The sequence below is a fragment of the Ursus maritimus genome, unplaced genomic scaffold, assembly GCF_017311325.1.
Source record: "Ursus maritimus isolate PB19 unplaced genomic scaffold, ASM1731132v1 scaffold_36, whole genome shotgun sequence".
NCBI classification, from domain to species: domain Eukaryota; kingdom Metazoa; phylum Chordata; class Mammalia; order Carnivora; family Ursidae; genus Ursus; species Ursus maritimus.
Genome location: NW_024426230.1, coordinates 8,263,663 through 8,407,841, shown reverse-complemented (window position 1 = coordinate 8,407,841; position 144,179 = coordinate 8,263,663). Strand labels below are relative to the sequence as shown.

Below are 144,179 nucleotides of genomic sequence, written 5' to 3'. Positions count from 1 at the left end.
TCTTATACCCTCAAATGTATGAAGTATGTAATAAAAATAACTTTGTATTAAAATTAGGTACAATCCCACACAAACCGATTACAGTTTTGTCAGTTTTTTTTTACTATTTTAGTTTTCCATATTCTGAGCAAAAACAATATGCTATTTACTATTCCTTTTAATAATACCTGTGAAAATGTAATCTAGAAATGTTATTGTGCATTATATTACTTTCCAAGGACATCCAACTACTTTAAATAATTTTGAAAATCTTTAGTTGAGGGAGGCCTGGGTGGTTCAGTCGGTTAAGCATCTGCCTTCAGCTCAAGTTATGATCTCAGAGTCCTGGGATTGAGCCCTGCATCAGGCTTTCTGCTCAGCGGGGCGTGTGTGTCTCCCTCTGCCTCTGTGCTCTCTCGTTCTCTCTCACTCTCAAGCAAATAGATAAAATCTTTAAAAAATCTTTAGTTGATACAAGAACAAGATACGAAGATTAAAAATTATTTTTATTTAATATACCAATTGGTTAATTAATATTTCTGTTTCTCAGTTTTTTACCAAAATAATGTGTGTCTCATTTTCTGTCTTTGGTTTTTCAAAGTTACTGTTTTGTGAAATTAATGCTCATAAGTTTTTTAGGAAGTCCCTTCTTGCTTAGATTGCCATAATAGGAAAAAGAAAAAGGGAAGCTTTCTGCTGCAATTTTTGGAAACAAGCTGACTTGTTCTTTTCCATATTATTTAGATAACAATTTCGAGCCAGTGTTTTTTCTGTTAGTGAATATTTGTGCCGCACCCCCATACGTATGTTGAAGTCCCCCAAATTGATGGTATTTGGAGATTGGGCTTTAGGAGGTAATTAGGGTTAATGAAATCATAAGAGTGGGTCCCTCATGATGGAATTAGAATCTTCATAAGAAGAGTTACCAGAGAACTTGCTTGCTCTCTGCTCCCACCATGTGAGAATGCAATGAGAAGGGGGCTATCTACAAGCTAGGAAGAGAACCCTTATCAGAAACTGACCATGTTGACACCTTGATCTTGAACTTGCAGCCTCTAGACTGTGAGAAAATAAATTTCTGTTGTTCAGGCCACTCAGTGTATAGTTATTTTGTTAGGCCAACCTGAGCTGATGAAGATAGTGATACAAGATAGCTAATGAGGTAGATTTTTCACAGTCAAGAGAGGAAGATACATGAGAAACTGAAAGAATAAATGAATCAAAAGATAATATTCAGTTCTTGCAAACTCTTCTGACTTTATTTGAAAAGTTAGTTTGAAGAGTAAACACCAAATAATATTTCTAATTACCAAAAGATGAAGAAATTAACTTGAATAAACATCTTAAGTAGCTGCTAAAAATTCCTTTGTGTCATAATTTCTTTAGGTCTGTCCTAAGATGCTTAAAATTTTTGTTATCACAAAAATCCTATTACTCTATATCCTTCCTGTACTATTCTATTTTGGAACCTGAGAATCAATAACTGGCTTGGTAATGAGCTCATTGTCCTTAACTTTTGCTTTATTGATTCATGATACACTTATTGAAACGTAATAAACTATTCATAAACTTTCAAACTCCAATTTTCTCAAAGCTTCTCTGAGGTGTATCTGTCTTTCGAAAAGATTATGTGTTACCTATTTTAAATCATTTTGAATTTGTGTGTAGGTGAAATGCTGACTCATAGCCCTAGATTGCTGTTTTATAGTTCAGGCAATTTTTTACAAATTTGCTTGAGGAGAATAGCAATTTCAACTCCGCGAAGAGTTATTAAGCAGAAAGTGATGGCCAACTTTCATTTCCAAGGAGGCTAGGACAAGAGAGTTAAGACAGGAGAGATAGTGGATATGAAAATAATGACACCTTGGCTTTCTGTAGCTCTTCTGGCCCAAGGTGCTCAAAGAATCTTTAATAGATCCTTTTATCTTCCCAGTATATAACGAGGATAATGCTGTGGAAAGTAAGATAGTGCTTAAGTAATTTCCCCAAGATCACACGATAGGGAGGAATGATGTCCATCTTTCTACTTTTTCTCTAATGAGAATTATTAAAACTGAAATTGATCTTGGTAAAGGCTTAGCGTCTCCCAGTGTGGATCACTTGAGAAAGAACCAATAAATTGGTTTACTTACAGAATTAGGTGGCAGTATGGTTGCACCTAGTTTATGTGCCTTCTGCCTCTGTTTTTCTAAGATTCCAGAGTATCTCAATTAGAATTTCATTTCTAAGTATTATTTTATCTGACCATTTAGAAACAACATGGGCTCAATTATAGAAAATAGTGTATGTAAGACACAAATTAGCAATGAATGTGGTTTTAATATCTTGAATATACTCGTACAAAGTAAGATCAAATACAATTATCATTCCTTCATCAGTTCAAGTAAAAAAAAGCCCCACCATTGACGAACCATATCTGTATTTAATGATGATTTATTGACTCCATAATGAAAGAACTCAACTTATCAAATATAAAGAGCAAATACTGTGGAGTCCTATGCCACTTGTCTTGGAGAATAAAAATTCACATTGGTGTCTTAAGACAGTGACATGTCCTATTTTTACTATCCATGGTTAATACTGCAGAGGGCATGACTTGCTATACTTAAATGTATTTAGGGCACCTGGGTGGCTCTGGGTTCAGTGTCCGACTCAGTTTTGGCTCAGATCATGGTCTCGGTTGTGAGATCAAGCCCCCATCAGGCTCCCCATGCAGTGTGGAGTCTGCTTGAGGTTCTCTGCCTCTCCCTCTCCTCTGCCCCTCCTCCCGTTCACATGGATGCTCTCTCGCTTGCTCTCTCTCAAATAAATAAAACCTTTAAATGTATTTATTAAGTTTAGTCATCCCCAAACTTACTGAAATTTTTTTAAAAACCTAGAAATGCCTTACCTGTTAATTTATTGAAATAATACTAGTTTGGAAAAGGGAAGATCTATAGAAAAATAACATTTTCATTCTGAAGCCACACTGTAGTGATGACTTTAAATGTTTGATAGTCTCCTAATTATTCTCCCTTCCTCCTATTTCTCCTGCCTCTAATCTTTTTTGCAGACCATCTATCTCCAAGGTAATGATCCTAGAACATTCTTTTCTCCTTGATATTCCACAGTTCAGAAACTTTTTTTCATTAAGTTGTTTATTCTAACCCCAGGATAGTTAATGTACAGTGTTATATTACCGTTCAGAAACTTTTACAACCTTTTATCTATGGGTCAAAGTCTGAATTTCTGAAGTTGGAATGAAAGTTCTCCATACTCCTTAGGAGTGAATGAAATCATGCGGGGAGAACTGTAGAGAGGACCAAAGTCAGAATCTTGGGAAAACATAAAGGAAGAGCAAACAAATGAGAGTCCAGGGGACACTATAGAGATCAGAAATGCAGAGAGAACCCAAAAAATGCAGTATTAACAGAAAGTAATTTTCAAGATGTAAATAGTAACAAAGTAAGTGCCACATATTGAAGAAAAACTGGATAACACAGACTGAAGAGAGACCTCTAGGCCCAGCAGTTAGGTATTTTCAAGCTTCTGGAAAATGGGGGTTAATTTTACAAGACTCAGGAGAAGTAGAAAAAGAGTCTTAATCTTTCAGCCTTGGGCAGAGTGTCTCAAAGTGCGCCAGTGGACCAGGAATCACCTAGAGCCTAATATTTTGACAAAATGCAGTTTTTTAGGACCATCCCAAATGTGCCATATTAGAATCTCAGGACTTAGAATCTATCTACTCACCAGTGACCCTGGGTGATTCTCAGGAACACCAGAATCCCAGAATCACTGCTGCTCGGAGTGAAGCCCAGACTTCTAAGGCTGCTGTCACAGTTTTATAGTGTGGCTCCAGCTTGACTTTTTTTTTTTTTTTTTTTAAGATTTTGTTTATTTGAGACAGAGAGAGCAAGAGCACGAGTTGGGGGGAGGGGCAGAGGGAGAGGGAGAAGCAGACTCCCCATTGGTCAGGGAGCCTAATGCGGGGCTTGATTTCAGGATTCTGGGATCATGACCTGAGCCAAAGGCAGATGCTTAACTGGCCGAGACACCCAGGTGCTCCTCCAGCTTGACTTTCTAACCCTTTCTCCCACTACCCCCACTAGAAATTTTCCAATGTAATTCTGTTTTTCTTAAATCATGCCTATGCCTGAGTTGCTCTGTACTTTCCTAAATCCATCACCATTCAATATCTAGCTCAAGTCAATCTCTTCTGATCCCAGAGTAATTTGTCCTGCCTCTACCTTCCTCCAAATTGTAGTTGTCCCACTGTTGACACTTGTGATGACTCTTATGAGTTTGAGTACTTTGGCTTTAAATTTTTTATGTTTTATGTGTCTTAACTGTAAGAGTATAAATAACATTGGGCAGAGACAATATAATAGTGAGCATACATAACATAGTATAATGTGTTTTGTAACCTCTCACAGTACTTCCACAGCACTGTGTATGTTGTCCATGCTCATAATTCTCAGTAAATAGTACCTGAATTAATATGAACATATATTGAGCACCTGGGTGGCTCAGTCGTGATCACAGGGTTGTGATATCGAGACCCATACTGCGCATGGAGTCTGCTTAAGATTCTCTCTCTCCCTCTGCCCCTGCCCTGCTTCCTCTCTTAAAAAAAAGGCGGGGGGAGAGCTCTAGGATCTAAAAGCACTATCCCTAGGGCACCTGGGTGGCTCAGTTGGTCAAGCATCTGCCTTTAGCTCAGGTCATGATCCCAGGGTCTTGGGATCAAGTCCCACATCGGGTTCCTTGCTCAGCGGGAGCCTGCTTCTCCTTCTCCCTCTGCTGCTCCCCCTGCTTGTGCTCTCTCACTTGTGTGCTCCCTCTCTCAAATAAATAAATAAAATCTTTGAAAAATATATGAAGATATGTCAGTGGCCAGGATACTCTTAATTTTGGATCAGTAATGCCAGCATTTCATATATGGATTTCTTTGCTACCGAGGAATAAAAAGAGGTTGCAATGTACAGGAAGTAAGTTTAATATAGCTACACCTTGCTTCGATACAATAGGTAACACCAGAAAAGTTAGAGGAAAATTAAGACAGATTGAGATTCAATGCAATTGTGAGCATTGCTGTTTCTATTTTATTACTTTATTACATCAGAGTGGTCACTTCACATTTTCTTAAGGTTCACTCTCTCTATATTTATAGTATAACTGTACTTCCGTAATAGCCCTGTACTTTAAAAAGTGTACAAAAAGCAAGCCATTCTAAAAATACAGAAGGGGAAAACTATTTCATTTAAGAAAACCTATATTTGAGCCCTCATGAAACAAACATTGTGAACAAATAAAAATGTCTTTATTTTATTTATAAATACGAATTTTACAGCATCAAGCTTTATATGACCCTTCTATATTTAGTTACAAAATAAAGCAGTTGTGGGATGCATCACAAATAGCCAACTTTGTGATAAATATGACCCTACTTCTTTACCGGACTTTCCCATATAAATGAATTTTTTGCACTGAGTTAACCAGCATTTTTTCTCTTAAGCTTAATAAAATTTGACCTATTACATCAGTTTTTTTTTTTTTCTGAATGTGAAAAGAATTTATGTAGAGAATGTACCACACCCTGTGTAACAGCATCTGAGAACCATTAGCTATAAACAGTTGGGGTTGGGAAAGTAATTGTGGACTTTATTGAAGGAGGGGTGTAGTTTGAGTTTAAGGGAACATCTGACTGCAAAAATGCATCCTTGACTCCAACTTAGAGATACTGTTTACTTAGCTTTGTTCTCACATAGATAAACTAAGGCACATTTTCTACGCAAGGCATTCTTTTTTTTTTTTTTTCCTTTTTTGAGAGAGAGCGAGAGCTGGGGGAGGGGGAGAGGAAGAGAGAGAATCTTAAGCATGCTCCACGCCCAGCACGTACCACAATCCTGAAGTTATGACCTCCTGACCTGAGCCAAAATCAGGAGTCTGAGGCTTAACCGACTGAGCCACCCAGGCACCTCTCAAGGCATTCTTTTAATCTACTTCACATCCCCAAGGAAGTCTCTTCCTGAGTAGATATGATCATCTTCAAAGTTTAGTTTGCTCAGTGCCTGGATTAATTTATTTCCTCATTACGTTCAGGTAGTCCACATGGCTTTGATTTCTTTTCACAGTATGCATGCTTGCCTTTTTTAAGCCAGATGTTGAAATTTTTCTTTTTTTTTTTAAAGATTTTATTTATTTATTTGTCAGTGAGAGAGCACAAGCAGGGGGAATGTCAGACAGAGGGAGAAGCAGGCTCCCCACTGAGCAGGGAGCCAGATGCTGGACTCAATCCCAGGACCCTACGATCATGACCTGAGCTGAAGGCAGATGCTTAACCACTGAACCACCCAAGCATCCCTAAAATGTTCTTTTAACATTTGCTTAATACTACATCATGGATAGTTGCTCTCCACTTAAAGGTTGTAGTCTTTAGAATCTGTGGATCAGCAGTTGAGCCGAGAGCTGTGCAAAATATAAATTATTTAAATATGATCCTTAATCTCAAGGAATTTACCATGTAGTAGGGGACATGATAGACACAAATATACTAGGTAATATGTGGTCAGTGATATCTGGATGATGCTATCTATGAACTATTGAGTAGCAGTAGATAGAGAGGATACTTCTGGCTGGAGTGGTGAATCCCTGTTGCTGACAAAGATATGGCAATTTGAGCTGTCCCTTGAAGAATAGGTAGAATTTCTATAGGCCCAAAAGAGGGGGTAGGGGTGCATTTCTATTAGTTGGACTAATAGATGTCATTGGAGGCTTTTAAAGAGAAGAGTGACATCATTAAAACAATTTTAAGGAGGCTAGACCTGGCACTGGTACGTGAGGATTTCAAAGAGAAGAAAATTTGGCGGCAGGAAGACTTTTTTTTTTTTTAGTTGTACAGATATAAGGAGGTTGAGGCTAACTTAAAACATGATAGTGGCTGTGAACATGGAAATAAACATAATTGGAGATACTGAAAGGTGTTTGAAAACAAATACACTCAAGGCAGCTGCCTGGTTGTGGTGGGGCTAAAGGGAGGAATCAGAAATTAAAATCTCATGTGTGGGTTACTGAAGAAGGTGAATTCAGATTTTAGTATGTTGAGCTTGAGAGACCTGAAGGTTTACCCAAGTGGAAATGCCAAGCAGCTTTGTTACTTAGGGCAGAGAGAGTACAGATTTGGAAATCTTATTTATGAAAGTGGTAGTTGAAGCCCCAGAAATAGACAAGATTCAATCATCCAGTATTCACTGAGTGCCTACTCTGGTACGTATAAGAAGTACATTAAAAAAGGAAAGGGCAATTTCTGTCCTCTTGGAGATTGTAACAACTGGTGTGTTAAGGCAGTTAACTGGAACGCAGAGAAAGTGGAGGTGCCAAAAGAGATAAAAACACTACTGTGGAGATTTGGAGATAGAGATCTCATCTAGTTAGGGGAGCACTAACATTTCAGTATAATTTTGAAAGTTAAGAGATAACGAGAGGGGGCACCTGGGTGGCTCTGTCAGTTAAGCATCTGCTTTCAGCTCAGGTCATGATCCCAGAGTCCTGGGATAGAGCCCGGCTCAGCGGGAAGCCTGCTTCTCCCTCTCCCTCTGCGACTCCCTCTGCTTGTGCTCTCTCACTCTCTCTATCAAATAAATAAGTTTTTAAAAAATTTTTTTAAAAGCTATGAGAGAGGATATAGAGAACAACAAAGCACTTGAGTTTCAACCAGATTTAGAGCAACAGACAGAAGAGGAAAAATTGACAAAGGAAGATCAGACAGATATAGATAGGTGGAGAAAGTGGAAAAAATAAGTGGAAACACCAGTATCCTGGAGTTTAAGGTTTCAATAATTGGGGGAAGTGGATGCAAACATATAGAAAAGCTGAAAGAATTATATACTTAACACCCATATACCCACAACCTGGATTCTGTAGTTAGCATCTTGCTGTATTTGCTTTAATACCTATCTATCTATCTGTCCATTCCAAGAATGACACTACTTTGTTTTGCCAATTGTTTTAATTTATTCCTCCTCTTTCCTCGCTTTTTGCCTCTACTGATTAAGCCTCTCCCCTCAGAAGCCCAGCTTGTTGTGAGCCTGCTGCATTTCACTGATATGCCCAGATTCACTATACTTATTTATAGGAAACCTCTCTACTCCATGTGCCTTTTCTGTCTTTAAAGAAAGGTCCCAAATGATGGTTCGTGGGAGAAATAATATTCCCACCCTTCAAGTTAGTTTAGTTAGCTCTCCCTGGAAGTCTGAACCTGAGCATAGAGAAGAATACTGTTTCTAAATGACTCCATGATTTGTCTAGCTTTCTAGCAGCTTATCAAAAGATGGTTTGATAACCTTAACTGGAATTACTACAAAAACTTGTTTAAATGCAAATTCCTGCAACTCACCCTGGAACTACTGAATCAGAATTTCTAATGTGAAGCCTGGGAATCTGCATCTTAACAGTCAGTTTCCCCACCTGTGACTCTTATACAGACTAGCATGTGAGAATTGCTTGTATAGTGGTAACATCTCCAGACCAAGAGTCCGGAGACTTCCGGTGGAGTCTCAGCTTTCCCATGGACTGTGTGTGTTATCCTACCCTAGGGTAACTCAATCCCTCTAGGACGTATCGTGAAAGGGAAGGAATTGTACTTGATCTAAGATTCTTCTTCTCTTGATTCTAAGGTCCTATTCAGCTCTGCCATTTTGTGGAACTCTTTAAACTGAATCCTGTAAATTAGAAGCTGTTGGTGAAATTTTAATCAGATGAACTGAAAAGAAATGTTTAGGATTATATTCATTTGAGCCATAGTTGTTTCCTTTCATTCAACTAGTACATGAGTTACTCATCACAATAACTAAATTCTTGCATCTCATGAGTTTTCATTTGGTTTTCCAAAGCAGAATCGTGGAATGAGCTTCAGGCATTTCACTCAGTCTTTTGCCATTTCATAGCTCCGTGTTTCCTTGGTGATTCCAGTGTTCATAGTCGGCCAGGTCCCCTCTGAACTGTTGCCACTCTGCATTCCTTTTACATTGTTGATAATAACCTTCTCTTCTTTCCTATAAAGAAAGTGAATTATTTTCTCAGGACTCTGAATTGGCAGAAGTTAATGCAAGTTTTAAAGCTGTATTTAGCAGGGAAGGAGAAAACATCTGATTGTCTTAAGCAACAATTAAATTTTGTGCCCTCAGTCACCTTGGTGTTGGGTAAGATTTTTTTCCATTATAAATCTGTGCCTAATTTTAGTATCAAGATGATTTCAGAATATTATTTTAAATGTTGCTCAGTGTTCTGGCTATCATCTCATAAATAATAATGATGAGTGCCCATATCCTCCAACAACGTTGTTTTTAATCTTTTTCTTCTCAGTGGTATTACAAATTTCCTATTTGCTAAACTTTTCCAAAAATGTTATTGGCAGATCTTATTTACTGAGTTCATGTGATCAGAATAAAGTCCATCCAGTATATAGCCCATATATTTGTGTTTATCCTAAAATATGTGTAGGAGTATAGTAATGGTATATTAATTCTCTTATTTTCTCCTCCTTTTTTCCTTGATATTTTCATTAGAAATAAGAAATTAAGCATTTTAATACTGAGCCACTGCTACCCTCGGTTTGATTAATATTTAAGATTTTTTAATTAACCAAATACTTACTACTTAGTATGTGCAAAGCAGCGGTTGACATCACAAGCAAACATAGACATATTGCAAGATACCTACCATTAAGTTTACAACAGTGATTCATCCTGAATTACACAGTAATCAGTAGAAAAAAATATTGGATTTTAGCCCTCCAAGGAGTTCTTTGTTGGATACACTTAGAATTCAAAAGACATAGTCTTTTAAGTAAGAATGGATTTAGGGGATGCCTGGGTGGCTCAGTCTGTTAAGTGTCTGCCTTTGGCTCAGATCATGATCCCAGGGTCCTGGGATTGAGTCCCACATTGGGCTCCTTGCTCAGTAGGGAGCCTGCTTCTCCCTCTGCCTGATAAATAAATAAACTCTTAAAAAAAAAAAGAATGGATTTAGAATCTGCTATATACACAGTTTTGGGAAACACGGGATAAAAATATAAAAAGTGCTCCCATCTTTGTAGGTTCATATCTTTATATATTTAAGGAGACAGAGAAATTGGGGCAGGGAACATAGATCTGAAAGTGAGTCACACATACGTAGTAGTTAAAGCCACCAAAGTTAATAGTATGGTGGTTCTTCAAAAAGAAAAAAAAAATAATAGAGCTACCATATGATTTAGCAATCCCACTTCTGAGTATATATAGAAAAGAATTGAAAGCAGATTCTCAAAGAAATATTTGCACACCCATGTGCATAGCAGTATTATTAATAGCCAGGACTTCTGGGTGGCTCAGTTGGCTGAACATCCAACTCTTGATTTTGGCTTGGGTTGTGATCTAAGGGTCTTGGGATCAAGCCCCGCATAGAGCACCACTCGGCGTGGAACCTCCTTGGGATTTTCTCTGTCCCTTTCCTTCTCCTCCCCCCACTTACGTGTGCTGTCTCTCCCTCTCTCTCCCTCAAATAAATAAATCTTAAAAAAAAAAAAAAGCCAAGATAGCCCAGTGTCCATCAAAGGATGAATGGATAAACAAAACTGTCATATACACACAGTGGAATATTATTCAGCCCCAAAAAGAAAGGAAAACATGCTACATGCTACAACCTGGATAAACCTGAGGACATTATGCTAAGAGAAATAAGCCAGTCATGAAAAGAAAACTACTATATGATTCCACTTATATGAGGTATCTGAAATAGTCAGATACATAGAGACAGAAAGTAGCATGATAGTTGCCAGGAGCTGGGGGAAGAGAGAGAGGAGAGTTGTTGTTTAATGGGCATAGAGTTTGAGTCACACAAGATGAAAAAGTTCTGGAGATCTGTCTCACTACTTTCTGAGTATACTTAAACCACTGAACTATAAACTTTTTTTAAAAAGTCACTAAAGTGGAGGACATTGTCTAAGAGTGTATAGAAAAGATGTCAAGAAACAGTAGGAAGCTGAATATTTAAGAAACAGGCAGATTAAGACACCATCAATAGCTAACGAAGAGTGGGAGGAGAGGAGGCAGAAAAATTATAAGAGTATAATGTCATGGAATCAAAGAGGGGAGAAGTTCTATTCAAGGAGGTTTGTAGTGAAAAATATCCAGTCCACTAGAGAGGACAAATAGGAAAGAACTTTTAAAAAGCTGTTCGAATTGACAATTAGGAGGTCACTGAACGTTACCGAATACAGCTTTCTTGGAATTAGGTAAGCCAAATTCCTTTCAAGGAAGTTGAGGTTGAAGGGAATCAAAGAGCTATAGTTTTGTAGGAAGGCAATATTAAGGTGTTTTTTTTTTTTTTAAGATGCAGAAAATCTGTGTGTGTTTTTAAAGGAAGAGGAAGTAGGGAGAGAAATTGAAGGGGGAAAAAAAGGAGGCTTATGAAGCAAAATCCCATATCAAAAGCATAGGTAGACAGATGCTTTTGGAAAACTTTGGGTATCCTCTGAGATAAGAGGAAAAGATTGTAGAAAGTAGAATGAAAAGGAGAGTTCTAATGGAGTTGAGACACCATGCCCTCTACTTTTGCTCTAAAACATAAGACTTGGTTATCTGGGAGAGAGGAAGATGGTGCAGAGTAGTGGCTGAAAGACAGTAGTGCATGTTTGACAAAGCCACTTTAGGAACTGGATATGTGAGCCAACTAGTTGAGGCTAGAAATCATAAGTAATGCAGCAAATTAGAAAGCAAAGTTATTTAATTCTCTTGGCAGTCCAAGAGTAGATCAGAAAAAGCAGATGGTTGGGTTGATCCACATTCAGGGATTGGCAGGGAAGAGGTAGTGTATTATGGTCATGGAGTGGAAGGAGTTAGGAGCACAAGTAAGAAAATAGTTGAAACAGCTGGCCTCAGAAACCAAACTGGACGAGGAAAAGATAAAAAAGTAAAATCATCTAGGAGCTAACAGATTAAATGAGGGAAGAGGTCAAGAAGACTAGAAGGGGAAGAAGTTAGCAGGGGAAGTTCAAAGAGAGGGAGCTATGGAAGGATTAGAGACTGGGCACAGTATGAGATCTCTGAGCTAGAGCCTTATGAGTCATAACATGATCTAAAACGAGGCCATGGGAATGTGTAGCTGCAGTGGAGGTGTCAAAGGAATGTAAAACATAGTGTGTTGGGGGGGGGTGGTATCTGGATGGCTCATTTAAGTGGCTGACTCTGGATTTCCGCTAGGTCATGATCTCAGGGTCATGGGATTGAGCCCTGCGTGGGACTCTGTGCTCAGTATGAAGTCTGCTTGTCCCTCTCTCTCTGCTCCCCCCCCTTGTGCTCTCTGTCTCTCAGTCTACCTCTAAAATAAATAAATAAATAAATAAAATCTTAAAAAATATTTAAAAGGTAGTGTGTTGGATGACTATGCCATCTGGACAATAAAGGTAACCCATAATGATAAGACTCAGAATAGAGAGAAATACCCATAACCCTGTGCCCAAATGCTTTATCACTGTGAGAGTGTAATATGAAGGTCAGCAAAAGGCGGAGTTGGAGATGGGGAGAGAGTAATGTTCCAAGAGGATGCGAATTTCAGAGGAGGACCACAAGAGAACTAGTCTGAAAACCCTGTCAGCTCCATTTCCTGGCCTTGAAATAGGAATCACCTTCACTTCAAGGAAACTGTGTGGTCTGGAGAAAGTTGGGTTTCCACTATGGCAAAGAGATCAAAAGATCGTTAAGGACAGGTAAACAGTATAGGAAAGTTTATTAGCAATGGGATGGTATTTTAGAAGATAAAGTGGGATTGGTAGGAGAATAAGCAAACTAAGTTGTACAGGAAAGAGCAGATAAAAGAAAAAGTGACTAGACAGACTTATGTAATGAGGGGACAGGGCATCAAGAAGGACACAAGAGTTGCAGAGGGCTGAGAGAAGAAATGTGAATGGAATTATAATGCTAATTTTTGGCTAAATATTGCTTGTCAGAAATGAAGCAAAAGAAATTGAGAGAAAGAAGGGATGTTAACACAACAAAAACACCAGTTATGCCTGAATATTGTCTAGGAGAGATGAAGCAAAATGGAGATGATCTAGGTATGATAGCTAATATTAGCATAGCCTCTCCTTTAAAGTTTAGTTTTTAGGTTTAAACATTTGTTCTGGGAAAAAAAACATCAGCATCTTCTCCAACCTCCAATTTTTTCAAGTATTTATTTATCTTTAAGGATTGGATATATATTGAATGCCTGATCTACGATGAACATAATTCAATTCCAGTCCACCCCATTATCCCAGCCTGATTTATCTATCTATCATCTATCTATCTATCTATCTATCTACCTACCTACCTATCTATTTTTTATGTATAATTCACATGCCATGATATTACCACTTTAGAGTGTCTAATTCAATGGTTTTTAGTATATTCATGAGGTTGTTCAATATTCTTGTATTGCACAATATTGCAATAACGTTGTATGTATATCACCACTCTCTAATTCCAGAATGTTTTCATTTTATTTATTTATTTTTGAATATTTTCATTTATTTATTTTTTAGAGACAGGGAGGGACAGAGGGTGAAGGGGAGAAAGAATCTTAAGCAGACTCCATGCCCAGCGCACAGCCCAGTGCAGGGCTCACTCTCATAACCCTGAGATCATGACCTGAACTGAAATCAGGAGTCAAACTCTTAACCGACTGAACCACCCAGGCACCCTGAATCTTTTCATTTTAAGATGAAGTTTTGTACCATTAAATTCATTCCCCATTTCTACTCTACCACAAACCCTTGGCAAACACTACCTTTGGTCTCTGGATTTGCCTATTCTGGACATTTTATATAAATGGAATCATACAATATTTCACCAATTATGTCTGGTGCATAATGTTTTCAAGGTTCATCTATGTTGCAGCACGTATCAGAACTTCATTCCTTTTTATGACTAAATGGTGTTCTATTGTATGGCTATACCACATTTTTGTTTACCCAGTTATGTAATGGATAGACATTTTCCCTGTTTCCACTTTTTAACTATTATGAATAATGCTGCTATAACCACTATACAAGTCTTTGTGTGGACATATATTTTCATTTGTCTTGATTATATATATAGGAGTGAAATTGCTGGGTCATACAATAACTGTAACTTTTTGGTAAACTGCCAAACTGTTTTCCAAAGCAGGTGCACCATTTTATATTCCCACTAGCAGTATATGAGGGTTCCAGTTTCTCCACTTTCTTCCCAACACTTGCTATTTTCAAGTTTTTTTATTATAGCCATCCTAGTGTCTGTGAAGTGGTATGTCATTTTGGTGGGGGTTTTTTAAATTTTTTTTAAAGGTTTTATTTATTATTTATTTGACAGAGAGAGACAGACAGCAAGAGAGGGAACACAAGGGGGAGTGGGAGAGGGAGAAGGAGTCTTCCCGTTGAGTAGGGAGCCCCATGTGGGGCTCGATCCCAGGACCCTGGGATCTTGACCTGAGCCAAAGGCAGACACTTAACGACTGAGGCACCCAGGCACCCCTCATTTTGGTCTTTATATTCATTTCCCTTATGACCAGTGTTGAGCATATTTGCATGTGCTGATTACCCTTTTATATATCATCTTCAGAGAGATGTCCCTTCAAATTATTTTTCCATTTTTTAGTTGGGTTATTTGTGTTTTTATTGTCGATTATAAGAGTTCCTTATATATTCTGGGTGCTAGACCCTTATCAATAAATGATTTGCAAATATTTTTTCCCATTTTATGGGTTATCTTTTTATTTCCTTAATAATGTCCTTTGAATAACAAAGGTTTTTAATTTTGATGAAGTCCAACATATCTTTTCCTTTGGTTACTTATGCTTTAGGTGCATATCTAAGAACCCAGAATATCTATAAATAGCTACTCTTTTCACTCTCAGAAGTGTCCTGGTAAACAACAAATTATATGGACAATCTACAAATAACAATCTCAAGGATAGGTGATTAGAAGCCTCTGGGCAGGTGGTTGAGTAAATACTGACTTATTTTATCCTTACCTCAACATAGCCAGTGCTATCATTTGGCTTCTCCCTAAAGGAAATCTGCCAGCAGTTGTGTTGCCATTTTGTATACTTACTCAACAAATTTATGGGGAACACTTACTATGTGTCAGGTACCTTTTCAAAAGGGGAAAAATAACACCAGGAAATTGCAAAAAGAAAACTTTTAAAAATACCTTTCTGTCTTTCTTTCTAAAAGTAATATAAATAATTACAAATATCAAAAAGATAAAAAGGACTGTAATCTCATTGTTCATATACAATAATTTTGTTTTTATTTATTCCCTTATAATCTTCATAACCACACACATATTTTAATGGGGTTCAGGTATAAAGGGATTTTATATTTTGCTTTTGCTTTTTTATGGCTTAATATTTTAGCTTAAATAAAAGGAAACTTTTTTTTTTCTTTTTAAGTTTTGAACTCAAAGAGTGTAAGCGAGAGGAAGCAGACAAAAGGAGAAAATGTGTAAGTCAATAAGATATTATTAAGATTAGCAAGTATGGTCTATAAATGGATTTGTGCTCTGGTCTGTGAATGCCTGTAGGTTGGCAAATTGAGTTCAAGAGTATATAATTCTATTCCATATTATTAACATTTTTCTTTTTCTTCCTGATCTATGACTCTGGCTCCACTGATTACCATAATCATATTATACGGTTAATTTAATTTGAGTTATTGTTCATAGTGGTCAGTTAAATATTTGCATCTAGATAATATTCTCTCTTCTAAGTTTGTAGCTAAGCAAGAAGTTTGACATATAAACTAATTTTTATTAGAATTTATTTCAAAAATAGCATGTCCCAAAGAAGTTAATAATAGACTTATATGTATAAACACAGTAACTGATAAGAACTTTCATAAGTATGTCATATAATATTATATATGGTTTTTCCTCGCATGTGATAATTCAGTAGGAATACTGTTTACCAACCAGGTAGAGTTTTGTCCTTTTACTGGGGAAGTTCAATTTCTTGAGTTAGACAAATAATCTTAGATTATGAATTTTACAACAAATTATATGGATCTTAAAAGTATCATGTTATCTTGTATAGTTATTGTTCCAATATATTTCATTTTTAAGTAGATAATTATCCATCATCAGTTTTTGTATTCACATGTCTCCAACTGATAAACATGGTTTTGATGGGATATTTATATGCTATTTGTAAAGAACAAAATGCCCCTAAATGAAAGCACTAAATTATTCTCTTAAGTTACCTGTTTACAGGTAAACAGTTTACTTGTCTAAAGAGCTTGCAGCCAAAGTTGACGGTTTGTGTAATATTTAGTAACACAGCCCTTCTCTTCAGTCCTAGTTCTGGCTTGACCTATTGCGTTCCTTGGGTTTTGGCTCATGTTTAGAACCAAGCTGCTAAGGACATTAAATTTTGTTCCTTCACCTTGATAGATTAACTACATGATTAATTTGGCTTATGATGGTGCTTCCTGTGGTTCCCATCAGGAACTTTCTGGCTGGGAAAAATTGACAAGCTGACCAAGGACTCTCATCTAAATCCTCTCAGCCTCATTTTTATTGATTCCCCACAGACACCTCCTCCCCTCTTCCTGGAATCTGCTCTGGATCCCATCATCCAGAACATTCTTTCTCTGGCTACTGAAGGTTTATTGCTGCCCAGTCCTCCCCCCTTACCATGGAACCTTCCTGTCCCGCTGCTCAATCTTCCAGGGTTACATCGTCCCTATCTTCCAAGGTGAAACTGTATTAAAGGAATTAGCCAGAAGAGATCTCCAGGATTTTCTCTCCCACCCTAGGTAAGAGCATCTTAACATCAACCTCCTGAAGTCTCTTTCCTTATCTTATGAAAACCAGAAGAATAATTCTAATCATGAGATTTTTAAAGCCAGAAATGAATTGAAAAGGAGTATCATAGTAAACTATGGAGTCACTTTAGGTCCTCTTCACTCCTTGCCAATTACACCTACCTACAAGTAGGAGAGGGCAGGTTTTTTCCTCTCCCCTCAGGTCCATATACTAAATGCTAGCAATATTATAACCAGGAACTGATGTTTAGATGGCTATGTGTAATGAAATGACTCTGAATGCAAATTTGATAATGCCATATGCATAAGGCTTTACTTAGACATGTGAGTAAGAGTTGAAAGAAAACCAAATAACAGTAGACTATTTGAATTTTAAAATTAGAAGAGATCTTAGAGACCTAATATGCATGATCATTTTCCAGAGGAGGAAATTGAAGTCCAAAAAGATTAAATGGCTTGCTTATAAAATATATGGCAGCAACTTTGGAACAAAACCATAAAGTTTACGCACATGTAAAACACAGTATTTCTTAATCTGAATGGAGAATAAGGAATCGGAAGGGACTTTAAGTGTCCTAGTCAAGTATGAACATAATTGCAATCATTTCTTGCATAAAGTATTATTAAATGCATAGTTGCAAATCTACATTTGCTCAATATTCCTGCTTAGATGCAGTAACCCTGAGTTTCACTGCATCTTTCAAGATTAGATGGTCTACTATTACTTACTTGCCATCATAGATCAAGATCTATGCTATGTTATAAGTAGCACTTTTTAGCTGAATATTTATAGTAGTAGTTTATAAACTGAAGAAAATCCTACGCATGGCCCAAAGTTCTTATTAGAAATTTAGTGCTAGGGGTGGCTGGGTGGCTCAACCAGTTGGGCTGCCCACTCTTGATTTCAGCTCAGATCATGATCTCAGGGTGGTGAGATCAAGCCCAATGTCGGTTCAGAGCTTAGTGTGGAGTCTGCTCAAGAATTCTCCCTCTCCCTCTCCTTCTGTCCCTACCCCCAGCTCACGTATGTTCTCTCTCTCTCTCTCAAATAAATAAATCTTAAACAAAAAAGAAATTTAGTGCTAAAAGCTGTCCAGAGGGGCTCCTGGGTGGCTTATTTGGTTAAGGGTCCTGGGATCAAGCCCTGCATTGGGCTTCAAGCTCAGCAGGGACTCTGCTTGGGATTCTCTCTCTCTGTCTCTCCCTCTGCCCCTCCCCCATTCACGTGCTCTCCTGCTCTCTCTCTCTAAAAATAAATAAATCTTTAAAAAAAAAACTGTCACAGATTACAGCAAACTCAGCAGTACATTGACAAATAATGCTTGATAGACCAAAAAGTAGAAAGCTGTATCACAAAGGGCCAGCAGATCTTTTGTTGGAGTGGGGTATCAGTGTGATTTCAGGCTTTAGATCATATTGAAATTGACAGAGTGGAAGCTGTGCCCAACCCATGTGTTTTGTGACATGAACTTACCACATATACACTCCAGTTTCCTTGATGGTTTCATTAACACTGAGCAACCTGACATGACTGAGTGGATCACTAATAACAAACTTTCAGAGCTATATTTCCCAAAGTCTGCTCTAAAGGAACACTAATTCTCAAAGATACTAGTATGCATTCCTTTAGAAAAGGTATTATATTCCATTGCCAAATAACCTTGGGAAACATTGCATGAAATGCAGCCTACTAATATACACGGTGATTCTCTAGAAGACGGCTATATTAACATATAATGTTTCTCAAATTTGTTTAAGAATGCCAGTTTAAAAGAACACCTATTAACCTCTTTTTTAATTATTATTGACATATAATATATTATTTGTTTTAGGGGTACAGGTCTGTGATTCATCAGTCTTACACAATACACAGCACTCACCATGGAACACCTATTAACCTCTCAAGGATTACAATCAAGAGCAGGATCCTAGAGTTCCATGGGTGAGCTGGAGTCCCATTGTTTAGAAATACGGTTCTACCATGATTGAATTTTATATTCTCGGGGGTAGAGGCAATCTTAAAGGTAATCTATTACCTTCAGTTTCCCATATGTATGCTGGTTGGAACCTAGAGTCATTGTATCAGATGTGTTTAAACAGTAAATTAAAGCAAGATATCACATAGCAAGTTAAATAGGTAACTGCTGGGGTCGCCTGAGTGGCTCAGTCATTAAGCATCTGCCTTCGGCTCAGGGCGTGATCCTGGAGTCCTGGGATCAAGCTCCGCATCGGGCTCCTCTTCTGGGAGCCTGCTTCTTCCTCTCCCACTCCTGCTGCTTGTGTTCCCTCTCTCGCTGGTTCTCTCTCTCTCTCTGTCAAATAAATAAATAAAATCTTTAAAAAATAATAATAAATAAATAAATAGGTAACTGCCGGTTTACTTTGTAATTTTTGCATACATCATTAAATACCAACAATTCTATTTCTAAGAATTCTTCATTTATTGGTGGGGAAGTTGTTCCTTTATAAAAAGCCAAGAAGAGGTAGTATGATGTACTATACTGTTGAATATATTAAAAAAAAAGGGGGGGGGGGAAATAAATACAGTTCTCCATTCTTTCAACAAATACCGGATGGGAGACTTCTGTGTGCCAAACAGCAACACCAACTGAGTTACCAAGCTGGAATAAGTTGGGACAGAGAAATAAGGTTAATGCCTGATAATGCTAGCTATCATTTGACAATGGGCAACATACTAGTTATTTCTATTGTATCTTGAATCTTCAGCACTCCTCAGAGAGGGAGATGTTATTCTCATTTTAGAGGGAGGAAACTGAGCTCCAAAGATATGAAGTGGTTTTCCCTAGGTCATACCGACTAATGGTGAAATTATGATTTGAACACAAGTGACCTAATTCCAAAGCTGTGTTCTTTCTGCTAATTATAATACAGCTTTCTCTTTATCATGACTCAAAATCCCAATATGGGACTGAACAAAGTAAAGTAGAAGTTGAAAGGTGGGACACATTTCTGTTTGGTTAAAACTAAACTGGTTGTTTTTCAGGGTTCTATCTTTGTTCTCTATGTTTTCCTCTTTCATTGTGTCAGCTGTCAGCTCCACATGGAAAAGTTCTGAACTAGATCTCTGGTTCTGACCCCTCTTCAAAACTGTAGTCCCACATTTCTCCTCAGATGCTCTACTGCAATGTGACATGTATACAATTAAATATATTATTTACCCCTCCAAACTGACTCCTCCTTCTAATTTAATTCTCTTAGTCATTTAGGCTCAAAGTTTGGAGTCATCTTTGAATCCTCCGTAAAACTAGTAGTTGGACTCAATGATACATAATATCCCTTCCAGCTCTAAAATTCGAGTGTTGTTATTTTTGTACTACATATTCAGTTAAAATGAATTACACTCTCTACTTTGGGCCTGCTCAAATTATTTTCCAGAGTTTTTTCAGTATCTAATAGAGTACATACATTCTATTTACTCATTCTTATGCATTCTTCAAAGCCCATCTTATTTATTTAGCTTTATAACTTGTATTTATTTTTTTAAAGATTTTATTTATTTGTGAGAGAGAGGGAGAGCATGAGCGGGGGAGGGAGGACGGGTAGAGGGAGAGGGGAAGCAGACTCCTCATTGAGCATGGAGCCAATGTGGAGCTCAATCCCAGGACCCCCAAGATCATGACCTGAGCCAAAGTCAGCCACTTAACTGACTGAGTCACCCAGGTGCCCCTTTTTTAATTTTTAAAAAAGATTTTATTTATTCATTTATTTTGAGAGAGAGAGAGAATGCGGGGTGGGGGGGCAGAGGAAGAGGGAGAATCCCAAGCAGACTACACACTGAACTTGGAGCCCAATGTGGGGCTTAGTCTCTGGACCCTGAGATCATGACCTGAACCAAAATCAAGAGTTAGACACCTAACCATCTGAGCCACCCAGTCGCCCCCAAAGCCCATTTTAAATGTCATCATTTTCTTTAGATCTTTCATGAGCCTTCCAACAGGACTTCATAGTAATTGCTCTCTCCTTTAGGATCTATAATACTTTTGTACCTTTCTCAGGGTAATTTATGGTACATAACGTGTGTGTGTGTGTCTGTGTGTGTGTCTGTGTGTCTGTGTTTGTGTGTGTGTATATATATCAAGTAGAGTAAAGAGGATGCCTAGGAGAATGCTTGGCAAGAGATGGAGCCCAAGGAGAGTGGTGAGGGCTTATGGACTTGGCGTTGGCACAGGGTTTCGGAGCAGGGTAAAGGAAAGGGGAAATTTGGGAAAGGGGGGCTTGTGGTGGCTAATTTTGGAGTTTCAGAACCAGAGTGGAGTAAGAGCAGCATCCTCCAAGGGGAGAGATGGTAGCTATGGGTGATTGCTTAAATATAGAGGAGGTATTCAAACAAGTAGATATCTCAAGAATAATAAGATGAAGGTTTCTCTCCGTGGGAGAAAAGAATTACAAATATGGGAGAAAACTAGAATACATTGTGTGTTGCTGGATTGGAGGTATTACTGTGAACATGTGGTTTTTCAATATATATTGTTAGATAACTAAATATGGCTGTAAATGTGTGTGAGTATGCATATATAGTTACATATATAGATGTACTCTATGAGTGTATAAATATTCCCTAGCCACATCTACGAAGACAGCCTGAGCAGTGATACCCCAATAGCAGTGAGCACACCTAGTGCTTCTAAATACCATTCCCCACTAAAAGGAACCAGGGCTCCTGGATAAATGGCTGCATCTAGGGTTGGGGCAAGAAGAGCCTAGAACATCTTACTGTGCCAGAAAATAGGGGAGTGCTCAAAGAATGATGATGTGTCAGAAGGGCACAGAGCAGTAAAATATTAATGTAGATTATGGATGGGGGGGTATATGGTATATAAAACTCTTTCAAATTTTCTGTATTTTAAAAATGTTTTACAATAAAATATTGCAAAAGAATTTAAAACACAAAGACACAGAGACCAGCGTGAAGGGGGCTCCCCCAGACCAAACTCGGGACAATGTGAACATCAAAATAAATAACAATAGAAATAGATTATAACCCATTTAACAGGAAACTCTGATTTTATACTAATATAAATAAATTAATTAAAATTTTGATGAGAAAATACATAATTTCAAAGAAACTCCCCCCACAAAATACTTATTAATTACAAAGGGGAAATAAGCCACTTTATAGTGGAGAAGCCTGGCAGATACCACTTTATTAAAATAAACATCAATAATGAGACTAATTAAAATGTGCCACTTGATAGGATGCGATTGTTTTATTTTTCATTTAAGATTTTATTTATCAATAAATAAATGTCAGAGAGAGAGCACAAGCAGGGAAAGCTGCAGGCAGAGGGAGAAGCAGGCTCCCTGCTTAGCAAGGAGCCCAATGCAGGACTCAATCCCAGGACCCAGGCAGACGCTTAACTGACTGAGCCACCCAGGTGTCTGCTAGGATACAACTGTTACCAAACTCATACTTGTCCACACACCTGATGCATAGTAAGCCAACATCTTGGACAGAAGTTTTGAAGCTAGCTAAGAAGGCTTTACTGTCACAGGGGCAGACCAAAGAGAAGGCAGGGAATTATTCCCAAGATTGTTGTGTCCTATTGAGCCTAAAGACAGCTTATATAGTTTGGGGAAGGAGGTGAATACATGAGAGGAGGGTGAGGGGTTTCTTGACACTTGGAGGAAGGGAAGCTTGAAACAATCTGAAGGTAGGCATTCTTCTGGACAGTGAGGCACCATTTGGACCTGGTAAGATCAGGTATGACAGATAATTTCAAGACAAATGTTATCGTCGAGTCCCCATTAGGTTTCTACAATGGGTGGGTTTACCCACCGGGGAGCAGGAGTGGAAAAACCAAAGTTAATGATTGATAAGAGGTGCATAAAACATAAGTAAGGAACAAAACAGTATGTGCAGCTAAGTTAATAATGCAACTACAGTTTTGCTTATGCTTTCAAAACAGGTTGAAAAACCAAGGATCTGGCCTCACAATTAGAACACAATCATTACTTTTGTGACAGTCCTGTCATAGACACTTAACCTGATTCTAATCATAAATAATACATCAGACAGATGCAAAGTGAAAGCCATTCTACAAAATAATTGGCCGGGAATCTTCAAAAGTGTCAAGGATATGAAAGTCAAGGAAAGACTGAGGAAGTGTTCCAGATTGAAAGCAACTAAAGATATATGAAAAGTAGACACAATGCTTGATTCTGAACTGAATGCTTTTACCATAAAAAACATTACTGAAACATTTGGCCAAACATATCACATACATGTTTTGATTTTGGTAGATGGTGACTACGTAGCTGAGGGTGCTTATTAGTAAGACACACACACTGAAGTATTTAGGAATAATGTGGCATCATGTCAGCAACTTAAACCGCAAATGGTTCAGGAAAAATGTTCTTTGTCCTATAGTTGCAACATTATTGTAACCTTGAAACTGTTTCAAAATAAAAACTGAGAATTATATTCAAAACACTGAGTATACTGGAAAAACGCACTTGACTTGAAGCCAAGTGGCTGTGAGTCCCAATTCCACCACTGACTCAGTGTGTAACCTTGAGTAAGGTGCTTTGTCAGGCCCCAGAGTCTCATGCTCTAAAACCAGGAGTAGCACGACAAAGCTCTCCACGGTCTCTTCCATGTCTTAATATTCCACACCCATAGTACTCCCTGCCTGAATTTCTCCAGGCTCCAGTTGTGTCTTGGCCTTCAGATGCCCCAGTGCAGCCCCTAGGGATTCTGGCTGGCGATGACAACAGACAAAAATAGTTGTGGCCAAGGTCTCCCGACTGCAAAGCCAATGCCCTGGCCTCAATCAACTTGAGCAGCACTCTCCCCGATCGCTCTTTTCGGTGGTGGAGCAGTCACGCCTGCCAGAGTGGGCTCTCGATGGCTCGGCGGCCGGCTGAGGGGGCCTAGAATCGGCGGCGCGGCGCAGGGCGCGCTCCCAATCGCTGGCTCCCGCCGCACTCGCGGCTCCGAGCTTTCCGGCTCCGCCCCGCGCGCGCCCCTCCCGTCGCGCTGCCTCGCAGTCGCCGCCGCCGGCAAGTCCCTGCTGCGCTGTGGAGCGGTTAACGTGGCAAGACTGACGGGCGCTGAGCGGTGGGGGACCCCAGAAGGTGAGCAGTCTGGGATCCTGGGAGTGGAGACGCTGCGGGCGAGGGGACGGTGCGCGAGCTGCCTGCCCACTTGGGAGGGCTATCACACCCGGGCCTGCACTGTGAGTTGGGCGGCTTGCGGGTCCCCAGGGTGGTCGCGGCTGCGAAGTGGTGGAGGAAGCTGGGACCCGGGGTGCGGGAATGGAAGGAGGGATTAGGTGTCGTGGCTGAAGGGGCCGGAACTCGCCAAGGAAGGACAGAACTGGTGCGCGGGGACAACTGAATGGCCAGTGCGGTCAGTCCTCCTTTCCCCGGGCTCCGGGAAAGTCTGGTTTTACCCGAGCACAACAGGTAGGCGTGGACTCTGCCCGCGGGCGGGAGCCCAACACTCCCGGCGTGCGGGGAAGGTCGGAAGGTCAGAACCCGACTGGCCGGACCCGCCCAAGTGGCGCGCATTGCGCCCCGGGTCGGTCGGAGCGGGGCCCCAACCCGGCTTCGGGCGAGGCTCTCAGCTCCCGCACCTCACCCTCCAGGCGGGTTTCCAGAAGCGCTCTAGAAAAGGGAGTGGATACTGCCGTCTACGTGAGGACTATTTCCAGTTCTCTCAGGGAAAGAAAGCCTTCGCTGGAGTAGCGTTAGCTTAGTGTGAGGAAACATTTCCTCTTACCCTACGCTTGGCCTGCAAAACATCATTTCAAGTGATTGTAAGTGTTTAGAAACTTTATAAAGTGCTTTATGGTACTTACTAATCACAATAATGTATACTTCTGGCAAGTTAAGATGATTTTCATAACTGTCAACTCAGATAATAGGAGCCAAATCATTTGAGCTCCTTCCTTAAGGATCATAATTATACATTATTTTTATGTGCGTTCATTCATTCAAATATTCAGCACCTTTTATGTGTAGGCTTCGCACCCTGAAGGAACTTAAAGCCTAGAGGAGACGTTGAAAGGAGTGGGGAGAATGTGCCCACAAGTACTGTTCAGAACTTTTGGAGAAAATAATCTAGGGAGGTTAAAGTGTGAGGAAAGCAGAAGTCTCCTCAGAGCTGAGCATTAGATGGATGGGGAGAAAAGAATTATCTTGTTTCATTTTCCACATGTTTTAGAAAGTGTGTCTGATAAAGTCATTTTAGATCAGCGGTGAAGCTGAGACTTGTCTTACATTTTAACACCATTGATTTTTTTTTTCTTTAATAAAATGGGTAAGCAGGCAGTGTTTATACCATAAGAATAGTGACAGTTGAAAAAATTACTGGAGGTTCGATTTGTCTTAGAATGCAGTTATTTTATATAGATAGCTATAATATAGGAAAAGACTTCTGACCTGACAGTCAGGCGACCTGAATTTAAGTACTTTAGTTTTTAAGCAATGCATCTGTCTTCCATCCAGCTTTCCTTCAGAAAGGGGGTTGAGGCCATTTATAACTTTTTCGAGCCCTTCTTAATTATCTTATGAGCGGAATAAAGGTTAAACTGAATTTATTTTGGCCCTTTACTATTCTAAAATTCTTTTGTTCTAAATCCTGGATAACTAGTTTATGACCTCTGCATTTAAAAAAAAAAAAAAAGGTTTTTGGAGCATGTATCCTGTATCGCTAATCTTAAAACCATGGTATGGCTCTAATTTCACTAAATAAAATGTTTTATATGTGTACTTTTTTAGTAATTTAGTTCTACTTATTTCCTGGATAATGCTTCTCTGGGTGAATATATCAGCATCTATTTATATCCTTTTGTGTTCGCGTGGTATCTATATGATGAATAAATGCATATTTTTGTGTATATACCCAAAATATACCTTATTTATTTAGTATATTTTTTATGTAAGTAAAATTATCAGAAAGTTGAAATTACCTCTTGAAACACCAGAAACATTTTTTTTCTTTAATGTTTTGGGAAGAGATCTGAAAAGAAAAAAAAAAAAAAGAAAAGAAAAACATACATGTATACAGTCCCTTCATCTTAATTCCAGTGTTGAAAAGGCTCTGGAAAATTTTTTTCTTAACTCATTTGTCAGCAAAATATAACGTGAACTGATATGAAGCTATTTATAGTCATTATTTAATCCCACCTTATGTATGTTTCATCTTTTGCTGCAGAGATATCAATGAGTTTGATTGATGGAGTGCTGCCCCAGACTGTCTTGGGGGGTTAGAGGTAATAGATGGTATGTTCACTGTATTATTTGGGTGGGGCCATAAGGGTGGCAGCCAAAAGGCAGAGTTATAATGGAGTTTTTCCAGGGAGCTGTGCTTGCAAAGTTAGGAGCCTAGCTGGGGATCTGGCAAATAGTAAGAAGCAGTGTCTGTCAATAAAACCCCTCTGGTAGGGCTTCAAGAAGGTCAGAAATGTAGCTAAATTCTAGTCTGGGTATTCCATAGGCTATGTTGTGGATTAGAAGTGAGAGCCATGAGAAAAAGGCAAGATGTCAGACCATAGTGTGGATTAAGGCTGATTCTGTGGATGCTGACCCTGATCTAAGAGTTACAGTTCGAAGGGGAGAAAGGAGGATATTCTAAGGCAGGCAGGGTCTAAACCAAGAAGTCCTAAGTGAAGATTGCATGAACAGCGAATATAAGGATAGAGTTATTGAAAAATTGGGCAAGGATTCCTGTGGCTCTTGTGCACTTTTCTCTTCTACTTAGTAGTCTCATGTTGCCCTGCTTTTTAAAATGTCTCTGCTTTATTAAATAGTATTTTGGTTGCTTCCATCACCATTACCATCCTGCTTGACTTCTTCCTGATCTCAGTGACTTTGCTCCTTCACTTTTAATATGGTATTCTGTTCCATCCTAGCTAGAATCCAGATAACTGGATTATTAGTCATGCCTAAACTAAGAATAAATAGGCTGTGAGAGACCTCTCAAGAGACTTAGGTCAGTAAAGTTCATGATCTTTGAAACAATTAATTACTGTATGTCCTTTAAAAAACAAAAAACAAAAAACTTTCTTTGTTTTCTTCTTACTGCAGTTTCAGTTTGGTACCGAGTACCAAGAGATTGTTTTAAGTTACTTTCAGATGAGTGAGGTGGGAGATAAGAGAAGAATAAATTTTCTATCTTAAAATGTACCTTCTGGCACTCCTCAATGCCCAGAATGAAATCTGTCTTCCTGGAGGGAGATGGAAGAGTTGGTTTGCAGAACAAAGAGTGATAAAAATTATCAAGAATATCCAAAGACTGAACTAACACTGTTGGTACTTATTGATTTAATGTCTAGATGGGAAGAGTCCTTTGAAAGTTGATGTTTCTAGAAGACTTCACACTTTAACAAAAAGCCTCAAAGACCTAAGAGGAGGCATAAGAGGAGAATGAAGTGATAAAGAAGAACAGCAAAGTTATAATGATTCGATTCTTCAGTGGGTATGTCAGTACCTCTCAGTAATAGTGATTAGAGAGACTTTATGAAGAGGCTATATGAAGTAGTTGAAGGAACATGGGCATTGAAACCAGACAGATGCAGGCATTATCTTATTCTGCTTAAATAACATCTTGACCTTGGACACATTTCTTGTTACCATCATCTGTAGAATGAGGATGATAAAATTTAAGTTTCAGTGTTACAAGGATTAAAAGTTTTTAGTAAGTAAATTGTCAAAAAATGTTAGTTCCTTCTGTGATCACTGCCTTCGAGTTGCTTCATACTGCTGAGTTCCCCTTGCTTCCCCACAACACTTCCTTTTAGCCTTCAGGGGTTTTCTCTTTTGTACTCTGAAAGGAGAATTGCCAGAACCGGCAGGACTTCAGTGGGGCCCCCACTGGCAGTCTCCTTCACTTAATTCAGTTTCTGTCATTGTTCTCATCCTAATAGTAATCTGCAGTACCTCAGAAAAACAGAAGAAGAAGGCAAAGTAAGTCACATCCCTACTTGTGGCGTTTATGTCAGTTCATAAATTTCTCTATAACTCTTGTGTCTTTCATCTTTCACCTAACTTCTCTATCTCATAGGATGTGTTCTCCGTTGGTTCTTGGAACTATGTGCATCTGCCATTCCTATTGGCTTGTATGCAGTGATAAGCAGCATTCTCCCCAACCCTACCAAGTTTGCAGGAAACACTCTTGGAATCTTGCTGCACTTAATATATTTTCATTATATATTAAAATATGATAGTAATGCTGTGCCTGGGCATGTTACAAGTTAGACTTTGTGTGAAATGACAAGAAACATGGGTTAAGTTGATTTTATGAGAATCTGTAGTCAGAATTCCCCCCAAAATGTTAAATTTATGGTGCAACAAGCTGTTTTTACTTTGGAAGGGGTGTGATATGAAACTTAGTTCTAAGTATGAATGGCACAAATTTTTATGTGAACTTTTATATGAGGTTAATTAAAAGCATCTTTTCTTCTTTTATTCATATTCCAGGGGTAGCTAAGAGAAGATTCTGTTTATATTTAGAGTATTTAATGTTAGATAATTTGATCCAAACTCTTAGAAATGGCCACTCTAAGTAGGTGTGATATTAATTTGTTATATAATCTTCTAATAAAAATCCTATCATAGTATGAACAAAAAGGAATATTTCAATTTCTTGATTTAAATAGTATTTAATGATGTTATTTCAAAGATTGTGTTCTATAGAACACTAGTTTCACAACATTCCCAGCTAGGGGAAAAAAGAAAAAGGTAGACGGATGCCTGGGTGGCTCAGTAGGTTAAGGGTGGGACTCCTGGTGTGGGCTCAGGTCTTGATCTCAGGGTCATGAGTTCAAGCCCTGTGTTGGGCTCCACACTGGGCATGGAGCCTACTAAAAAAAAGAGAGAGGGAGGAAGAGAGAGAGAGAGAGAAAAAGAAAGAAAGGTAGGGTTTGGGAAGATGACTGTAGTTAAAACATCAAGTGGTATATATATATATGTCCTCCTGGCAGTATATAGTACCCATTACCATATTACATTTATGGAGACCGTCTGTAGGAAAGAAACTGGCAACTTGGCATTTTAAAAGCACTTTAGGAAACACTGCTTTACCTTCGGACCCTCTCTTAATATGTAAGCGTCTGCACTTGTAGTTTTCATAATTATAAATTTTTTTAAAAGATTTTATTTATTATTTATTTGACAGAGAGAGAGACAGCCAGTGAGAGAGGGAACACAAGCAGCGGGAGTGGGAGAGGAAGAAGCAGGCTCCCAGGGGAGGAGCCTGATGCGGGGCTCGATCCCAGAATGCCAGGATCATGCCCTGAGCTGAAGGCAGACGCTTAACGAACGACTGAGCCACCCAGGCGCCCCAAATTATAAATTTTTTTTAAGTAAACTCTACCTCCCAATGTGGTACTCGAACTTACCACCCTGAGATCAAGAGTCACATGATCTTACTAAGCCAGCCAGGTGCCCCTTTAATTATAATTTTTAATGAGAATCTAATATTCTTTGGATACGTCAAACTTTATTTAGCCATTTCTCTGATGTTGGACTTGGCATTTTCCAATTACTACTTTTATAGGGCTGTAGTCAACACTGATGCTTCTGATATTTTCCTTTTTCTTTCTTTAACATGAATTTTTTCTTTTTTTTAAAGATTTTATTTTTATTTGACAGAGAGCACGTGCAAGTACAAACAGGGGGAGTGGCAGGCAGAGGGAGAGGGAGGAGCAGGCTCCCAGGCTAAGCCGGGAGCCTAATGCTAAGGGGCTTGATTCTAGGACCCTGGGGTCATGAACTGAGGCAAAGGCTGACGTTTAATCAACTGAGCCACCTAAGCGCCCTTTCTTTAGCATGAATTTTCAAAAGCAAGATGCTTTTGTCAGATGACTTTGATATTTTAATGATTTCTGATACATTTTCCAAAAGAGGTAAACCTCTTTATACTGTCGCTATGAAACTGTTAGGTTTTCTAAATTCTACCATACAGAGTATTGGTTCTAAAAGTTTTTGTATTTATCATATTTAGATTTAATGTACATGTAATTTTGAACCATTCAATTAAATCAAATTCTTATTGGGCTTCAATCACTATTGTACACTAAACATTTTAAAATATTAAAATAATGATAATTTATTTTTATTTTTAGGGTTATGAAGAATTAGACTAAGATTAAGTTCATCCCAAATCATATCATACGTTTGAATTTCATTGTCATTTTCCTATTTTCTGAAGCAGTTACAGTTGCTATAGCTTATCTAAAAGTACCAAGATAAATCTTTCTTACCCAATTTAATAGAGGAATTATAGGTGAGTAGTGGATGTTAATCAACTAATAAAATGATCCATATTACAATCTAGCCTGAGTATTCTTTTTTTTTTTTTTTTAGGATTTTATTTATTTATTTGACAGAGAGAGAGACAGCCAGCGAGAGAGGGAACACAAGCAGGGTGAGTGGGGGAGGAAGAAGCAGTCTCACAGTGGAGGAGCCTGATGTGGGGCTCGATCACATAACGCCGGGATCACGCCCTAAGCCAAAGGCAGACGCCCAACCGCTGTGCCACCCAGGCGCCTCATAGCCTGAGTATTCTTACCTATAAATTAATAGTGTTAGTAGATATTTGATGTTGGTGGTTAAATGAAAAATCCATTTACTACAACACCTCTTTAGAGATTCTGATTCAGTTGTTTTAGACTTGGCTTGGGTATTTTTTTTTTTTAAGCAGCTAGAGTTGTGAACCACTCATCTGCTATAGGTCTGCTATCATGACATGCTTAGTTTCCTTTAATTATAAGAATTTACCTATCTCCTCTGTGTTGTTCCCCTTGCTATTTTCCCTTTTTAATTCTTTGGACTCCTTATCCTTGGAAGAGTTAGAAGATGAAGCCGATTTTGTGATTTACTGAAAGATGTAGGGGTAAGTAGGTAGAGAAGGAGCCCAAATATAAAGTAATGACTTCTCCCCCTCCCCATGTCATTTCTGCACATTTTGTTCCTTAACATTTTAATATAAAAATACTGTTTTTCCTTTTTGCCCCTGTGGAGAGGCTTCCTAGCAGTGAGGAAAGAGAATAAGCTTTATTGCCAAAGAGACCTGGGTTTATTCTCAGCTCTACTATTTACTGATATCTTAATAGTTTCTTTATCCATAAAATAGAACCAGTAGTATCTTCCTTGCTTTCTTCCTTGTGATGATTAGAGATGGTATAAGTTAAGTGCCTAAAAAGTTCCTGGCTCAGTAAATAATAGCTGCTATTGCCATTCTTGTGATTTGGGAGTCTCTTAGGAAGGTGAAAGGCATAGCCAGGAACTACAACAGCATGCTATACATGTGTCCTCCTCATTTGTGATATTACCAAGATGATGCTGACAAATGGTATTGTGAATTTTAAAAGTTAGGAATTTAACAGAAGTTTAGTTTGTTTATTAGTTTTTAAGGGTTTCATTTTAGAAGTTTTAAAATCACTAAGAATTTGGAGCTAGAGAAAAGAACATTATCCGTAATGCTACTACTCTAATAATTATGGTTAAGATTTTTGAATCATGATTTGGAAAAATACCAGAAGAATCTTGCAATCTTAAGTGATAGCTGGAGAAGCCAAACATTTTAAGAACCAAAAATATAGTGGAAGAAGTATACCAAGAGGAAACATTATAAAAATAGGGGAATTAATCATGAAAGCTTTCCTGAAGGAAGTGGTTCTTTTAGCTGAATTTTATGATTTTTTAAGGATTATTTATTTTAGGGATTTTTTTTTTAAGATTTATTTATTTTAAAGATTGATTCATTGTTTGATTGATTGATTTTAGAGCATGACCTAAAGCTCTATTTTAGAGAGTGAGTGTGTGCACAGTGGGGAGGGGCAGAGAGACTCTAAAGCAGACTCTGCTGAGCACAGAGTCCGACGAGGCTCAATCTCAAGACCCTGAGATGACAACCTAAGACAAAACCAAGAGTCAGCTGCTTGCCTGACTGCACCACCTGGGCACCCGTAGCTGAATTTTAAGATAGTTTATTTAGAAAGAAAGAAGCAATATATTTCAGATTCAAAGATGGAATAAATACAAGATTTAAAAATCATGAAGATAAAACTGTATTAACTCTAAAATTATAAATTATAAAATTATAAATATAACTTTAGGACTGTGCCTAGAGATATTTAAAGTACAGTAAGAAAAGAAAAAAAGACCTCATTTTTTCTTTACCAGGGGCATCCTCCCTTAGGGAACATTTTAAGCATGACCTAAAGCTCTCTGTAACTTGTGAGTTCGTATTTTGTAACCTGTAATTTTGCAAAGCTGAATCACAGGTCAAAGAGAATCTTAATTTAGGTCAGGATAGAAATGATCCAGCTTCTTTCTACAGTAATTCTAATTACTGTTTTGTTTTGTTTTGGGGCGAAGGTTTGGACTTTAAGCTTTATGTATGTTTCCTGAAGCGTGGGAGATTTTTGAGAAGTTGTTGTTGTTATTTACTTTATGCTTTTTGAACAAAACTGAGAAAACTAAAGACTGGAGGCTGAGTTGAAGCTGTTGTGATGGCTTTTAGAGAAGTGAGAGTTGAAGAAAGTAATTTTAATTTTCATACGCTGTATTTCAAAACTTCAGGCACTTGATACATTCTGGAATTAGTTCTACTTAACTGCATAATGGCTTGTTCCTTTTGTAAATTGGTCTTTTCATGCTCTGGAAAGAAAAAACAAAGCAACAGATCTTATTTTGTGTTTGTTGTTCTCTTTGATTATTTGCAATTTTTCCTCTTTTCCCTCTTCACAATGATATAATGAATCATTTTAAGAAACTAAATGGCCAAAAAGATTTTTAGAAAGACTCTTTTTCCCCATAAATTTTAACCATAATTTTAAATATGTTCCTGTCTCCACCAAAATAGATCTTTTTTTTTTTTTTTTTTAAGATTTTATTTATTTATTTGACAGAGAGAGCAAGACAGCACAAGCAGGGGGAACACTAGAGGGAGAGGAAGAAGCAGGCTCCCTGCTGAGCAGGGAATCTGATGAAGGGCTCGATCCCAGGACCCTGAGATCATGACCTAAGCTGAAGGCAGACACTTAACCATCTGAGCCACCCAGGTGCCCCCAAAATAGATCTTTAGACCCTAGGTAGAGAAAATCATGTTAACACTTTCAGGACTGGCATCTGTAGGCTGTTTTGTTTTGTGTTATTTTTAAAATTGTTGAAGGTGAGGGGTGCCTGGCTGGCTCAGTTGGTAGAGCAAGCAGCTATTGATCTTGAGGTTGTAAGTTCAAGGCTCAGATTGGGTGTAGAGATTATTTAAAAATAAAATCTTTTAGAGGCTCCTGGGTGGCTCAGTCAGTTAAGCATCTGACTCTTGATTTCAGCTTGGGTCAAGATCTCAGGGTTGTGAGAACGAGACCCCACTGAGATCCAAACTGGGTGTGGAGCCTGCTTAAGATTCTCTCTCCCTCTCCCTCTTACCCCTAAAAAAATCTTTTAAATGAATAAAATTGTTGAAGGTGAAAAAAATAAAATTCTCAAAGGTGCTTATACTTCTTTGCCTACATAAATTTGATGTGAACTCATTTTCATATGGAAAATTAGCCCTTCATGATAATAAGATTAACTTCTTCTGGAGATGGCTTTGGAGTAGGTTACTCTAGCAAACTTTGGCCTTGGAAATTTGGCCCCCTGCTGGTTCCTCTTTCTGTCAGCAGTCAACAATATTTATACACATGTATTACTCTAGGGCAATAGTTACTGGTGTAAGAACACTATGCAGAATGTAGACATTAGCCTTTCTCACATTATGCCAAGTCTTTAAAGACTGAACATGATGTTTAAATTGAACCATGTGAATTTGCCGATATTCAGCCATTTTTTGAGCTATACAAATGGCAGTTCATATAGTTCAGCTTACTAGCAGTTTAGTTGTTCTTAAACATTTCCACTAAACTAGTATTCTTACCAGCAGAGGGGAGTGAATTTTGGTGGGGTGGGGGGGGGTGATTTTATTAAAAGATGTCTAGAAATCCTCATCATGCTTAGAGTTTCTCTGAAGGTTCATGCTTTATCCTGAAACACTTTATTAGTTTTGCCTTCTAGTGCATATTAAATGTATATTTATTTTAATATAATGTTTTAAGTTAATATCAGAGGAGAAATGGTTAAGTAAAATTTGATCCTCCAGTATGTGTATTCTGTTGGCACACAGCTGGGGATATCCTAGTCATAGTACTAGGACAGTACTTTAGAACCTTAGGTCTAGTACACAGTTCCTGCTTTTCTCAATATAGAAGACTTCAAGGATGAAAAGTATGACTGAGTTACTAGGAGTATCATACACAACATACAAACAGTTATTCCAAAGGAAGTAAACAGTGCCTCAGAAAAATGTATGGCCTACGGGCGCCTGGGTGGCTCAGTCGTTAAGCATCTGCCTTCAGCCCAGGGCGTGATCCCAGAGTCCTGAGATCGAGTCCTACATCAGGCTCCTCTGCTGGGAGCCTGCTTCTTCCTCTCCCACTCCCCCTGCTTGTGTTCCCTCTCTCGCTGGCTGCCTCTCTCTCTGTCAGATAAATAAATAAAATCTTTAAAAAAAAAATGTATGGTCTAAAAAGCATTGAAGGACGTTTGTAAGCTTAGTTCAACTAATGGCTTTATGTTAGCATATATGATATTTGACTGTAAAGTAATATTTTTTTTTAAAGATTTTAATTTATTTATTTGTCAGAGAGAGAGAGAGCACAAGCAGGGGGAGGGCAGGCAGAGGGAGAAGCAGGCTCCCTGCTGAGCAAGGAGCCCAGTACGGGACTGAATCCCAGGACTCTGGGATCATGACCTGAGCGGAAGGCAGACGCTTAACCAACTGAGTCACCCAGGCACCCCTGTAAAGTAATATTCTTGTGTACCTTTTTAAAATATAGGACAAGTGTCTGTAACAGGGACATGTTAATGTTTCTCCATGGGACAGCTTACTTAGGTCTGGAAATTACTGTTGTGCTGTGTTTTGATTAATACTTCAGATTACATTGCATTCGTGGAGATTCATAGTATACACTGAATACCCTGAGAAATCTTTTTGGTAACTGTTTTATTACTAGATTCTCCTACTTATTAAAATAAGGAGTCTGGTATTCCATTTTTAGGAAATAGTACAGTGTACTCTTCCATATTATCCACAAATTCTCTCATGTTCTAAGCTTTTTTAAAATGGCTGATTTTGAGGAGTTTGAGGGGCTCGATTGGATAAAAGAGTGGCAGTAGAGTATCTGGTGGCTAAAGCACATATATCTAGAGTCGGATTGCTTAAGTATACATCCAAGTTCGTTGTGACTTTAGGACAGCTTCTTAGTTTCTCTGTGCCTCAGTTTCCTCATCCTCAGTTTCCAAATTTCCCAGGCCAAAATAGCTGGCTATTTCTTGAACTATTTTGTGAATTATTTGAGAAAATATAAAGCAATTATATTAAGTGGCCAATAAGTGTTAGCTTTGTCAAAAATAATGGCGGTCATTATAGTGGGAGCAGTAGTTTTACAAATATTTTTTTCAAGTAATATAATTGCAGTTTGAAAAATATATTGTAATATAAGTTCACTTTTAATAAACTAATCACTCTGTGATCTCAAAAGAAACTTAAAAATGGAAAATAAGAGAAAGTTAGAAAAATAAGCAGTCTCCAGATACATATAGTTGTGGGGTGTGGTTATATTAAAACATACAGTATATTGACTGCGTTTGTATTCATCTTCCTAAAGTGAGACTTCAGGTAAGAACAGGAACATGTTACTTGCACAAAGCGTTTGCTGATCCCATTGATAGTGCATACGTGGAGATCACAGGTGCATTTTAGAGTTGGGTGATTAGATGTGGGATTACTAATATGAATTGTCTACATTTATATGAGAAATGTACTAAGGACATTGGAGATAACTCTGCTCTGCTTATGATCTCAAGCTTTTTACTGAATTATTTATTATTGCGTTGTGTTAGCTATTTTGCTTCTTGATAGATCATTTTACACTACAGTATTGCTGCTGCCTAAGGGAAAAAAAAGTCTCTTCAGCAGTCCTAATGACCTCTAAAAAGGGTAATTTGATTCTTAAGATAGGACTTTGATTTGCCGTGGTAGTTGTAAGATATTTTCTCTATGATACTGAGGTAATTTTTTTTCCCTTAGACAATCATAGATATTGAGTGCACACCTGCTTTTCACCTTCTGTATAGCTAGGGGTTTCTTCCAGAAACCGTTTCTCTAGCATTTATTAACTTTTTCCTTAATTGTGTATATTTTGGTCAGTTGGCTTTGATAGTTAAGAAAGGAAGATTTATTTAAACAAGAATCTAAAAATTCACTTGGCTCTGGAAAAGTGAATTTGTTAGCACTGTTGTTTATAGTCTTGTTTCTTAAAATTGACATTCCTGAAAATCCTAGTGTGTCTTTTTTTTTCTTTTTTCTTTTTTTTTAGGACTGTAGGTACCAGGTTATAGGTAGTATTGGGCAGGTAGGCAAGACTCACTGGAAGTGCACAACCCAGATGGCTAAAGCCGCACACAGACTTAGTAGGTTTGGATTGGTAATAGCTGCCTTTTGGCCTCTGAGGCAGCATTATAGTCAGAATCTGGATTATTGACCCAAGCCAGAGGGATACAAGTAGGGTAAAGAGTAGGAGTTGAAAACTTAAATACTGGGAGAAGTTGGCAAATAATGTAAATGAATGAGGCAGGCCAGGTGGCTGCTGTGGCCTGCTGGAGGGTCCTTCTCTTAGATTTAGCCATTTGTTGCTATATGGGAATATGGACGCAGGTTTTCATGTAAAATCTTATGTTTAAATGTTAGTAAGTCATTTTCCCCCCAATATGTTGCAGGCTAAATTTGGCCAACTGTACCAGTTTGTGACTACTATCTTATAAGGAAACTCTTCTCACATTTATATTAATTATGATGATCTGATACTATAGGTAATTTTATACCAGTAAACCCTCTGAGAGAAAAAAAAGAATGAAAGAAAAGCCTTCCCTAGATCTCCCATTTGATTCTTTCTTTCTTTCTTTCTTTCTTTCTTTCTTTCTTTCTTTCTTTCTTTCTTTTTTACAAGAGAACAAATCTACATCTTTATTTACTTTTCATTAAATTTAAATCCTTGAGGGGTACCGTATTGCATGGATTCTGTGGCCAATGGCTTGAGCAGGAAGATTACTTTGGAATTTGGCATGAATCTATGAATCTGTTTCCATGAGCACAAGTTACTTTTCCACAGATACTCTGGTTTTGTTCGGTTTGCCACCAGAAGTCACTGTGGTGTTCTTTGCTTTGTACAGATAAGAACATCTCTTGCCTAGATAGAATTCAGTTTCATCTCGAGCATAAACACCTTCAATTTTAAGAAGAGCTGTGTGCTCCCTCTGGTTCTGGAGACCCCACTTATAGCCAGCAAAAATGGCCCTAGACCACAGCCTTCCAGACATATTTGTCATTTTTAGGAGTCTTATTCCCAGCAGGCCTCCACAGGCTCCAAGTTGGTGGAAAGACTCCCATCTGATTTTCTAACACATCTTTACTTACTGACTTCTCTGTAAAAGATTGAGATTTGTTTAGGGGAATATGAACTATGTATTTAAATTTTTTTAGATTATTTACCGGTAGCATTCTGTCTATATTTCCATGCAATTCTCATTACCTGTTTTTGTTTAGGTGGAAGTTTTATAATTTATCAAATTTATTTTTGGTACATTAGTGAGTAGGAGTACCCACCTTTTATGTATGTAATGCCTTCCCTATTGTTGTTGTTGATGATAGTTGTTTGTCTTATACATATTAGCGATGATTTTTTTTTTAAAAGCAGCTTGTGTGTTTTTTTTTCTTAAACTTTTCCCTTCTAATTTTCTTTAATTTTTTTAAGTAAACTCTGTACCCAATGTGGGGCTCAAACTCAGGACCCCAAGATCAAGAATCTCATGCGCTACCATGAGCCAGCCAGGCACCCTGCTTGCGTGTTTCTTAATTTCTTAAATAATTTTTTCCAACTTTTTATTGTGATCTTTTAAAAAATACAGAAAAAGTAAAGAATAGTAAAATGACCATTCACATACCCACTATCTGCATACAGCTGTTAACATTTTGCCATATTTTATGGCTGATTGATTCACTTAATTATTCAAAAATGAGGTGTACACATGTTGCTTTACTGCTATAAACTTGAACATAATCCTCCTAAAAATAAAAAAATTCCATAATCAAGATGTCATCTTATAAATGTCTGTGTGTACGTGTGTACACTTACATGTTATTTATGTTCTGGAAAGTGTATGCCCAGGACGTACTTGTGGATTTTAAAAAACAAACAAAATCTACTCTGTCTTTTTTTGATTATTTGCTACAGCAGAAATGAAGGCCACTTTGGGTCTTGGTCAGAGCAGATATGATCTTTATTGCTATAGTCCCTGGACAATATCCATCTAAGTGCCTTCAAAAACAGGACTTTGCTTTCACAAGGCTCACAGAGATAAGGCTATTCTGGTTGGGATGAGACTTTTTCCTAAAACTCCTAGCCTCAAGCTACATGCAGTATCTTTATTAGGCTGGGGGAAAAGATGCTAATAGGAATAAGTCCTTCCATTTCAATCTGCAGGTAAATGACAGGATATGTGCCCATGGAGAGGTCAAGCTCTATAGAATTTTAGTAGGAGGTCTGGATATTTGGTCATTTGTTGATATGTACCCATGACCCATTTTATTTTAGTAAAAGGGTATTTACCCTACAAAGAAAATTGAAAATCTAATACTTGAGTAGCCTAACCTAAATTTTTTTAGAATTTTAATGAAATGTCTCTTCTGTTTAGCAAATTTTTACATATGAATATCAATAATGCTTCTCTGCTTTGCTTGTCCGCCCTCCAAAAAAGGAGTCAAAGGTGAATTTTGTATCATTATTAAGAGTTTAGTGTTGGGTTTTCCCAGTTTCACCCTAGAGCTATTATAAAAATTGTCTCCCAATTTAATTATGCTTTGTGCTTTCTGTGGAAGATTTCCAGTCTTACATTTGCCTTCCTTTTTAAATATGTTCTTTTCCTCTATTACAGATTTTTTTCTTAGGTATATTGACTGAAGTTTAATGAGAAGAATTGTGACCAGCTAGGAGAATTTTCTGCAAGGAATGGAATTAGCTCATAGCTTATTGCTGAATGAAGAAGCATACAATCAACTAGGTGAAGTTCAGAAGGCAGAGTTTATTTTCGATTGGTTGAGATATCTGGAGAAGCTCTTGCTGGCAACCAGCAGGGTAGGTAAAATTGCAGAAACTTTTTTGTGTTTTTTTAAGTGCCAGATAATGTTTAGGTCCTTTGGTTTGCTTTTCTTGTTCTGTCCAGAATAACCTAAATTAACTTTCAAATGCCAGACCTTATTAAGAGTTTATAATGAAATATTACATTACATTACATACAGTTTATTCTTTCAAAAAGCAGGAAGAAATCAGCCAATGTTTTTTATATTACTTTAAAAATATATGAAAATATAAAAACTAACTATAAACCACAGTCTGTTAGATTTCATTTTCATTATCTTCTTCACCTTCATATTCCTGAAGCCCTTGTGTAATATATTGCTAAATATTATAATGGGAGTTTCACTTTTAAAAAGTTGTGAGCTCTTTAAGGAGAATATGAATTTAAAAGTCTTTTAGTAAACACTCACTCTTAAGCTTATGAAATAGTTTCCAAAAAAGGAAATAAATCAATCATACTTTTCACATACATTCATCAGTTAACATTTTACCTTATTTGATTGACTCATTTACTGAGCCACATGAGGTGGTATTGCACCTTAAATACGTCTGCGTGCATCTCCTACTAAAAATGAGGATATTCTACATAATAACAATACCGTATATAATGCAGAAGTAGTGTAGAGACACTACTCATGGAGACATTTGGAATTTTAACAAAACAAAAATCCATGTACTGACAAATACTTCCTTGTGGAAGCTTATGCCTTTGTGAGCACCTGGATACTTTACTGTTACTATTATGGTATTCTGTACTCCTTCTTCAGAAAGCAGACAAGTAAAATGGAGTAACATTACTGGCATTTAGATGCATAAGCTTGTAAAAAGAAAATTGCAGTAAACTTGGAAAAAGATCTGAGTAACACAGTCATTCATTACAAGGTCTACGCGTGATAGATTATAGGTTGCTGCATATTTCTACAGACATTTGGGGCAGAGACTTAATAACAAAGAACCTCCGGTTAAAATACAAATTTGCTCTACCTTCCAACAGAAGAAGAAAGATATAGAAGAAATAGAACCCTTATCTTTCTTCACAGAGACTCCAGTATATCGTTGCCTAGAAATTATTTTTTGGAGATAGCTGCAGAGCAGCAGGCAACCTTGTGTGGTGTGAGGACTATACTACCAACTTATTTGTAATTTTTAGTCAAAATAATTTTGTATTTTTCTGGAGTTTTTAATTCTGAAATACATGAAAGAAAAATCATATTAGAAGATTACATGTAATTATGTGACTCTGAATTGTCTTTTTTGTTACCTTCCTTTCTAGAGTGATGTAAAGGAGAAACAGAAGACTCTTGTTGAACAGCTCCTGTCTTTGTTAAACAGCTCCCCAGGGCCTCCTACCCGCAAACTCCTTGCTAAAAATCTAGGCGTTCTTTATAGTATTGGTGACACATTCTCTGTTTATGAGACAATCGATAAATGTAATGATCTTATTCGTAGCAAAGATGATTCTCCAAGTTATCTTCCCACAAAACTGTAAGTTAAATATTAAAACTAAATGTAAAATAAAATAGTGCTTCCTTGTTGAATCATTTTTCTAAAGAACCCAAACTACTGAATAATTATTTTGAAACTGAATATAAATTGTTTCACTAATTTTTTAAATCTAACTTTTTAAAAAATCTAACATTTTCCCTTTGATTGAGAGACTGTTCTCCCAAAAAATATTGTAGACATTTGAAGTCTTGATTTGGGAATCAAAACTGTCTCACTAAAAATGTAGCAGTTGAAGACTCATAAACATAGAACACAAACTGGTGGTTGCTAGAATGGGGAATAGGTAGTGGGATAAGTGAAGTAGGTAAAGGGGATTAAGAGGTACAGACTTCTAGCTATAAAAACAGATAAGTCAGGGATGAAAAGTACAGCCTAGGGAATATCGTCAATAATATCGTTATAACATTGAATGATGAAAGATGATAACTACACTTACTGTAGTGAGCATTTTGTAATGTTTATAATTGTCAAATCACTATGTTGCACACCTGAAACTAATAAGTGTCAACTATTTAAAAAAGTATTTTAAAGATAAATACAAAAATCTTAGCCCTTGAGTGTTTAAGAAAAAAAGTATTTTGAGTTCTTCACATCTTGGGTGGTCTTTTAATTTATTAACTTTTAGTAGTAAAAGTTAATAGTAAATATCACATAGAAAAATACTCTTCTGAGCTAAAAAGAACAGCTTACTTTCTTTCTCCATAGGATTCAATTCATTTTTTCATCTGTTATTAGAGACAGTAGTTTGCCATGTATGGTTCCACAATAGTAATTTTACAGAAATTTTAGTTGATCTAATTTTTAACTTATAACAATATATTTTCCCTTGAAGTTCTCAGACTTCAGACTTGATAAGAATATTATTTCCTGTTTTTATCTTATATCTTTAAGATTATCTTCGATTATCTAATATATGAAGGTCAGTTTATGAAAAATTATTTTATAAAAGAATTTGAGGGAATGGAATCTTTGGACTGAGGTTTCAATTATTTGAAGATACATTTTTTTAAAATTGTTGTTTTTGAAAGTGTAATTATTTGGTATTGATGCAAGCCTCATACCTTAGGATTTAATAGTGGAATAGATTCTGGCAATTTTATCCTTTAAAGGTAAAATTAAACAGTCACTTTTACATAGTCTAAGATTCATTCCCGTTTTTTCACTCATGACTGATTTCTAATCTAAATGGTGTTTCAGTGCTGCCGTGGTATGTTTGGGTTCCTTGTACAAGAAGTTGGGTAGAATACTGGTTAACACCTTTACCGATACAGTGGGGAATATTCTTAAAGCTATGAAGAGTGCAGAGGTGAGTAACCACAAGTTCAACCAAAGAATAAAAAGATAAACTATAATTTTTATTACATGAAAAGAAAAAGAATAAAAAGTATTTTATGGTTTTGTGTTTTATGGTTTCTTGAGCCAATAAAAGTGCTTTACCCATGGTAAGCGGACATAGGTTATATGTATAAATATATCCATAAATGAAATATTTCTAGGAGATGCACATCTCTCTTTTGTATATTAAAACTTTATTAGAAAATCAATAATGCAATTTACGATTTTGGATAAATCCAGATCAGCAAAAGCTAAGGTATTTCTCTGGCAGACCCATCCCTGCTTCTTCCTCTCACATCACCTTTTCCCCTAATACTAGTACTACAGCAAGTGCTTGTCAACAAGGATGCAGATACATAGTTGGTAACCACTGTATATCTGATGGGTGGATTACTATTTTACTGGCATCAGAAAGGAATAAGGAATATAATCAGGTTGGGAAGGAACATGTAGGATATTAGTATGACCAGGATCTGGTTGACCTTTTAGTTGCCAGGGGAATATATTCTCTGCCTTATTAGCCTTATAGATTTGTGATCATTTACCACTGTGGAATACCCTTTGTTTTTGTAACTGTCTCTTCATTTGACTTCCAAGATACCGTAATTTCTTGCCATCTATAGTTTCGCTAATCTTTTTTTTTTAAGATTTTATTTATTTGAGAGTGAGAGAGAGGGAAAGCGGGCGCACAAGCAGAGGGCGGGGCAGGGGCAGAGGCAGAGGAAAAAGCTGGGAGCCCGAAGTGGGGCTGGATCCCAGGACCCTGGGATCATGACCTGAGTTGAAGGTGGACACTTAACTGACTGAGCCACCCAGGCGCCCCTCACCAATCATTTTTGAAATTAAAGCATTTGTGTGTGTGTTTATCAAAAATTTTAAGTCTGTGGTCCCTAATATTTAAGGATAACTCAGCACCCTTAAATATACAAATAACATGCTAGTTGTTTTTCTAACTTTACCTAGAAAAGAAGTCTAGAAAATAGCTCTGAAATAATTTTTAAAAATGCTATCTAGTGGTTTGCCTGGGTGGCTCAGTCAGTTAATCGGCTGCCTTCAGCCCAGGTCAAGATGCCAGGGTCCTGGGATCCAGCCCCGCGGTAGGCTCCTTGCTCAGCAGGAGCCTGCTTCTCCCTCTCCCTCTGCTTGCCATTCCCCCTGCTTGTTCTCTTTCTCTCTCCCTCTCTCTGTCAAATAATAAAATTTTTAAAAATGCCATCTAGTTGCCCACACATTTTTTTAAAAGACATTTATTTATTTTAGAGAGAGAGGGGAGAGCACTTGCAGTGGGAAGGGGCAGAGGGAGAGGGAGAGAGAAACTCCAAGCAGACATCACACTGAGCAAAGAGCCTGACACAGAGCTCGATCTCAAGACTCTGAGATCACGACCTGAATTTGAAAGTTCACATGTAAAATATGATAAATTTTGAGAAGAACATAGCTGATTTGGGGTGCCTGGCTGGCTCAGTCAGTAGAGCATGTGACTATTGATTGTGAGTTCAAGCCCCATACTGGGTGGAGAGATTATTTAAAAAAATAAACTAAATTAAAAAAAAAAAAAAAAAAGAACGTAGCTTATTCAAGAACTTTAAGAAGTGAAGTCCGAAACAAAAAACTCATGATTGAATCTACTCAGGAGATCAGTTCTAAGCAGTGGTTTGCTAAAAGATTGAAGAAAGTGATTCAGCAGAAGAGATTGTTAACATCTGTAAATTGGGTTTTATTTAAAAGGAAATGTTTGTAAGAACTTTCATCTGCGAGGAATGGCCACTTTAAACTTTTTTTTCCACTTAATGGAGTTAAGCTATAATATTTTTAGGCCCCATGGTTAATGGGATTACTCTATAAGTCTCAGAAATTTTAAAGTTATTGCTGAGGATTTCATTTCTCGCTATTTTTTATCTTTATGACTTAGTTAATCAGGTTCTGCAACATGTTGGAGATACCAAAGAGTTCCCACCTTTGATTCACACCCTTCGGTAACAGACAACATAAAGTTGGGATGGGAAAAAAGTTCAGAAGTTTCACCTTGGGACCCATTTGGTTATGTCCACCTATTAATTACTGTTGTGCTTCTTTGGACAAATATAAATTAATAACATTCCTATGAAAATGGTGTTGACCTTTGTCTTCTCACAACTTTACTTATCTTTAGTGTCCTTAACTCCCTGGGATGTAGAAATCATTTGGGGTGTTTATTAAAATATCAGTAATATAAGCAACTACTATTTTTTGAGTATTTACTGTGTACCAGGCACTGTGGTGAATAATTTCCCCACAAGGGCTTATTTACTTCTCAAACTATATGAGGTTCATCTTATTCTCATTTTACAGATGGAGAAATAAGTAAGATCAAATTAAAGTCACACAGATGCTAAGGATTAGAGCCAAGATTCATCCCCAGGTCTTTTTAAGTCTAAATCCCAAACTTCTGTCCTCTGAGTTAAACTTCTCAGCCCAGAAAATGATTAAATATTAATGGCTATAAAATCTATTGAGCATTTATTATATGTCAGGCACTATTCTCAGCATTTTGCATGTAGTAACTTGTTTGATCTTCACAACAGCCTATGAAGTGGATATGTCCATTTAATAGATAAATGGTTTTGCCCAAGGTCTCCTAGGTGGTGGTCCCTGAACTTTTATCGTGTTACCTCATTAATAGCAACCATTTACTGAATGCTTAACAACAACTGCAAGCTTTGTGCTAGAATTTTTCATATGATTTCATTTAATCTTCACATCAACCCTTTGTGTTGTGTTGAAATATAATGTATACACATAACACTTTTCAAATAGTAAACACTTCATAAAATAACAGCTGTTAATGTTTTCTTGATGTCAGATGGGTTGGTTAGTATATATAGATATTGAAGTATTTCACTAATGTATGAGAACAATTTTGATACTTAATGCTACTTTTCACAGTGAAATTTTTTTCTTATTTAAATTTTTTCTTTTTGGTAGTCTCAGGGTCGGTATGAGATTATGCTGAGTCTGCAAAATATATTGAATGGACTAGGAGCTGCTGCCACACCTTGTCACAGGGATGTTTATAAAGCTGCTAAATCCTGCTTAACAGATAGATCCATGGCTGTTCGTTGTGCTGCTGCAAAGGTAAAATGGTCCAGTAAGCAGAATTTCTCAAAATAAATATAAAGAAAAGAAAATTAGTATCCTTGTTAACAGCTACATGATCTCAGCTACAGCCTTGATAGTCAGCCCATCTTATTTTAGCATAGGAGGAAACTGAGTTCCAGAGAGTTACATGAATTTCCCAAATTCACAGCACATTGTTGGAGGGTGGGGAATTCAGGTTACCAGACCCTAAGTATTCCTTTCGCTCAACTATGCTTCCTCTCTGTGGTTTTGTAAACTAAAGTTTACATGTTAAGTTTATGTTATTTGAAAGTGATTTGTTTTTATCATGCCTTTTTTTTCAAGTCTAGGATTTAGATTTTGACATTTTAATTTCTTTTGAATGTGTCACTTTTTGCAAGCTAGAAAACAGACTAAAAATAAGGCAGTTTAGTCCTCTGCAGATCTAGGCCAAGTCTTATGATCTTTAGCAGAATTATCACGGCCTTCCTAATACAGTTGGTCAGATAGGACTGTAAAGTTGTTTATGTTGTAATTATTCTCACAATTGCTCATAGCCAACAGATTGGTTCTAAAGACATTTTTCCTAACCTACTGAGTTAGAATGGGTTCTCCTCCCACCCTCTGTCCACACATTATTTTATATAGTATAATTTTTATGTTTTTTAATAAGTATTCATTTGTTGTCTCTGCAGTTGTTTAGATAACTTTGGATTTGTATATAATTTTTGTTAGATTTTGATAGTTTCTACAACTTATATAGCTCTAAACCTGCATTTACATTTTGTTTTTCATTAATGTCTATGTTTTCAATTAAATAGTGTCTCCTTGAACTTCAGAAAGAGGCCATCTTTATGTGGAGTACAGACCTGGATAGTGTGGCCACATTATGTTTTAAGTCCTTTGAAGGTTCCAATTATGATGTGCGGATTTCAGTTTCAAAACTACTAGGCACAGTGTTGGCTAAAGCTATAATTTCTAAACATCCAGGAGCAGGTAAATTTATATAATTATTTTCAAAATGTCTATTGTAATTTTTTCCCAGTTGGTTTAAACAAACATAATGTAGTATTACTACTAACCATTATTAATTTTGAAAAGAGGCAGGATATCTTATAAATCAATTTTAGTTTGTAAACATTGCTGTAGGTCCCAAGATCTCATTTTCAAACAGTTCAGTAAAAATTTGAGGGAAAAAAATAAACTCTTGAAGAAACTTTATTCAGTCATCGTCTTTACATTATAACCTTTACTTTTTTTTTTTAAGTAAATTGTTAATTGTTATCCAATAATAGATATGATCTAAATCTTAATTCTTTTTTAAGCAACATGAATTTGATTACCTATATTCGGCTTGCCATTTTCTAGGTTGGTATAAGGGAGCAGTGATGTAAATAATTCCAAACAACAGGTATTTGAAATTCACTGTACTTGGACAATTTGCTTTGTGTTACTTTTTCTTTATATGCTTCTAGGCAGTGAGCAAGGATGGGGTATTTTTGAAAACAAGAGAGTTTGCTTGGGTTTAATCAACAGTGTATATAAAACATTGATGAATAACTGAAAACTTGCTTTATCATTCTGTCTCCAAAGAAGAAACAGTCTCACACAAATGAAAATGTGTTTGTTCTTCAGAAACTTAGTCCTCAAACATCCGCAGATCGGGAGTACTAGCATCTCCTGGGAACTTGTAAGAAATGCAGAAACCCAGGCCCCACACAATTTACTAAATCCAAATTCTCATTTGAACAAGATCTCCAGATAACTCATATGCACATTAAAGTTAGAGAAGCATTGCTGGAGAAATTGTTTATAGTTATATAAAGGGAAATTTTTTTTTTCTAAAGCTACTGTTTTTTAACCAGATATAGGAGGGGACAGGAAGTACAGCATGTCACAGTCACCTGGGGAACATTATCAAACTTACAGTCCCCTCATTCTCCAATTGAGATTATAAATAAAATTTATAATAAGAAATTTTTATTTTTATTATGGTTTTTCTAATCTTATAATTCAGTAAGACTTTCTTATTTATTGAGAAGTGGGGGAAAGGTGAATGGGAACAGGAAGAAGTCACCAAAAAACCCAAACCAGAAAAAAAAGTTGTTCACAGACGTTTAGGAGGTTAAATTTTAAGCCACCTAAGAAATTAAAATTGGAAGACAGGTTTAATCAAATTCTTTTTATTTATTTTTTATTTTAAAGATTTTTTTAAAGATTTTATTTATGTATTTGACAGAGCACAAGAGAGCACAAGCAGGGGGAACAGCGGAGGGGGGAAAGCAGACTGCCTGCTGAGCAGGACCCTGGGATCATGACCTGAGCCAAAGGCAGCCACTTGACTGACTGAGCCACTAATGCACCCCTAATCAAATTCTTTTTAAAATGTGAATTGCTCATTTCTCCAATATATCATTAGCAGTAGCATACAGTTTCAGTAAAAACAAGCAAAATGTAGAATTGCATAAAAATTGTGACTAAATACTTAAATGTATATGCTTCAATGGTAGCACTAAACTAACACTAGTGTTTTTGTAGTCAGACTAAGCAAACTGAAGAATCAGCTGCACCCACAATAAAAATCCTTGGCCTAATCTTTTGTCAGAAATTCTGTCATCTTGCCTCTGTAAGTTATAGCTTACAAATAATTGAGTTTTTTTTGTACAACTAAAAAGTGATCTAGATACCATAATAGATTTTTTTAAGGTCGGGGACTAATAGCAACATAGTGCTTAATGATTTAGAAAAAAATGCAGTGGAGCTTTGTATACTCAACTACAATATGCAAAGATTATGAAGTACAGAACTGAAATGATTTTCCTAGTAAAACTAACAGGTTTCAGACAGGTGGTAGGTTATTCCAAGGCACTTACTCATGTGCTATAAATCAATCAATTAATAAAATTTTAAGAAATAAGCAGGGATTGAGTATGACACTTTCTTATTGCAACAAGTTGCCAGGAATTTATGTGATCTTTTAATATATATTGTTCTCTGACTTGCTAAAGGACATTGCTCTAGGAAGTCTCCTCTCTCTTATACCAGCTTCTCCCTCGCTATTGGATTATTACCTACTAAAACATGCTTTGTTTCTCCCATCTTTAAAAAAAAAAAATCTTTTATCTTACTTCCCAGCCAGTTTGAGCTCCATTTCTCTTCCTTTTGCATCAGAGTTCCTCAGAAGAGTTCTTGATAGTGTCTTTAGTTTCCCTCCTGCCTTATCTTTCAAACCCACTTCAGTTAGGATTTCCCCCCATTCACTTCACCAAAACTGTTTTGGTTAAGGTCATCAAAGACCTCATGTTCATTCATTCATTCATTCATTCATTCAATAAATACTTGTTTATACTTGGTTGGGATCTTTTCTGAGCACATGGGATATGTCATTGAACAAAACAAAAACCCCTTTTTGAACTGATGTTTATACTCAGCCACGCTAAAGCCAGTGGGCAGTTCTCAGTTGTCTCACTTGACCTTTCGGCAACATTTAACTCAGTTGATCCTCTTCCTTGTGTTTTTTCGCTTGGCTTATAGGACCTCATTCTGTTTTCCTTCTTCCTCACTAGAAATTCCTGTTTTGTCTTCTTTATTGGTCCCTTATCTTTTTATAGAAGAGGCCCCTTGCCTAGTACGTGTTCTTTTGCAGTGTGTGTATGCTCATCCTCTTCGTGATTTATCTAGTCTCATACCATCTATGTGTCAGGAATTACTGGATCTATATCTTTAGCCTGGGTACCAGGGTCATGTCTAGCTGCCCATTTGACATCTCTTCGGATGTTTATTTGATGTTTCAAATTAACTTTTCCTAAAGTGAGTACTTGATCTCTCCTCCTCTAGAACATACACACACCTGTTCTACTTGCAGGCTTGCTAATCTCACTTGATGCCAACTCTGTCCTACCAGGTGTTCAAATCAAAATTTGTAAAGTCACCTATGATTCCTATCTCTCACACTCAATAGCTTCTCTACTGGACCATCTTAAAACATACCAGAATCCGGGCCTCTTGGATAATTGGCTAATTGTGGGGTTGGTGAAGGAAATGTCTGAAGATGGCCTTGGAACATACTGTTATGTCAATAAATTAGGTGCTCCCACTGGCCAGCTTTTTGAAGATAATTCCACTGGTCAAATCCAGGACAGTATTAGAAGCAAAATTAATAATGACAGAAATGGATTATAATCTATTAAATAAAAAAGAAATCTGAGTACATACAGAAAATAAGTAAATAAAGGAGAAGGGAAAGCTCTTTTTTACAGAATGCCAACTAATAAATATAGAAGGAATGATTGTTAGATAATAACCTTCTTGCAATCATAGTAATAATTTATGCATGTAAGAATCTTCAGTGCATTGTTGGATGAAAGTTTGATGGGTTATAGCATATTTATACTGTCTTAAAGTATCACCACACAGGTTGCATAGTAATTACAAAAGGAAAGTTGATATTTTACAGTGGACAAACCTGGCAGACAAACTTTATTCAAGTGTTCAAAGATCACAGCACTATCGTAGGGACAGGCTGACCCCAAGCCTAACAGTGCATTCTGATGTCATGCATTGAGTAATGCTTATAGCATTACTTACACAGTTCTCCTGCCAAAAATTCTGAGGAAATACTAGACAAATTCAAATTGAGTGCTGTTGTATAAAACAACTAGCCATACACAAACTCTTCAAAAATGAAAAAGTGATAAGGAGAACATGGTAAGTCTAGGTGAAGGGTCCATGGGAGTTTATTTTACTATTCTTGCAGCTCTTTCTGTAACGTAATTTTGAAAATTTTTCAAATAAAAACTTAAAAATACATGTTTATCCAGATTCCACTCTTCTGCAGCCACCTTGATCTAAGCTACCATCATCTCTTGCTTGAATTACTAAATTGCTTCTGATGGGTTTCTCTACTTCTCCTTGTGCCCCTTTCTACAGTCTTCCCTCCGCCCAGATTATGTATCAGTCCTGTGCTCAGGGTCCTTCATTGGTGCCTTACTTCACTTACATCCTTACTATAATGATCTACAAAGACCAGTGCCTTCTCCTTCCCCATCCTTACACTCTGGCCTGTCCCCTACTAGATTCCTCCATTGCTCTGCTCACATACCTCTGCTTGAATCCAGTAGGCATCATATCGTTCCTCCAGGCCTTTTTGCCCTGGCTGTTTCCTCTGCCTAGACCACTTTTTCTCCAGTGCCTGCGTGCCTGATTCCCTCACTGTTCTCAGACTATGTTCAGATGTCACCTTTCCAATGATCCTACCTTGACTACCCTATTTAAAATCACAAACACCTCCCCCAGTAATCTTGAGCTTGAGCTGCTCTATTTTTTGTGTGGCTTTAATTATTGTCTAGCATACTGTATACTTAGTCATTTATTATGTTTATTATTCTTTCTTTCCTAGAATTTATGATTCATGAGGGTATGGATTTTATAGTGTTCACTAATGTTTTTCTCCCAAATGCCAACATAGATTTTCATTTGTTTCAGATGGTTATTTCCTGCTCCTAAGGAGTAGATTTTTTGCTCATAATTTTGATTAATGGAAGTTTATTTCTCTACTGTGTATGATTTGAACCAATAATGAGGGTCAGAGCTCATGACCGTCGTTATTCAGAAGAATGAAAGGGAGAAAATGAGTGTGTGTGTGTGTGTGTGTGTGTGTGTGTGTGTGTGTGTGTAAGAGATCTTGTTCCCTAGATAATCACAGGGAGAAACTCAGCTGTGTCAAACTGCAAAACAAACTTGAAGACAAACATTTGCCCTAACTAATCTCTTGATTATTGTAGCCTAAGGGCCAACTGATCAGTTTAGTAATATTTTGCTTTGATTTCTTCAGAGATTGAGGATATAACAAAAGTTATACCTGCATTTGAGAATTTTTAAAAATAGGACATGGTGATTACTTTATATGAGTTTCATTAAGAGTTGTAGAACATTTGGGGGGCGCCTGGGTGGCACAGCGGTTAAGCGCCTGCCTTCGGCTCGGGGCGTGATCCCGGCGTTCCGGGATCGAGCCCCACATCAGGCTCCTCCGCTATGAGCCTGCTTCTTCCTCTCCCACTCCTCCTGCTTGTATTCCCTCTCTCGCTGGCTGTCTCTATCTCTGTCGAATAAATAAAAATAAAATCTTAAAAAAAAAAAAAAGAGTTGTAGAACATTTGGAAATATAAAATTATGATTTTGGCATTTTTAGTATTTAAAAAGAATTTTTTAAGCATTTTAAAGTTTTAAAGCTATAAGCTTTTTATTTGTGGAGAGCAAGGGCAGTTAATGTTTTTTGTTTTAGAAAACAATTAGCCTGGGGTTTCCTGGGTGGCTCAGTTGGTAAGCGTCTGCCTTTAGTTCAGGTCCTGATCTCAGAGTCCTGGAGAGTCTGCTTCCCTCTCTCTGTTCCTCCCCCAGCTCGTGCTCTCTCTCTCTCAAATAAATAAACCAAAAAAATTTAAAAATTAAAAAAAAAAAAGGTTAGCTTTGTGGAAAAGAGGGCAGTAGGGGTGCCTGGGTGGCTCAGTTGGTTTAGCATGTGCCTTTGGCCCAGGTCATAATCCTGGGGTCCTAGGGTGGAGCCCTGCATCGGGCTCCCTGCTCAGTGGGAAGCCTGCTTTTCCCTTTCCCTCTGCCTGCCGCTCCCCCTGCTTGTGCTCTCTCTGTCAAATAAATAAGTAAAATCTTAAAAAAAAGAAAAAAAGAGGGCAATAGGGCATAATCCCAAAGTAGCTTAGTCTTTAACATGTCATTGACATGAAACTTCAGAGTCCCTTAGATTTGACCTCTGAACCCTTGCATAACTTTTTGTATGTTAACATGTGTAATGTCCTGTCAGTTTTGCATTTTTGTTTGGATTTTTAGTTTATTTTTGTTTCTATTAACGTGCTTACCAAGATCATGCAAATCAAGGTCATGCATTAAAATTTTAGTCTGTAAAGTACGAATCACATGTTTTGTTTTGTTCTTTGTTATAGCAGTCTCACGTCAAAGCACTCGCAGAGTATCTCTGGAGGAAGTTCTGGAATTACTAGGAACAGGGTTTCTACGTGGGAGTTCAGGATTTCTTCGAGCCAGTGGAGATATGCTGAAAGGAACCAGTTCAGTCAGTAGGGATGTTCGAGTTGGAGTTACTCAGGTTAGAGTCACAAATGAGTATCTACATGTAATGCTCACTGGCCTATGATGAGAATTTTAGTATCTGAATACTCTGAGCATAAGTGAAACTCTGCAGGGCCATCTCTTCTCTCATTTATGAAACAGATGATAAGGCCATTCTTTGAAAGCTAGATTACAAGAAAGAGAACCTTAGTTACCTAAAAGCCAATGAAATAGGCTATTATTCACATTGTATTTTAAGTTTCTCATAATGGGAAATTTTTGTTTATTTCCTTTGAAATACAAACGTTTGTTTCTAAGCCTTGTGATTTCATGTGTCTTACAGTTTAACATGTTTTTCATTGTGATTTTGTGTGCTTGTACAGTTCAGATTTCAGGTACATATTAGGTACATATTATTCAGTTTGGGAAACATTGTCTTTCCATCTTATATGGTTTCAACTCCTAAGTAAAGATCATAGCATATAATCTAAGCTAAACCTAGGAAAAGTATCTTAGAATAAAACAACACAGAGGTCTCTGTATTGTTTTCTAAATGCCATTGTGGTTCAAAGCAAATGTATATTTTTTAAAATTCACATATGTCCTCAAAATGTTTTATACAAGGTACAGATATTAAATTTCTTGAAAATGTAAGCTGTCCCAGTGTACTCGTAAACTGTATTTCTAAAAGAACAGATTACGTGAGGAAACTACTATCTTTGTATCTCTGAAGTGAGACCAACCATTAACATTCATGAAAATAAAGAGCAGTGAAAAAGTTTCCTTTTTCACATTTCTAGAACTAAATTCCCTTAGAGTTATGGTGTTGGGACATATTTAATTCTTACAGTGTGTTCATGTTCGATTTGGGTTTTCTTGTTCAGAATATTAAAGAGCTTGAATCCTTTGTCTGGAGCAGCCATAGACACAGTCTCCGCATTAGCTGGCTATGCTGATTATCCTGGAACTTGGTACAGTCTGACCAAAATAAAAGTGCAGCACAAATGCAATCCCAGTTGAAAGACTGTGTACTTCAGTTTGGGTTTAATACAGACAGAAGAGTATCATTACATTTATATAGCTAAAGCAGCTGTAAATGAGGAATGAATAAAAAGAAGCAAATTTTATATATGTTGTGGAAGGGAAAATATTAATATAGAATTGAAATTACTACATTTTGAAGATAAAACTCTTTTCTTTTTTAGGCTTATGTGGTATTTGTTTCAACATTAGGAGGAACATGGCTAGAGAAAAATTTTGCTGCCTTTCTTTCTCATATTCTAAGCCTTGTGTCACAGTCGCACCCTAAAGCCACCCAAACTCAGACTGATGCTGTCTGTGGTCGCCGTTGTGTTTCATTTATCCTTCGAGCTACTATAGGAAGTCTTCTTGGAGAAAAGGCTCAAATTGCTGCTGCCAAGGATATTTGCCAGGCTATCTGGAAGTTAAAGAAAGTTGTGGGTATGGATCTACTAAGACAGTCTATTTTAACAGTGCTAAAGGAATTGTCCTTTTGGAAAAGCTAGACTGGTATATATTACTATATTAATACAAAAAAATACTTGTAATAGATGTCAGTTGTTTTAGGGTAAAGTTATCGATATATAGATGAGACATAAACTATCTAACATATAACTATCGTGTATATATATACAAGTCTTAAAGGCTGGTAATGATAATTCCTTAGAATTCATTACCTTCTTCTAGAGGTTGATACAGTGTTTTCAAAACAATCATTTAATCTCAGGGGCACCTGGGTGGCACAGCCAGTTAAGCATCCGACTCTTGATTTCGGCCCAGGTCATGATCTCAGGGTTGTGAGATCAAGCCCCACATCAGGCTCCTCACCGGGCTGGGTACGGAGCCTGCTTAAGATTCTCTCTCTCCCTCTCCCTCTGCCTCTCCTCCCCTTAAAAAAAAAGAAGAAAAAACAGTTCATCCCAGTTCCTGCACTATTTTAAGTCCACTCTGTTTATCTTGTATACCAATAAAATTGGAATATTTTTTAGTTTTCTATGTATTCTCCCTTTCAGTGCCACTTGTAATAGTAACTAAGGTATCGATGGTCCGGTTGCTTTGACTAAATTGGTTATATTAGTTCAGTTCTTTCTCAATTGATACAAGTCCCTATTGTAGTATTTCAGTTAACTGCCTTAAGAGTTTCATGTATAGAGAGAGGAGGTTTTAATTTTTGCCTTTATATTTCTGCTCCTAACACCCACACTCTATAATATATTTTAATAAAACATTGACGAATAGTTAATCTTACACTTCTATCAGATGCTGTGATGAGTGACGGTAATGTGGAAACCCGGGTTGGCTCCACAGATGTCACAGCCAGCCAGCATATGCTGGTGTGTGCTTTACAAGAACTTGGAAATCTCATATACAGTCTTGGAACCACAGCTGCACCTTTACTGCAGGATTCAAGTGCAGGTATCTGTTGTTTGGCAACTTGTCTGAATACCTTGTTTTTACTTTTATTCTAGGTAACTTTTTTCTGAGGAAACAAGTCTTTCTCATAGAACTCATTTGTTATAGATTCCACTATAGATTTGTTAGAGATTTTTTATGAAATATATATAATCAAGATTATTAAGGTATTAAGAATATGTATATATTTGAGTTTTTTCTTTTATAATTAAAGGTTATTCGCTAAGTCACCCTCTAGTCCTCCCTTTCTGAAAATACTTAAGATAACATGGGGGAAAAAAAAAAAGCAAACGTGAAATCTTGTCTCTCATCTGCAGTGAAAGTATTAATTTCTATATGATACAAGTAATTCACTTCCTCCAAGAGCCTTTCAAGCAGTCTCCATTTTCTTTCTCTTGGAAAATTAATCACTTTGAGAGATAATTCACATACCAAGAAGTTCACCCTCCCCATTTCCCCTTACCCCAGGCCCTGATAAGTACTAATATATTTCCTGTCTCAATGGATTTGCCTCTTATGGACATTTCATATAAGTGGAATCACACAATATGTGTGTTTTATTTAATCATTTTAAAAAATCAGTTTTGATGACTTTTGTCCTTTAACTGTGGTATGTGTTTCCTGCTGACCAAAGCTTACATTATATTTGGTATGTAAGCTCTTCACCCCATATGATTTAGCAGTCAACATGAACTGTTACATGTTTTGATGAAGTTGTATGTTGAATTACAGCAAATATAGACTTTTATTCTTACTGATAGTGGTACTCCACTGTCTTCATAATTGGTTAGTAGCCCATTGAGGACCTAGCAAAGCCTCAGTTTTGTTCAACATTTTGTTCTCAGGTAAGAGTGATATGGTACATAGGAAGCATACTAATTATTTAGATAAATGTGCCAAAAGAGGTTTTTTAGAAAGAGGAGGATGGAGCATAGTGTGACATTTCTTTTTAAGGTGTTTTTGTTATATACTGATGATTTTTAAATCCTAATACCAAATGAATACCAAGGAAATAAAATTTTTCTTTTGTGTATTAATTTAAACCAGTTTGCATATTAGAAGTAATTCTTGTATATAAAAATCATTTAAGGGCACCTGGGTTACTCTTGATTTGGGCTCAGGTCTTGATCTCAGGGTCCTGAGTTCAAGCTCCATGTTGGGCTCCACACTGGGTGTGGAGCCTACTTTAAAAAAAAAAAAAATCATTTATAATTATGTATCTTTTTAAATCTTTTTTCTATTAGATTTGGCTTTTGATAAAGATAATATATTTTATATCCATGTGGCTGCTTATACTTTTGACTTGTGCTTTATGGCCGAGTGAGTTTATCTGTAGAGCTAAGTCTTTTTTTTCTGTCCTTCCAGGCATTCTTGACAGTGTCATTTCAGTTATTCTGCATCCTAGCATTTCTGTTCGACTAGCAGCAGCTTGGTGTTTACACTGCATTGCTGTGGCATTACCTTCTTACCTAACACCTCTTTTAGACCGTTGCCTGGAACGGCTTACTGTACTTAAGTCTTCACCTGAAGCAGTGACTGGCTTTAGTTTTGCTGTGGCAGCTTTGTTGGGAGCAGTCAAACATTGTCCTTTAGGAATTCCTCATGGAAAGGGCAAGGTAATGATTTCATTCTTCACATATGATAATGACATTTCAAGTTTTTTCTAAAAACATCATCGTCTCCGTGTTTATCACTCAGTCAAAGCCATGCAGAAGAACTTTCTGAGAAATCACCTTTATTACTTAATTTTTAAATATTATCAAATAATTGCTGTGAAAAACTCAAGGAATAGTTAAAAATGTCTTATCCACACTTAAATGGGGATCTGTGCCGTAGAGGTACATTTAAAATTGCATTGCAGGGGTGCCTGGCTGGCTCAGTTGGAAGAGCATGCAACTCTTGATCTCAGGGTTATGAGTTTGAGCCCACATTGGGTGTAGAGATTACTTTTTTAAAATGAATAAATTAATAAATAAAAATAAAATATTATTGCATTATAAAAAAATAAAATAGCATTGTAGAGGACAGAGCTGCAAAGAGCTGTAGCTGTAAAATCAAAAAAGTTAAGTAAAAGTCCCATATGTTAAATTTGAATGGAAAATATCACTATGAACTGATTTTTTTTTTTCCAGAAATGCTTAAATCCTCACTCTGTCCAGTGACAAGACCTAAAGCAGTGACAGCCTTGTAGCAAGGAAAAGCCCTAGTGCCCAGATTATGGCTCTAAACACCATTCTAGCAAAAGGAAATCAGGGCTCCATGAAGGAATGGCTGGTTCCAGACTTGGGGCAGGAAAGGAACAGAATAAACCTGAAATATCTTGTCTTGCCAGAGAACAAGGAAGTCATCAATGACTACTGTGTTCATTTTAAAAGGACACAGAAAGTAACTTAAGGGGCTCCCACTGACCAAAGTGGGATAATGTGTACATAAAAAAAAAAAAAAAAATTAACGGCAACAGTGGATTGAATAACTGGGAATTGTGAGTTATCAAGAGAATGTTGTTTGACAGTGAAAGCCTTTGTAACCGAGGCGTTACACACATATAAGTACTCTTTTTTTTAAGGTTTTACTTATTTATTTGAGAGAGAGCAAGTGAGGGTGCTTAACAGACTGAGCCACCCAGGCGCCCCATATACATACTTCTTAAGAAATAAATCACTGTTGCTTGCTTTCTCATTGTCATTCCTGTATCATTGTTAGTATTACAGTATATGTGCTGTTTAGCCTTTGCAGAAGAACGTACCATTACTTCAGAAGTTCTAAAACTATTTTGAGTATCGCCAGTGTCACTTGAGTAAGATGACTGGCAACTAACATATTCTGTCGTATGTTTCTAAGTGAAGAATTGCCATTGCATGTATTTAATTAAATTTAATATCCTCAGATCTTACTAATTAGGCAGAAAGGATTGGTGTATTTTATCCTTGTTTTTATTGAGTGTTATCTATTGATTATATTGGCTTCAGGTAGTCCTAAGTTAGTAGTAAGTTGGTTGGTTGTTTTAAAATACACTAGCCTTTCTGTTTAGAAAATTTATATGCCAACTTACAATACTTGCTGTTTTTCTAGAGGTGTTTGGTGACAGAGATGTTTTCTCAGACATAATAGATGCTTCTTGGCCTCTGTACTGTATAAGCATGCATTATCCATAGTGTATGAAATAATCTGGTTTTTCCTCTTTTGTTTTGCCTATTTTATAGACTTTTAAAATATAATACTTTTATGAATCCCACTCTATTGTGAAACTCACTTCACTGTAAGACTATTAGGTAGTATACTGCCTCTAGAAAGATTATCAGACACTCAGGTATCAAAATGGTATGCAAATTTTTAAAAAGGGAGATTCCTATAAGGAAACTTTCTCTGGTAATTACAGATTTAAGGTAATGCTTAAAACTAAAAGTAAATTCAAATTCTGCACACCTTGACTTGAACAGTTGTACCATGTCATCATATGTGTTCTACAAAGAATTACAGGGGTGCTGTGTACAACCTAATATGCCAGTATTTAACCTTGAAACTTAACTTTTTTTTATAGTTTTCTCTATGATGTTGTCTTATGATGTAGTCTACATGAATGACAGTCCTCTATCACTTACATTTGTCATATGTAAGAGTTCATTTTTCAGGAGATTATTAGTTGTTGTCTTTTGTCCTGTAACCTATAAATTGATATGCTTCTTTACCTTATTCTTCCATATGTAAATAGATAATTATGACATTAGCGGAGGATTTGCTGTGTTCAGCTGTACAAAACAGTCGTCTTTCAGCTCAGCGCACACAAGCTGGATGGTTGTTGATTGCTGCTCTGATGACATTAGGTAATAATAGTCTTGTGGAAGGTTTACATGACTATGAAGTACTTTGTGTTTTCTGAATGTAGAATAATGTATGATTTGAGGAGAATAATTTTTAATTTGTACCAGAATTTAACTATCTACACAAACATTTTTTTCTAGCAGTCACCTTAGGAAGCCATATACTTACTCCATTTCTCAAAATGTTTTCAGATCTCCTTATTTGAAATTCTCTCCAAAATCAATTTATGAGCCTTAGGTAGGATAGGTCAATTTGATCACCTTTCAGGTTTAACTCTGAATGACTCTGACTTTTCCAAAAATCATTCACATCCATCTTCAGGAAAATTTCCACAATGTAAGGTTGGGCAGGAGAACATACAATAGCTTGTGACTCCAATTCTATAACTGTTTTGAGAATTGATAATGCCAATAAGGTAGTTGAAAAGCATAGGGCTCACTAAATTATGTTTATTAAAAATCAGCAATTATTTTACGGTCATGACTATTGTATTTATATTCTATAACTTTGAAACTGAATTTTATTACTTTATTAAAGTTATATTTTAAATCTATTTTATAATCATATCATTTATTGCCAAGATATAAAAATGGCTGGATTTAACCAGTAAATCATTTTGACACCTCTGAAGTAATTTGATCTAAAAGGAGCTTAATTTAAAATAAACAATCATAAATGAAGAACCACTTTAAATAATGTTCTTGAGATGATTAAAGAGGTTTATTGGATTATATCAGGGTTCAGCCTTTGGGCCAATTTTGGCTTGCCAACTGTTTTATACAGCCTGTGAGCTAAGAAGAGTTTTCACATTTTTAATGGTTAAAAATTTGGACCATGGCATAGGTTATCATTTCACAAAGTGATGGGAATAATATGGTCAAGCCTTTATTTACTTGTGGCTGGGTGTTTCATGCCTGCCATATTAATGATCTTGGTTAATTAAAGGAGAAAGTAAACTACTTAATAAATGCAGTATTTCAAAGAATAAAAATTTTCAGCGCAAAGTAATTCCATCAGAAGAAGACTATAAGAAATCCCTTCTCTTTTAAAGAAAGAGATTTGGGGCGCCTGGGTGGCTCAGTGGGTTAAGTGTCTGACTTTGGCTCAGATCATAATTTCAAGGTCCTGGGATTGAGCCCTGCATGAGGCTCCCCCCTCACTGGGAGTCCACTTCTCCCTCTGCCCCACCCCCCACTCATGCAGAAGCGCTCTCTCAAATAAATAAAAAAAAAATTTTTAAAGATTATTACATCATATTTTATTGTATATTCATAATCAACATACAAAAAAGGATTAAAATTTTAAAATAATGTTTTGGGGCAACTGGGTGGCTCAGTCAGTTAAACGTCTGACTCTTGGTTTCGGCTCAGGTTATGATCCTGGGGTCCTGGGATCAAGCCCTGCATCAGGCTCCCTGCTCAGTGGGGAGGCCTCCTTCTCCTTCTGCTGTGTTTTCTCTCTTTCTCTCTCTCTCTCAAATAAATAAAATCTTTAAAAAAAATAATGTTTTTAATTACTCTGTCTTCTTGGCCTTTATCCTTTTGTTTTATGCATTACTATTTCCCTTTATTATCAAATTTTAGAATATGTTGCTAGTAACCTAGCAACTTTCAAAGGGTATCATTGAGGTTTTTGCTCTTAACTGTCATTACGAACTCATAGATTTTTATATATTTATGTGTTACAGTCCGTTGCAGTCATTATTCTTTGATCCTCAAGTTGTGTCATCAGTGGAAGCCCCTTAATGCTAGCCCATATGTCCTTTTAACATGAACCTAGTATTCTTTAATAACATGTTTACTTTAGGCATGATAAGATATCCCAGCTTTTACATTACCTTTTCTTCCCCAGGCTTGAAACCAGTCATTTTCCAAGGAGTCCTGATTCTTTTTTATGGGAAATAATACATAGATGACAATATGAGTGCTTCATTAATTTTTGCCTTGGAGTTTTAACGGCTTTTTTGCATTTTCAGCATTTTGGCCTGGAGCAAGTTGCTGTCAAAAATTAACATTACTTTCATGGCACCTGGCTGGCTCAATTGGTTAAGCATCTGCCTTCAGCTCAGGTCATGATCGTAGGGTCCTGAGATTGAGCCCCATATCGGGCTCCCTGCCCAGCAGGGAGCCTGCTTCTCCAGAACTCTCCCACTACCCCTGCTTGTGTTCCTCTCTCGCTGTCTCTTTCTGGCAAATAAATAAATAAAATCTTTTAAAAAAATTAACATTACTTTCAGTATACAGTGATATTTGTTACCAAAACAGTAGTACCTTGAATTTACATGATACAGTTTTTCAGGTACTGTAAAGTATACACTATCATTTGGACCTGACAAACCGTTGGAGACAAGAAGTGCCGGTGGTGCTAGCTTCGTTTTATAGATAAGAGAAACTGCATCTCCAGGTCACAACCCTAGTGGAAGAGCTGACCCTAGAGCTCTTTACTGTTCTTGTTTTTCCTCTCTGTACTCCACAGTGCCTTCACATAACAATTCACTCAGTAGCGGTACATTTGTTGGAAACAGAAAGTAAGAAAAAGGACACATTGCAGTAGTGGATTAAAATATGTTTATGTTAGGAGGGAAGTTCCTGCTTATTGAGTTTTAAAAGAGTTTTGGGTTCGGGGCACCTGGGTGGCTCAGTCGTTAAGCGTCTGCCTTCAGCTCAGGGCGTGATCCCAGAGTCCTGGGATCGAGCCCCACATCGGGCACCTCCACTGGGAGCCTGCTTCTTCCTCTCCCACTCCCCCTGCCTGTGTTCCCTCTCTCACTGGCTGTCTCTCTCTCTGTTAATAAATAAATAAAATCTTTAAAAATAATAATAAAATAAAATAAAACAAAAGAGTTTTGGGTTCTTTTATAAGTGACAAGTTGAATAAATTACAGGTCCTGCAGTTGTCAGTCATCACCTTGCTCGAGTTCTGCTGTTGTGGAAGTGTGTCTTTCCAGTGTCTCCTAAAGATCTAGAAACAGAAAAGAGCCGAGGAGATTCATTTACATGGCAGGTAACCTTGGAAGGACGAGCTGGTGCGCTCTGTGGTAGGTAAAGTTTAGTCTTTTTTCTCCCTTTTCTTCGACTTTTTCCCCCTCTATAACTTTCCCCATACTTATATCTTTAATGATGAAAATATCTACTTGTGGTGATTTTTATAATGGAACATAATTGATTAGTGATTATAACAGATATGTGATAAACCAAATTTTAGAATTCTGATCCTTAGGATAATGCATGTTTTCTTAGATGTAATCTAGTTGAGAACTGTGAAGATTGCTTTGTCTTTAACATTCATTCTTTTTTTAGAAATATTAGGCTTGGATTTAATTAGCATTGATTAATATGCTTTCCATTTAGTTTTTTATATGTGAAAGTTGTACACTTCCATAGTACATGAGCCATTAAAACATAGTATCTACCATGAATATTTGAACTAAAGAAGGTGATATTTCTGGAAAGACATGGAAACATTGATTTTGGTTTTATTTATATATTCATGGCATTTACTCTTAAAAAATAAAAGAAACTCAGTCTAACTTTAAAATATTCATTTTATTCTACATATGAAATAACTCCTTATAAAAACCCATGTGTTTCAGGTAACATCTGTAAGAACCCAATAGTGCTGACTAAAATGTCATCATAGTTCTGCAGAATTAGTGTAGAACTGGCAAACTTGAGGTTCTAAGCTAATTTATTCTTCTACTTCTGAGCTCAGGGGTTGAGTAAAACCCAGAAAAGCAACATTTTGTTAACTTGGTTGTTGGTCTCTTTTAGTGATTCTAAAAACTTTTTTTTTTACCTTGTTTACAGGTAAAAGGACATTAGCTTCCTTTTTATGCTAGAGTTTCAAGATTTTTTTGTTTTGTTTTTAGCACATTTCTTTATTCCTCTAATAAAAATGCAAATGCTGTTTTTCATGGTTCATTACATTCTGCCAAGTAAAAGTCTGTTCTATTTTTCAGCTATCAAGAGTTTTGTTTCCCACTGCGGTGATCTCCTTACTGAGGAAGTAATTCAGCGTCTTCTTCCACCACTTCCTTGTGCTGTGGATTTGCTAACTCAGTAAGGATCTGCTATTTAGATTTGATTAAAAAATTTTGTTTTGTTTTGATTTTATTTTTATTTATTTGACAGAGAGAGAGAGCACAAGTGAGGGGGGCTAGCGGCAGGCAGAGAAAGAGGGAGAAGCAGGCTCACCAAGCAGGGAGCCTGATGTGGGGCTCGATCCCAGGACCCTGGGATCATGTCCTGAGCCGAAGGCAGATGCTTAACAACTGAGCCACTCAGGCGCCCCTAGATTTGATAAAAATTTTTTAATAGCAATCAGTTACTTATCCTCTTATGATATCATGTAATATCTATTTAATACATTAATAAGGCCAAGTTTCTGTGATTGGTGAATGATTTTCCTTTTGCAGTCAAAGGCAAACATTTAGTTGTATGATTTTTTTTTTTTTAGGCTAGTAACTTGAAAGAAAAATACATATTAAAAGGGAAGGAAGGTTACTTGGTGGATATTGTATCTTCCAAACAGTCAAATTTAACCAAAAAATTAAATATTAACCCTGTTAACCTTTTCAGGTATGCATTTTATTGGTTTGTTAGGGCTTTTCTGTGTTCACGAGAACCAGATGCTTGTTAACAATTTCAGTTTTTTGTTGTTTTTATTTTTCATAACTTTGACTTACAAGAAAACAGAAAATCCAATATATGTCATGAGCACTTGTAATTCCCAAATTAATGTATACTTTTAAAAAAGTATTTAATGGTATAAAATTTAGTGTACTACAAAAAAATAAATCTAAGATATGACTTATAAAGTATAATAAAATGAACACCTGTGAATCCAATACAACTAGAGCAGGGGTTGGCAAATGTTTGCTATAAAGGGCCAGATTATAAACATCATAGGCTTTGCAGGCCGTACAGTCTCTGTTGCATCTACTCAACTCTGTCGTAGCTCAAAAGCAGCCATAGATAATCTGTAAATGAGTGAATGTGGCTATGTTCCAGTAAAACCGATTTACAAGAACAGGCAGTGGACCAGATTTAGGTACCCTTAATTAGAACATTAACAATACTATTGAACTTATCTGTGAGTTCCTGTCGAATACCATTCTTTCTGCTTTTCTCTAGAGGTGATCACAATCCTGATTTTTATGGATGCTATTCCCTTGCATTTTTAAAAAGTGCATCACATGTATATGTTTCCCTAAATAGTGCATTGTTTAGTTTTGCTTGGTTTTGATCAGGCAAATGGTATATTGTTTCTGAGACTTACTTTTTTTACTCATCATTATGTTTGTAAACTTACTCATCTGTGAGTAAGTTTCTTCATTTGTTTGGTTGCTATATAGTATTTAATTGGGTGTGTATATAGCAACTTACCTACTTCTGTCTTTGAAATATCCAAATATATATTTTCCAAAATTCTTATATGTTTCTGTCAATAGTATGTATGAGTACCCTTTGATCCACTTCTTCACTAACACTCAGGCATCATTCCTAGCCCATCCAGTAGGTATAAATTGGTATCTCATCATGATTTTAATTTATATACTGATTCCTGATTATTTGTCATTTTATGTTTTTAGTATTAGTATTTCCCATTCTAGGAATGCCCTATTCATGCATGTCTTTACCTATTTTTAGGTAAAATCATTTTTTGAATTAACAGACATTCTTAACTTAAATGTCGAATTTATCAATCCTTTACTTTTTGGTTAGTACTTTCTACCTTTTGGTTTATAAAAATCTTTCTTCAGGGATGCCTAGGAGGCTCAGTTGCATAAGCATCTGCCTTCAGCTCAGGTCATGATCTCAAGGTCCTGGGATCGAGCCCCACATCAGGCTTCCTGCTCAGTGGGGGGATCTCCTTCTCCCTCTTCCTTTGTCCCTCCCACCCCCGACTTGTGCTCTCTGCCTCTCTCTCTCTTTCAAATAAATAAGTGAAGTCTTAAAAAAAAAAAAAAAGTCTTTCTTTAGAGTTCTGAAAAATAGATTGGACCTGGTATTTTTGTTGTGGGAATTTTTTCTTTTAAACTACATATTCCATTTCCTTAATTGTTCTGACTATTCGGGGTCTGGTTTAGGGGTTTGTTTTGCTTGTTTATTAATTAGATTTTTTCTAATGATTTTCACAGTGCATCTTTATCTTCAAATTTTTTGGCATGTTCTTCATAGTATTCTCTTTTCTTAATCTCTGCTATGTCTATAATGTCCCTTTCTCCATTCCCATTAAGTTTTCATTATGCCTTCCCTTTTGTTTTTCCTGATCCATCTCTTTAGTAGTATATCTATTTTATTAATCTGTACAAAGAATGACTTAGTTTATATTGAATTTTTTTTCATTATGTATTTATTATTCCTTTCTGCTCTCTTAAATGCTTATCTTTTTCTAACCCTTTAGTTTGAATACTAAGCTCACTGTATTTCTCTTAATTCTCCTAATAGAGGCTAAGGCCATAAATTTCCTTCCAAGGCTCCAGTTACTGAATCCCTAAAATATTGTTATGTATTGTTTTCATTTTTTCAGTTTTAAGTATTTTAAATTTCATCATAATTTATTTGAGTTGTGTAGAAGTATGTTTATAAATTCCTACATGTATAGAATAGTTTTTAGTTTATAGTTTGTTAGTGATTTTTAACTTAATTGCATTGTGTTTAATGAATATGATTTATATAATACCTTTACTTTTATTTTTATTTTTTTTAAGTTTATTTATTTAAGCAATCTCTACATCTAACTTGGGGCTCAAATTCACAACACCAAGATGAAGAGTTGCATGCTCTGTTGACTGAGCCAGCCAGGAACCCCTATTACCTGTCCTTTTAAATTTGTCAGGACTTGCTCCATAACAAATGTGTTTTTGGTAAAAGCTCTGTGTTCCATCTATCGTCACTAATTTTTTATCTACTTAAGCTATCAGTAATTGAAAGTGATGTGTTCAGCTCTTCCACTGCAATGGAGGGTTTATAATTTTTTTCTGTAGTTCTTTTTTTTTCAATTAATAATAATATTTTTTATTATTGTAGTTCTATTAATTTTTGCTTTTTCATATTTTGAGACTATTTAATTGGGTACATAGGATTATAGAATTCTGTCCTCCTGATGAATTGAATCTTTTATCATTATATGGTATACAGATAATTCTCTTTATCCTTAATACTTTTTTATTGAAGTCTAATTTATGGATTATTAGTATGTGTGGTATGTCTCTTTTCATGGCACTGTGTTTTTAGGTGTGTCTCATAAACTGCATATATTTGGTTTTTTTTAATGGAATTTTAAAATCTCTGTTTTACACTGGCAGTTTGTAGATTTCTTTATCCAATTTGTTATGTATTTTGTTGGTTCATGCCTTTTAGTAGTTCTGAAAAAGTGCCTGTTATCTCTTCAAATATTGTCATTTTCCATTCTTTTTAAACTTTTCTTTTGGGGTTCCAAATAGACAAATTTTAAATCTTTTCATTTTGTCTTCCATGTCTCCTCATCTTTTTCTAATATTTTTTCTCTCTTTTTTTTTTTTCTCTGCTGCATTCTGGGTTATTTCTTCAGCTCTCTTTTCCAGTTCACGGATTCTCTTTTCATCTGGGTTTAATCTGATATGCCTTTGCCTCTTGCAGGACTTGGGGTCCTGGGAACCCCCTCAAGAGGTTTTTATTTTATCCACCCCTACCTTGCCATGAGCATAAACTCAATACAGATTCTTGTGTTGGTACTCTAATTTTAGCTCATACTTTGTTTCATGCTTTTTATGTTTGTTGGAGGGGCATGGAGGTGTAGCCTTGGAAAAGTCCCTTTCTGCAAGCCTAGCAATGTAGATTACCTTTTATCTAGGATCTAAGTGCATTTATAGCTGAAGGCCTTTCAGAGACTCTGATGCACCCTCCTAATAGAAGCAGAAACCACTAGCAATGCTTTCTTAAATTCTTATTTTGTTTTATTCATCTTACTTTCTATTCTTAACTCCCATAACTAAAAAATTCTACCTAGGTTTTATAAATGTTTTCTTTATGTTGTTAACTGTACTGAACAATATAAACTGGTACCAACTTTTTAAAAATACAGTGACAGCTCAAAAATTAACTCATTTCTTCTAAAATTAGAAACAGTAAGTATTCGTTTCCCAGAAAATACAAATGAATAAACATAGCCAGAATTTCTTAGAGTACCTGGAAACCTCATGCTGTGACAATTTAGTGGATTTATTCCAGTGGTTCACTGAAAGTAATTCCATTGTATTTCTGTGTAGCTAAAAAGATGGAGACCATACTCCATTTGATAACATGGTACCTTTCAAAGAGCAATAATCCTTTAATAAATATTTGTTAGACGAGTGACCATCAGTAAAATGATGCCTTAATACCAGTAGTGGTAATGAACAGAAGATTAAAAAGTACATGAAAGTGAAGGAAATAAGAGATTTTGTGATTGAAACTTTTAGGGAAACATTGGCTTGGCTTATGCTTTATTAAAAGAGAATTTGGGGGTGCCTGGGTAGCTCAGTCAGTTAGGCGTCTGCCTTCAGCTTGGGTCATGATCCCAAGGTCCTGGGATCGAGCCCCACATTAGGCTCCCTGCTCAGCATGGAGTCTGCTTCTCCCTCTGCCCCTCCCCCTGTTCATGCTCTCTCGTCAAATGAACAAATAAAATCTTTTTAAAAATTTAAAAAGAATAAAAGAGAATTTGTTTTATGATCTTTGTATATATATTGATGCTTTTTTTCCTATTTGGTGATGGCATTCCAGATCAAGTTTCAAACAAAAACTTGGATTTTACCTGCATTATTTATGTTTCCTGTTCGTTTATTTCCTTCCATATGATTCCTTTTCCAAATGATAGACTTTTTTTTTTTTTTTTTACAAATGCCAAGTTGTAAATTGTGAAATTTAGTAAGAGTTTGGTTTTTTTTTTTTAAGAGTTTGTTTTTAGACAAAATACTGATCCTTAGAGATCTAAGTTGGATATATAGTTTTGCTGTATGAAATGTGATAGAAAACATAGAATAATTTCCATGTGTGACACTTACAATACCTCTTATAACTTATCATCACACATTATTTTTTTAAAGGAAAAAAAAACATAAAAGGAGCACTAATGTTTACTAATAATACGTATAGCTGTTTTATATGTCAATCTATTGAGTGTATGTTATGTAACTTACACGTTTAAGACATACTTTTTTTTTATTTTAAGGCTTTCTTCAGTGCTAAAAACATACGGAAGCACTTTGAAAACATCATCAGTAGTTTATAGACAAAGGCTTTATGAATTACTGATTTTATTACCTCCTGAAATTTATGAAGGTATGTGCTTTAAACCAAAATGTTTTACTGTTTGTGGCTAGGACGGTGCCTGGAAAGTAATACCCAAATGAATGAAGGAATGATATGGCTTTTATTTAGTACCTTATTTCTAGGAGGTTTAGTGAGTTCAGTCTTAACCTTGTGTTCACCATTATACAGTAAATAAAGTAAATTTTTTTAAAGACCTACTTTTTAACGTTTTGCTTTCTTTTCTTCTCTGGGGAAAAAAAGTCTCTAGTTCCAACATGTAGAAGAGAATGAGTTTCAAAGATTGGTCTTGATTCTACTCTAGGGTTTGGTACAGAATATATAATATAAGTGTATCAGACATTTGACCATTCCTAGTTTCATTCTACATTGATGATCTGTACACATTCTGTTCCACTGTTCCACTGTTCCATTCTTTGCTGTGCCCAAACAGAAGTTTAATACTGAACTACCAAGGTATAATTGATCTTATAAAGTTTAGAGTGTAGGTTTTGCCTTTATTGGGTTCAAATATGACCTTAGATTACTGGTATACTATGATCAGTAAAATAAACTTGTCCCTGTTTTAAAATTAGTCCTAAAGAAACTTTCTTATAAATTTAAAACACAGTTTTAAGAAAATACATTGCTACTGTTGAATTACTCAAGATGCTTGTTTTAAGACGTGAACGTTATAAATGGTCTCCATTGGGAACTTCATATTTTTTTAGTCTTAATAGTTTTCAGCCAAGCATATTAAATTGATTACTACTTCAAATCCACTTTTTTTTTAAGATTTTTTTTTTTTTAAGATTTTATTTATTCAACAGAGATAGAGACAGCCAGCGAGAGAGGGAACACAAGCAGGGGGAGTGGGAGAGGAAGAAGCAGGCTCATAGCGGAGGAGCCTGATGTGGGGCTCGATCCCGGAACACCGGGATCATGCCCTGAGCCAAAGGCAGATGCTTAACCGCTGTGCCACCCAGGCGCCCCAAGATTTTATTTATTTATTTGACAGAGAGGGAACATAAGCAGGGGGAGTGGGAGAGGGAGAAGCAGGCTGCCTGATGAGGGGCTCGATCCCAGGACCCTGGGATCATGACCTGGGCCAAAGGCAGCCGCTTAACAACTGAGCCACCCAGGTGCCTCAAATCTGCTTCTTGTAAAAATACATTTATTGGCTTGTATCCTTATTCTGCAGATAAATGCAGTATAATATATACCACAGTAGTTCAAAATATTAACCTGTAACTTCTGTTTTGGCCTTTATTATTATGTGAGTAGTATTGTTCCCACTGCCTTTCTTCCTGGTTCACAAATACACCTAGCAAAATATTTGATACAAAGTAATCATTTAGTATAAGAAGAACTGGGGAAAAAATGGGTAATTGTCATTTCTCAGGAATTGTATCAAAAGAATCATTTCTGTGTGCCAGGCACTATGGTAGAAACTGTATGTATTAATATCTCCTTTATCTTAGGATAATTTGGTGAGCTGGTTACATTTTCCTTATTTGACAGATAAAGGCATAGAGAAGTTACAGAAACCAACTCAAGAACATACATGCAGTAAATAGTGGAATCAGGATTATAGATCTGCTTCATGCTGTGCTGCATACCTATTTATAGGTAACCTATAAGACACTTAACAAACAGTCAAGGTTTAGTGATAGGTCTTTCTCACTTTATACTATCTGTTAGTATGTAAAAGCTACCTGCTAGATAGAAAAGTCCTAGAGATAATTTCTGTGTTCTATACCGCCAACAGCTATCAGGTTCTGGCAAAAACAATTCCCTTTAGACATTTATATCAATTTTACCATATTTTGGAGTTTATTTTCAAACTACAAATGCAAAAAAATTGATCTTTTTCAGGTTTTCATTAAACATCTAATACCAGAATTCAACTTAAAATCTACAGGGTATCTTCTAATAAATGATAATATAAGTCTGCCCTTAAACGACTTAAAGAAAAAAAAAAAAAGTGTACTTTTTTCTCAGAATTGGAATTTGGGAATACAGTCAGAAGTCCTAAAGGAATAATGAGTATAAAGTGTATGGATTTTAAATCAGTTCCAGAGTGTTCACTGGGAGACAGAGTCAGGAATTAGTATAAATTTCTTGAAAAATAGAATTAATCCTGTTTATCTTTTTCAAGTGTATCTATTTATGTAACATTACTTAAAGAAGAATTAGTTCATAGAAAAATGAAAATATGGAGATATTAATAGTTTTATGTTTCAACCAAAAATAATAATTTGCCATTTCTTGGCTATCTTTTTCCCATCTTTAAAACTATAGAAATAAGGATTTTTTTCCTTAAGGACTTTTAATTTTTTTTTTAGTGGCATTCTGTTTAATAGATTTATGTGTATGAACCATAACAGAGCACTATCATTAAAATATCAACTGATATTTAAAATAATGGCTCATCATACAGTAAGAACCTATAGTAATTTCTAAATCTTTTAACACAAAAGGAAATAGTAGTCTTTAAAGTTATACATCTCATTAATTCAAAATATGGCTAAGTAAAAAACAAGTTTCAAGTTCTGATGATATTGGTACAATGAGTTGTCAAAAACTAAGTTTACGAGACAGAGTAAGAAATTGCTTTTGTTACATGGGACCTATTTTTAAGAATTTAAGTGACTTTTCTTTTTGTGGCTGTCCAGCAGATGTAGACTTTTGTCATAGGAATGACTTAGTTTTCTGAAGTTTGTGGAGTAAAAATTGAGTTCTTAGTTTTTAGTTCCTATTTTGTTTTGCTATGGACCTTTGAAGCCAAAATCAAAGAGCTGGTTGCTTAATCATCTGAGCCATCCAGGCACTTTGCACCCCACTTCCCCATGTCTTATAGAAGATTGCAATGCTCTCTATGAACTAGGTTGGCCCCCAGAAGACAAATAAAATGGATCCTCTGTGGATCCAAATTCCAAGTTACTAATTTACAAAAAAATACAGACAATAGAGGAACAAATTAAGCTTCACGGGGGCATATATTCATATAAATTCAGACTGTAGAAACTTCTACAGAAAAACCTCATTTCTTCAAATAAATTACACAGGGAAGGGGTGCCTGGGTGTCTCAGTCGGTTATGTGTCTGCCTTTGGCTCAGCCTCACATTGGGCTCCCTGCTTAGTGGGGAGTCTGTTTCTCCCTCTCCCTGCCCCCCCTCCCGCCTCCTGCTCTCTCTCACTATCTATCTCTCTCAAATTAAAAAAAAAAAAAAATTTACACAGTGAAAAGTAGAGGGAAGAACTTTATTTATTTATTTAAAATTTTATTTATTTATTTGTCAGAGGAAGAGCACACAAACAGGGGCAGCAGCAGTCTGGACACTAAGGTGTCCTGAGGGAAGAACTTTAGATTGAATGAGACTTAAAATGTATCAACTAGTTGCAACATGTAGACTCTACTTAGATATTGATTCAAACAAAAGCAAACCAAAACAGGCATTTATGAGGCGTTTGAAAATTTGAACACTGAATGGGTATTTGACGTTTGGTGTTTTTTAAAACATAATATTATAACAGAATTGTTTAAAATGTCCTTAACTTTCAGGGATACACAAAGAAATATTTATAGATGAAATAATATGCCTTCTAGGGTTTACTTCAAAATAATATGGGAGGTGGTGAGATAGTGGGTGGAGGTATAGTGAAACAAAATTGATCCAGCTGGTCAAGATGCGTGACAGTCATATGCTGAGGTGGTGGGGAGTTGGGGTATCTTAATACTATTATGTCTGCTTGTATATATGTTTGAAATTTTCCATAGTAAAAAGCATGTTGAATGTTATATATTTTTCGATAATTTTTTAATAAATATAATTTATCTGCTTTTGTGTTTGTCCTTTTTTAATTCTGTTTTTGTCTTTCATGTCATTTTATTTAAAATGATGGTAGTATTTGTTCAGTATCATGAGGTGTATACACACACATACTTTGAGATGACTTCTCAGTATCAATTCTTAGTCCTGTGACCAGTAGCACCAGTTGAGCCATTTCTTTGTAGCGTATTTTTTAAGGATGAGATATAATCTTTGCCTGTAATAGGTTAAAGTTAGCTGATGTTTAGATTAAAGCTCTGCCTGGGTTTTTTTAACCCTGTACTCTAAGTAGTTAACTGCTTTTAGTAAATCGCTAATTGCTGTTTTCTGTACCTCAACAGGAAACCTGAGTGCTATCCTCAAAGAGCTGGCTGCTGACTTGACTGCCTCTGAGATACAGGTGGCAGCATCTACATTTTTACTTCCACCGCTCTGTCATCAGGATGATCTTGTGATATTAAGTCCTTTGCTACAAGAGACTGACCATAGATTTATTGAAGAACAGGTATAGTCATTTTTCAGTAACTCTTGGGTTGACTCATTCTGTGAACAGTCATTTTAATGCCTTATATATATATATATATATATTTTGTTTTGTTTTGTTTTAGCTCCTGCTTGGTAATGGTATTGCTTGTGGAAGTTTGGAGTATGACCCTTATTCTATTTATGAGAAAGATATAGAGGGAGATTCAGTGCCTAAGCCCCTACCTCCAATACTATCAGTTATTAACTCTGCAGTCAAGCTCTTTGGAGTTGTATGTGCTCATGTGGGAGAAGCTCAAAGGTAAATAATCTTTAGTAGTTCACTTATCCTGAAATACAATATTTAAGTGTTCAGTGCATGCATAATAGAGAACTGATGCATAAGAAAAATGTCAGAAGTTCTCATTAATGGGGTGCCTGGGTGGCACAGTCAGTTAAGCATCCAACTCTTGGTTTCTTAGGTTGTGATCTCAGTCATGAGACTGAGCCCCGCATCAAGCTCTGCGCTCAGTGCAGAATCGGCTTGAGATTCTCTCCCCCCACCGCCCCTCCACTGATGCAAGCACGCTTTCTTTCTCTCAAAAAAAAGTTCTTATTAGTATAAAAGAGTTCTTACAGATGACAGCTGTAGGTGAGATAAAGGCTCTTGTTTAATTATTTACCTGGCTCATATTTAATAAGTAGTTAAGTCAGTGATTAAATTCAGTGGTTTAATTAAACTGAACTGCTAGGCTCTGTTGTGGATATAATACTTCACCCACAATTACTTTATCATCTGCTGAAAATACAAATAAAATGCAGTGATTAAAAAAACGCAGTGATATTAGAATTTTGATTTATGAACTATTGTTACAAAGAAGAACACTAGTTTTCTGCTTAGATTAGGTCTCATAAGCTTTCTTACCTTCAAGGCTTTGTGCAGCCATTATAGGTTTTTAGTTTGGTGAATTTCAGAAATTAAAATTGATGAGTCTTAAATTTGATAGATTTCAGTCCACTCAAAGTGAACTTCAGTTTTGAAATATCAAAGGCTAATAAATGGTTTCTTATTGAGAATAACATTTTCATAATTGATAACAGATAATACCTTTCTTGGAGATCAAAAAATACTACCCATATCTAGTATCCAATAAATTGTTTTTATGTGAGATACTAAATGCAGTATGAATTTCTCCCATAGACTATGCTGTTTAACAATTTATAAATTAGTAACTATCCTCATTTATTCATATTCCCTCCTTCTCTCTCTTCTCTTTCTCTCTCTCTCTAGTTCACTTCCTCCCCCTCTGTCCCTAACCTCTCCACTCCCTTCCTTCCTTCCCACCTTCCCTTCCTTCCTGTCTGCCTCTGGCATGCTAAACCAAAAATAATAACATATAAATACCTTTTATATCATCTTATCTAGTTATATCTTCCAAAGAAGATCAGTTAGGTAGGGAATTTACCTTGGTCTCTTTTGATGAAGACTCAGAAAAATATTTGAATCTTGTCAGCAACACATTTTGGGGGGGGGGGTTGTTTGCTTTCTTTTTTAAAATAAGCTCTAGGCCCAACATGGGGCTTCAACTCACGATCCCAAGGTCAAGAGTTACGTGCTCTACCAGCTACACCAGCCAGGCACCCCAGGAACACATTTTTGAAGCATGTCTTTGGATAGTTTACTTTCAGTGGATAGAAAAGTGAATAAAACTTATGTTGGTTTTTTGGGGGTGCCTGGGTGGCTCATTCGTTAAGCATCTGCCTTCGGCTCAGGTTATGATCCCAGGGTCCTGGGATCAAGTCCTGTGTTGGTCTCCTTGCTCAGCAGGGAGCCCCCTTCTCCCTCTCCCTCTGCCTGCCGCTCCCCCTGCTTGTGCTCTTTCTCTGTCTGGCAAATAAATAATAAAATAAAATAAAGAACTTATAGAGGGGCACCTGGATGGCTGTCGGTTGACTGTCTAGCTCTTGGTTTCAGCTTGGGTCATGATCTCATGGGTCTTGAGATTGAGCCCCAGCTCAGCAGGGAGTCTGCTTGAGATTCTCCCTCTTCCTCTGCCCCCCTCCCCCCGCTCATGCATGTGTTCTCTCTCTCTCGCTCTCTCTCTCCCCCTCTTTCTCTCTCTCAAATAAATAAATCTTGGGGCACCTGGGTGGCTCAGTCGGTTAAGTGTCTGCCTTCAGCTCAGGTCATGATCCCAGGGTCTTGGGATCAAGCCCCGCATTGGGCTACCTGCTCAGTGAAAAGTCTGTGTCTCCCTCTCCCTCCACCTGCCACTCCGCCTGCTTTTGTTCTCTCTCTGTCAAATAAATAAAATCTTAAAAATAAATCAATAGTACTTAAGGGAAAAAAAGAGAGAAGAATTCTTAGGGTGGGAGTGAACCAGTTTGTAACTGTACCATTTTATAGAGCATACAATTTAAAATAAAGAATTTGGATTAATACAGCAGTAACTGCAGTGATGAAACAGAGGTGGCCTTGTGGGGAAAAGATTTAAATTAAGCATATTTTTAAATGGCTCCACTCTTTTTGATAGGTCTATGACAAAAAGTAGAAAAGGAAAAGAATACACTTCTTACAAGCTTTTCCTTCTTAAAAATTGTTTTTTGGGGCGCCTGGGTGGCTCAGTCGTTAAGCGTCTGCCTTCGGCTCAGGTCATGATCCCAGCGTTCTGGGATTGAGCCCACATCGGGCTCCCTGCTCAGCGGGAAGCCTGCTTCTCCCTCTCCCACTCCCCCTGCTTGTGTCCCCTCTCTTGCTGCCTCTCTCTCTCTGTCAAATAAATAAAATCTTTTTTTAAAAAAATGTATTACTCTCTTAGAGAAGGTTTTTTTTAGGAAAATTATTTTTTATTCTGTCGAAAATGTAATGAACTTTAAAGTATGCTAAGTTTTTTTAACCTAACGTGGACTAAAATAGTACATAGAATGAATATATATTTAAGGAAGGAGAGGTTTTATTTGTTTTAATAAAAGTGTTGAGAACTGGTAAAAGCAAAACATATTGTGTTTAGATAGTAACTGAATAAAAATAGTAGGCAGTACTTTGGATATTTTTAAAGGAAATAATCTGGCAGGATTCCAAATATAGAAAGTGTGTCATAAGCAGCTATCAGCAGTCTCCATTGGGTGTCATTAGAGGACCAGAGAAGATAAACTCATAAATAGGAAAGTTAAGTTTCTAATTTCCTGCTATCCCAAATATGATACTTGTTTAAGATGTCAGACCCTCTTTCTTTTGGCTGTATATTTACATTCCTAGAGGAAAAAAAGGTTTTAACCAAAGTATCTGTATTTAATAACAGCAGCTGAATATTTCAAAGCATTTTCTTGTCATTGTGCTTAGCTTTGTGTTTTAACAGCTTAAAAGAAACTCTTTTATAACATGAGATTGCCCTAAGATTAGAAATAGGTTTTTCATATTTTATTTATGCACATAGAAATTAAATTGTCTTTAAGTCATTTGGTTTTCTCTATTTTGACTATAGGATTCTAAGAGTAAAAAAACTTTGTGTTGGTAATTTTAAAGCACTAAAATGTTTATAAAGTTCGAGAATGTCAAGATAATGTTATACAGACAGAACTATGATTGATCCTGTGCATTTGTTATATGTGCTTTCTTTGAAACATTTTGCACCCAAATGCAAAGAGTGAGTTACTTCATTCACCTGAACATTGTTCTACCCTTGACAATATATTGCAGTCACTTGGACAACTTTTTAAAATGTAGATTCTGATTTAGTAGTTTGGTATGCATGTATGTTGGGTATTGAAATTTTCAAAAACTCCTTAGGTAATTCTGACATGCAGCCAGGGTTAAGAACCACTGCTGTAAATGCTGTAAAATGATTGTGGGTTGATAGAGAGGAAAAGCATAGTTCTCAGCACTAGAAATTTCCACCATGTACACCCTCTCTGAAAGCATACAATAAATCAGCATTTTCGGATGTTCTATCTAGCTGTTTACTCAGTTAACTATAGATTTTTAATTTATCTAGACCGAAAACTTTGTTTCAGTATCTAATTTCATTCCAAACTAATAATTGTATGTTATAATCAATGCTACTTAGGCATACCAATTCAGTATTACTAAAAACAAGTCCTCTCCATCTTCCTGAAGATTGAGAATGTTTTATTGAGATCTTTGTCAGCATTTGGGAATAAAGGGTGGAGAAAAAATGGGGAGCTCTGGCAGTTCTGTGTACAGGTCAAGTTTTATTATAATGTAAAAAAAATCTTTATGTATTTTTAGTACTTACAGCATGATATAGTCCCACTGCTAACAGATGATTAAGATATGATCTTATAATGACATTTTAGGTTTTTAAAACCTGTGATCCTGACCATATGGTTATCCTTAATTTCTCTTTGTCATCTTTACCCTCCATAGTCTTCTCTGTAGGCAGTTCTTGAAACAAAGTTCCTTAAATATGGTCTCGAAAAACAAAAAATTTTATGTATAATAACAACAATTAGAAGTGGCCTAAATGTCCCATACAAGGAAATAGGTTAAATGAAGTATTATATTGCCAGACTATATTATACTAATAGCTATTTAAAATTATTTCAGTATCATAGTTAATAAGATGGGAATAATGTTGAGGAAAAAGTATTTTAATAAAGTATACAATGTGATCCCAGTTTTGTAAAAGTAATACCCATATGTCTGTGTGGGGAAGACTAGAACAAATTTGCCAAAATGGTAATGGTGGCTCTTTCTAGATGGGATAAGGGATGAATTTTATTTTTCTTCATTTGCATTCCTCAATTTTTCAAACTTACTCTGATGAAGAGATTAAACTTGAAATAAGGAAGTACATATTTAAATAAATAGAGTACTTAGGGTTACTGTGGTTTCCCCAAAATATTTAGTGCTTCACCATGTTTATTACGTTCTTTGAGCTGATTTTATATATACTCCTTTCCCCAACTCATATACTGATAGCCTCATACCTTCCTTTTTTTCTAACTTCGTCCACAGTTGGATTTCTTAAAGTACAGTGCCCATATCTGTCTATTCTGTTTATCTTTTTGTTTTGTTTTCAGTTTTGTTTTTTTGTTGTTTTTTTTTTTAAGTAGGCTTCACGCAGGGCTTGAACTCACAACCCTGAGATCAAGACATGTGCTGAGATCAGCAGTTGGACACTTAATGGATTGAACCACCCAGAGGCCCCTCTATTCTGTTTTGTTAACAAAATTGCTATTTGGAGAACTCTATTTAGGCCTTGTTACCTCAGTGGAATGATACAGATCTGATTAAGGGCTCAGGATATTTTATTGTAAGTACATGAGAGTTGGGTAAAAGTACATGCATGTGCCATCTTCAGGGAGTCATACTGAATGGCAAGTAGCAGGCTTTTTTTTTTTTTTTTTTTAACTCATTGGATGTAGTTGGGCTTTATGATTTTTCAACAAACACATTTGACTGCCTACTACATGCCAAACACAGATACTAGAGATGAAGATAAATTAGAAGGTCCTATGCCTGCCATCAAGGTAGGTCACAACTGAAAAAATAATATTTTAGTTTTCCTGATTTAGAGGGAGAGAAGGGAGAAGTTTTTAAATATAGGGCTTAGAAACAGTGTTTTTAAACCTTGGAAGAATTAGTGGACAAGACAGGGTTGTTTATTTTATGGTTACATATTTTTAATCTGAACATAATGATTTAGAAGCCCTGTGCTACTTCTATGTGGAATCTAAAAAACAAACAAATAGAATAAAACACACTCTAAATACTGAGAACAAACTGATGGTTGCCACAGGGAGGGGGATGGCAGAATGGGCGAAATAGGGAAAGGGAATTAAGAGACGTGAGCTTCCAGTTATAAAATAAATAAGTCATGTGGATGAAAAGTACAGCATAGGTAATATAGTCAGTAATATTGTAATAACTTTGTATGATGACAAATGGTAACCGGACTTATTATAGTGATTACTTCATAGTGTATATAACTGTCAAATCACTATGTTATACGCCTGAAACTGATACATCATATGTCAACTATACTTCAATTTAAAAACAGTAAATTAATTAATTAAATGAAAGCTCTGTGCTGTAAGGACATGTAAAACAATTCACAGAAGCTACGTAAATAGCTAATGGATACATTCAATCCCAGACCAAAAATAATTTCTATATCCATCATAGTTAGAATTGTGAAAATTAGAAAATTTCTCTCTCCATCAGTAGAATGATTGAACAAATTGTAATACATGTGCACAGTAAAATTTGGCTTCATGAAAGTTACCGAAGAATAAGAATGATTTGAAAGGTTCTTAGGAGGTAATGTTAAGTGAGAAACACAAGAGTTAAAATTATAGTAATGTATTGTGTGATCCTAAGTACATTTTAAAGTATAGCTGGAAGTTCAAAGAGCTGTTCTGATTCTCATTATAAACATAAGTTGGTGCTACCTTTCAGATAAAGCAATGTATTATTATTAAGAACAAAAAAGTTACAAGTAACTTTTAATATATCCTTTGTTTAGGGGTGCCCGCCTGGCTCAGTCAGTAGGACATGTGACTCTTGACCTCAGGGTTGTGAGTTGAGCCCCATATTAGGCATAGAATTACTTAAAAAAGAAGACATAGAGTTACTTAGAAAAGAAGAAAAAAATAAGATATCTTTGTTTAGCAAATAGTTATTGAGATAGAATTTGTCCAGGTAAATATTTATTAAGTGATAACTTTTGTGGGTTTTTTTATTCACATAATAATGCTTCTCATCCACCCAGAATGATACAAAATCAAAATGTTTTTGTATTTTTTATGATATATTTTCTTTTCCTAAAATGTTTTAGTATGTTCAGCAATAGTTTATTTCATTTTAGCTGTTTAGTGCAACAAAACAGATTAACAGTGTATACTCAGTAATGCCCGTTGGCTTACTTTATCTTTATTAACAAATTCACTGTCTTATATTTGCTTTTAAATCTTGTTGTTTCTGATTTTAGGCTTTTTGTACTGGAACAGCTTTTGGACAGTATAAAGCACACAAAAGGAGCTCGTCAACAAATAGTTCAGTTACATGTTGTTTCTTCACTCTCTAGTTTCTTGAAGGTAATTCTGTTTTTTTTTTTTATTCTGGTGTTCACTTAATTTTTTTTTCTAACATATGGCCAACTAAGTAGGTTGGAGGAAGGTGTTTTTAAAGAACTGCTGCTTTTTTCTCTTCCCTTTTTTCCTAATCTCCTAATGAAAATGTTTCAGGATTTGTAATTCCCCTTTTACTTTTTCTCTATGTAAAACTTGTTAGTCAGAAATCAAACCTAAAGTCTTGGCTTACGACCATGCTTTAACCTACTCAACCTAATGTCCTATACCAGAGGTTGGCAGACTATGGCCTATGGGCCAAATCTGGCTTATTGTTGCCTTTATGGCTTGTTGTTTCTAACTAAAATGTAATACACTTCATTGGTTATTTTATGGAAATTTCTGTTGATGTTCTTTTGAACGCATATATACTATAGTGACAATTACCATATTGTTTAAACTTCTAAAGAACTTTCTGTGAAAAATCAAATTATTTTTGGGTGTTCAAATTCAACAAATTTCTGTTGATGTTCTTTTGAACGCATATATACTATAGTGACAATTACCATATTGTTTAAACTTCTAAAGAACTTTCTGTGAAAAATCAAATTATTTTTGGGTGTTCAGTGTTTATTTGTGTGCCTGTGCGTGTGTGTGTGTGTGTGTGTGTGTGTGTGTGTAAGTAGTAATCCAAGTATGAGCGTATTTGCTTAACCAGAGTATTCATTCCAAACTGGATTAGAAAATTTACTACAGGGGCGCCTGGATGGCTGTCTGTTAAGCTTCTGACTCTTGATTTCGGCTCAGGTATGATCCTCAGGGTCATGAGATCAAGCCCTGAGTCAGGCTCCACATTCGGCAGGGAGTCTCCTTGAGGTTCTCTCTCCCTCCACCTTTACCCCTCACCTCAGTTGCATTCGCTGTCAGGCTCTCTCTTTCTCTAAAATAAATAATTTTTTTTAAAAGGAAAAGGAAATTTACTACAATTGTAAGTTTGGATTATTTTTTACATATTTAGTATTTAGCTGGCTCCAAGGGAAATTTGGGTCCAGAAGAAGTGAGAAGACCTGCCCTAGCGTTGCTGATGGGAGCCCTAGAAAGTCCCAACCCCCTCTTGAGATGTGCAGCTGCAGAGGCATGGGCTAGATTAGCCCAAGTTGTTGATGATGGAGCTTTTACTGCTGCATTAGCTCAAGTTAGCTTTGACAAGTAAGTGAATTTCTTATTTAATATTCATAGTGTGTCAAAACTGGGTATAGCTTGTTGATTTTTTTGGAACTAGTGAAACTTCATTCTGGGAATTAACTGAGAAAACAATTGATAAACACAGATAACTTTCAAATGAAGAGTCAGCTCATCTTGAAACATAAAACTATTACTATTTTGGCTTCAGTTTTTATATAAGAAGAGAAAGATTACTAATATTGAGTGGTACAATTGGCTATCAGTGAAATGGACTCTGGGAATAAGACACTTATGGAGTTTCATCATATAAAATATAGATAATAGGCAGTTATAACAATCTGCTGCAAAGAGTAAAGGCTGTAGGCTGTCATGATCAGGAAGCATAAACTATGTTTTCATTTTTGCCAGCTCTGAGGTCATGAGCAGAGAGTAAACCTCTCAGCTGATTTTCCTGTTTCCTTTTTTTTTTTTTAGCATTTTAAAATTTTAATTCAATTAATTAACATTTAATGTATTATTGGTTTCAGAGGTACAGGTCTGTGATTCATCAGTCTTACATAATACTCAGTGCTCATTACATGCCCTCCTTAATGTCCATCACCCAGTTACCCCATCCTTCCACCTCCCTCCCCTCCAGCAAACCTCAGTTTGTTTCCTGTGATTAAGTCTCGTAAGGTTTGTCCCCCTCTCTGGTTTTGGCTTGTTGTATTTTTTCTCTCTTCCCCTGTGATCCTCTGTTTTGTTTCTTAAATTCTATGTATCAGTGAGATCATATGATAATTGTCTTTCTCTGATTGTCTTATTTCACTCAGCATAATACCTACTGTTAGTTCCATCCAGGTCATTCTAATGGCAAGGTTTCATATTTTTTTGATGGCTCCGTAATATTCCTCTGTGTGTGTGTGTGTGTGTGTGTGTGTGTGTGTGTGTGTGTACACCACATCTTCTTTATCTATTCATCTGTCGATGGACATATGGGCTCTTCCCACAGTTTGGCTATTGTGGACATTGCTGCTATAAACATTGGGGTGTGGGTGCCCCTTTGGATCACTACATTTGTATCTTTGGGGTAAATATCCTCTACTTCAAATAGAAGGTTGTTAATACTACCCTGTATGCTTAACAGTGTTAAGGCAAATGAGATAATAAATATGAAAGTAATATGAAAGAATAAAACAACCACAAATAAAAGTTAATGGTTATATTAGTAATATATGTATATAAAGTTATATTTGTAGTAGTAGTAGTGGTAGTAGTAGTAATGCAAGTAGCACTTTGATCTTCCAGTTTACTAAATACATGTGACTGATGTGGTTAAGAGCTTGAAGTCTGGGGGTGCCTGGCTGGCTCAGTTGGTAGAGTGTGCAACTCTTGATATCAGGGTTGTAAGTTCAAGCCCCACGTTAGGTGTAGAGATTATAAATAAATAAACTTTAAAAAAAAGAGAGTTTGAAGTCCAGAGTCAGATTACTAAATTTGGTTCATATCCCATTCTTCCACTTAATAGTTGGTTACTTTATAAGAGTTATTTGGCTATCATTTTGTCCTCCTTATCTGTAAAACGGAACTGATAATAGTACAAATCTCAAGGTTGTTGGGAGGATTAAAAGACTAAATGTAAAACACTTAAATTAGCACAGAATGTGTAAGAAACCTCCTAATAAATGTTTATTTTTCTTACTATATTTAACTTTAAAATCAAAGTTCTTGAGTTGAAACTCTCTTTGTATGGAATTAAAGTATCTCAGGATTGTGAGTTTTTAAAATGTAATTTAATGACGCTCTCAACAAAGTAGATATGGAAGGAATATACCTCAGCATTAAGAAGACCATATATGACAAGCCCATAGCTATCACACTCCATGGTGAAAAGCTAAAAGGTTTTCCTCTAACATCAGGGGAAAAAAAGGACGCCCACTCTCTCCACTTTTATTCACCTTGGTTTTGGAAGTCTTAGCCATGCATTTAGACAAGAAAAAGAAATAAAGGACATCCAGATGAGAAAGGAAAAGGCAAAACTGTCACTCTTTGTAGATGACATAATATAAAATTAGAAAATTCTAAAGACTCCACCAAAAAACTATTAGAATTAAATGAATTCAGTAAAGTCACAGGATACAAAAATAACATACAGAAATCTGTTTCTATACATTAATAACAAGCTGTCAGAAAGAGAAATTAAAGGGGCGCCTGGGTGGCACAGTCGTTAAGCGTCTGCCTTCGGCTCAGGGCGTGATCCCGGCGTTCCGGGATCGAGTCCCACATCGGGCTCCTCCGCTGGGAGCCTGGTTCTTCCTCTCCCACTCCCCCTGCTGTGTTCCCTCTCTCGCTGGCTGTCTCTCTGTCACATAAATAAATAAAATCTTTAAAAAAAAAAAAAAAGAAAGAGAAATTAAGGAGGGGCGTCTGGTTGGCTCAGTTGTTAAGCATCTGCCTTCGCCCCAGGGCATCATCCCAGGGTGCTGGGATGGAGCCCCACATCGGGCTCCCTGCTCCACTGGGAGCCTGCTTCTTCCTCTCCCACTCCCCCTGCTCGTGTTCCCTCTCTCGCTGGCTGTCTCTCTCTCTGTCAAATAAATAAAATCGAAAGAAAGAGAAGAAAAGAAAAGAAAAGAAAAGAAAAGAAAAGAAAAGAAAAGAAAGAGAAAGGAAGGAAGGAAGGAAGGAAGGAAGGAAGGAAGGAAGGAAGAGAAATTAAGGAAACAATCCCAATCACTATTGTCAATAAGAGTAAAATACCTAAGAATCAATTTCACCAAGGGAGTAAACAGCCTGTACACTGAAAACATTAAGACATTGTTGAAAGAAATTGAAGGTGACACAAATAAATGGAAAGATATACCATGCTCCACAAAAATGGCATGCAAATTCATGAAGTGTTCCATATTTTGATACACACACACACATACACAGTATGCTCATGAATTGTAAGATTTAATATTGTTAAAATATCCATACTACCCAAAGCAATCTACAGATTCAGTGTAATCCCCATCAAAATACCAATGACATTTTTCACAGTGCTAGAACAAAAAAATCCCTGAAATTTGTATGGGACCACTAAAGATCCCAAATAGCCAAAGCAGTCTTAGAAAGAATAAAGCTGGAGGTATGCTGATTTCAAACTATATGACAAAGCGATAGTAATTAAAGCAGTATGTTACTGGCATAAAAACAAACACAGATCAGTGTGTTAGTCCAGAAATAAACCCACACATAACTAGTCAATTAATTTGACAAAGGAATCAAGAATGTATAATGGGAGAGAAATGGGCTACTGGTTGGCTCAGTCAGTAGAGCATGCAACTCTTGATCTTGGGGCCGTAAGTTCAAGCCCCACTTTGGTCATAGTTACTTTAAAAACAAACAAAACAATGGGGGAAAACAGTCTGTTTAATAATTGTATTGGGGAAACAAGACAGCTACACGCAAAAAAAATTGAAACTGAACCACTATCTTACATTGTATACAAAAATAAATTCTGAGTGGATGAAAGACTTGAAGTAAGACCAGAAACCATAAAACTCCTAGAAGAAAACATAGGCAGTAAATTCTTTGACATTAATCTTAGCAGTAATATTTAGCGGGAAGGACGTCAAGCTCCTCAGGCAATGGCAACAAAAGCTGAAACAAACAAATAGAATTACATCAAACTAAAAAGCTTTTGTACAGGGCACCTGGGTGGCTCCGTTAAGCGTCTGCCTTCGGCTCAGGTCATGATCCCAGAGTCTTGGGATTGAGTCCTGCATCAGGATCCCTGCTCAAGGGCAGTCTGCTTCTCCCTCTCCCTCTGCCTGCCGCTCCCCTTGCTTGTGCTGTCTCTCAGTCTCTCAAATAAAATCTTAAAAAATAATAAAAATAAAAAGCTTTTGTACAATGAAGGAAACCATTCACAAAACAAAAAGGCAACCTATGAATGGTGGAAGATATTTGCAAATCATATATGTGGTAAGGGGTTAATATCCAAAATATATAAAGAACTTAAACAACTTAATGTCAAAAACCTGATTTAAGGGGCGCCTAGGTGGCGCAGTCGTTAAGTGTCTGCCTTTGGCTCAGGGCGTGATCCCGGCATTCCGGGATCGAGTACCACATCGGGCTCCTGCGCTGGGAGCCTGCTTCTTCCTCTCCCACTCCCCTGCTGTGTTCCCTCTCTCGCTGGCTATCTCTCTGTCAAATAAATAAATAAAATCTTTAAAAAAAAAAACACAAAAAAACCTGATTTTAAAAAAATGGGCAGAGGACCAAATAGACGTTTTTCCAAAGAAGACACGCAGATGGCCAACAGGCACTTGAAGAGCTTCTCCACATCATTAATCATCATGGAAATGCAGATCAAAACCACAGAGAGACATCACCTCACACTTGTCTAATTGGCTCGTATCCAAAAGACAGTAACAAGTGTTGAGTAGGATGTGGAGAAAAAAATTCCCACCATACACTGTTGGTGGTAATATAAATTGGTGCAGCCACTATGGAAAATATTGTGGCGGTTCCTCAAAAAATATAAAATACAGTCCAGCAGTTCCACTGCTGAGTATTCATTCAAAGGAAATGAAAACATTCATTAAAAGAGATATGTGCACTCCTGTGTTCATTGCAGCATTATTTACAATACCCAAAATATGGAAGCAACCTGTGTCTATTAATAAATGAATGGATAAAGAAGATGTTGTGTGTAATATTAGCCATAAAAAAGAAGGAAATCTTGCCATTTGTGACAACATGGGTGGACCTAGAGGGTATTATGCTCAGTGAAATAAGAGAGAAAGACAAATACCATGTGATTTCACTTATATGTGAAAAAGAAATGAACGAACAAACTAACATAGATAGAAGAAATAAACTGTTGGTTGCCACAGAGGAGAGGGGGGTGCAAAACAGGTGAAGGGAATTAAGAGATCCAGACTTCCAGTTATAAAATAAATAAGTCATGGGATGTAATGTATAACATAGAATATAGTCAATAATATTGCAGAAACTTTGTATGGTAACAGATGGTAACTAGACTTACTGTGGAGAGTATTTCATAATGTATAAAAATACCAAATCACTATGATGTATGCCTGAAACTAACAGGATATTGTGTGTTGGTTGTACTTCAACTTGTAAAAAGTAACTTAACAGTAAAGTAATAATGCTTGTCTTACAAATTTAGTGTATCTCTGAAAAACAATGAAATTGTTCATACTTAAATAATCGTTAATAATGTGAAGACATTTTTATTTAAACTGTTTTTCTTTTTAGGTCATTTCAGAATTTTTTTTATCAGTTAACAGTAAATATATTTTTGAATTTTGCAGCTATTTATACAAAATGTTTTGCCTGAGTGACAGTGTACATGCATTAGTTTTGTTCAGTGATTATTATTTATTTCCATAATTATAGACTGAAATCAGCAAGGGATGTGGTTACCAGAACAGGATACTCATTGGCTTTGGGATCCCTGCATAGATATTTAGGAGGAATAAGTTCTTCTCAACATTTGAATGCTTGTGTTGGAATCCTTTATACTTTGTCTCAGGACAGTACTTCTCCTGATGTGCAGGTAAATACCCCAATGTGATATATTCTTGAAATTCATGATTTGTATATAATGCAGATTATTTTTATAGACCATTAGTAATTCATAAATAATCCCCCCCCCCGATAAATATCCAAACCATTGTTAACCTTGATGGCTTTTGAAATTCCAATCTCACTATCTTTACTTCACACTCAGAGTTTCTAAAGTCAAATTCAGTATCTTTTTCTGAAAATGGATCTTCCTTCCATCTTAATAATAACATTTACTATTTTGGAGAGCTTAATAGGTACCAAGGATTGTTTTATATTCTTCTACAACATTAACATATTTAAGCCTCACAGCAATCTAGGCTGTGTATTCCCCTTATACAAAAAGAAAACTGGAATTTATAGAAACTAAGTAACTTGCTCACAACTGAAAGCTAAGCTAATTAATCATGGCATCAGTTCAAGAACACAAGTCATGAACTCTAAACCTATGTTCTTAACCCATTTACTGTATTATTGTACACATCTTACCCATTTCAGTTAAAATCCTCATTCTCTTGATATCTTAATCAAATCTTGAATGATTATTACTATTCCTGCTCTTCTTCTCCCCTTATCTCTGCCTCCCTGTGTGTTCCTAATTACTATAGTAATATTTTTAGGTTCTTTTCAGCTCCCCCTAGATGTGAAGACCCCTTTGTTTTCCTGAAAGACTTTCATCTTGCCACTTCCCTTCCAAAAATCTGGGGAAACTGCTTATTGCTTCATCACCTCATTGAAGTCCTGTCAACTGACCCAGGAACCTTGTCAATTATTACCCCAAAGTACTGGTTTATAGATTATCTGCATATTTTCATCCTACATGTGCCTTTCTCATATCTGCACTTATATTTTTCCTATTGTTCTTTTCCCTTACTATTCCTATCTCATAATCCAAATTTTCTAGTGTTCTGAGATCCAGTTTAACTACATTCTCGTCAAATTTCAGCATCCCTAATCCACAGTTAGCTCTCATTCTTTGGATTACCGTATTACAAATAGTCTCCGCCTCATCATCATCCAATAGTTGACTAAGTTAACTTCTATGGTGTTCCATTCTTTCATCCTCCTTTATTATTGCACTCTTGCTTTTATTTATTGTATTTCTCTTCTTCCCCTTTAAGAAGTCTGTTGTGAATACACATACTATTATATCAAATACTTTTTTGTTGATTAAATGCTTTTAGTGGCTTCCACTGTCATCAAATCTGGCTCTTCTTGATTACTGTTATCTCTTAACAGTGTATTTTTGTAGCATTCAAAGTACTATAAGCTTTCTTTGGTAAGGGGTAAAACTTTCTCAGTTTCCTAAAGGGAGAACTTTTTATGTACTTAAAACATACATAGAAGTAGAATATACTCTAGGGGCGCCTGGGTGGCACAGTGGTTAAGCGCCTGCCTTCGGCTCAGGGCGTGATCCCGGCGTTTCGGGATCGAGCCCCACGTCAGGCTCCTCTGCTATGAGCCTGCTTCTTCCTCTCCCACTCCCCCTGCTTGTGTTCCCTCTCTCGCTGGCTGTCTCTATCTCTGTCAAATAAGTAAATAAAATCTTAAAAAAAAAAAAAAAAGAATAAAAAAAAAGAAGTAGAATATACTCTAAGGACCCTATTATACCTATCATCTGACTGCATTGGTTATCAGTATATAACCGCTTGTTTCATTCATTCGTTCTTTTGTTCATTCATTCATTGGTGGCTTAAACAACAGAAATTTATTTTCTCATGGTTCTGGAGGCTAGAATTCCAAGAACAAAGTGTCAGCCAGTTTGATTTCTTCTGAGCCTTCTTTGCTTGGCTTTCAGGTGGTCACCTTCTCATTGTGTCTTCACATGGTCTTTTCCTCTGTGCTTATGCATCTGTAGTGTCACTCTGTCCAGATTTTCTCTTCTTAGGACACCAGTCACATTGGGTTAGGGCCCACCCTAAGAGCCTCATTTTAACTTCTTTAAAGACCCTATCTCCAAAGACAGCCCCATCCTGAGGTACTGGGAGAGGCTTGTTAATTTAAACCAGAGTTGACAAACGTATTTTATTAAGAGCCACATAGTGAATTGTGTACACTTTACACGTCATACAGTCTCTGTCAGCTGCACAATTCTGCCATTGTAGCGGTAAAGCAGCCATAAATATTTTAAATAAATGAGCATGACTGTGTTTCAGTAAAGCTTTATTTATAAAAACATGTGGCAGGTCAGATCTGGCTCAAAGGCATTTCATTTGTTTAATAAAGAAATATTTATATATAGAATATATACTTATTTTGTACCTATACTTATTTTTATATGTTTATGAAAGTGCACTTGTCTTAAGTGTGCATCTCTGTGAATAAAGTATACAAACTAAATACACCATGTAACCAGCACCTAGATCAAGAAATAGAACATTATCAATACCCCAAACGCTCTCCTCATGTTCTCTTCTAGTTACTACCTGTCCCACCAAGGATAACCACTATCCTAATTTGCAACATCATATATTAGTTTTGCCTGCTTTTATACTTTATATCAATGGAATCATATGGTATGTACTCTTTTATGTCTGGCTTTCTTCAACATTATGTTCAAGAGATTGTCCATATTACTGCATGTAATTGTAGATTTTGTTGAATATTTATTTATTTTGAATCTTTTAAAAACTGGGATTTTTGTTCACATAGATTAAACAATAAACAATTTTCAACAAACTAGATTCAGTTCAGGCTGTTAGCTAAAGAACCAAACATAGGCTTGGAATTCCTAGTGTGGAGATTTCAGTTTACCACTCTAAATTAGATGATTGTCTTTCATTGTTTTTTACTGAATATGTGAAGAGAAATCTTTTCTTAAACTTCTTATGTTCCCTCTTTCTCTTTATGTTCTCTGTTTCTCTTTCCAGGTTAGCAATAGCACACAAGTAACTTTACTTTGCTGTTACTTTATCACTTGCTTCAACAAAGAACAATTCATTGTGTTTTATGTTTCTTAATGCTGCTGTAGCATTTTAAATTGTTTTTCTCTGTCTTCACAGACCTGGGCGCTACATTCGCTATCATTGATAATTGATTCTGCTGGCCCACTCTATCATATGCATGTGGAACCCACCCTTTCTCTTATTATAATGTTATTGTTAAATGTGCCTCCTACTCATGCTGAAGTTCACCAAAGTCTTGGTCGCTGTTTGGATGCACTTATTACTACATTGGGTCCAGAGCTACAGGGTATGCATAGCTCATTTTGTGAAGTTTTACATTAAAAATGTACATTAAAAAATGAATTCATTTCTTACTACTGACTCAAATACTTGTCAGTGAAGTGCACTTTAGCACAATGTTCTATGCAAATCCATGGGCAGAATGTTAAGAGTCGTCTTGGGAAGAAGGTTTTGACTCCTGAATGTTGATATAGTAGAAAATAACATAGAAATGAGGAAACTTAATGTAAGCTCCACCACGGCTTAACTGGGTGACTTTTGGAATATCCTTGGTCTTTGGTTTCCTTCTCTATCAAATGAGGGAAAAGTTGAAAAGCCTTTGTGATTGACACATAGTAGGTGATCATATATTTTGTAAAATGCCATTCAGTGTGATTTCTCTTTACCTTGAAAAGACAAGGAGTACCATATTTAGAAAGATTAGATATATTTTTTAAATGCTTCCCTTAACAATTGAGGTGATAGACATTAAGTGGAATAGTTTAATGAACTCATCTCTTCTAAGAAGTGACTAAGTCCCAAAGCTCAGATAATCTGATCTGTTCAAATGCAAAGTCTATGATTTTAATATTTGAAAGCAACTCAAGTAATACAAGCAGGGCTAAGTTGATTAGCCATTTCTAATTCTACTTTTTATGAAAATTTTATATAACCTAGTCTTAGGTTCTTGTTTACCTAATAATTTATGTTGACATAAATTTTTCAGAGTAAGAATAACTAACATAACCTAAAAATCTGTCATCTGGATTATCCCTGCTTTTGTAGAAGAAATTTACTTCACAGATCCTGAAGTTTAAAATCGGTATAAAAAAAATTTTTAAACCTAGTAATATATGTTTAAAGAGGAATGGTTTCATAGACCAATTATTCAAAGCTCTCTGCTTTCATTTTAGGTAATAGTACTTCCATTTCCGCCTTAAGGACTTCCTGTCTTTTGGGTTGTGCAGTGATGCAAGATAACCCAGACTGCCTTGTTCAAGCTCAGGCCATTTCTTGTCTTCAGCAGCTTCATATGTTTGCTCCAAGACATGTCAACCTGTCTAGCTTGGTCAGCTGCCTTTGTGTGAGTATAAAATTATCAGTGAGTTCTTAGTTTTTATTCATTGGAAACTTAGGTTTATTTTAATTCTTCTCTAGTCTGTGTACAATAGCTATTTTCTCTCAGTTCTAGTCTTCTTTAGGGGGTAGGGTCAACTTTTGTATAATCACATCTTAAACCTCTCATATATTGATTCATTTTTCTTCTCAATGTTGAACTTAACATTTGGAATATTTATCCATTAGTCAATAAACATATATAGGGTGCTTATGTCCCAGATACTGTATAAATGCCATAGGACATGGAAAAATTTATGTGATGTCTTTGTTTTTTCCTTCCTTTTTTCCACATAATTACATATAAAGTTCTCTCCACCCCAGATGGGCAAATAACATTTTTCCTTAGTATTCTAGTGGCATATCCATCAATATCTGGGTTTTAATAATATGTTTGATAAATATGGCAAGATGAATGCTAAAAGTTCTGGTGAAGTAGTTCATAATCGTCAATGGTTTTAAGATTTACCTTGAGTATCACCAGTTGCTATCTGGACTTGCCTCAAAAATGGAGTTACATTTGGAATTAAAACAACACCATTGCTCTTAAACGTTTTCTGCCCCTAGAATGTCCACAACACACTTCCATTAGTAACATGACAGTTGAGAATCATTACTTTAGACTTTTCATTTATAAGCTTGAGGTAGGATATGTAGCATTTCAGACCTTGAAAGAACCTCAAATGTCATTAAATCCAACCTTCCTAATAAAAAAGATAAATCAAGGACCAAAAAGTCAAATAATTTGTCCAAGGTAACATACCTAGGTATAGTGGTAGCTCTAAGTCTAGAATCCAGGTTTCTCAACTTGTTGTTCAGTCCCCATTTCTTTATTTCTTAGTGACTTTATACTTATGGTTAGCTCTTAATCTCAGTTCTACCACCTCCTAGCTTTGTAGCCTTAGGGAAGTCCCACAACCTCTTCCAGCCTTAGTTACCTTGTCTATAGAACACAAGGATTACACACAATGCCACCTGTAAAGGTACATGTCCCAGGCACTTAATAACCAACCACTCAATAATAGTAGTTTTTATTTTCTTAACATATAACTTATACATTATATTAATCTTTATAGTGATTTTCACAGAGTTATGTAAGACTCTTAAGAAGAGGATGCAGCTGACTTTTCTGATAGAAACTTGTTTCCTGTCTGGGTTAAACATGTTTTGGAGAAAATAACACTAACTGAAAAAAGGATTTTACCTTTACCTTCCTTTTCCCTAGGAATATTACTCTTTCTGTTCCAAGAACCATCACCAAATCAGTTACTGAAAAATAGCCACTGCTTTGCAAGTTGATCAGACTTTGACTCTCCATTATACTGCCCTCTTTTTTTCTTAAATGATAGTAGAAATTGTCCATTGGCAGCCTTTTGAAATTTGTTTAAGTGATGCATGAATTCATTTACTAAGTTTATTGAGAAAGAAAAAGCAAAACTTACCACTAATTCTTGATGTATTAGATCTGATCAAATTTGTTACTCTTTTTTTTCCCCCCAGATTGAGAAAAGTTACATATAAAGAAGAATAGAGACCACTATCAGATTTTTGTTTTAGGAACACTCAGAGCAATTAAGAAAACCAAAATTAACAATTAAGAAGTCTTATTTATGTTACTGTTATTTAAGCTGTGAAGTGATTCTTTCTTATACAGAAATCATTTAAAAATTGCTGTCACTATAGTTTGTTAATTTTGTCTTAATTTTTTTGGTAAGCTTTTATTCTGAATTTATTAGATTGAATTCATTATATTTTAGAGTATTCCCTGTACTAAGAAAATTGCTTTTGGTTTCCTTTTTAACAACTTTATGATCAGATTTTCTTTTGTACAGAGAATTTAATTATGTAGCATGAAATGTTTTCATATTAATTGAAACTCCCTGAATATTCAGAATACATTTCATCATTAGGAAAGAATCTTACTAGAAAGAGTTTTCTTCTAACTGCATGCTGTTTAACTTCCATTCTGAACTTGGTCTTAGCTACGCCAGCAATTTTGAGTACTCTCAGTTTTAAAAGTTGGCTTCCAAGAATAAAAAATCTATAATTAACTTGTGGTGAAGTAAACCATTAACTTTGTCCCTTGCTGGACACCTGTTCATGTGAATGCAATCCAGATCACTTCTTTAACACTCATGTCTACTTGATCTGGCTTTTGTTATTGAGGCTTAATGAGAGATTCCAGAGGAAAACTTAATTACACAAATGTACATTTTTAAGTTATTGAATATTTTATATCTTTACATCTTGAGTTGACTGTTTCCGAGGTCTTAGCTCAACTCATATTTTAAAGTTGGAAAATGAAGTAATTGTGGCATATTTTTAAAGCTGAAGCTAAGCCAATTTGAATGATAGCTCTATCAATATTTATATTTTAATGCTTAGCTGACTGTTGTCAAAGTCATCCTAGTATTTATCTTTTGGTTTTGTCATGACCGGTCTGTCATTTGTTTTTGTGCAGGAGATCTTGTTGGATAATTCTGTGTTGGTAGGTCCCTGACGCTCAATTCCTAACCTTTTTTTGAGGTTTGCAGTGCTGTTTCTTTGTGTCGTTTTTTTGGTTGTAGATGTTCTTGTTTTCCCCTGCATCTCTTTGTTTAAGCTAACCATTAATGCAAAGTCCAGTATTTGTAGCATGTTACATGGTGTTTATTTAATACCACTGTAAACAAATCCTCCCTAACCTTCTCCAGCTGGTGCACTCACTCCTTGCACTTAATTTTGCATCATTTTGATTTATATATTCATTTCAGAAAGGAATCATAATTACGGTTTGACTCGTTTCTATATTTTGCCTGCTTGGTTTGTTTGCCTTAACTCACTCTATTCCTCTTCCCTATATAAATGCTGGAGAATGACATGGAGATACTAAGTGTTCCATTTTGCTTTGTGTGACCGCCTTCAATCTTTTTTCTACCAAACGAGTAAAGAGTACTTTTAAGCATGCTTTCTCTAAAAGAGTGTTTGACCAGCCTGAATAAATGCTGCACCTGCCTTGTATTATATGCTTGTAAAACTCCAGTGAAAATAACTAGTAGATTCATTAATTTTTCTTTCAAATTGCCTTGTAGAATGCTTTTTTTTGTCGTCGTTGTAAAATACAGCTGTAATTTTGGGCATGAATAAATTTAATCTTTTCACATTTTAACTCCTCTCTCATCCTATGTACTAGTTTCTAACAATGGTTCTCTAATGTGACTGGAATGACATTAACTTGAGACTTCGTGAATGGCATTCCTCTTTCCACTTTTGAGTTCATGATATGACTTGAGGGTATAATAGAATATATTTATAAAGCAGCTCCCATTCATATGTTTCACTGATGATGCATTCACAAATCTTTTCTGTCTTTTGGCTTCTGATAAAATTTAGGTTTCACTCTCTTTGCATGTGTTTCTTATATATCAAAAGCCAGCTATCACCACCTACTCTTTTTCTCCGAATTTATCCTCTGCTCTTTTCAACAAACTCACCTACTTCAGTCCTTTCTCACATACACCAGATCTCAATAAAGATCACTGTAAGAACTATGCCGTTTCTTCTCACATTTTGCTTGGAAAATCAGTAGTGTAAGACACATATTCACTTCATAAACCACACGAAACTGGTGTTTACTTTCATAGTTAGAAAAAAACGAATTTCAAAAACTCTATACTTTATTCTACTTATGAATCACTGAGTAAGAATTTGTGTCCGGAACCTTTGACTTGTTTTAATTGTTCATTTAAGGTATATCACAATCATCATCATTTACTGCAGTAGATACAACCTGTTGAGATTACACTGTTCAGATACTTCTAAGTAAAAAGAATATGTATTGAGTCTGTCATTTTGAGCAAAAATATTCTATATCTCTAAAATATGTACACATCTATGTACGTATATGCACATCCATATATAAGTAGATATACATATATGTAAAATTTGTTGTCTATAATGTGTGTCTCTATGGAGTGTTTTTGGTGAATATGTTTTCTGAGTAAAACTCTTTTCTGCCTTTATATGAAAATGCATTTGCTTACTCTGTATGGCATCTGAATAAAATACTATTGATAGAGACTGTTAATAATAGTTAATGATAACTAACATTTATTGAGCACTCACTATTTGCCAGGTGCTGTGCTAAGCCCTTTTGCATGTTTCTTTGTGTTAATTTTGCAACAGCCCTGTGACATGGGGTAGTGTTATTTCCATTTTACAAATAAGGAAACTAAGGCACGGAGAGGTTAAATAATTTGCCCAAGGTTACACAGCTAGTAAGTGGTTGATCTGGGACTCAAACTGAGGCAGTTTGACTCGAGCCTCCCTTTTAACCAGTATGCTATACTGCTTGTATAGATTTATATAAATTTCTATTTAGATAATCATAAAACATTATAATGTTGCATGAGCGCAAATGTATGAGATACAAATAAATTTTCAATTGTATTTCTTTTATCTCAAAACTATATTTACTCATGTAAACTTTGTGTCTTCTAACACTCAAGAGGCTTCTGCTTGGATTCGTTTATGAATATTGGCATAATCAAGTACATGTGCTACTCTTAAGCTATGTCTAAGTTGTAATAAAAAATACGTACTGGAATAGTTTGAAGAAGTTTCTGTGTATTTAATAAACTGCATCTAGCACAGTGATGGGCTAGACAGAATCAGGAAGGATCCAGTGAATGTCTATTAGACTTATTGTAAGTGGTACCAAGATTTTCAGCTCTTTCATTTCCCAAATGGTATTTTTCAGGTGAATCTTTGTAGTCCCTATTTGTTATTGAGAAGAGCAGTACTGGCTTGTTTACGTCAGCTTGTACAGAGAGAAGCAGCTGAAGTTTCAGAACATGCTGTTATGCTTGCTAAGGATAGCAGAGACGAGTTGACTCCAGGTAATTCTTTTTTATCAGCATTATCTCCAGCTCAAATGATTGTTTTAATCTTAAATCTTCTATATAAACATGAGTTTTTTAAATGAAATTTGAAAGTTAATACATTATGTCTTAAACCTGCTACAAGAGACAGTTGCTAACAATTTCTGTTATTCCAACCATTGATGTTACTGGTTTAGAGCAATGGTTTTCAAAGTTAGGCCCCTGAACTAGCAATATCCGCCTCACTGAGAACTTCTTAGAAATGCAGATGATTGGGCCCTATCACAAATCTGCTTAACCAGAAATCTGGGATTGGAGCCCAGCGATCTGTTACCTGTTTTATAATCCGTGTTAATGAATTTGAGAGCCTCTCAAATTTTAGAGCAAGTTTTTTCACAACAATTAATTGAAGTTGGATTTAGCCTTTAAGTAATTTACCGTAGGTGCTTTCTTCCTCTGAAATCTCATTTAATAAAACTTATCATAGATGAGTCTTCTTCAGATTAGAGGGTTTTTTATGCATCTTCTTTATTTTAGAGCTGAATTAAAGGATTTCTTAGACGGTGAGATTTAAGTATGTATCTCTTTATTTTAAAATTATGTGAGTAACCCAGATATGCATACAAATTCAACCAGCCTACAAAAATGGTAACGGTAATATCTTACTCTTTTATGTATATAGTTTCCAAAGTGCTGTCACACTTTTAGAAGGTCTCAGACTTCACAAAGCTCTCCAGTATCTAAAGCTCTCAGAACAATGTGTTTTACACTCATGCTGTGCTCCTTAGTTTGTTATTATATTAAAACTGTAACTCTGACTTGAGTTAATTAACATTGCTGAACTAGTATAGTAGTCATCAAACAGGTTGCAGAACTCATTTGAAAACAATTGATGACTTACCTTAACCAAAGAACTTTTAATCTTTTAATTATGTGAGATACTCTGCCCAAGTAACCTTCAGTTTATATTCATCACTGAAATTATCTGCATCTTTTGCTTTGATTGCGTAAACATGCAGGTATATGTTCCCAGAATTCTTGAATTCGCTATGTGAATAAAATACAATAAAGAACTTGTTTATATAATTCCCTTTTTAAAATTTTATAATTTTTCAAACTAATGGAGAGATTGAAAGAAATGTGCAGTGAACACATATATTCACCTACTTAGTATCTTTATGGCACTCATTTTATATATCTTCCTCTCTTTCCATATAAACACAGATGCAAACCTTTTGCCAAACCATCTGAAAGCAGGCTGCAGATCATGACAACTCACCCTAATACATAATATTCTCCTCCATGACCACACATCATTTCCACACTTAACAAAATCAACACTGATTTAGTAGTGATCATAAAATGTGCAGTTCTCACATGAAGTTCCCTACTTATCCAAAAAATACCCTTTATGACTCCTTCCTACCCTCCCTTACTACTACCCAAATTTGGGATCCAGCCATGACTCACACATTACATTGGTTGTTCTGTCTCTTTAGACTCCTAATTGGAAACATTCCTGCTGCCTCCTTCTGATCTTTTTTTTTTTAATTGAAGTATAGTTGACGCACAGTGTTAATTAGTTTCAGGTGTACAGCATCATGATTCAACAAGTTTATATATTCTTTGCTCACCACAAGTGTAGCTCTTATCTGTTACCATACCATGATATTATAATACCACTGACATATTCCCTATGCTATACCTTTTATCCCAGTGATGCCTCCTTCTGGTCTTTAAAAGATAGTTTCTCTTTCAAAATAGGGTAATAGTAGCATAATTTTTAGAATCTAAATGCTTTCAGGGGCTCCTGAGTGGCTTGGATGGTTAATCATCTGCCTTCAGCTCAGGTCATGATCCCAGGGTCCTGGGATTGAGCCCCATGTCAGGCTCCCAGCTCAACGGGGAGTCTGCTTCTCCCTTTCCCTCTGCCTCTCCCCCTGCTTGTGCTGTCTCTATCTCTGTCTCTCTCTCAAATGAATAAATAAAAAAGTCTTTAAAAAAAAAATCTAAATGCTTTCAGAAATGCTAAATATAAGTTAAATTTTCAAGAGAAAATTTGTTTGTTCTTTTGGCACTTCCAGAATTAGAGGAAGTAGATGTTAGACCAAGGCTTATGTTTCTCCTTTAAGGTGCTTTATTATTTTGCAATGAGAATATTTGCATGTAGTATTTTAATAACTTTTGAAAATGTGTACTTCTCATATGGCAGTTTTGTTTTCTGTATTACTTAGATCATCGATTTTCTTCTTGTCAGATGCTAACATCAGAGAAGTGGGCCTTGAAGGGGCATTATTGACCTTACTAGATAAGGAGACGGATCAGAAGTTATGCCATGATATCAAAGAGACTTTAAATCATATGCTTACATCTATGGCAGTGGATAAGCTCTCCTTCTGGTTAAAGCTTTGTAAAGATGTACTTGCTGCATCAGCTGGTAAGTATTGGTGGTTACCATTTGAAATAAAATTGAAAGTGAAAAGATTATATATAAAATTGTTTGCTGGTGACAGTTGATCAATTTTTTCTGAGTATTTGAATTGTAATTGCTTGTTGCTTTTTTCAAATGAAGATTTTAGTGTTTACATCTAACACTTAAGCCTGTGGGGTTTTTTTTATTCTTCTGATTATCTTTTATGACTTCCCTGTATAAAACAAACTAAAAACTAGTTATTTATACTATAAAAGTGATGTCATGACTTTGAGCAGCCCCGTTGTTTGTTTTCGTACTATAATTTTTTTAAAAAAGATTTTATTTATTTGACAGAGCATATGCAGGGGGAGCTGCAGAGGGAGAAGGAGCCCAATGTGAGGCTTGATCCCAGGACCCCAGGGTCATGACCTGAGTCGAAGGCAGATGCTTAACCAACTGAGCCACCCAGGCTCCCCCATATGTATAATATTTGAAGGACTGCATCAAATCAGCTTAATAGAAAAATCATCAAAAGTTGCAACATTTTGAGCAACCGAGTTTCTATACACTCAATAATGTTGATTTCAAACAGGGTTAGAAAACAGTATTATTTCCCTTTTGTCTTTGTCAGTTTAATTGTTAGTGAGAAAGTATATTAGAGTCTTTCAAATTTGTATCTTTGGAGTAAGAGAGAAAATAAATGAGATAAAGAAAGGAGACAGATCAGTTCTGTTCCAGGTACTGTACATACTTTATCTGATTTAATCCTTTAACCATCCAATGAATAAGCAGTATTATTCCATCTTACACAAGAGAAAACAAGACTTGGAAAGGTTAGGTAATTTGCCCAAAGATACACACAGATGGATTCAGACCTTTCCCTTCATTACTTTAAAATTGAGCTTCTGGGGTGCCTGGGTGGTTCAGTCAGTTAAGTGTGCCACTCTTAATTTCTGCTCAAGTCTGACCTCAGGGTTGTGAGATCGAGCCTCGCATCTGGCTCTGTGCTCAGCACAGTTTGCTTGTCCCTCTCCCTCTGCTCCTCCCCCCCACTCGTTCTCTCTCTTTCTCAAATAAATAAAATCTTTAAAATAAAATAATAAAATCCAGCTTTGTATTTCAGTAGCTCTTAAACTCAGTTACTCAAGCCTTATAATTTAATTTGTTGTCTGAATTATGTGAAAGGAAAAATATTTTTTAAAAAAACCCAAAAACTTTTTTTTTCTTACATTCACCACTGTCTACCTTAGTCCTGTTCCCTTCCAGTGATTTATATCCTCTTTCAACTACTATGTTCTACATGTTTACCTTTGTCAAAAGACTCTTCTATATCCACTAGTTGAGAACTTACAAGGACTTCTCCTTTGAAAGAAAATCTATATGTGCCTTGATAGGTTGATTACACTTTTCTGGTGTCTCACCTATTTTTCTTTAATTTTACATTCATATTCCTTGAGCTTACTTGTTCAATTTTATTTCACCATTTGTTCTTTATCCTTTGTAGTTCAGCTGTATCCATTCTTAGGAAAACATGCATTTCAGTCTTTGTTGGCTTATTATCTTAGTCTTAAGATAGGACTTTGGCATAATTTTGTGACATCTTTGCTTTTATAACACATTCAAAATATATTGATATACAAGGTAATTTAAGGGAAAAAATGTTGCTTTTTTATAGCATTAGTTCCATTTTAAGTCGAGTTAACCAGAGTTAATAAGTTAACAGTTAATATAAAGAGGAAATGGGGCACCTGGCCGGCTCAGTGTGTTGAGCATCCAATTCTTGATTCCGGTTCAGGTCATGATCTTAGGGTCCTGAGATCCAGCCCTGCATTGGGCTCTGTGCTGCTGACTGAGCATGGAACCTGCTTGGGATTCTCTCTCTCCCTCTGCCCCTCCCCCTCTCTCGCTCTCCCTCTGTCTAAAAAAGTAATAATGATTCACTCCTCACTGGCTCTGGCCAATATGCCAATATGAGACTATAAATGACACCAATGAGTCTCTCCTAAGAAAAATATTTTCAGACATTTTCGATGGGTTCAGTAACCTTAAACCTGTTCAAGACTCTAGTGTTAAAACCATCTCCCTAGTGCAATCCACCTGCTCCATATCAGAGAATGTTGAGCTTACTTAATAGCATAACTGTCTACATACAGGGGACTGATAATTATCCTAGTATTTAGTATCCTGTCTGTAGTATCATGTTTGGTTTTTCACTTTGAATATAATCAAACAACTTTGTCATTTTGACCTGGAACATTTCTTAGAGCATTTCTTTAGATACCACTGTTGTCTGTAGTTATTAGATGTGATCGTTTTACATTTTACATGCTTATTTTACATTGTTAAAGATGTATGATTGATCAACAATTCTAGTATGAATTTGAAGTCATTTGTGTTCCTTTATAAATGTATCTTACATTTAATTGTAATTACATGTATTCTCTCTTGATAAAAGATTTTACAACTGTAACTTGTGTGGATACAATGCAAGAAGAGGAAGGAGATAAAGGAGATGATGCCTCAGTTCTGACCACCAGAAATGATGACAAATCATATCCGTTTACCAATCCCCGTTGGGCTACTAGAGTCTTTGCTGCCGAATGTGTCTGTAGGATAATTAACCAGTGTGAGAACGCACACAGCGCACATTTTGACATTGCTTTAGCACAAGAAATGAGAAAAAGGGATTCGAGAAGTAAGTGGCATAAAAATGAAAAGACCAAAGGATATACATAGAAATGTTGTCTGCTTATGTTTTTAACATTAATTTAAGAAGTAAAACTAGAAAGTACTTTGTGTTCTTCCAAATCAGTTACGAAATTTGACTGTGATATTTGTATAAGCTATAAAGCTAGCATAGTTTTAATGTTTATACACATTTTTAATTAAATTTCATTCATTTTTGTTTAATGGACTTGTGCATGACTTAAGTTTATAGAAAATGATCACATTCTTGGAAAGTAGCACATGCATTAGCTTACTCCCAAAATTTATTTTCTGAATTACAACTTAGAGTAATTTTGCTTATAGATGATTTTGGTTTCATGAATATTACCCAGAAAACATTAGAGCCTATCACAGTGTAAAGTAAACCTGCTTGCAAGGTCATTTTGACCTTTTATTGTTCAGTTTTATTGTTTGTACCTAAAGGGGGTATGGGTACATACTACGGTTTGATGTCTAATTTTCAAAATTCATTTAAGCACATTATGTACAAAGACACAGTGCACATATCCAAATGCCATAGGTATATTTTCTATCAGACAAAAGAATTATATAGCAAAATGTTGCTATGGCCAAAGTGGGAATTTGAATTAGGTATCTCTCTTTTAATGATTTTTCAAGCAGGTGTTTATTGAGTCTCTTTTTTTGTGATGAGCACCATTCTAGATACTGATAGGTATAAAATTAGTGTTTCATAGATGCTTACTCATTCCTTTCTTCCCAATTAAAATTATAATTGGCACTTACTAAGATGAGTTGTTTCTTCATTGTGACGTATAGCATTTTTATTAAAATTAGACCCAGGTATATTTTAAGTAAAGGTTAGTTGTACCCCTGAACATTTTATTGTTGGAATATTGTTGTGATTGGCCTATGTCTCTCCCAAGTAGAATTATTGTACCAAAGAATATATTGTAGGAATGAAAGGAATTCTCATTTATAATTTTATAGCTACAATTTTTTTTAATTCCTATCATTTGTATGTGTGCTAAGACATACAGAAATAACATAATCTAGTCCATATAAAGAACCACATAAAACTATGTTTTTATCTTTCAGCTTCAACTTGACATAATTATTGTTTTGCTATTTAATTAGTGCTTAATTCATCAACACCCAAAGTTTCCTAAATACCTTCTAACGTGCTTTTACCAGAAAGTCTGAAAAAGTTTTTATTGAAGGTACTGTTAGCACTCTTTTAAAGGATGCTAATTTTGTCTTTGGTTTTTGAATAGCTGCATAATTGTTTGCCTTGGGAGATTTTTGTGTGTGATTATTTGTAGTAGTGCAGCAAATCCAGCTTTAAAGTCTGTTTTTAACAAACAGTACAGTGAAACAGTAAATCAAATCAGAGGTATTTAAAGAAAGTCTAGAAAAGTCTGAAATTATAAGGAGGAGAAATGATCATTTAACGTAAATCTTAGCTCCAGCATATGCTTTTCCTTTATAAGATTTTTTTTAATCTTGTAGATGACTTTTTGGTGCTGCATCTTGCCGACTTAATTCGCATGGCCTTTATGGCTGCCACGGATCACAGTGACCAGCTCCGTCTTTCTGGCCTTGAAACACTGTTAGTTGTTATTCGGCGATTTGCATCTATTCCAGAACCAGAGTTTCCAGGTCATGTGATTCTGGAACAGTATCAAGCCAATGTAAGCACTTTCTGAGAGCTTTATTTTTAAATAAAAAGAGGGATAAAAAGTCTGTGAAACTAATTGGCATGCCACTTTTTAATACGTAAATGAGTATATGTCTCTGCTAATATATCACCAGTATAATCAGTATATAGAAAAATATGTTTGAAGAAGAAATCTTCAAGTGAAAGTGAAGTGGTACATAAAACAGGTCTTTTGTAAGGTTACAGGTTAATAATTAAAACCTTCTGGTAATTTGGGGGGGATAAAGGACATTGCTAATTAAATTCTTTACAAAATATCTGAGTATTCTTAAGAGAACACAGAATCATTAAATATTTCATTTGGGTTATGTGCATGTTTTATCTTAAAATCATCACTCCTGGAATAAATGTAACCTTTTTTTTCTCTCAGCTTAGACAAGAATTCAGGCTCCTATTACTGGTTCTGTAATCTTTTTAACTGCTGTTTCACTGGTTGCACTGAGCAATGTAGGAAGAACAAGGAAGATAATAGAATCATTGCATATTCCATCACACACATCCCATGTAATCCTCCAGCAGCATTCATCCTTCCCTACCTCTCCTTATGATTCAGAGGCAGCTTCTGTTGGGTAGCAGTTAGGGAGACAGGAGCAGTTCACCAGTTAGCTAGCTGTCTCCATCAAATCTTCCCAGCAGGAAATGCCCATGTATGCTCTGGGAGAAACCGAAAGGGGGGGATAGGAGTTACATAGAACTACCGTATTAGAATGAAATATTAAATTCAACTTAGGGGGAGCTCTTATATTTTTAGCCCTCATAAAATTGCAAATGAGGGGTGCTCAGTGTGTAGAGCATGGGACTCTTGATCTCAGAATCGTGAGTTCAAGCCTCACATTGGGCGTAGAACTTGCTTTAAAAAAAATTACAAATGTTAGAAATATGATTACAGCTCACTTAAGCTGAAAAGGAAAGTTGTTTTCAAGAATCTCAGTTGGTTCTCCTTTCTTCTGCACTGGCTTTATTCTCAGGTTTGCTCTCTCTCCAAGTGGCTCTCTTAGCACCCTGTCTTAAAAAGAGACGGTGTTTCTGTCCCAGTACTCCCAGCAAACGTCTTCAGGAGACCTTTTATTACCCCCACTTGGGTCCCTGGAGTCAGGCAGTGCTCTCATCTCCGTAGCAACAACACGCGCAAAGAGTGGGTGAGAGAGAAGGATCTCTCTCAAAATGGAGGTGCTCTTATCTAAAAGAAGTTATACTGGACAGGCAGAAACAACAGGTGTCTGGAATACCTATTATAAACAAATAATTTTAAAATAATATTAAAAAGAGAAAGAGTTTGTGCTGTCTTTCTTATTGATGCTTGATATTTCATATCATTTGTTGCCAGGTAGGAGCAGCACTTAGGCCAGCCTTCACTTCAGAGACACCACCTGATGTCATTGCCAAAGCATGTCAGGTAAATGGTTAAAAGGACAAAGATTGGACACCTGGGTGGCTCAGTCAGTTTAGCATCTGCCTTCCACTCAGGTCATGATCCCAGGGTCCTGGGATCGAGTCCAGCGTTGGGCTCCCTGCTCTACAGGGAGTCTGCTTCTCCCTCTGCCCCTCCTCCCACTTGTTCTTTCAATCTCTCTCTCTCTCAAATAAATAAAATCTTTATAAATAAATAAATAGAAAAAGTTTGAGAAGTAAAACCCCCTCTTAGGAGGCAATCTCCAGTTAATATTTGATACCAAGGGTTCTACATTATAGTCGTCTAACCATTAATCTCAGCTGCTCCTTTTCCTTTACTTTTTAAATTAAGAGAATTCTCCTTCCTTTCGTGTAACTGCATGGTAATCCATTGTTGAATATGTCATAATTTATTTAACCAGTGATGGGTATATAGGTTTTTTTCATTTTTTGCTATTACAAATATTGCTGCAGTAAATGACTTTCCAAACAGGTCACTTTACTGGGTACAGGTGTATCTGTGAGGTAAACTCTGCAAGATTGAATTGCTGGTATGAAGAATATATTGTTGGGGTTTACCAATTTAAACTACTCCCAGCACTGTATGCAAATACCTGTTGTCCCCCAGTCTTAACACTGTAAGTTGTCAAACTTTTAGGTTTTTGTTCTATGTGATGGGGTGAAAAGGGTATCTTAGAATAGTTTCAGATTTATGTTTCAAGTGAGACTGAGCATTTTTTCATGTATCTAAGCCATTATAATGTATTTTTTTGTCTTGTTTTGTTTTTTAAAATTTTATTTATTTGAAAGAAAAAGAGAGAGCACAAGTGAGCATGAATGGCGGGGAGGGAGGGCAGAGGGAGAGGGAGAAACAGACTCCCCATTTAGTGGTGAGCCCTACGTGGGGCTCAATCCCAGGACCCTGAGATCATGACCTGAGCCGAAGTCAGAAGCTTAATCCACTGAGCCACCCAGATGCCCCTAAGAGCCATTATAATATATCATTGTAAAGTTAACTTTTCTAGGGATGACTGTCAGACACTCAATATGCAGCCCTAAATGACCTCCAATAATTAAAAGCAGAACTGGCTTGAATTGAAGTGATTTATAAACATAATGAAATAAACTAAATTTAGACCATTCTTTCAACTTTCTTTTATTCACTTGTATTTAGGATATGTTTGGTACCGTGAATATTCAAAGAACTGTATTAAATGTTGTACCGAGGGCACCTGGGTGGCACAGTTCATTAAGCATCCAACTCTTGGTTTTGGCTCCAGTTATGATCTCAGGGTCATGAGATTGAGCCACACTTTGGCCTCCATACTGCATGGAGTCTGCTTAAGACTCTCCCCCTCTTCCCATCCCCCCCACGCACTCTCTCTTGCTCTCTCTCGCTCTGTTTCTCAAATAAATAATGTTTTGCTGAGTCTCTGATTATTATCACTTCATTATTTATGTTCTTGCTTTAAGCCATTAAAATCTTGTGAAATGAGACAGGAACTGAAGAAATAGATGGAAGAGGAAAAATTAATTTTCTCTAGAAAAAGAGAAATACTGTGACATCCAAGAAAACCAGACAGCCTCTGATAATTGAGCAAACTGCATTGGAGAATTATTAATGATGTTTTGTTTTAAAATACTTTCAATATCTTATTTTCAAAATAAAATCTTCATTGGGGTTTTAAATGTTAAGTTCTTTATCTTTCAACAGTTAACACTAATCAACCATACAACGTCTGCTTTTAAAATAGTAAGATGAAATAATCAAGATTGAAGATTTAATTCAAATGTCAGTCCAAACATTTATGAAAGTGGTACCTTTCATGGCTTCATTTTTCCATATTAATAACATCTGAAATTCTTTGATTTATATACTTATTAGCACTGGTTTCCTTGCTTCAACCTTAATTAGACTTTGTTCACTCTTGAAATGCTGCCGTTTGACTGGCATTATCAGCAGCATCCATTGGGTTTCCTGATAGGAAGATGATTTCAGTGTCTAGATTCCTGAGATATGGTTAGCTCTGCTGAGCTCACAGAGGAGGGGTCTATAATTTTTATATGTAACTTTTGATTTTCTTAAAAAACAGGTTTGCAGTGCCTGGATTGCAAGTGGAGTTGTAAGTGACCTTAATGATCTCCGAAGAGTTCATCAGTTGCTTGTTTCCTCATTAACAAAAATACAGGCTGGAAAAGAGGCTCTGAGTCACTTATATAATGAAAGTGCTTCTACCATGGAGATCTTAGCTGTGCTGAAAGCCTGGGCAGAGGTTAGTGCTTCTACGTTTATAACTGGAATTTCAGAAGTTGTTAATAAACACCATAGGCTATAAACTGAAATTAAATATTTAAAACAGAACTAAGTCCGTTTTTAAGGTTAACAGAATATTTTTAACATGAGATTCTTTATATGCTCATTGATTTCTTTTTTTTTTTTTTTTTTTTTTTTTTTTTAGCCAAGCATTCTGTAATATTCTTTACTGTCTGTTATCTGCTACTTTAAGCAGGGGCAGCCATGAGCCAGAGAGACTAAATAATGAGAAATCAACTTTTATTGAAATCTGAATTTTGGAAATGTGGGTTTGCTTGTATGTTCTATCAATTCTGTACACATACCTTAGTGGGTTTTTTTAGTGTTCTTTCATAGAATGGCTTTTGAATGTTAAATAATAGTCATTTTCTTTTCCAAAATTAATGAAATATTATAGGGAAATGATTAACTTTATCTACTTTTCTAATCAGGAAGAAAGATACATAATTTTTAAGTTTACATTGAGAATGTGTGAGCATATATGAAAGTAGATAGAGTAATATAATGCACTCATATATACCCACTATTGGGGCTTCAACAGTTCCCACACTTGGCCAACCTTAGTTCATATATCATTTTAATGAAGATATATAGTTTCAGATTGCAACTGTGAGAGGATTAACCCATATGTAAGAAGCCGTTTCCTCCATTAAAGCAAATTAAAACCTGAAGATTGGAGTCTTTCTATTTTTGTCATTATTTAGGTTTGACAAACCTTGGTTAGAAAGTAGTTCTGCCTAGATTTAGTAAGCTGTAACTAATGATCTTTAATAGTCAACTTTGTATGCTTTTAAATATTTGCTTTTAGTAGAGCAAACAAGTTTTCTAATCTCTGTAACTATTTTATAAATTATTCTCTGCTTATGTAGTGTTATAATAATTTGAATCCCTGGGCTCTTGCTTCTACCCATTACCTCCCATTTTCTCTTCAGTAAAAATAATGACTGACCAATAGGTTGCGTGTAATTGAGGTCCGTAATCTGCTATCTAAAAATCCTTGGAGCCAGATTTATTTAGAATTCAGAATTTGGGGAATTTTTGAAAAGTAATACAATACATATTCCATGTATCCCTCCAAGAAACTGAGGCAATACCATAGAATCTATAATTAAGCACATTAATATATCTGTAGTAAAATGTTTGAATATTCACACTATGTTGAATAGAGACTAAAAATGGCCTTGTATAAATTCAGTCAAGTTTGCCACCAGATTGTAATTACTTTTCAGTGCTTTTTGAATTTTAGGGTTGTAGATAGAAAGGTAGTACATGCTATATCCTGTGTTGAATACTTCCACATACTATAGTCCTATAAATAGTCCCTGTTCAATCTATTTATGTAAACTTTTTGTAGGGATTTGGTAGTAACTTGGAAAGAAAATATTTTCCATATTTCAGCTTATTGCAGTTCAGAAATGGGTGCCTGAAGTCATATGTTGAGGTGGATTATAGGGCTATTGAGAAGAATGTTGTGATCATTTAATTATAGCTGTCAGGGATATAAAACTGCAGAATGGTAACATATTTGTCAAGTATTTGCTATCCACAATGCATCTTATTGAAGGGAATATTTTTGGATCTTTCTACCCCATTTGTTATGTGTGGTTACATGATACCTTGTTGGTATCAGAGTGCCTTTGAAGTCCAGTATGCTCAAAGGTAAGGTCTGTCTCATTGGCGAGATAAAAATATTATAGCACCTTATTAATGGGTACAAGATCTTCCAATTTACAAATTAACCCTGTAACAGGTCTACATAATTGCTGTAGAAAGACACAAAAGCCACAGACAACCTTTGAAGACTACCACCTGTTCAGAAGAGAGTGTCAGAAATGGGTCATATTCGTCCGATGGACTGCTTGACTTAGTCCACACAGACCTGGGCACACTGAGTAGGCTCTGGCTTGCCGCGCTTCAGGATTTTGCTCTCTTAACGTTACCTTCAGAATTTGCCTCCCAACTTCCTGTTGAAGGTAAGGGGCTTGTAAAATATGTACATAATTCCTAGAGTGACAGTAACTTCAAAATTTATCCGTTAGCAAGTAATGTTTAGCTGAAACATTTTCGCCATAGTAATTTCCATTTATAGAATAAGCATGTGAGAATTGCTTCAGGGTAGATACCCTGAAGTTGACCAGCTAGGTAATGAGGCATGCACATCTTACCTCACAAGGTGCCGCCAAATTGCTCTCCAAAGCAGTTGTAACAATTTATATGCCCACCAACAGCATGTTTCTGTTTCACTAGATCTTCTACCATTATATGTTGTCATACTTAATAATTTCTGTCCATTAGGTGGATATGAAATAGTTTTTCATTGTTTTATTTTGTTATTTTGTTGATTGAAGACATTTTTCATAGGTTTATGGGCTAAGTTTCGTCTTCCATCAGTCACCTAGCCATAACCTTGTCGATTTTCTACTTGGTATTTGTCATGATTTTATTGATTTGTTAATTCCTTATCTAGTTTTAGTGTTATTCTTCGTGATTTCGTGTCCCCCAAGTCTTTAGCTTGTTCTTTTATCGTTCTAAAATTAGTGTAATCAGTCCTTTATGGTTTGTGGTTTTGTATAATACCTGATAAGTTGTTGTTGTTGTTGTTGTTGTTTTTAAGATCATAAAGACCTAGAAGCACTACAGTATTGTACTTTACAATTTGGGCTTTAGTGCAGCTAGATTTTGTGTGTGTGAATGGGATAGGCATCTAATTTTGTAGTCAGTTATTAATCTGCATTTTATGGTTTGGATATTTGGTAGCCACTTTTGTTCTTCATGCTGTTCCAAAATGCCATTTTTTTCCTCTTTGATATGAATTTCAGGTTAGCCTGCCAACTTCTATTAGAATTTTAACTGGAATTATACACAGAGAGATAGGAGTGTTCGTTGTACTTTTCAGTAGCATCAAAATGGGAATAAACTGGTTTATTGGCATAGTATGTCAGCTACTAGTGAATGAGAGATATAAATCAACATAAGTAAATTTCAAAAACATAAAGTTAGGTGAAAAAACACAAGTTCAAAAAGGTTACATACAATATGGTGCAGTTTAAGTAAAGTTAAGCACAAAATAGCACCTATTATTTATGAATACAAACATCTATTGTGAAACCTCTATTATGAATACAAACATCTATTGTGGGAGTGAGTCACACTGACTTGAGGAAAGTGGTTACAGAAGGAGGGATAAGAATTAATGGTATAACAAAGTTTTAGGGTCTTTTTTTTTCCCCAATAAGTGATTTAAGAAAGGCAAAATGTTAATGTTAATCTTGTAAGTAGGTAAATGGCTATCAGTATTTGTTCCAAACACGCATCACATAAATTCCTTAAAGGAACTTTTGGGATGATGGGAATGGTCTGTTACCTTGTAACACAGAAGAAAGAAAATGTAGTGGGAGCTAATCTCTTTTATTCCTCCTGAAACTGCTTCTGCTTTTTTGTAGGTGGTGCTTTCTACACAGCAGAGACTAGTGAAAATGCAAAATTGCATTATTATAACTCCTGGGCGCTTATCCTGCATGCGACAGCATTGTGGCTTACCAGCACAGGCTTTGTTGTTGCTGACCCGGATGAAGGAGCATCTCATCTCTCAAGACCTGTCACACCAACTTCCATGTGTCAGGGTTCATCATCTGGGGCTACGGTAAAGTCCCCTGAGGATGTCTGCACTGATAGATTCCATCTTATTTTAGGTCAGTAAAAGAGCTTCCAACCCAGAGTTTTTCCTGAATTGTGCCTTACTGCCTATCAGCTCTTGGTGGTTATTATCTCATCTTTGTTAGGTGTTAGTGATAAACTTGATGTAACTGAGTAAACTTGTATACATTTTACAAAATTGCAGATTTCAGTAAGTCTGGAATCCCATTACAAGCTGGCTTCAGCATCATATCATGTTGAATGAAATATAGAAATTGTAAGATAGGGGCGCCTGGGTGGCGCAGTCGTTAAGCATCTGCCTTTGGCTCAGGGCGTGATCCCGGCGTTCTGGGATCGAGTCCCACATCGGGCTCCTCCGCTGGGAGCCTGCTTCTTCCTCTCCCACTCCCCTGCTGTGTTCCCTCTCTCACTGTCTGTCTCTCTCTCTCCGTCAAATAAATAAATAAAATCTTGAAAAAGAAAAAAAAAGAAATTGTAAGATAATCCTGGTTTTTTTCCACACGATTTTTAAAAGATTCATGTGGTGTCTATAAATTTTTTAAATTTCTTTCTCTATATATTAAAAAATACCAATATACTGAGGGGGGTCCACCTGTATGCCCCCCCCCACCTCCTACCTGCGTTCTCAAGGATTGCAAGGTTCAAGAAAGTATACTCAAAGGTACAAAATTGCAAGCAAATACTGAAGGTCAAAGAGATGAGATTTTTAGGTTATCAAGTTTAACCCATTCTTTGGCTTTCCTGGAACTTCATTTTTAAAGTAAAATATCTTTCTAAAATAGAGTGAGTTTCTAGAATAAATGAAATAAATGTTTTTCATATTTTATCTGGTTCTTAGAAAACAACCCATTAGAGCATTACCTATAAAGAAATTATTGATTAAATGAAATATAAGGGTTACAAAGATAAATGATTAAATTAAGGTTTATGGTTAGTAGAGCTTCTGTTGTCATTCTTTCTCGGGCCAGACATGACCACATTTCCTATATTCTTGGGCATATGAAAATTTTGTTTCCATTTGCCTTGAGACAAGAGCTTTTTAAAAACAAACTTACCGATTGAAGGATAGCAGTTACTATGAGCATAAGCTGTGCAATTTGACTACCTCATTTTAGATTCTTCATGTACCCCGCTGTAACTGACCTTGAGCAAATTAAATAATGTAAGCTGTATGTGCTCATCTCCCTGTCAAAAAGAGTGTTAATAATACTATGGAGCATGCAACTCTTGATCTCAGGGTTGTAAGTTCGAGCCCCATGTTGGGTGTAAAGATTACTTAAAAATAAAAATCTAAAAAAAAAAAAAAAAAAAGTACCTACTTCCTCAGGTAATGTGAGAATGAAATGAAATGGTATATGTAAAGATGCAGTGCTTGATCCATGATAATCACTCAATAAATTTAAGTAAGAATGAAGTTATAAAACTCTACATATTGGGGCACCTGGCTGGCTCAGTTGGTAGAGCATGCAGCTCTTAATCTCAGGGTCATGAGTTCAAGCCCTGCGTGGGTCCTACTTAAAAAAAATTTTTGTTTTTTGGGGCGCCTGGGTGGCACAGCGGTTAAGCGTCTGCCTTCGGCTCAGGGCGTGATCCCGGCGTTACGGGATCGAGCCCCACATCAGGCTCCTCTGCTATGAGCCTGCTTCTTCCTCTCCCACTCCCCTTGCTTGTGTTCCCTCTCTCGCTGGCTGTCTCTCTCTCTGTCAAATAAATAAAATCTTTAAAAAAAAAAAAAATTTTTGTTTTTTGGTTTTTTTTAAAGATTTTATTTATTTACTTGACAGCAAGAGGCAGTGAGAGAGGGAACACAAGCAGTGGGGAGTTGGAGAGGGAGAAGCGGGCTCCTCCCTGAGCAAGGAGCCCGATGCGGGGCTCGATCCCAGGCCACTGGGATCGTGACCTGAGCTGAAGGCAGACACTTAACGACTGAGCCACCCAGGCGCCCCCCCAAAAAAATTTTTTTTAAATAAAAAACTCTCCACATTAAGTTCTCTCATACAATTTTATTGTAATTTTTTGCATTTTTGAACTTTTTTTTTTTTTTAAGATTTTATTTATTTATTTGACAGAGAGAGAGAGACAGCCAGTGAGAGAGGGAACACAAACGGAGGAGTGGGAGAGGAAGAAGCAGGCTCCCAGTGGAGGAGCCTGATGTGGGGCTCAATCCCAGGACTCTGGGATCACGCCCTGAGCCGAAGGCAGACACTTAACGACTGAGCCACCCAGGCGCCCCTTGAACTATTTCATAGCAACTACGCAGTAGTGCACAAGCATGATTGAGATTATTCTTCGTATACATGTGGTTAAAAACGACTGAAAGACTTGCTTTATTACTTAATTGTTTAGTCTTAAATTCATTGTGGTTTATTTACTTTACCTTTTTGCTAAGCTTATTTGTATATCTAACCTAAAGATAAAATGAATTCCTTAACTTCAAAACTAAGAATCTTAAAGAAGCCTCCTCTTTTTCTGTTTTCTACAGGAATCAGCGTGGAATTTCTCTGTTCCTTACGCTCAGATGCAACCATGGAAAGCATCACTGCTTGTTTACATGCATTACAGGCCCTTCTAGATGTTCCTTGGCCCAGATCTAAAATTGGCAGTGATCAGGTGATTCTTGTTTTTTGTTAGGCTTCTGTAGTTTTCAAGGAACAGGAATAAAAACATGTTCAGGTTACTACAGCAAACAGAAGATGAACACAGAGAAGTAAAAGAAAACTAAACTGCTGCATGACTTGATCTCTCGGACTGGAATGCTGACAGCAACTCTGCTGAGCCAGGAGCAGTCATGCCTCTGACTGCCACTTTCTGTTTCTGCTGTTAACCACTCAGTATAGCAGCTCTTCAGTCAAACTTTCAGCAATGAGGGGAAGGCACTGTATTGAAGTGGCCAGTAGAGTAGCTACTAGTTACGTGTGGAATTCCTTCTTTTTATTTTTCTGCTTCATTGTGCCCTGTTCTTCATATACATCTGTATCTTCTATTCCATTTCCCCAAAAGTATCTACTTGGTTCATGTAGTTAGGTCTATTACAGAGTATTCCTGTTGGCTGAGTTCTCCTTCCTGGTTTTTAAAGAGATTACTAGCTCTCCTATAGGTGGAGTCAGACACTAACATCAGACCCAGTTGTGACCATGATAGTAGGATCACTGTGATCTGGAAGACTAGATGGCAGTGCTTGTATTCTTTCAGCCAGATTTCTCACCTGGCTTTGGAAGTTTCCCTTTCCATTTTCCCGTTTTAGGATGTGTGTGAAACAATCTTTTGTCATAGAGCCATCTCCTGCAAGACTGGACAAAAACGAATCTGGAGTCAATTTAAAGTGGAACAAGTGTTACCTAACTTTATTGTACCTACACCTTTATTTTTCGTGAGCAATTTGTTAATCTCTTTTTGAATTTTTTCATGGCATTTAATACTGGTATTTTTAAAAAAGAAAGTATGTGATTTCCAATACAGTTTCCCCTAAATGTTTTCTATGATAGGACTTGGGCATCGAGTTGTTGAATGTACTACATCGAGTAATTTTGACCCGAGAATCACCTTCTATTCAATTGGCTTCACTTGAAGTGGTAAGACAGATTATCTGTGCAGCTCAGGAACATGTCAAGGAGAAAAGACGAAGTGCAGAAGGTAAATGTTAACCCATAATGCAAAATTAATCCTATTATTGTAATCAAATTAATCAGCATGACTTTTTTTTAAGTATTCTTACATGTCTGTGTTGTTCTAATAATGTTTTGTGTGTAGTATAAATGAAACCTCTCTAGGTATGGCTTTCAGTCCTTTTATCCACCTCTGCATGTTAGCTTGGATTTTGTTAGTAGCTAAGGTATTCCTTGGGAAAATGAGAATTTAACAAAATCCTGGAAGGGGAGAAAAAATCCCTTATAGGGGTTGAGTACTTACCTTAGCTGTGAGTGTATACCAATGTACATGGAAGAACTACTAACAATTTTTTTTTTTTAAGTTTTCTTTATTTTAAGTAATCCCTACACCCAGCGCTGGGGCTCGAACTCACAACCCAGAGATCGAGTTTTATGCTCCACTGACGGGCCAACCAAGTATACCATAACTACTGACAATTTTTTAATGACTTATGTTTTGCAAAGTGATTAAATTGCTTGTTTATAAGTCTAATTTGGTATTAATGAGTTTATCATTTAATATTACATTTGACTACATGTAACAGGAAACTCAATCTGACAGTGGATTTAAAACACAAGGACTTGTTCTGTCATCTAAAAGAAGCCCCAGAGGCAGGGAATCCTGAACAGGCATGTCAGTTTCTTAAAAAACATCAGGGACCTCAGTTCTTAGTTTCTGCCCACCATTTTCTATACTTAAGAGTACAAGGTAGGCGCTGGAGCTGGACTTATCAGGTTCACATTCTTTTTTCTTTTTTTTTTTTTTAAGATTTTATTTATTTATTTGAGAGAGAGAGAAAGAGAGCAAGCACAGGGGGAGCAGGAGAGGGAGAAGCAGGCTCTCCACTGAGCAAGGAGCATGTCATGGGGCTCGATCTCAGGTTCACAGTCTTTTTTTTTTTTTTTTTTTTTAAGATTTTTTATTTATTTAATTGACAGAGAGAGAGACAGCCAGTGAGAGAGGGAACACAAGCAGGGGGAGTGGGAGAGGAAGAAGCAGGCTCCTAGCGGAGGAGCCTGATGTGGGACTCGATCCCATAACGCCGGGATCACGCCCTGAGCCGAAGGCAGACGGTTAACCGCTGTGCCACCCAGGCGCCCCTCAGGTTCACATTCTTAACAGCAAGGTGTTAACCAGACAATTATTTTAAAACTGAGAGGGTTACCAAGGATTTCTTCTGATCCACTGCAATAAGTAGTCGTAAGAAAGACAACTCCTTTTACCTCCTTAACTTTATCTTTCAGTCTTTAACACCCAGGACTTCAGCCATTTAAATGTTTTACCTACAACAGAAATGAACTAAATTGCCATCTACCCAAAGCAAAGCAAACATAAAGTGTTTATTCAACACTGTTCTTTCTGTCTTTTAGTTGATGATGGGGCTGCTGAAAAGGAAACCCTGCCAGAGTTTGGAGAGGGAAAGGACACAGGAGGACTTGTGCCTGGGAAATCTTTGGTTTTTGCAACACTGGAATTATGTGTATGCATTCTAGTTAGACAGCTTCCAGAACTAAATCCTAAGTTGACAGGCAGCCCAGGAGTAAAAGCTACAAAGCCACAGATGCTGTCGGAAGATGGAAGTAGATTGGTGTCAGCTGCGTTAGTTATCCTCTCTGAACTTCCTGCCGTGTGCTCTCCTGAAGGTATGCTGTGGTATTTGATTGCTTTACTTGACCTGGAGGGAGAGAAATGGTTTTAATAAATAAAGGAGGTAATGGTTGCCAATCCTTTTCTCATTAAACTAATGCTGACTCAGAGGTTTGGTGGGTAATGTTTTTAATCCTTTATGATTAACATTGCATTCTAGTAACTTGTTTTACTGAAAGGGTGAGGGTAAATAGATACCACATACTGTCAACAGACAATGTTCTTTTTTGCAAAAGTTGACAGTATTTTTAACCTGTCAGTGGCAGTGATTTAGCTCTTGGGCATTTTTTGTATAAAATACCTAATGGACTTTCCCTATCTTGGTGATGACAAGTTTGTCATCAATTTGGAATCAAGTCCATATTTCTAATAGAGCATTTAAGATCCATAGGGCTCTGCTGAATCACTACCTCCTCCTGATTCCTTCTGTGTGACTCTTTAACCTAGGATCCTTCATGCTTATCCCTATTGTCCATGGTGTTACTTGATCTGAAGTGGCCCATCCCTTCTTTTTTAAAATTTTGCCTTCCTTTGAAGTTCATATCCAGGCCTATGTTATCTATAAATGCTTCCCTAAAAACTGTGGCACATAAAGAGTTTTGTTTTTTCATGTGTATATGCATCTATCTGTGCGTATAATGTTGCTTCTATATGTAGATAAGTTTTATGCATCATATAGAGGCATTATCTGTAATATGTTATTACATATCAAAAAGATAAACATATATACAAACACATATGTCTTGTTTCCAATGAGATACTGTATCCTTTAAGAAATTTCATATATAATAGGTACTCCGTACTTAATAGATTTCTTAATTGATAAGCATATTTTTGCTTAAATATGTCTTGACCAACATACGTGCTATCTTTTAACATGATTTTTAGCTTTGATTTAAAACCTATATTCCTTATTCCTTGCAGCAAGAATGGCAGAAAAAGCGACTAGCAGACGATTTGGGATAAAAATACACCATAAGAGTTTTGTTGAGTAAGCTTCTAGGAGTAATAAATTTACCATTTTAGTCTCTCATTTTAAACATAACCGCCTTTTCAACTCCTTAGTGGCCATGAAATTTTTAATAATTTGTACTGGGTGGATTTTACAAATTCCTTAGAAAAAAGAGTTTGATATAAAATAAATTCAAGTGGATAGCAGTGATGGTTGTACTACATTGTGAATGTACTTAATGCCACTGAATTGTTCACTTTAAAATGGTTAAAATTGCAAATTTTGTGTTGTCTATATTCGATCACACTAAAAAATAAAAATCACCATTTGTCAGCTACCAAATAAAATAAGATAGCAAAAGATACAAAACATACTAGTAGGAACACAATTTAAATAACATTTTCAATTATAACCAAAATTTAATGCAGTCTTAAAAATCTTAACACTACCTAAATTATCTTAATAGTTATAATCCTTTATGAAAAATGTCTAAAAGCTAGACATTTTTGACATTGTCTCACTCATTGATGATTTCTTTTTAGGAACTATATGTATAGACTGAAACATAGAGTATTTTTAAAAATGTGTCTTACAGGAAGCATCTCAATTCTCCCTACTATATTGTACCTTACAATTGGGGTCCTCAGACAAACTGCTGTGAAGTTACCTGGGGGCCAGTTATCTTCAACTGTTGCAGCTTCCCTACAGGCTCTGAAAGGAATATTGTCTTCTCCCATGGCCAGAGCAGAAAAGAGCCACACTGCGTGGACTGACCTCCTCCGTAGTGCTTTAACAACAATACTTGACTATTGGGATCCAGGTAATTAAAGCTGATTGGATTGTTTAGTATGTTGTAAAAAGCAAGAGGGGTTTTTTTTGAGAATAAGCTATTTTAATTTATCATATTTGGCATTCGCACCTAGAGGGGCCCATATTCACTACATATGTGTTCAGAGAATATATATAAAATAGATAGAAACATCTATGTTCTCATTTTAGTATCTTTACTCTTTAATGAAGTTAAATAACTGGCAGCCTGTATATTATTAAGTTGACAGTGAAAGACCTTCAAATGTTAATATTAATTTACAAATATAGTATGATCCATAACTAGCTGACAGAACCTTTTAATACAGTATATCAAAAAGTATGTAAGTTATGCATTATAAATCTAAAATAAGATTGATCGGGTTTATATCCTCATTCCACCACTTACTAGCTAACTGGCTAGCTAGGTTACTCAACTTCTCTGAGCCTTAGTTTTCTCATTAACAAAATAGGGGCGCCTGGGTAGCGCAGCGGTTAGGCGTCTGCCTTCGGCCCAGGGCGTGATCCCGGCGTTATGGGATCGAGCCCCACATCAGGCTCCTCCGCTGGGAGCCTGCTTCTTCCTCTCCCACTCCCCCTGCTTGTGTTCCCTCTCTCGCTGGCTGTCTCTATCTCTGTCAAATAAATAAATAAAATCTTTAAAAAAAAAAAAAAAACAAAATAAGGGTATTGTGTTACAGGAAATTGTTAGAACAGGAACATGATATATGGAAAACATCTCACTTATTATCTGGCAGAGATCAATAATTGATAGCCAGTATTATGTTCTGTATCCATTAAAATTTGTTTTGCTCTTGTTATTGTTGTATAGTTCTTATTTTCAACATAACGTTATGGTGATTGTAAAAAGTCCTTAGACATATTATAGATTATCCCTGCCTTCCTTGTTCTGTTTATAAATGTCACAGTTCACCATATTCTCTTTCAAATGGTATAAAGGTTTTAATTGAATCAGCATTTATTGACCACCTACTTTGTGTCCAAAGTTGAGAGTCTGGTGGAGTCTGGTATCTATAAATTGTTATATGCTTTAAGGCAGCAGTAATGTCTTAATTATCACTGCATTTCTAAATATAGTAAAAAAACAAAAAGAGAGAGAGAGAGACTGTTAAAAAATTAGAGTAATCCACTCTGTTTGAGTGAATCAGGCAGGGTGTAACAGGTAGGGTTCTCTGGAAGCTCTTGCTGAGATAGAGTTTGGGGAGCAAGAGATTTATTAAGGAAAAACATCTGAAGGGAGTAGGGGAAAGTAATATTGGGCAAAAGAGGAAGTCAGACTCCAATGCAAGCCCCCAACAGTTGGGAGCTCTGCAGATTGCCCGTATGAGTGCCTCACATGGTTCGATAGAAAAGGACTGTACTTTATCCTCAGATGTGGGCTACCCCAGGAAGGATGTGATCTAAGTCAAGGCAACTCTAGCTGAGGCCAAACCCTAAGGGAGCTAAGCTGACCATACTCCCCATGGCTGGGCAGCACCTTCCCCCATGAAGGGGATCTCAGTGGTACAGCTCTATATCTACCACAAGAGGCTTTTCAGAAGAGTCAATTTCTTATAGAATCAGAAAGCATTTTCCACATGGACATCATAGAAATGGGTTCTAGGCACATTTTGATCATTCATCTGTGGACCTAAATAACAGGGTATATTTGGGGATAGCAAGTAGAATAATGAAAGAATGTGGGGTTAAAGGAAGAGGTGGAGGAGGGTGATGAATAGTGATTATTAAAGAGATGAAGTTGAACTGTACATGGGGCCAGATTATGGAGGGTTTGCGTAGTTTGTAATTTGGACTGCTTTTAATGTGCATGTGGAATCACTGAAGGGTTTTAAGAAGGGTAGTAAAGTTACAGGACTTGGATTTCTGAAGAATCACTGTGGCAGCTATAGAAAAGAAAACAAGATTCTTGGAAGTAAGATAGCGTAAGGATAAAGAGTAAAATGTTAAAAATAAAATGTTAAGCATGTATTAACAGAATTTACTGATAGTTGGCTTAGGAATGAAAGGGTACATTGACTGAGCCCTCATAGTGCCATTAACAGAAATTCCCAAGTGAACATTTTCAGGGGAATATAATGAGTTAAGTTTGAAATGCCCTTCAGATAATCAAGTGGAGCTAATATGTCGAGGTGTGGAGTTCGAGAAAGTAATCTGAACTACAGGTGATTTTAGACTATGTGTATTGGAAAGTTACCAGTGTAACCTATGAGATGGATAAAATCACCCGAATTGAGTTTATGAAGCAAGATGGGAGGAGATTCAGGAGAGAATGCAGTCACAGAAGCCAAAGAAAAGAGTTTTAATGGTGAGAGCATGGTCAACAGTGTAAATATAGTGTAAATGGAAGGTAAGGAAAAGTAAGGATCGAGAATAGACTCCTCTCAACAAGAAGAAAAGAAAGCTGAAGGAAAGTATAGGGGCAAGGAATTTTTTTTAAGATGAAACTCTAGCATGAATTTGTGCTTATGGGGGGGGAAAGGTAGAGATAAGATTGGATTTGGAAATATTAGGAAGCAATGTCCCCTTCTAAGCGGGAAGAAATAAAATTCATAGTACATTTAGAGGGATTAACCTGTGCCATGGGAGGGAAGAAAAGGAGGTAAAGATGGGAAGTAATAGGTATTAGTTTTTCTGATTAGAGTCACAAAGAGCTTGCCTCTTCCATAACACACCACAAATATGTGGAGAGAATAAGGTTAGGACTGTGAGGATTTAGATTAGCTCCTGAGAGAAATTAAAGCAGGAGCTGATGATCACAGGTAAACCATTTTCTGTATAACAAATTGCCTGAAAACTTAGTAGTTTAAAACAACAAACATTTATTATCTGATGGTTTGTGGGTCAGGAATTTGGAGCATCATAGGTGAGTAGTTTTCACTCATGAGGTTACTGTTAAGATGTTGGCCAGGGCTACAGCTAGAAGATCCATTTCCAAGATGACTCACTCATGGCTCTCAGAAAGTCTTCAGTCTCTTGCTGGCTATTAGCAGGAGGCTTCGCTTCCTTACCACAGAGGCCTCTCCATGGGGCTAATGCTAAGGGAAACTTGCATTTATGCTAGGTAAAAGAGGATGGGAGTTTAGGCAGGGGTAGGGGAAATAGGGAATTTTAAAAGAAGTGGGAAGAGGAACCCAGGAGAACTTTATCCTGCTGAAAATAAAAAGACATTTTTACTAAACAGACTAGCTGACTATGTTGTAGTTTCAAGTTGTCATGAATGACTGAAAATAACAACTGTTTGGGAAGCAGTGTAGCATCATGATTAACAGTATGCTCTCTGGAATCAAACCATCTGCCTTACTAATTGTGTGACTTAGGCAAGTGACTACATTTCTGTTCCTCATCCATAAAATGGAAGAAATAAGAGTGCCCATTTCATGGTGCTGTTATATGGATTAAATATTTAATATATATAAAATACTGATAATCTGTCATCATTTTAAATGTTGACCCATGTACCTTTTTTACTTTAAAATTATTCAAATTATTTTTATAAAATCCCACTCATCCATAATATTTTGCTTTCATTTCTGTCACTATTTCATTACTGTCTCTCAAGCGTCAGTTAAGATACTAAATCTCAAGGCTTTCTCTGACCCCCTAGTGTAGCAACTACTGGGTTGCTTTCCTTTTTTTTTTTTTTTTTTTTTTTTTTTTAACTTTATTTACTTATTTGTGCCTCGGTGGCTCAGTTGGGTAGGCGTCTGACTCTTGATCTCTTAGCTCAGGTCTTGATCTCGGGGTTATGAGTTCAGTTCCCACATTGGGCTCCATGCTGGGTATGGAGCCTACTTTAAAAAAAAAAACTTATATACTTATTTAAGTAATCTCTGCACCCAACATGGGGCTCAAATTCATGATCCTGATATCAATGTCACATGCTCTACCAGTTGAGCCAGCCAGGAGCCCCAACTTTCTTTTATCTTTTAATGTATTTTTTATATTTACAGACCTTGTGACTGAAATTAAATTCTTTATTTACTTCCTGATGTACAGTATATCTTCTGAAAATTATATTCTCAGTGCCAAAAAGAGTGCTGTTTCTTAAATACTTGTTGAATGAATGTTAGCAAAGCTATTATCTGGATCCCTGTATATCATTTCTTCATAAATAGTAATCCATTCATACACAGTTTCATGAGTCGAATTTGCAACCCCTTTTCCTTTTCAGATAACATTGAGTTTTCACAGCAGGTTCATTAAAATTATTGAATGAGATTCTGAAGGTAAATATGGGGGAAATGAAGGAGAATTATATCTAATAGAAAATTCCTTCAAATGATTGTGGCCCATGCAGTATTTTCAGGGTTTTTTTGTATTGTTAACAAATGGTTATATATAATCAAAGCACTAAGGTATTTTCACTTGACAGTTGTATTATCAAAATGTGAATACCTTAATCCTAACAAAGAAAAATCAGTTGTACACGCATTTCTGATTTGTTTCACAACAAAAATAGCTAACCCGTGTTGAGTGCACATGCAACATGCTATTCAAATGCCTTACATGAATAACTCATTTAATCCTCTTAACTTTATAAATTTAAGTACTGTTAATATTTCCATCTTATAAATGAGAAAACTAAAAATGGGGTTCAGTGTCCAAGGTCACACAACTAGTAAATGTATATTCCTAGTAAATATACATATATATTTACTGATGTCTGCCTATAAAGAGTATAATTACTTTGGTAATTTTTGGCTTTAGAATTACTTACAATGTACAATTTAAAACCTACAGCATTTTCCAGGATTCTTAAAATCAGTCCATTAGTGTTTATTGTCTGTAACTGTTGTGTACACAAAAGAAATTGTTACTGTCAAACTAGAGGCATCTTCACACAGACACATAAAACAATAAATACGGCAATCTTGGGATGTTTCTCATAGATCATTTCTCTTTAGTAGATGGAACACATCCAGAACTTGATGAAATCAGTCTACTTACTGCTATCACAGTATTTATTTTGTCTACCAGTCCAGAAGTTACTACCATCCCATGCCTTCAGAAGCGCTGTATTGAGAAATTTAAGGCTACTCTTGAGATAAAAGATCCTGTGGTAAGTGTCTTTAGTAGAGAGATGTTTGTAATAGGAATATGTTTAGGCTTTTGTAAAACTTTTCTTTTGTGATTTTATTGGCTCCAACAAGAAGTACCAGACTAAATTTTTTATTTTTAGGTTTGGAGCAATTTCTGTTCTTAGGGTGACAAAGCCAAATAATAATGATCTTATTCTTTGGTCCCAAGGATAGAACATAGTTGGAGAAAGATAAATGTTTAAAAACAAACAAACAAACTTAATTTGAAATAGGGACATCTTAAAATTGATAAATCTCTAGAACTTACAAGGGACGTTTAGTAAGGTGCTTTGTTTTTGTTTTTTTAAAGATTTTATTCATTTATTTATTTGAGAGAGAGAGAGCCTACATGCAAGCAGGGGAGGGAGGAGAAGCAGACTCCGCATTGAGGATGGAGCCTGATGTGGGGCTCAGTTTTATCACCCTGAGATCATGAGCTGAGCCAAGATCAAGAGTCGGACATCCAGCTGACTGAGCCACCCAGGCACCCCTTATTAAGATACTCTGTAGCTTATTATAGTGGACTTCCTAAAAAAGAAAAACTTCACTTTTCTTCAAGAATATGATATGAAATAATGGGACCCCACCCAAAAGCAGTACACATAAGTTAATCTCATTCCTTTATGACCTCTTCATTTGCTAAATTAACTTCCTGTTCCTTTATGCACTGCAGAATGAGTTGGTTCCAGGTCAGAAAGACTTCATTTAGAATTAGATTTGGGGGAAGTTTGTCAGTAGTATCAAAAGGTTTTAAAAACATTTCATCAAACAGTAGGACTATAGGTCATTGTGAAAAATACTTAGTTATCCATTTAACCAGAAGGACAGTTAAAGATTTCATGGGCAATACAGAAAGTACATAGTTTAAAAAACAAACAAAACTTACTCAGTTTTCCTAAATAATCAAAGACTTGATAAAGACAACATGAAACACAGGAAATTATTTTGATAAAATACAGAATCTTTATTTTCTAGGCAGATTATTTTAATAAGGCAGAGATAGACCTTTTGTAATCTTTTATCAAGAGCAGACCAATTATCCAAGAAAACTTTGTCCTTTTAACAGAGCGAAAACCAAATACTAATTTTGTACGTGTGTTTATGATATTAAAGCTCATTTTCTTTTTTTACTTAAACACATTTATTCTAATCTTAGGCAGCTTGACCATGAATAAAATTCGTTTCCCAAAATCCCTTTCCACAAACCTTCTACAACTTTATTTTGTACTTTCGGATTTTGTCCTCTGTTTTTCCCCTGTCCCATCCTGAAATAACCACCCTCACTTTAGGACAAAATTACTTTCTTTTCCCTCAACAAAATTGCATCTGCATCCCTCATTCTTTTTCTTACTGAAAACACACATCCTACTTTGCTAGGATACAAAGGTGATTCTGTTATTGATCGATGGATTACAGCCGGTAACTTGGGAAACAAGTGGTTAAGCCCTGGCACGCTACTGAGGCCAACTGCTCCATTCCTAGAAATCCCAGGGAGGCTGGACAAATCAAATGCATAGCTTCTGGCTGGTTTTGCCAACACTGTTACCAAATAAACTCAGAAAACTAATCGCAGGAGAAGCCAATCACTCAAGAGACGAGGGCTTGTAAAAAAGAACTGGAGGGGCGCCTGGGTAGTGCAGTCGTTAATTGTCTGCCTTTGGCTCAGGGCGTGATCCTGGCGTTTTGGGATCGAGTCCCACATTGGGCTCCTCTGCTGGGAGCCTGCTTCTTCCTCTCCCACTGTGTTCCCTCTGTGTTCCCTCTCTCGCTGGCTGTCTCTCTGTCAAATAAATAAATAAAATCTTTTAAAAAAAAAAAAAGTAAAAAAGAACTGGAGAGCATTATTTTGAGGGCCACAAACCAGGGGAAGTGGCTCAAACATTAACTGACCTATCTGCCAGCAAATGGACACCTAGAGTTTTATAGGGAGTGGTTCAGGGGCTACATGCAAGAGCAGGCAGCGCTAATCATGGGAAGGGGTCAGTATGTGTTCGGCAAGTGATCATGGGCAGGGAAGGGTATGGGATGTGGTCTTCTAGGCATTCCGTTGCTCTCAGGGCTTTTTTAAGAACAATGGGTTTCAGTTAGGGCATGAGTTAAGCAATCTTGTCTATTTCTGGTCTGAATTACTGGGGCCCAGAGTTGAGTTAGAGTGCTTGCTGACAGTTACGTCTAGTGGTTTAATTACATACATGAAAATATTTAACCCTTAGAAACCTTAATTTCTTTCTTATAAGATTTATTTATTTATTTACTTTTAAGATTTTATTTATTTGAGAGAGCACATGAGCAGGAGGATGGGGGCAGAAGGCAAGGGATAAGCAGACTCCCCACTGAGCAGGGGGCCCCACACAGGTCTTAATCCCAGGACCCTGAGATCACAACCCAAGCCAAAGGCAGACACTTAACCAACTGAGCCACCCAGGCGCCCCTTATTTATTTATTTATTTATTTATTTATTTATTTATTTATTTGAGAGAGAGAGAGAGAGAGAGAGTGAGTGCAGGGCGGGGGCAGAGGGAGAAAGAGTCTCAAGCAGACCATGCACCAGGTGTAGAGCCTTACCCAGGACTCAGTCCCATGACCCTGAGATTATGACCTGAGCTGAAACCAAGTCCCAGACCCTCCACCGACTGTACCACTCAGGTGCCCCAAAAACCTAAATTTCTAATGGAAAACTAAGTGAACAACTCTGAACTGTTACACCAACGTTCTTGAGATTGACAAGTTTATGAATACATTTTATAATTTCTAAAAATATATTCTTCCTCAGTAAATTTTTTGTGAGGAACCAAACATGTTTACTAATAGAGCCAACTATCTTAAGTTTCTTGGTAATAAACCAAAAATTGATAAACCTATGTTCAGTAACTGATGTTTCAGTATTTTATTTGGAAATGATCCAGATATTCAATGAATATCCATCTTTCAACTTATCTCAGTATAATTTTAAGGTTTCAAGTTACCAAAAAGATTTTTGGGAACTATTTTTAAGTAAACATACAGTTGCAGGCAGGCCAGGTCTGAGGACCCAGAGGGGTCCTGCAGGACCCGCCAAAAGGAAAAGCGAGCAGAATTTATTGAAGACATAGAGCAGATACACACAGAGCATCTGGGACACTCAGAAAGGCACCTGGGTGGCTCAGTGGGTTGGGCACCTGCCTTTGGCTCAGGTCATGATCCCAGGGTCCTAGGACGCAACCTGCTCAGCAGGGAGTCTGCATCTCCCTCTGCTCCTCCCCCCATTTGTGTGCCTGCACTCTCTTGATCTCCCTCTCTCTCTCACTCTCTGAAATACATAAATAGAATCTTTTAAAGAAAAAAGGAAGGAAAAGGAGCATGAGTCTCATCACTGTTAAGGGATCAGGAGTTTTATTGAGAATGGTGGTCTATTGTATGTGTCCTCTCATATCTAGGAAGATCAAACAAGGACTGAGTGCTCAGGTATCTTCCGTATCTTTGAGTCAGGGGTCTTGGCATCAGTGGTCTTGGAGAACAGTGATGACATTTGTGATGGCCCTGCCTGGTCACTCCTTAGATGTTCTCAAGCAGAGAGCTCTCATTTTAAATTTTGAGCCATGAGATAGGTATGATGATGCAAAACTCATAGTGGATAAAAGAGCAGTTGGATCCAGATTGTGTTTCTGCCTGCTAAGATAAGTTAAGGTTATCTGCTTAGATGGCTAAAGTTTTCTTTACTAATATTTGTGGAGAACACATTTAAGATTTGTCTTTAACAAATAATCTTGTGGAAGCTATGGACTAGATATGGGGCATGGGTGGGAGTTTCTATAGCAGTTCATATAATTTTTTTCAAGTTTTTATTTAAACTCCAGTTAACGTACAGTGTTATATTAGCTTCAGGTGTACAATATAGTGACTCAACAATTCTGTCCATTACTCAGTGCTCATCTTGACAAGTGGATTCTTTAATCCACTTCAGCTGTTTCACCCATCCTCCCATCCACCTCCCCTCTGTTAACCATCGGTTTGTTCTTTATAGTTAAGAATCTGTTTCTTGGTTTACCTCCCTGTTTTTTTTTTCTCCTTTGCTTGTTTTGTTTCTTAAATAACACATATGAGTAAAATCATATAGTATTGTCTTTCTTTCAAATAAATTTGACTGAGTATAATACTCTCTAGCTCTACTCATGTCATGTCAAATGGCAAGACTTCATTCTTTTTTATGGCTGAGTAATATTCCATTGTATAGTAGTTCATTTTTTTCTTAAAGTAAGCTCCACTCCCAGCATGGAGCCCAATGCGGAGCTTGAACTCACAACCCTGGGATCAAGACCTGAGCTGAGATCGAGTCAGATGCTTAACTGGCTGAGCCACCGAAGCACTCCTTCCTTTTTTTATTTTTTTAAATCTCTATTTATTTGTCAGAGAGCACAAGCAGGGGGAGCGGCAGGCAGAGGGAGAAGCAAGTTCCCTGCTGAGCAAGAAGCCAGAGCAGGACTCCATCCCAGGACCTTAGGATCATGGCCTGAGCTGAAGGCAGATGCTTATTAACCCGCTGAGCCACCCAGGCATCCCTACCCCTCCCTTAAAAAAAAAAAAAAAAAAAAAAAAAAAAGCCTTATCTTTTTTTTTCTTCAGTCTTAGGAATTAGGGAAATCTAGATAATCGAGTTCCCAGAGAATACCTGGTAAAACATTTACATTTCGAAGGCACAGTCGAGAGAATGCAAGTTCCTCCAGAAAGGACTTTTTTTCCCTTTGGCCTGAATTTTTAACAATACAAGCCTTTTGAGATGAAAAGGGAAGGTTTTAGGATTGGTAAGAAGGATAGGTGGATTTTGAATTGTTTCTGGAAACTCATTTCTGTTTCTGCAAAGATTTGTAAAATATGGACAGTTGCTTTTAATTCCTCAAAGAATTGGTTTGCAACTTAAAAGACTTCATAGGTTGACCCACCTATATAAACTACATTATCTTCAGTCTGGGAGATTGTCAACTAAGATGGAAATCAAAAGATTACTATGTTTTCATAGACACAAGCTGTGTGTCTTGGAATATTTTATGGGTACAGAGTTTCATTTAGCTTAAGGAAGGAATCCTCAACAAAACAAACAAACAAACAAAAAAAAAACCACTTTCCCACCAAGCTCTGAAAATCAGCTTCCAGTTTGGCCAACTTCTGACCGTAGACAACTTTGGGAATAGAGTTACTTGGGTTCCCTTGAATTCAAGAGACATCCTCAAAAAGGATGCAAAAGAGGTTTTATTTTACTCACTCTACTGGTTACTACAGACGGAGATCTGGGAAAGTGGACTCTGGTAAGGATTATCTTCCTTAGCTGGCTTCTGCCAGTTTTCCCAGGATCTCATGTGCAGTCCTGAATAGGATGTACATATAGAGTGTAGCTCCAGTATCTACCAGAATTTGGTAAGGTTCTCCATTAAGTTTAATTTTAGTTTCCCTTTTCTATTTAAAGAATAATAGCAGTGTACCAGAAATTCCCTCAAAATCTCATCAGCTCTGGGAGAGGCCCATATGGGGCCTTCCTTCCAAGATAGATATGGAGGCATTCGAATTGCTGTTGAAGGATTTGCACAAAACCTTTAAGAATGATCTTTTTTCCAGTATCCCGGTTAATTGGAAGTGAGGCACCAATTTCTCGGCGAGTGTTTTGATGGTGGGCCCCCAGAGGACTGCAATGCAAGAGGTGTTGTTTTAGATAATTTTCGTGTCTAATTTTTTTATTCCCTTTTTGCAATGAAACTTTCAATGAAGCTATTTTGGAATCTTAAAGCCTTTTGGAAGCTTCTGCATAACAGTTAAAATAGGTATCCTATTTTCTTTGTTTGATTTGGGAACCCTTGCTTTTTAGTGCATTTCTTAAATAAATGACCTTGTCTAATTGGCACTTTCTCTGTAATGGCCATTGTAATTCTAGGTTGCCTTTAGTAATATTTACCATTCTTGTAGGTCTTTATAGCTCCAGAGACTATAGTTCTTAGACATAAAATAAGCAGGTATGCCAGAAGGTGGGATGCTCAACTTTTTGGAATTTAAGGATTCCATTTCTTTAAATCTGTGGGTCTCTCAGAGTCAAAGTAATACCTAAGAGGGATGTGCTGCTGGGTTGGGAATTGCACAGTGTTTTACGGTGTACTTTGTTGCATGGACATTTTCTTGAGGTTGGTGGGTAATCTGTGTCAATCTAACCCATTCTGTGACTAGTTTATCCTAGATAGGAGTCTTAGAGTCAGGTAGCAAGCACTCTCACAGCTTTCATGTACTCTACCAGTGCCCATCAATTTTGCAGCTTTTTGGCTTCCTAGATTTCCATCTGCCAGTAGCCTTTACTTCATGAACACATCAACGTACCAGGAATGACCAAAGAGATATTACTGCAGACTGGCCAGTAGAAGGCCTTGAGTGCAATACCAGCAAGTCCCAGTGGGAATGTGGGGGCTGGGGAAAGAACTGAACCAACAGACCCCAACACATAGGGCCTCAGACTAGGATTCCAAACAGTTGGAGAACTGCAGATGGAACCACCAGTCCACATCTGTGTTTCTCCTTTAACTCCCAAAGCCTTCAGAAGTTTCCTTCAGATCCCATCACTGCCACCAAATCTGTCAAGGAACAAAATTCAGCTGAGTAAATTGTAAAGATCTTATTGGCTTTATACGATTCATGAATTGGGCAGCATCCCATATACCAAATGGAAAGGAACTCTGAAGAGCTGTATAAAATCAAAGATTTATAGACAGAAAAAGGGCAAGGAAGTTACTAGCAAAGAGTGGATTGTTTCAGGCAAAACTACCTTCCTTAGAGGGATAGCAGGGGTCTGTCAGGCAGATTACTTCACTAGTGCTGACCAGGTAATTCCAGATTGACTGGTTTTAAGATTCCAGTCCTGGGAGAGGTTGAAACTGTAATTAAGCTAGGTATTGAGTCTTGGTTTGGCAACCTGGGCTTTGCCCAGGTGACTCCATTTTGTGCTGTTGTCCCTCTTTTAACACCTGTTAGCACATGGACTTCCACAATTAAAGATAAATTAGAAATAAATTTAGGGTGCCTGGGTAGCTCAGTCGGTTGAGCGTCTGCCTTCGGCTCAGGGTCATGATCCTGGGGTCCTGGGATCCAGCCCTGCATCAGGCTCTCTGCTCAGCAGGTAGCCTCATTCAAATAAATAAATAAAATATTTTTTTAAAAAAGGAGAAATTTAAATGCCTTTTTTAGAGACTTTTCTTAAAAAAAGGTTTTAATTCACAATTTTTATTTCCTTTTTTTTAAATTTACATTATAGTCTGCATGTTAATATAAATTTATATTTACAGTTTATACTATTTTTGTCTCTTACCTGATTAGGTACAAATCAAGACCTATCAGCTCCTACTTTCCATTTTTCAGTATCCAAATCCATCTGTTTCCTACCCATACATTTACTCTTTAGTATCCTCTATTGTGGAAAAACTGCAGGAAATAGACAAGAGAAAGCCTGAAGACACTACTGAGCTTCAGATCTTTCAAGAAGGCATAAAGGTCTTGGAAGCACTGGTAACCATTGCCGAAGAACAGCACCGTAAGTGTCAGCACTAAATTCATACTAAGTTAAGAATCTGTCCCAAGGGGCGCCTGGGTAGTGTAGTCGTTAAAGCGACTGCCTTCGGCTCAGGGCGTGATCCCGGAGTTCCAGGATCGAGTCCCGCTTCGGGCTCCACTGCTCGGAGCCTGCTTCTTCCTCTCCCACTCCCCCTGCTTGTGTTCCCTCTCTTGCTGGCTGTCTCTGTCACATAAATAAATAAAATCTCAAAAAAAAAAAAAAAAAGAATCTGTCCCAAATCAGAAATTTAATGTTATTTTAAATGTAAAACATTCAGTTCGTCACTTAACATTATATTTTCATATTCATTGAAAGGCAGGTGTTGTTAATTGCAAGTATTGATATTATTTAGTGTTAATTTGAGGAGAGATTAGAAGGATCCTTTTTTCCCTTTCAGTGGGGAAAATTGTGTACAGATAAGTGAGTTTATAACTTTATATATTAAACACAACCTTCAACCCAGGACTTACATCATTTATTTACTTAACAGGTTCTCAGCTGGTGGCCTGTCTTCTGCCCATCCTCATTTCCTTCCTTTTGGATGATAATGCTCTGGGATCAGCAACTTCCGTGATGAAAAATTTACATGACTTTGCTTTGCAAAATCTCATGCAGATTGGGCCTCAGTATTCATCAGTTTTTAAAAATGTAATGGCTTCTTCTCCTGCCCTAAAAGCCCGCCTTGAAGCTGCTATCAAGGGCAATCAGGAAAATGTCAAAGTCAGGATACCAACATCTAAACATACTAAGAACCCTGGAAAGAATGCGAGCATCCAACTAAAGACCAATTTCCTCTGATTTTTTGTTTTAATAGTAAGCACCTTAATAAAATACTTGATTATTTCCTTCTCTTTGGGGACAAAAGTGACATTTTAGACACAAGTGCACTTGGAGGTCTGGTTGATTGTCTTAAATAGCTGTGACTTTTTGAAGTAGTATCAAACAACATTTTTTGTGGGTTGGTTTTTTGGGTTTTTTTGTTTTTTTGTTTTTTCAATTTAATAAAACCACAGAGCTCTTGCCAGGAATTTCAAGAAAGTGCTAAAGAATTGAACTTACTAAACAATCCACTGCTTTAGAAATGAAATGGACTTTTTCTGACAGTCCATACACACACAGTATCTTAATATTTTGGTAGATATGGATTTGACTCTAAATTGTGTGCATTTATATTGTATCCCAGTTGCTAATTTAAAATTCTCCCTTATTCAGTAATTATATTAAACCTTCTTGGATTTCTCAACATAAATGAATTGGAAAGATATTTAGGAAACTTGGTTTAGAATTATCCAATTATATAGTAGTACAAGTTAATTACAGCCCTACAGTGTGACTTAAGATCTGGTATTTATAAATATCATGGCTTTTCATCATCTTTTGGTTTGGTTTGTATTGGGTTCACAAAATGGAAATTTTACTTATTTTAAATAGAATAATTATCCAATTATTGGGCATCTCCACTTTAGTTTCTCACATGGATTTTCTGTTGCCTCTGCTCCTGACAGTTTTATCTTCATTTATGACAGACATTCATATTAATGAGTTGAATATAGATTCATATCTATATTTAGGTCAACTATGGGTTTATATAAAAAACAAATTTAGATCATCCAACAAATGCAAGTATGTTTTTTTATCATGAAACATATTTTAATATAGAAAAAAAATCTAATGATAGAGTCATATTGGTTGAAAAAATATTTTTTACCTGTTGTTAATCACTGACTCTCCTTCCACTTCAGTGTTATATGTATTAATCAAGTACTATGTCGCAACATAGCATTTCCCTGTTAAAAAATTAAAAACTGGAGTGATCGGGGCATGTTCAGAATTGAGAAAACACTTCAAGTCAGGCAGGAACAATGTGATGTACTCTATTTTATTATGTTTGTATATAAATATTCTTGTAAATTGTTCAAAATGAAAACACTTGACAAAATCTAACACTACAGTTTTTTTTAATTTACATAAATAAAGCTAATTTTCTTTATCATTCTTGTATATGAGATTATTTTGCCCACAAAAGATGGCTGGTTATTCTCACAGATTCCAGAAAATCAGTTCTGTGGAGTAAATAATATCCCTTCTGTATAACTTGCCATTTTTCTCAGAGGAGCCCTTTCTTTGGAGCATTCTTTGCAATGGTTTGGATTCTGTCTTCCTAATTGTCTTTGCAAATTTGAGTATACATTACTTACTGTTTCCTTCACCTGAATGCCCTTCTCTCTATTGTATCTGGCCGACTCCCATTCCTTATAAGCTTGGTTTAAATGTCACTTCCCCTTGTTAACTCTCCTTAATACTTCCTACCCTCCTCTTACAACCAAGCAAATTTACTTGCTTCCTCACCTGTGTCCCTGGAGTACTTTACACATTCTTCTAGGCATGGAACATCACATTGCATTTTAATATCTCCCTTCTAGACCACCTTCCCAAGGGAGGAATTTTGTCTTGTAACTGCCTTTGTGGCATCAACTAAATACTTAATCACTGTTGAACTGCACTGATACAGTATGGGTTTGAGTTCAGAAATCTTTGTCAAGGTGCCTGGTTGACTCAGTCAATTAAGCTTCTGCCTTCCCCTCAGGTCATGATCCTAGGGTCCTGGGATCAAGCCCCACATTGGGCTCCCTGCTCAGTGGGGAGCCTGCTTCTCCCTCTCCCTCTGCTGCTTCCTGCCTATGCTCTCCCTCTCTGTCAAATAAATAAAACCTTAAAAAAAGAAAAAATCTCTTTTGTCAAGGCAAATGCTGGACTGGGTTGTTCTCAAGATACAACTTATTAATTTGATTTTTGAGTTCTTTCGTCCATTTGTTTCATTTAGTTCATTCTTAAACATTAAGATTTCTACTCATGATATAGTTTTCTGAATTGTTTGGGTTCGAGGTGTTACATGAATGTCAGTAGTTATGAAAAAATATGTCCAGTGTCATGGAATTAGAAACTTTGAGTTAGGCACTATCCTATAGCTTTTTTTTTTTTTTAAATGTATCACCTTGTTTAAGACAACACTGAATTAGTAAATATATTCTTAATGATAAGGAAGTTAAGGCTTAACAGCTGGTATTTGAACCTATCTTTCAGATCCAGGGTCCATGCTGGAAACAAAACAAGTGCTCTGGCAGTCCTGATTACATCAAGGGGGAGCTTTTCTCTTTTTCCAGTGTTCCACGTTCCCTCAGGAGCCTTCCTCACCCCTTGCCTAAGATGTTTTCAGTTTTATTTCTCCAAATTGCCACCAGAAGCTTTCTGGTCAATAGGAAAAAGGGTTTGGGTTGTTTTTTTTTTTTTAATTGTGTCCTCCACAGTTTGTATGGGAATAGACTATATGATTCAATATTAAGTTTTGATTTGTTTAAAGGTGAATAGTTTAATCTAAAAAATACATCAAAAAGTATATCTGGTTTTATTTTAAAGAGTCTCCAGTTGTGATAAAGCTGTTGCACTTTAACCAGCTTGGTTAGTAACTTGGCTGAAACAAAGTGGTGTATTTGTCGAGCTTTTATTTTTTCCAGGGGAAGAAATAGAGTCCAATTTACTAGTTGAGTCCCGTCCTGTTTAATCCACTGCTTAAAAGCTTATCATGGAAAGACCTAAAAAATAACATTGGATTTCTATTAATAGAGCATTGAAGCAAAATATTACTTCTATAAAACAGACTTTAATGTCAACCTTAAAGGGAACAGTAAGGCACTTAAATAAATACAGTAAGTCCTGTAATGAGTTTTTAAGTGTAGGAGCACCTGATTGGCTAGGTTGGAAGAGCATTCGACTCTTGATCTGGAGGTTGTTAAGTTTGAGGCCCACGTTGGGGGTAGAGTACTTAAATAAACAAACTTTAAAAAAAAAAAAAAAAAAAGGTATAAGCATAGTGCTCTGGAAGCCCAAAGAAGATGACCAAGGCTTCCAAGATGGACTTACTTCAAGTCCATGGAATATCATAAGAAACAGGCTTAGAGAATAGTACTTACTTGAGGGAATGTAAAACCTAAAGAATTTCCTTAGTCTTTTTATTATAACTTTAGGACCAAGGTAATTACATATCTTGCATTTTCTCCATCAGTTGAATATACTTTCCTCTTTACAAATAACTTGTTAACCCTGGTAATACCTCAATTTACGGGGAGAATTTGACCTGTATGTTTACTAGAAATACAGTTCTCCAACTCCCTGCTGTCTGACAGTGATCATCTACCAGTTAATTGTGTCTGTGTTGACTTTTCTCTTTACTAGTCTAACTGATGCCTGTGTGTGCTTTTAGCTTTGAGGAAATGGGAATTTTGTGTTGTTTTGATTATATCCAGTACAGAACACAAATACAATCCCAAGTTCTGTATATTCAAAGGAGCTAGCTTTCCTTTATTGCATTTCTGTTTGGGTAGGACTCCTGCTTACTTTTCTCTTTGGGGCACTATAATAATGATGATTCCACAGGCTATTTGGGGAAAATTCTTATTACTTGATTGCCATTCTTCATATACAATCACATATCATTCTTTGAATAGATAATGTATTTCCAAAAAACCTTATTTTTTGAAAAATTCTAACTATATTTTTAAAGAAAATAGACCATTGCTGCCAATTAAAAACTAATATTGACAATGTTTTGCTTAATGGGATCAAAATTTTATCACTTTTTTCTGAAAAAGTATCTAGAGGCAAGAGTAACTTGATAAGCAAATATATACATACACACACATATCAGAAGTAATAGATTACAAAATAAAATATTCTAAGAAGGATCAAAAATGATATTTTTTTAAGCAATTTAAAGTATGCCAGTGACACAGCAAGAGTAGTTTTGTTAGTGCTATTATTGGAGGTAGTGCAAGTGGCCTCAGAAAAAAACATGCATACACAGCCAAAACATAGGCTCTCTAGTAAACAATGAGGCCTGTAAACCCAGTATTTCTGTTGGTTACTTGTTTCTGATCTTAACAAAGCTTTGCGCCTTGTATTTTATAATCAAATGCTGGAGGAGTGCTCACCGCTCCCAGAATTGCCAGGGTGATTGGTCTTCCCGTATCTTTCCTCCCTTGCATCAGGCAGTTACTAGAAACACATCTTCTAGGCCATTGTTTAAACACAAAAACATCTTAAAAATAGATTTTCTAAGTTATGGAAATGCTTTTGTTTCAGCAGTCAACAGACCTATTGTAAGTCAATATCAAATGAAAAGTGGTTAGACAATGCACTTCCTATTCTCCAGTCCTCTGTGTTCTCCAGTCAGGGTACTCTGCCATTTGCTACATTTTTCATTGCAGATGCTTTTTCTTTTCACTAGTAATGTGACCATTCTGATTTTGCAGTGTTGGATCAAAAATGTTGTAGAATTGTCTACAATATGGAGATGTTTCCTTAGTTGTTTAATACTCTTAACATGTACTGGGACTTCCAGAAATCGCCTTAGAACCTGTCTCTGAGCAAACACATGCCTAAACCATTTAGAATAATTTGGAGCTATTTTAAAAGGTTGGGAGTTTCCATGCTCTTCCTTGAAAACCTATCTAGCATATCTCATTATGTTAGTTTCATAATCATCTTCTATAATCATTTTAAAGTGCCTATTTGTCAGTGGTTTCTTCGCTATGACACCCAAAGCACTAGTTAAAATGTAGGTAAGGTGGACTTAATCAAAATTAAAAACTTTTATGCTTCAGAGAACACCATCAAGAAAGTGAAAAGATAATCCACAGAATGGGACGGAAAGGTTTGCAAATCTAACAACAGTCTAGTATCCAGAATATATAAAGAACTCTTAGAACTCAACAATTAAAAGACAATTTAAAATTGGGCAAAGGATTTAAATATACCTTTTTCCAAAGAAGATATACAAATGGCAGATACACACATGAAAAGATGTTCAGCATCATTAGTCAGGAAAATGCAAAGCCACAGTGAGATACCACTTATACCCACTGGGATGGCTATGATCAAAAAGATAATAATGGGCACCTGAGTGGCTCAGTTGGCTAACTGTCTGACTCATGATCTCAGCTCAGGTCTTGATCTCAGGTTCGTCAGTTCAAGCCCCGAATTGGGCTCCAAACCGGGTGTTGAGCTACTTAAAAAAGAGAGAATAAGTGCTGTAGAGGATGTGCAGAAATTAGAACCTTTGTATTACTGGTGAGAATTAGTACAGCTGTTTTGGATGACAGTTTGGCCATTTCTCAAAAAGTCAAACATAATTATGATATGATCCAGCAATTCCACTCCTAGGTATGAAAAAAATTAAAAACGGTTACACAGGGGTGCCTGCGTGGCTCAGTCTATAAAGTGTGCAGCTCTTGATCTCTTGAGTCATGAGTTCAAGCCCTACATTAGGTATGGAGCCTACTTAAAAAAAAATTTTTTTAAACAGTTACACAAAAAATGCACATGAATATTTATAGCATAATTATTGATAATAACCAAAAAAGTGGGAACAACCCAAGTGTCCATCAACTGATGAATGTATAAACAAAATGTCAATGTATAGTCATACAATTGAATATTACTCAGCCATAAAAAGGAATGAAGTGCTGATACATGTTGCCATTTAGATCTTATCTGATTCCATTCATATGAAATGTCTATTTACACGAAATGCCTGTGAATAGGCAAATCTGTACAGACAGAAAGTAGATTAGTGGTTGCCAGGAGTTTAGGGGAGGGTTGGGGAGTGCTAATGGGTATGGGGTTATCCTTTTGGAATGAAGAAAATGGTCTGGAATTAGTGATATTGGCTCCACAATCTTGTGAATATAATAAAAACCACAGAATAGTACACTTTAAAAGGGTATATTATGTGGCACAAATTTGTTACGGGTTGAATCTTGTCTCCCAAAAAGATGGTGAAGTCCTAACCCCTAGTACCTCAGAATGGGACCTTACTTGGAAATAGAGTCATTGCAAATGTAAATAGTTAAGATAGTTAATAATTAATAATTGTCATATTAAGGTAGGGTGGCCCTTAATCCAATTGGACTAGTGTCCTTGTGAGATGAGGAGAATGCTGTGTGAAGACAGAAACAGACACAGAGGGAAGATGGACATGTGAAGATGGAGGCAGAGATGGGAGTTATGAGTTACAGAGGCCAAGGAATGCCGGCCCTACCAGAAGCTGGAAGAAGCAAGGAAAGATCCTCCCCTAGAGGCTTTGGAGGAAGCACGGCCCTGCCAACACCTTGATTTTGGGTTTTAGCCTTCAGAACCGTGAGAGAATAAGTTTCTGTTGTTTCCCTTCTTATGCATAGCGTCACTTTCCAAGGTTTCATTACGCAGCTCAACGATGATCCAGAAACAGATGATCCTAATCATAAGATCGACAGTAGCCTGACGCTGCGTCACGACACCCAGTCCTTAATCTCACTTCATCCCATCACATAGGCGTTTTACCATCTCACGTCATCACAAGAAGATGAAGTTCAGTACAGTTAGATATTTTGAGAGAGGAAACCACATTCACATAACTTTTATTACAGTATATTGGTACGATTGTTCTATTTTATTAGTTACTGTTAACCACTTGCTGTGTCTACTTTATAAGTTAACATTATCATGAATATGTGTGTATAGGATTCAGTACTATTCACAGTTTTAGGCATTCAGTAGGAGTCTTGGAACTTATCCCCCATAGATAAGGGGGAACTACTGTAGTAATATGTTGTTACGGTAGCTCTAGAAAACTCATAGATTTATTTCTCAAGTTTTAAAAATGGAGTCAGGTGGATGGAGCTAGAGTGTATTATGCTAAGCAAAATAAGAGACAAATTTATAATTTCACTCATGTAGAATTCAAGAAACAAAACAGATAAACATAGGGAGAGGGAAGCAAAACATAAGAGACTCTTAACTAGAGAGAACAAACAGCGTTGCTGGAGGGTGGGCTAAATGAGTGATGAGTATTAAGGAGGGCACCTGTTGTATTAAGCACTGGGTGTTACATGTAAGTGATGAATCACTAAATTCTGAAACCAGTATTACATATATGTTAACTAGAATTTAAATTAAAATTTGAAGAAAAAAATAAAAATGGAGACTCACAAAGAAGTTAAGAGATCAGGCTATACTTGCATATAGTAGTTACTCAATATATAAAGTGAATTTGGTTTATTTTGATGGGATGAAAGGGTACTGGGAATAGTGCTTTGTGTAGATCAATTTTATTATGATAGAGTATATTTCTTTATTGCTTAAATATCAGCAGACTAATATCTATCTTTTTAGTTATCTTACTTAATAGTGCTATTTCAATTCCCCAAACACCTCAGATTCTGTTGCTTTTCTGCCTGTTGGCCATGGTATGCTGGTATACCCAACTGTGTGATTTTTTAGGAAAGATACCCTACTGGGTTTTCACTCTTCTCATTTACAAAATGTTCTTCCTCCTTCATATTTTGATAATGAGAATCAAAACAGAGTGCATGTGAACACACTTGGAACCCCAAGTGTAAAGCACTATTCTTCCAATACCATGATCATAGCTACCCATCTAATTTAAGCCTTACCCCAAAGTCTTCATTAAAATTACAGCAAGGCCATGTTTACATGTCCGATTATAACAATCATCAGAAGATAGTTATAAAATCCAGATCTTGGGGCTTACCCTACAACTATCACATCAGAATCTTCAGAGGAGGGGCCTGAGACTTACTTTTAACTGCACCCATGTGACTCACATGATCTCACAACCATGGGAAATTCTTCCCTGTCAAAACCTACTTATGTGTAGTATGCCTGGAAACATCAGGAAAGCTTGCTGAAAAAAATAAGTGCCTACCCAAAAAATAAATGCCAGAAGGCAGTGAAGTGCTAAAAACAAAAAAAACAATGGGGATATATCAAAGTATAAAACAAATGTCCATTTGTCTACTCTGATATAAATAATTGAATAAACGATGGAAAGTAGAAAATCTCCTATGTTGAAGAATTCCAAATGATTTATGTAGGTATTCCACCTTCAGGGAGGTGCAAATTAACTCCCCATCTCTTAGTGTGAGTTGCACGTAGTGATTTCCTGTCAAAGAAAAGGGGAGGAAAAAAGAACTTTACCCTGGAGAACCCTTAAAACACAACTTAAGCCAGGTGGTCAAGATTAATATCAGTAAGTTATGTTGATAGCGTGTACCCTTGATAATGTGATGAGAATGGCACTTTACCTCTATGGTCTTCTTCCCAAAACCATAACACCAGTCTAACTATGAGAAAAACATAAGACAAATCCAAATTGAGGGACATTATTTAAAACACCTAGCCAATACTCTCCCAAACTGTTAAGGTCATCAAAAACAAGGAAAGTCTGAAAAACTAACAACCAAGAAGAACTTAAGGAGACACAAGTAAATGTAATGTGACATTCTGGATGGGATCTTGGAACAGAGAAAGGGTATTAGGTAAAAACTAAGGAAATTCAAATAAAGTATAAATTTTAGTTAATAAAGTATCTGTACTGACTTGTGCCAAATGTATCATACTAATGTGTACTATATTAATAATTAAAAACTGGGTGTGTGTTATATGGCAACTGTGTTCTATCTTCACACCTTTTCTGTAAATCTATTCTAAATTTAGAAGTTTGTTTAAAAAGGAAAAAAATCTGATTCAGAATGTTAGGGGTAAGGTCCAGTATTTTGCATTTTTAACTAGCACTAAGGTCTGCTCCTAGTCTGGCCATCAGCCTAAAGCAGAATAGCTGTGAGGCCACATGACCACTGCCTGCAGTAAGTTTGCTGATTAACACTGTAACAAGTACTTGCAAAGTAGGTCAGTTCAGTCTCTGTTCACCTGTGGTTTTAGGTATTAGAAGAGCAGGTAACTCTGTCCCTGGTCACCAGCAGGAAAAGGTGTGGTGGAATAGAAAAGTAGGTACCTGGCTTCCATTTTGAGAGTAACACCCATCATAATGAGTGTCAAAACACCTTAGTCACTTCCATTTTATTTATGCTGCTCCATTTCCATGTACCACTTCCTTGGGCTCCATCCCAGATGAAAGAAATTAAGTGCCAAGCTCTACCCCACAAAATTAGTTGGTGAAGACGGCCACAATAAATAACGTTCCTGGACCTTTGTTTCCAGTAGTCATTTCTCTAGTCTTAATCTTCAACTCCTCACATTTCTAATGCTTTCTCTCATTCCCTCACCCAGACAACAACAGCGCCTCCTGCAGGTGAGAAGACTATAGCACTGAGTGGGATACTGTAAGGTAAGTGATCATGAAGCTCGAGGTATAACAGCTAATCATCCCTAGTATTTATGCTACTTTATTAAAAACTCAGTATCCAGGGGCGCCTGGGTGGCACAGCGGTTAAGCGTCTGCCTCTGGCTCAGGGCGTGATCCCAGCGTTATGGGATCGAGCCCCACATCAGGCTCCTCCGCTAGGAGCCTGCTTCTTCCTCTCCCACTCCCCCTGCTTGTGTTCCCTCTCTCGCTGGCTGTCTCTATCTCTGTCAAATAAATAAATAAAATCTTTAAAAAAACAAAAAACAAAAAAAACTCAGTATCCAGGAGGAGAAAACTGGCAAGAAGAACAGGGCAGATCTCAGACCTAGTAAGACAAAGAACACTGCTGGAAGTTAGGTTCTTTTGAAGTCCTTGGAAAACATATAACCATCAATGTCAGGTGATAGAGTTTTTTCGTTACCTGTTCATTACCACATGGATCTGTGTGTGTGTGTGTGTGTGTGTGTGTGTCCATGGCTACATTTCTTCTCTTATCAGAAGAATGATGATGCTTTTCTTTCTACCACACTCTTTTCTCTGAGGCACATGGGCCTCTTCATCTTTGCACAAGCCCTTGTGTTTTCTTATGCACTTCTATTCCTCACTAAGCTTCCCTCCCCTTTTTCACTCTATTCTGTTCAAAGTCTAGAAATAGACACCTGGTTTCACAATTGATTCGTGAGGACCTTGAGTGAGATCATTGCTAATTAAGAATTATCATATCTGTGAAAAGCACTTCCCTTGAACTCAGAAAACAACCACAACAGAAACATAAACACCTATTGTGTGCAATGCACTGTGTGAATGAATATAAGGAAGTACCAGCAAAGAAAGAGCACTGAATTCTAGCACCAGAGGATCTGGATTCTAATTCGAGATATGCCACTTACTAATTTTGTTAGCTTGGGCAAGTCAGCCTCCTGGGCCACAGTTTCTTCTCTGCAGAACAGTTAAGTGTAAAAAAACAAAATAAAACAAAACCGACAAAAAACAGTCGAGTGTAGTGTGACCAACTATCCCAGTTTGCTTAGGAGACCCAGTTTCAGCACTGGAAGTTCTGTGTCCCAGCAAAATTTTCAGTAGCAGGTAAACCGGCATGGTTCTTTACTCTCTTGGAAGGCTTTCTGAGATCCTTTCTAATTCTGATACTTCTGGGTCTAAGGCTCAGAAATGCTGTCTTTGCCCTTTTGAGAGGGTGGAGGGTATATGCAAAAGAACTTGAAAGACTTCCTGCCTCCTGACCTATGACTCACAGGGGATGCTGCAGGGCCTCATTCCTAACATCTCAGGGAAAAGAGATCAGCTGAGAATGGTACACTCAGGCAAAAGACATTCTTGGGTTTTCCAGTGGGAAAGAAATTCAAAAACAATTGACTAATGAGAGGAATTTGTAGCAAATGTTGAGGCTGCCAGCATTCTTGCAAGTAAGCCAATGACCTTTTAAGCTACATCCACAACTGACCAGCTCCTTGGCCATCATCCCAATGAAGGCTCCTTTCCCAGTTTAGACTGTATGCAAAACTGGCTTGGCAGCAAGTCTTTCAGCATCCTTAGATACAGATTTATTCCAGCATAAGATCACATGAAATCAACTTCCTAATAAAAGCTTTTTAAAAATTAAAACAGACAAACAGAGCAAGTGACTGCCATTGCTGACATTGACAGTCCATTGTCTTAGTTTCATGACTTTCAAGAAAGGATCCTTGGATGGCTTGAATCAAGAGGGAAAACAGCTGAACTCAGTCTTCAGTGGACTTGCCATACTGCAAGGACTACAGAGGCTGCCAGCTGGCCCTGAGCTGACTCTGAAGAGATAGAGCTTGCGGCAGATTCATAGTTAATTTAAAGCAAATTTCATAATCACCTTGTACATTTTCTTTGTGCCTGATTTAATTTTGGCTTTTTGCTATAATCACCTATTTTGATCTCGCCTCATAGAATAAATTTGGCCCAATTTCCTTCTCAGTTGTTCCTTCTTAAACAGCTGGATCCAAAACACAGCCACAACTAAGTATTGAGTGGTGATAGAATGTTCATGGAGGAAGTCCAAAGAGCTAAATTAACACAAACTATTTAAGGAACCACGTATCAAATCAAGGAACTTCTCTAACCCAGCAAATTAAGACAGCAGTTATGTAAAGTCTCTTTTCCTACCCTTAACCAATCAAAAAATACAGTAAAAATCAAGGTAAACTAGTTCAAATATGCAGTAAAATCAGATTAAACTGGTTTAAGTATGGGCCAAATGGTAATATTTCCCCTTTCTCCTTCCTTTCTGCAAGCTTTACTTTAGTAGAATCTAAGGTTATTAACAAAGGAAACTTTTAGCCACAAGTCGTTAACAAGAGTTAATTATCTGGAGATTAATTATGACTCAAACGAAGGTTCCTGTTTACACATAACCAAGATAGTAGTAAAGGGATCTAGTACCATGAATATATACATAAGATATTTTTGGTGATGCATGGTCAACATGGGTGAGACTGGCCATATAAGAAGGCTCTAGGCATGTGACTTTATCCTTTCAGTTGAAAAGTATTATATGTTACCTAATAGACTGTGAAGAAATTAAAAGATATGTGCTGGTTTGTTTTGTACATCCTGGTAGGTGGCCCAAGTTCTCATGATTGGCAAGACTGGGCCACCAGCCCTGGCTACTGGCCGTTGAGTTTGTTAAAATCTCATCTGGGAAGCGGGGGATAGGTAGGCCGGAGGGGGTAGCTTTTAATTTCTTTAAGTCTTACCTGGGAAAGCATTTCTGAACAAAAAATCAGATGACACCAAAGAGGTCCAATCAAAGTCTGATTCAGCCCTAAGTGTATATCGTAATTATCAAATGCAGGGTCAGGTTTGTGGAGCTTCCAGCCAGAGATGTCAGTGCTGTCCTGCTCAGGAAACGTCCCCTGGCTCTTCCCCTCAGCCGCTTTCCCTCGGTGACCGTGGCTTGTGCAGGATGGGCCAAGATTAAGGCTCGAGCCCTTCACGCCAAGAAGGAGGAGCTGTTTAAATGGCTGGAAGACCTGAAGATGGAGCTGTCCCAGGTGTAAGACACCAAAGTGGCAGGCTCTCCAAGATCCGAGCTGGACGCAAAGATACCGTCCGTGTATTCACTGTCATTAGCCAGACTCGGAAAAGAGAACCTCAGGAGCCTGCGGCGGCTCAGTCGGCTGAGTGGCGGACTCTTGATTTCCCCTCAGGTCATAATCTCAGGGTGGCAGGATCATAGGGAGTCAAGTGGGCATGGAGCCTCCTTGCGGTCGCGTCTCCTCTGCTCCACCCTCCCGCGCATGCGTGCACATGCGCACACGTTCTCGCTCGAGCGCTGTGGGGGGGGGGGGCGGAGAGAGAAAAACTCAGAAAATTCTACAAGGGTGAGAGGTACACGCCCCTGGATCTGGGGCCCTGGAAGACATGTGCCCCGTATCCGCGGCTGAAGAAGCTCAAAGAGAACTTGAAACCCAAGAAGCAGCTGTGGAAGGAACCGCAGGACCCACGGCGGAAATACCTGGTCAAGGCCTGAGCATCGGCATCGCTAAAACGAACTGAAAAATAGAGCAAAAAAAAAAAAAAAAAAATCCTCCGGGCACCCGCTGTGTGCTGGGCATGTTCAGCTCAGAAGGTACACGAACGCTTCCCCACGTTTTTTTTTTCCTGTAAGATGAGTGTGTAGAATGGAGAGTTCATGAGAAAGCTTTGTTTCTGTCAGGATTTTGTTTGGGGGGGGGTTAATAGTAAAGTTACGTATTTTCAACTGACCTCTGAAATTTGGTCATCAGGGGTCTGTTTGCCGGGGCGCCTGGCCAGCTCAGTCGGTAGATCACACCACTCTTGATCTCAGGGTCCTGAGTTCAAACTCCACCTCCTGTGTAAAGCTTACTTTAAAAAGTGAAAAAAAAAAAAAGATACTTGTAAAGGTTCTGTTTGCCACCTTCCTTCTCTGAAAGCAGGACTTGTTTTCTGAAGTCCTTCATCCTGAGGTTAATTTGCATTCACTGCTTTGATCTCCCTACAAATCTAATGCAAAACTAAGACAGCATTCTGTAAGGAAGAGAAAAGGCTGGATTTGTGGTCACATTAAGTTCTCCTGCCCAGAATGTAGTATCACCTTGCATTCTGGGCAGAACTAGCCTAATGTGGACGTGAAAGGATGGCGGTGGGGAGGTGGGGGTGGGGGGCGGTCTATCCTGACCAGGAAAATGGCATTTGCACTGAGTGTCCTGGGCCCAAATATTCTAGGCCACAGCAGATGGCATTCATGATGCAACCAAAAACCTTAGAGCACCTGGCTGTGGTACCAAAGAATGTAAAATGCAGGGGAGTGGATCTCCATTTTGCCTCCCAAATGCGGACACATTCTTCAATGTATTCCCAAATTTTCCAGGAAAAGTTGGGAGTTTTGTGTCTTTTTTTTCAGATCAGTGACATAGGCTGTTTGGTCTAAAACTCTTGCTGTAAAATCCTATTTGCTCTGGCAGACCAAAACATCTCTGGTTGCCTTTGGAAGTTGCAGCAATAGGTCCATATAAAGGTGAAGTTTAGCGCTTAAGCAGAAATAATTGTTTAAAGAATTCTACAGATCATTGTGCCCTTTCCATTTCTAGGGACAAGCATAAAAATAAGTAAAACTTTTAAAAGATATTGTTGTTCTTCTTTAGTACTATGACTAAGAAAGGATTTTTACCTTCTCAAGTAACAGCTCTTTAAGTATTCCCTGAAAATAGCCCTATATGGAGAATGAGAAAAGACTGGGTCCTCCTCCAGCGGTTCCTTCTGATCCTAAGATGCAGACTGTCTGAATTTTTATTATAAAGAAGGTAGTTTAGTGGTCTATCTTGGCTTTCCAGCCCCAGCCCCTGGTGATGTTGATGCCCACAAAGAACTTGATTGCCATTTATAAACTCCTTTTTCTCTTATTTCTTTTTTAACCAATCACCAAAACTCCTTTGTTTCAAAAGGCTTGCAGATATTGTAAAAGATAAGGACCTAGAGAACAAACGTCCTTCTTGTGACACTTGTTTTCTCTGTGTCTTTAAAAACTTTTTTTTGCATTTTAAATTGAAGTATAGTTAACATACAGTGTGATACTAGTTTCAGGTATACAATTAATGATTCAACAATTCTATATATTTCTCAATGCTCATCAAGAGAAATGTACTCTTGGGCGCCTGGCTGGCTCAGTCAGTGGAGCATGTGACTCTTGGACTTAGGGTTATAAATTCAAAGCCCCACGTTGGGTGTAGAAATTACTTAAAAATAAAATCTTGGGGCACCTGGGTGGCCCAGTCAGTTAAGCATCTGACTCTTGATCTCAGCTCAGGTCTTGATCTCAGGGTTGTCTCGAGTTCACACAGGGCGT

General features: G+C 36.7%; 3 protein-coding genes and 1 long non-coding RNA gene across 13 annotated transcripts in view; 2 read left to right on the top strand and 2 right to left on the bottom strand.

Annotated features, from left to right (window-relative positions):
- Positions 1-70, top strand: part of DTD2 (D-aminoacyl-tRNA deacylase 2) — an 8,815-nt gene extending 8,745 nt beyond the window's left edge. The window contains exon 3 of the mRNA XM_008710411.2: positions 1-70. This exon is cut by the window's left edge and continues 662 nt beyond it. The gene's annotated coding sequence lies outside the window, so the exon portion shown is untranslated.
- A 23,600-nt stretch (positions 71-23,670) lies between these two features.
- On the top strand, positions 23,671-132,481 carry HEATR5A (HEAT repeat containing 5A). 10 transcript variants are annotated; one of them, XM_008710404.2, is made up of 38 exons: positions 23,673-23,869; positions 25,953-26,020; positions 27,073-27,215; positions 38,774-38,973; positions 40,250-40,461; positions 41,680-41,788; positions 44,782-44,931; positions 45,735-45,909; positions 51,873-52,033; positions 53,202-53,457; positions 54,277-54,432; positions 55,795-56,045; positions 58,142-58,253; positions 61,136-61,288; positions 62,210-62,309; positions 67,447-67,556; positions 71,698-71,861; positions 71,965-72,140; positions 78,772-78,877; positions 79,869-80,059; positions 85,424-85,583; positions 88,594-88,783; positions 89,670-89,839; positions 94,610-94,748; positions 96,988-97,167; positions 99,599-99,838; positions 101,338-101,519; positions 102,873-102,941; positions 105,031-105,210; positions 107,002-107,224; positions 108,695-108,943; positions 111,391-111,518; positions 112,394-112,541; positions 113,927-114,199; positions 115,751-115,975; positions 120,888-121,042; positions 128,388-128,601; positions 129,113-132,481. In XM_008710404.2, the coding sequence occupies exons 4-38, from the start codon at positions 38,848-38,850 to the stop codon at positions 129,418-129,420; spliced, it is 6,141 nt and encodes a 2,046-aa protein (XP_008708626.1). In that variant the 5' UTR covers positions 23,673-23,869; positions 25,953-26,020; positions 27,073-27,215; positions 38,774-38,847; the 3' UTR covers positions 129,421-132,481. The 10 variants fall into 10 exon arrangements, 9 of the variants coding, with proteins under 9 accessions (XP_008708632.1, XP_008708626.1, XP_040476744.1 ...); XM_040620810.1 differs by lacking the exon at positions 27,073-27,215 and having other exon boundaries at positions 25,953-26,010; XM_040620809.1 differs by lacking the exon at positions 27,073-27,215.
- On the bottom strand, positions 36,793-37,606 carry LOC121100279 (60S ribosomal protein L35a-like). The gene is given in 1 exon segment (XM_040620819.1): positions 36,793-37,606. A coding segment is annotated over 1 exon segment (342 nt). The 5' UTR covers positions 37,169-37,606; the 3' UTR covers positions 36,793-36,826.
- A 3,578-nt stretch (positions 132,482-136,059) lies between the features above and the next one.
- On the bottom strand, positions 136,060-142,702 carry LOC121100280. The gene is made up of 3 exons (XR_005832041.1): positions 142,580-142,702; positions 141,568-142,145; positions 136,060-137,620 (listed from the first exon to the last, which is right to left on the bottom strand). It is a non-coding gene; the product is annotated as an uncharacterized LOC121100280 (long non-coding RNA).
- Positions 142,703-144,179: the final 1,477 nt, after the last annotated feature.

Bases quoted from the DNA above. Each gene is read 5' to 3' on its own strand.
- HEATR5A (XM_040620810.1), top strand. From the start codon at position 38,848: ATGGAATTAGCTCATAGCTTATTGCTGAATGAAGAAGCATACAATCAA. The intron at 67,557-71,697 runs GTATGTGCTTTA...GTACCTCAACAG, and splicing joins ACCTCCTGAAATTTATGAAG to GAAACCTGAGTGCTATCCTC. The intron at 99,839-101,337 runs GTAAGTGGCATA...TTAATCTTGTAG, and splicing joins GAGAAAAAGGGATTCGAGAA to ATGACTTTTTGGTGCTGCAT.